The following is a 144,179-nucleotide window of genomic DNA, read 5'->3' as shown; positions in this document are numbered from 1 at the left end:
TTCGCACCACATGATTGCCAGGGCCAGTGCATGTGTGCATATGTGTGTCTATCACTCACTGGAGTGACAGGATCAATACATGTTTGCTGTAGTATGTCTGTTGGGGTGTACATGCCTGATGTGCTGCTCTGTCATATAAAATGTCACACACAATGATTTGTTGTTACAAGTTTTGTACAGTGAGCAGACATTGAGCACATTTCACCCTTCCATGTTTTACAGGTGGACCAGCCCCCTACACAATTGGAGAAGTGGCTCGATTTGGGGACCCAGACATATTCAGTAAGTGTTGATATGTTAGTTCTGTGTTGTGTTTGCTATAGGCATGGGCAGGTGAACAGGGTTATATTTGTTGCTACATTTATGCCAGTGATAAATTTGGAGGTGGCCATTTTCATGATTTAGTTAGCAAGTCATACCCTGATTCACACATACCAGATGCTGAAGTATTTCCCACAGACTTGAGCCTCCCTGTTAACTAATGAACATGTAGGACTGTATGTTTGACTTCCTAGCAGCATCTAGCTCCACATGTTGTGCTACGTTTATGTGGCACTTGAGTAGAATGTCATAGGTGTGCATGCATTTCAAGCTCAGATGGGTGCTTGCATCTATGTGCTTGTTTTTGAAAAGGTATTAGTGAGATCAAATGATGTTGACAATTAGCCGCAATTAGGAACATAAATGTGGCTGTGATTGTCCAATGTTTGGGTCAATCCTAGTTGGCAGCCCTCCTTACCTGTGGTGGACTGAATAAACACATGGACAGCTGTCCAAAGCTTCCTGGCTGTCCTTGATGTTTGAAAGTATGTGTTGCATGTCTATCACCCCCTGAGGCACAGGTTAAGGGTTATGAAATATGTGTACCTAGGTGTGAGGATCCCATTGTAGAAGGCAGACATGTAATTCCAACATTCATTTGTTCCAACCTAGGATACCCCCTCATGATTAGCAACTGCATACCGTCCAGGAAATTCCATTTACAAATCACAGGTCTTGTGGGCCTTGATTCCCATTCAGGAGATAGTCATTAATTGGCCTTTGACATGTGGAGCACTTGCAGCATTTGTAATGTGACTAATGGCAGTACAATGATGCACAGATCATTTAAGTAGGCACACACCGTTTTGAGCATTGCTGTGCTGTTAGATAGTGGGTGTGTAGGCTGTGTTGGCCTGTCATTCCTCAGGGACATTCTATAATCTGTACAGTGATTTGGACTGTTTCAGCTAATTTTGAGGAAGTGTTAGAATATCATCTGTAGATGTATAATACAATTATGTCACTAATGTTTGGCTTTCTCTATTTTTACAGCTGCCAACATGAATGCCCATGAGATCAGGAAATTCCAGGGGCGGGCGATGCGTTACCGCCACATACTAGATGTGGAGTCTTGGTTCCGCAATATGTCACAGCGTTATCGCCATGAGAGAACCATAAGGGTCTGGAGGGCATTTGCCCAAGGGGGTCCATCCTTGCCCACAACAGCCACCACCACCAGCACAACCACTTAGACCATAGTCGCCCAAGGGATGACAGCCACTGTTGCAGGTACGTCAACCTCATCAGCTCCAGCTCCTGCACCTCCCCCTCCAAGCACCGCACCAGCACCAATAGTGCCATCTACTAGTGGCAAACAGACCACCTCAGCTGCAGTGATAGACAATGCCGAATTTCATGTAAAAAAAAAAATGGGGATCAAGGTGAATTGAAACCGCACCTTCTTCCTTTATTATATATATGCAATTTATGACACTTTTCGGTGCACGGGTCGTGAGGGCCAACCCCCGAGACCTCAAATAGCCATGGGCTCATAACATTGAAAAGGAGACCCAGCACATCGAAGTGTCCATTGATATCCACAAAATTATCACATTTCTTCAAACATCACATAATTCAATAGAGTTCTTATGAAAACTTTTTGTTCTTTATTTATCCACAATGACATTATCTAATCCATCATATCCAGGGTCAATTTAACATTTAATCTATTTTTTGTTCAAGAATGTATGATATTCCTCAAGATCAGTAAAATTCCCATTCCATATAACTAGTATGTCATCTATATAGCGCCCATAGAAAATTATGTTATTAATCCATTGATGAACTTGACGGCCCCAGGCTATGCTCCACCTCAAACAAGCCCATGAATAGGTTTGCGTAAGATGGAGCAAATCTGGAGCCCATTGCTGTCCCCTGTTTCTGTAAGAACCAGGTTCCATTATAAAGAAATTTATTGTTGGTTAGGATTATCTTGCCCATGTCCAATAACATGAATGTGTGTTCTAGAAAACTAGCATTACGTTTAAAGAGAAAATGCTTTAATGCTTCCAAACCACAGTCAGTTTGTATACAAGTATATAGACTCTCTACATCCATAGTCACAAAAGTTAGATCTGTGTTATCCCAAATAAAATCTTCCAATTTATTCAGCAAGTTCTTACTGTCCGTTAGATAGGAGGGTAACTTTTTCACAAAAGGCTGTAAAAAACCATCTACATATTCTGACATATGTTCAGTAGGGGATCCTATGCTGGAACTAATAGGTCTTCCAGGTGGAAAATTACCTTGTTTATGGATTTTAGGTAAGATGTAAATGCATGGATATTTTGGATGATATACCTTTAAATATTTAAACTTGTCATCTGTAAGTAAACCGGATTCATGGCATTCCACAAGTTGAGCATTAATCTGATGCTGTATCCCGGCAGTTGGATTATTATCCAATTTTTCACAGCAATTTATTACAGATATTTGTCTCTCAATCTCTTTCAAATAATCCACCTTGTTCATTAGAACAATATTCCCACCTTTGTCTGCTTCACGTATGACCAGATCGTGGTCATTTTTTAAATTTGTCAAGATGCTCTATTCTTTGATGGTTAAATTGAACTTATGTGTACACATGCTATTCGTATGGTGTAGATCTTCCATTTTATACGGTTTTGTATGGTCCAGGACTGTGAGTCCATTAGTGTGATGCCTTCTATTGTGGTGCTACAAAAGTGCAATGGTACATGTCATTGGACATGCTGAGGTGAAGTGTCATACAGTGCAGAGGAACATGAGTTTCCAATAAGAAATTGAGAGACAATCACAGAGCATAGTGTCAAGGTAAACAGTGTGCTGGAGAACAGTGCATATGACCAACTGTTGCAAGACTGGCATGTTAACAAGCACAGGACCTAAGATATCAGTGCCCATGTGGCATGGACTTGTGCTACCGGGTACTCCTACGGGTGAAGGTGATCTGTTCCATGCCTTCATCTTCTGATGTGTGTGTCTTCTCCTCTGCCCTTGGTGGGGGTGGGTTTGAAGGGGCAACACACACTTCAGTGTTTGAAGACGTGGAGTCAGAAATCCCAGTAGCTGCCAACTGTGGGGCTATTAAGGGCATTACTGCAGCAAGGAGGAGCTGCTGGGTCTTAAGTATAGCAGCTACATCACTGTGGTAGGCGGCCAGATCGGCCCTGAGGGGCTTCATGATTGCATTTGTGCACGCAGTGAAAGGTTTGGGGTGCCAGGTGTTGTGCCAACTCCCTTACTGCAGTGGTGAATTCCCTTACACTTTGTGGTAGTCCTTGCAGGAAGGATGTTAGCGCTTGCATGGCTGCTGGCTGTTCCGCAGATGATATCATGCACAAACACATCCCCTCCAGGCTGGCTGCCATATTTTCTATCCCGACGCACTGTACTCCAACTACAGTCCTCTCAAAGGTGGTACCAGTGTCCTCAGAGTCCTCAGCTGGGTTGGAGCTAGCAGGTCGTACTATTGGGGTGGTGGGTGTTTCCTCTGTGATGGCTGCTACTTCTGTGCTCCTCCTTGCGACTGAAGGTGGGGTCTGGAGGGTTCCAATGACCTCTTGGAGGGTCTGCTGGCTAATGTTTATTAGCCCTGTCATCCACGTCATCAGGGAAGTCCAGGACAGGCAGATCCCCAGGAGAGCCTTCGTCCTCTGCAATGAGAAATTGTACAATTATTGTGTCTGTGTTGTGGCATTTGTAATGTGACATTCCTGACTTTATATTAGTTGAACATTGTGATCTTGGTTCCTGTTCATTGTTGCAGTCATTAAGATTAGCAGTCTCCGAGGCCTATGCCCCACCTGCATGTCAATGTAGTTTGGGGAGTTTGGAGAAATGATTGTGTCACATCCTCTAAATGTAGGTTCTGGCCTATTTGTATGTTGCCACCTTCTGGTACTACTCAACCCTCCGTCTACTTCCATTATCATGGTGTGGCCTTGCACTGGCTGTGGGTGTTCTGATGTCACTTCCACCACACTTAACAATCTGGAACTGACCCAGTCTCTGATATTTCACATCCACCTACATGTTGTTGAGACCTAGCATATACTGTGTATAGCATTGGCATGGCACGATGCAGGTGTCAGCATTGGTAGTGTGTACTGCTGATGTTAGGGAATGTGTGCTACATTGGATTGCACTGATGGTTCTAGCAGTGTTCCATTTCCTCTTATGACTGTGTGGGTGTGTTTAACTAGCTATACACATATGTCCTCCCCCTCAATGCTGTTGTCTTAGCACTATGACACTTGAGATGTTGCATGGTGGCATTGCAGCTATTGTAACAAAGGCACAGGATAGACCCTGAAATGTGCAGCTCGGGTATGAAATTACTGCTGTGTACCTCATAATGTTACTAACAATACATGATGTTTATAGCGCCTATAGACATGAGCATTTGACAGGATTTGCACTTTGTTAGTAATTACAGGGGATTGATAATGTCATCATCCTGAACCCTCTATTTTGGGTGTGTTTGATCCATGGGCACATAACTGCCATTGGCTACTTGACCTACACACACAGCACAGGTGGTAGTGGCAACTGTTGTCAATGGTAAATGCCACTTGCGGATATGGCCTGAGACTGTAAATTGAGCCCTAGCTCATGTAGCGACAATACCAGCTGTTGTGTGACAGCAGGCCAGTTTTACTTTGTACCCTACCCCCCTGGACTGGCTTTGCCTTTCCAACAGCCTTAGCATGGCAGAGTACCCCCGTGCAAAGGTTGTTGTTGTAGTGTTGTGCTGTGCCCCAGGTTTCCCCTGCACAGCTCATGCACCCGTGCCGTGCCGTGCTGCTTTGCCCTTTCCACTACCTGATTATCATGGCTGACATGCATTGTGTAGTAGGTATGTCCCCCCGCTTACAGTTAACATTTCGGCATTTTTGTCCCCCATGCAACTTACCCTGCATCTGTGTGATTTCCTGGTAGTCTGCGCTGTCTTATCCTTGAATCCTTGTGACGATCTCCTCAGGGATGACGGCTGCCACCATCTCCTCCATGTGGTCCAGGGCCTCCTGCGGTGCTGGACTCCCACCTCCAATCTGCAGTGCTGCTTTCCTGTAACTTTCCATCTTTTCCTTGGTCCTGCGCTTGCAGTCATGCCAGCGTTTCTTGTACTCTGTGACTGTTCTCCCTACTTTTGCCACACTGTTGATGTTTTTGACAATTTGTTGGCAAATTGCCTCTCTCCTCCCAATTGGCAATTTAGAGGTGAAAAAAAGTTGATGCTGGTGTTCCGTCACCTCTTTCACCAGTATTTCCTGCTTCTGTGCACTGAACCGGCACTTCATTTTTTTCTTCTCCCTCCCCTGGGTCATGTCTGGGTACTCCTGGCGGGTTCCTGGTCAGTTCTAGTCTTCCTGGGGTACCTCATGGCTTCTGGGATCCATTTTGGGGCTCCTTTGCACATTTAGATGTGTTTCTGCCACTTTTTGACGCTATTGCGGCAAAAAAAGGCGCGTATCCGGTTTGCGATGTCGTAAACCGGATTAAAGTAATTTTCACTGCGTTAACGTTGTTTTTCTTTATGATGTGGCGCAATTGTTTGAGTAAAAAAATGACTATAACCCGTGGTTTACGGCGCGTCAAAGTGTAAATTTGACGCCCGGGTGGCGCTAAGAAATGGCGTTAGCTGGCGTTAAACTTTTTGACACAAAACGTTGTTGGCGCAGTTTTGCATCAAAAAGTATAAATATGGCCCTTAATGCTTACTTTCTCTTGGCAGAAGCTTTGAAATTGTTCCTGTCAAACAATAGCAAACACAGATTTCCCTGCTTCTGCAAGTGCGGGCAGAGAAATCTCTGTGTCCTGTGTTTTGGCACCCTGGGACACCCTGGGGTATAGTAGGAGTCAGCCCCAGCATATTGGGTCTCTAAGGCCATTAATGACTCCACGAGGGGGGTCACATGCCCCTTTCACTGTTTATAGCACTGCTGGGCCCCAAAGAATGATGTCCCCAGGATCAAACATGGCCAAGGGGCCACAGGGCCTCTGAAGGGGGGCAGAAATTTTTGAAGCAGCCAGGCCTGAAGAGATTGGGTCCCAGGACTGAAAGTGGCCTAGGGTGGGGGTCATGTGAGTCCCCCCACACCATCACATGATAATTATTTTAGCCGAGACCTGTTCCACCCAGGAGGCTAGTAAAAACAAGTGACAGAAACCATGCTTTTTAAATAATAAATATTTTCCCACAGATCCAAGTATTGTTGACAGCTTCACAGGAAAGTCAAAAAAATGTTTTTTGCCCCCAGCAGATTCCATGTGGGACCCTAAGCCTACGGGGTCAGAGGATTCCTACTCTGCCCCCTTTTCTTTTCTTATATGTTTTTTTGGGGACTTGGCCGAGTCAAAGTTCCAGGATGGCTGCCATCACTTTCTGGTTTAAGTGGTTGCAGTCAATCAGATCTCTTTTTGAGATCTGTCAAATTTGTGGGCTCTCTGCGTCTCTAGATATACATTTTTTGTTTCTGCATATATATATTTATATATATATATATTCATCCAAAAGAAAAACGAAATTCAGAAGCCTTCCGATTCCAGTCTGGCCCGAGTTTATTTAATTATAAATTAGCAGCAAATTATTCTTTTCCTGACGCGTTTCGGCAAACAGCCTTGTTCACAGGAGAGCAGTTGCATACAATCACAGATGCTTCGAATTACATTTATACATGTCACGTGATTCAATGGCGGAATACTTCAACTCCCAAAATGCATCCTTCTTATCATCATGTATCACATTGTGGCATATTTTCATTGTTTTGATTAAATAGCGTTTAGTCACCACATTTCATCACATTGTGGCATATTTTGATTGTTTTGCTTAATTAGCGTTTCTTCACCACATTTCATATTGTACTTCGTATTTAACCCGGTGCAATTTAAAGTGATCACGTGCAATTTATTTCTAAAATAGAATGAGCTATCAAAGTCAAGCAACCCTCATTATCATAGATGCTGCCATAAACAGTACTTTAGTGTCTCTTACTCATGAAAGTTCGGAATGGTAAAGGAGGAAAAAATCCCTCTCTCTTCCCTTTCTCGTCTGTCTATTCATTAGTCACAGGTTAAATCCTTCGTTTGGCACACAGACAAGCAGGTCAAGCCCCCACAGGCTTCTGAATTACGTTTTTCTTTTGGATGAATATAACAGGATGCTCCATCCCTGTGATGAAGCCGCCCTGCAGGGTTGGGGGCCGTCGATGGAGCTTGTGTTGGAGTATTTATGACTGTGGGGGCATGACCTGCTTGTCTGTGTGCCAAACAAAGGATTTAACCTGTGACTAATGAACAGGTTAGTTTAACCCTATGCATGCAGGAACGTTATATGTGATATAATTAATGCCCTTCTTTGTCTTTCTTATGCATGATAAGTGCAACCACATTTCTAATTGTAGTGTGCAACAGTGAATCTCTGTGAAGCCAGCCCTAGTGTTGCAGTACTTATTGTTATGGTACTCAATTTGGGTTTTTGCTAATGCTGTGTTAGTAATTGTGCCAACAGTTATTATTATCCAAGAAAAGTGCTGGAGCATCCCGGTGTTCATCTATCGCTCCTGTGCCCATATCAGAAAGAGAGATTCAGTTTCAAGGAAGTCGAGTGCACTAACTCTACTATCACGCTGTCAACAACAACCTGTCCCCCCGGAGATACAGGGTGCCTGGCTGAACCGGCAAAATATGGCACTGTTTTGTCTTTTTCTCTTCCACTCCCCCTTTCCTTTTGGGACACCTGCTGGAGTTTCTTTGTCCACCAGGAAGTGCCAAGAGGTGTTCCAAGAGGCTGGGGGATATACCATCACCCCTGCAGACATCCTGCTTTTCAGGTGAGTGGCCCCGTCTTGACAGTGTTGGTGCTGCAAGTTGTGGGGGGAGGCTCCTGCCCATCCCCTGCAGCCTTGGACGGCTGCCCACCTGGGTTGCTGCTGCTGGCAGTGGTGCTGGTGTCGGTGCTGGCAGTGGTGGGGGGAAGCTCCAGCCCATCCCCTGCAGCCTCAGAAGGCTGCCCACTGGGGCTACTGCTGGCAGTAGTGCTGGTGTCGGTGCTGGCAGTGGGGGGGAGGCTCCAGCCCATCCCTTGCAGCCTCGGACGGCTGCCTACTGGTTCTGCTGCTGCTGGCAGTGGTGTTGGTGGTGGTGCTGGTGGCGGTGCTGGTGGCAGTGCTGGTGGCAATGATGGCATTGGTGGGGGGAGCCTCCAGCCCTTCTCCTCCAGCCTCGGATGGTTGAACCTCCTGTCCTTCCTGACTGCTGGTGCAGGCTGTTTGCCCTTCCTGGCAGCAGCCGGAAATTGCCCCTTGCCCTTCCCTCCTGCAGCTGGTGGTGCCTCCTTGCACTTCCCTCATGCAGCTGGTGGTGCCTCCTTGCCCTTCTCTCCTGCAGCTAGTGGTGCCTCCTTGCCATTCCTTGATGCACCTGGTGATCCTCTCAGTAGCTGTTGTCAGTACTGTGGCCATGTACTGGATGGCTGAGGTGCTTGCCTGGGTTTTGACCACTCTGGCCCGACAAGAAGGATGGAGGGGAGTGGTAGGGAAGAGGTCAAGGGTGGAGAGGAAAAGCTTCTTAGGGACATTGGGGCGAGAAGAGGGTGAAGGTTTGGGAGTGGAGGAAGAGAAAGTGGTTGTAAGAGGTGTCTGTCTGCTGTGTTTGGGTGCAGGTGCATGGGCTGGATGCTGTTGTGAGGTGGATGGGTGTTGGGTGTCTGAGTGCTTGCGTTTGTGTACTTTGGGAGGAGGGGACACAGACACAGTGGGAGAGGACACAGAGGACGTGTGCATGGATGAGGGGGTGGTTACTGCAAGTGAGGGGCGTGTAGTGATAAGCGTGATGGTGATGGTGGGAGTGGATGAGGATGTAGTGCATGCAGGTGTGATTGTATATACAACTGGGAGGGAGTTGGAGGACGAGGAGGAGGGGCCACAGTGGAGGCAGTGGATGTTGGTATGTGTGCATCTTGATGGTGTTTGTGTGAGTGCCTGTGGGATGATGTGTGGTGCTTGTGTTTGCCTGAACCACACCTGTGTGTTGTCCTGGGTGCATGCTGGTCTGCCTGTGTGCTGGGGATAGGTTATGGTTGAGGGGAATGGGATTGGGCAGAGGAAGTTGGAGGGGGGAGGCTAGAAACAGGGAAAATGGGTGCCAAGAGAGAAGAGGCCAGAGCTTGGATTGATCACTGTTGGGCTGCCATGACAGAGTGAATTCCCTCCAGGAATGCATTTGTTTGTTGCCACTGGGCTGCCAGCCCCTGGATGACATTCACAATGGTTGACTGCCCAACAGAGATGGATCGCAGGAGGTCAATAGCCTCCTCACTTAGGGCAGCAGGGCTAACTGGGGCAGGGCCTGAGGTGCCTGGCCAAAGGAGATGCCCATCCTCATGGGTGAGCGGGCATGGGAAATACGCTGATGGGCTGCTGGGAGGGCGTTGCTGGTATGGAGGTGGCGGCTGGACCTGTAGTTGGGGTGGGCACAGAGGTGTCCGCCACCAGCATTAGCTTCTATCGGAGGAGGTATCACTGTCAGAACTGTCCCCTTCTGTCTCCGCCCTGGTGCTCCCCTCGCCCTTTGTCCCACTGGTGCCCTCCCCCTCAGTGGATCCAGCCTCCTGGGCCCTGTGGGATGCAGCTTTCCCTGTCGCTGGTGCCTCTGCTACTCCGCCAGATGATGCTAATGCACATAAAGACAGGGTGACAAAACAAAAAGGGGGGGGAACAAAGGATACACTTGGTCAGTGGTGGCAAAAACACCACAGTTGGCGCACATGACAAACACACACTGGGAACAGCCCTACACACTAGGCAATGCACTAACAGTCACAATGCTAGTCACCAGCCCATGGGCAGGGATACCTAACGTCAATTTCAGCATACCTGAGACCCACAGACCCCTGCCCAGTAGTGGATGCCTAATAGCATGGTTGGAGGACTTTCACATCAGACCCTGCCCAACATGGGCCCTACCCTGCAATGTCTGGCCTAGCATAGGGGCAACCACTGGCCCACATCCTCCAACCAGATGCAACCCCACCAGGATCAAGTAGGATATTGGGACACTGTACTCACACCATTTGTGGCTGCTGTGATGCCCCCAAGCGCCCATCCAGCTCCGGATAGGCTACCGCCAGTATGCAGGCCATCAGGGGGGTCAGGGTTCGATGGGCACCCCTTCCTCATTGGGAGGCCATCCCCAGCTGGGCCTCCGCCATCTTCCATGCCCAGCGTCTCAGGTCCTGTCACTGTTTGCGACACTGGGTGCTCCGCCTGCCATAGATCCCCAGTGTCCACACATCCTTTTACAATGGCATGCCATAAATCCTTTTTTGATGGGCACTGACCTGCAGGGAAATATACATAGGAAAAGGTATTAGTCAGACGGTTCTGCCTGTTACACTCATGGCCCACCATAGCGCTCACATCCCCTCACACACAGATATTGCCTACCATACATGCAGCACGCAGCCCAGGGCCCTTCCACCAACCCCGCAACACAAGGCCCTCACACACAGCACTCCATGCATCCTGCTCACAGTGTACTCACCTGTTGGTCTGGAGGCCCATACAGAATTCGGTACTGTGGTAGGACGCCATCCACCAGTCTCTCAAACTCCGCTGCGGTGAAGGAAGGGGCCCTATCCCCAGTGACACGGGCCATAGTCGGTTCCAGTCACAGGTCACAGCAGCACTTGCAGTGTAGGTCCTCTCCTGTTGAAGGTCAGTTAGCAAGTGAGTGAACAGATGGAAAATGGCAGTCGCGTCTGCGGCAGTGCGTACCGTCACCGCTGCCGTACATCACCACTGGCCACTGTAACCCATAGAGCCCATTGGTATCCAATGAGGAGTTGCACAGCAGTTCTCGACCGCCTCCCACAACGGCGCACACCGTCAGCGGAATTACCTCATTTCCACATGTCACTCCATACAGGACAGGCGGTTGCCATTTAAGGAGGGGGGGCAGGCCATGGTACCTAACTGCGTCACAGTACACATAGACACCATTTGGACTTATACTGCAATATACTGTTACAGTCACAACATGCAGTGCAGTGTAGTATTTGGGAATATGGAATACTGACCAGCTGCTCACCGTTTGCCCCCTATATTGCAACAGCTGTGGATGCATAGGAGATGGAGACATCCCCCCGTGTACAGACCCCTGGTGGACTTGGCAACAATGGAGGACAGGCACAATATCCTGAGCGATAGACTGGACAGGGCCACAATAACAGAGCTGTGTGCTCAATTGGAAACTGACCTGATATCTGCTATCTGTCACCCCACCAGGATCCCCCCTCTTGTGCAAGTCCTATCTGTGCTTCATTTCCTGGAAATTGGCTCCTTCCAAGTGACAGTGGGCTTGGCATCAGGAATGTCACAGCCAATGTTCTCAGGTGGAGTATTTGGCCACAGTGAAAGCAGATTTCTATGCAATGGGACATATCCAAACATTATTGGGGCTATTGATGGTACATATATTGCTTTCCCCCAACCGTAGAAATGAACAGGTGTTCAGAAATCGAAAGAGCTTTCACTCAATAAATGTGCATATAATGTACCTGGCGGACCAGTACATCTCTCAGGTCAATGCAAAGTATCCTGGATCTGTGCATGATGCCTTTATCCTGAGGAACAGCAGCATCCCATATGTGATGGCTCAACTCAAGAGGCATCGGGTGTGGCTAAATGGTGAACCCAGGTTCCCATCCAGTAGGTGTTCGTGTATGGATATGGTGTGGGCCCCTAAGGGTTAGTGTGTGTCTAACAGTTGTCCCTCAAAATTTGCAGGTGACTCTGGTTACGCTAACCCCTCATAGTCACTGAGCCCTGTGAGCAATCCCAGGACAAGGGCAGAGGAACGTTACAATGAGACACATGGGCGAACAAGAAGAATCATAGAAAGGACATTCGGCCTCCATAAAGGCCAGGTTTTGTTACCTCCATCTAACAGGGGGATCCCTGTACTATTTATCCAAGAAGGTGTGCCAGATCATCGTGTCATGCTGTATGTTGCACATCCTTGCCTTACATCGCCAGGTGCCTTCTCTGCAGGATGATGAGGCTGGAGATAGCCATGTGGCAGAAGTGGAGCCTTTAGACAGTGAAGATGAGGAGGCAGAGGATGAGGACAAAAGGAGTGCAATAATCTGACAATACTTTCAATGACACACAGGTAAGACACTGTAAATTCACTTTACATTGACAGTATTGTGTTTGACATTGTCACTGGCAGGATGGTTTCGGACTTTTTGGGCCACTTACTGTACCCTTTGGCATCTCTATTTGCAGATGTTTGTTCCCCAATATCGCTCCTGGTATGTTGACTGCAGCCAACTACAGGTCATTCCAAAATAGACATTACTGTACAGTTGTATTAGAGTTTCAAGCTTGTTAAACTACTACATAGTTCACTCATTTGACAGACTCCATTATTGTATTTATTCAAATGGCGTTTATTTAAGTGCTAATAAGTAGAGGGGGATATGCAATGGGCTGGGGTGATGGTGGAAGAATGTCCAGGATAGAGTCCAGTCTAGTTCTATCACAGGTGCATTGTCCATGGGGCATAGGAAGGGGAGCAATGGCAGTTCAAGGTGGACATGGTGACAAAGTGGGATACAAGGATGACAATCAGGAGAGTCTTATTTCCTGGTGGGTGTCATGGCAATAGTCTTTGCCTTCTGCCTGGATCGCAGGGACTGTTTGCGGGGTGGTTCTCCTTATGCAGGGGGTGGGGTGCTGGTGGCCTGTTGGTCCTGTGGTGGGGCCTCCTGTCCACTACCGGCAGGAGAGATGGAGGGGTATTCCTCAGTTTGGCTAGTGGTAGGGGTTCGCTGGTATGCCACGGCCTCCCTCATGGTGTTGGCCATGTCTGCCAGCACCCCTGCAATGCTGACCAGGGTGGTGTTGATGTCCTTCAAGTCCTCCCTGATCCTGTCCCTCCTGCAGCCGCTGGGTATCCTGTAACTTGTCCATTATCTGGCCCATCATGTCTTGGGAATGGTGGTATGCTCCCAGGATGTTGGTGAGTGCCTCCTGGAGAGTCGGTTCCCTGGGCCTGTCCTCCCCCTGTCGCACAGCAGTCCTCCCAGCTTCCCTGTTGTCCTGTGCCTCTGTCCCCTGAACCGTGTGCTCACTGCCACTGATCCCAGGTCCCTGATCGTCCTGTGTTTGAGGGGTGGCCTGGGGTCCCTGTAGTGGTGGACACACTGCTGATTGACGTGTCTTGGGGACAGAGGTATGGGCCCGCTGGGTGGGTACTGTGGTGGTGCTTCCTGAGGGGGGAGGCTCTGTGGTGGTATGAGACTGTGCCTGGGTAACCGACTGTCCGGAGATCCCTGATGGGCCAGGTTGGTCATCCAGATCCAGAGCTCCTGTCATCACTGTGGGCCTCTTCTGGGAGGGGACTGGATGTTGCTGGCACCTCCTCTCCGGTGACGTTGGGTGGGGGACCTGTGGGGATGTAAATGCAGTGTTATTCTTTCTACGTGTGACATCTTGTGCATGGGTGTGTTGCCCTCTATGGTTGTTATTGCCCTGGCACCTTTGCCTTGTGTGAGTAGTTATTTTGTGGGCTTGGTGATTCTCTCTAGTGTGCATACTTTAGTGATTGGTGTCCATGCAGGTATGTGATGGGTGTCCATGCATTGGTGTTACATGCAGGGCTTGGTATTGGGAGGGTGGGTTGTGATGGTCGGGTGTGTGTGAGGTGGTGGAGTGATGGGAGTGAGGGTAAGGGTGAGGGTATATGATGGCATGTAGGTAGGGAGGGTGAAAGTAGTAAATAGTTGACTTACCAGAGTCCATTCCTCCTCCTACTCCTACCAGGCCCTCAGTATGCATCATTGCCAAGACTTGCTCCTCCCATGTTGTTAGTTGTGGGGAGGAGGTGGGGGTCCACCACCAGTCCACTGTACAGCTATTTGGTGTCTTGCTGCCACGGAACACACCTTCCCCCATAGGTCGTTCCCCCTCTTCCTGATGTCATCCCTTGTTCTGGGGTGCTGTCCCACGGCATTGACCCTGTCCATGATCCTCCGTCATAGCTCCATCTTCCTTACAATGGATGTCTGCTGCACCTGTGATCCGAATAGCTGTGGCTCTACCCGGATGGTTTCCTCCTCCATGACCCCTAGCACCTCCTCTGAGTACCTGGGGTGTTGTTGTGGTGCCATGGGTGTAGTGTGAGTGGTGTGGTGAGGGTGTGTGATGTAAGGTGCATGGATGGTGTATAGGTGATGGTAGTGTGTGGCTGTGGTCTTGTCTGTGGTCTTGCTTTCTCTCTTGTGGCAGTTGTTTGCATTGGCAAATTGTTGTGGGTAGTGTGAGTGTGTGTTTTATAGTGGTGTGGGTGTGGTGTGTGTATGGGTGTCAGGTGTGTGTCATTCAAATTATAGTGTTGTTTTGTTAGTGTGTGTGCATTTTGAGCACAGTGGTATGTACCGCCAATGGTTTAGGGCCATTGAATGTCCGCCGTGGCGATTCATGGGTCATAATGCTGTGGGCGTAGTTCTGTTGGCATAACGGTGTAGGTTTTGATACCGCCAGTTCATCACTGACCTTTGGGCTGGCAGACTTGTGTGTGTGGCTGTATAGTGACGGATTACTATGTGTGTGTCATAATATTGGTAGCAGTAATCCGCTGCGGCGGCGGTGGTATGTCACCATCAGTCAGAATGGCGGTAAGCGGGACTTACCGCCAATGTCATAATGAGGGCCTAAGTGATTTGCAGAGAATCACCAGAATCAAAGGATATCAAGCTGACGCCAAAACTCAAATCTGGTTCCCCAGCAGCAAGTCTGCAGCTCTGACCATAATGCCTCATCCTGTCCCCTAAGATATTCAAGTGATCAACTGGAGAGGAAAAAAAAACATAAACCTAGCACATAATTTAAAAGAGCTTTGTTGCTATTTGAGAACTCGGAAATATGTCCTCATTTTAGTTTTTGTAGAGCACTAACCATAAATTCTATTAGAATTCCCTCTCATTTTCATAATTTTTAAAGGAAATGCTTTAGGTATTACAGTTTTGATTACAGCAAAATTACGTCAGACATGCACCACTTAATAGAATGTTAGCAATCTAATTCTTTGTTAGAATACTGGGGGTATCAGAGGTCAGGGGCATGGACTCAGACAATTGAGGGCAGGGAGACGGATGCTGAGACAACAAGTTGACCACACTGGGCAGGTGGGAGTGGCAGAGGCAGCAAAACGGACCATGGAAGGCAGGGCAATGGAGGGCACGAGCAACAAACCAACCATACAGGGCGAGCAAGAGATGCTGTGGCAATATAAAAGACCATTGCGGGCAGAAGGAAAGGAAGAGGCAGTGGCAATCCAATTTTACATGTCAGGAGACCTAATTCAGGCAGGAGACGCCTGATGTTTTTAAGCTGAAAATGGCTTTAATTTATCTTCCTCCTGCCTAAAACCTCCTCTTTTTCATTGTAAATCCTTGGGGAAAATCAATTCCTCAGGTTTTCTTTTTCAAATCTCCCCCTTACCAAGTTCGAAATGTTTGCAAGTATGCTAAATTGGATCACTTACACAGGAGGAATGGGGCAGGGACATGAACTCATATAAGAGAGGACAGGAAGGAAATGGGAATGGGCACCAAACTGACATTATAGGGCAGGCATCAAGGGATGCAGCAGCACAATAAACCACATGGGGAAGTGGGGTGCAATGCAGAACAACAGACCATGGAAAGCAATAGGGAGGTTACAGGGCCATGTGCATGGAAAACAGAGCAGAGGGGAAAGAGGCAAGGGAAGCAAGCTGACCATACCAGAGAAGACAAATGGGACAGTTGCAGCATAACAGACCATGAAGGGCAGGAGATGGGACAGGGGTATGACAACGGACCAGATATGGCAGGAGATTGGGAGTAGTGGCTTGCAAATGGAAAGTGGAGGGCAAGAGGGCAGGGCAGAACCAACAAGCTGACAATGGAGGGCAGGCAGAATGGCACTAGAAAATGGAGGGAAAGTGGGAGGGCGTCAGAAGCAGCAATCTGACCACACAGGGGGAGTGGAATGGGCTGTGGCAGTACAGAAGACCATGCATGGTAAGCAGGAGAGTTAATGGCAGCACAACAGCCATGGTGGGCAAGAAAGAGGAGGCAGAGGCATGCACAAAGGACCATGGAGGGCAGAACGGAAGATAGGAGCGGGAAATAGATGAGAGGGCAGGGAAAGAGGCTTCACAATAGACCATACAGGGCAGGCAGGAGGAACAGTTACAACATAACAGAGCATGGAGAGCAGAAGGGAGTCTTAGCAAAATAGACCATGGGGGACAGGGGAGAGGGGATAAGAGCATGGAACTCAAACGCAGAGAGGCAGGGTGGATGAAGCAGATGTCAGCTATCTGACCATGCTAGGCAAGTGGAAGGGGCAGTGGCAGCTCAACAGAACACTCAGAATAGATAGGAGGGGCTGAGGCAGGTTGATGGAGCATTGTGGGCAAAAAGGAGGGAGCAAGGTTATGCACATGGGCATTAGACGGCAGAGAGAGGGGGGATAGAGGTAGAAAGTTAAACATAGAAGCCAAGTAGTAGGGCAATGATAGGGCATAGAATTGGGCAACCAGGGGCAGGAGGAGTAGGAAGGGACAGCAAGCTAAATGGAATGCAGTGGCAGTACATCAGACTTTACAGGGTATGAAGGAGGGGGCTGGAGAATAGATTCAGACAACAAATGGGGAGAGGAGGTGGATGGGACAACAAGCTAACTTTGCAGGGTAGGTAGGAAGGGCAATGGCCGCACAAAAACCACAAAGGGCTATAATGAGGGAGCAGGGGCAGGGACATAAACAATGGACATCAAGGAGGGGGAGCAGGAAGCTTGGTTGGGTACAGCAGAATGCCACCCTCCCCACTGTGCATGTGGTGGTAATTTTACTTAACTTAAAAAAAAAAAAGAAATTCACAGAAAAAAACAAAGGTTATAGGGACATTATTGTTACAAAATAGAATTTAAAAAAAATAGAAATTCACAAAAAAACAAAAGTCACAGGGACAATATAGTTAGGTTTGGATTTTAGATACACAAAATCAAAATAATGCTGTTAGAGTTATTTTAACTAACTATACTTGTGCCCTAAGGTAACTACACTGCTAATTGCCCCAGGAATTACATCACTAATTACATCTTCTATGACATCATTAATAATAACACTGTAACATCTGTAGTAAAATTATTGATGAAAAAAACTGTGCATGTCAAGGGCTATAGTTATAGAGGTTAAAGTTACCTTATGGTACGACTGTAATCATATATATATATATATATATATTTATTTTCTTTTTCAACTTTGCCCTGAAGACAGAGACGCACTCTTATTCAGGCACTTTTATTAATTTTAAATGAGAACAACTCCAATGCTTTCATGGCACTTCATTTACTCCTGCTACTTTCACCACCTCTTTGTTTACTTCCGCTGATTTCATCACCTAATGCGTTTCAGACTTCCAAAGTCCTTGTTCACAGGTGACTGGGGGGCAAACCAACTACACTAATGCACATTACTAATTGTACATACTCTGCTCTCTAGTAGGTTCCCAAGTGGGCTTCCAATTTTGATGCAGGAAGGATTTTGTAGTGCCTCTTGCAATTCTTACCCTTCATTGAGTTGATTTGCAGTACTGACGACTGGCATTGGGAGGCCCATTGGAGGGTTAAGAAAATGTACTATAAATGAAGTGTGAAAAGCACACACCCACTAAAGGGAGAGAATTTATGCCACTGAACCATAAACCCCAACATGCATTTGAATGACTCACTGGAGAGGCTCATCAGTGGGCAACAGCTTAAAATTGCATGTGATTTAAGGCTCAGTAAAAGTGTGTGGGTAAAATCAACACTTGCCTGTGACAAGTGAGAACAGTGACCCCTACTTAAGTATATAGGGTATCACCGTAAGGCGTTTTTTATTGTAAATTTGAGATGTGGTCTATTGTGGGTGTTTTGTGAAGCAATATTTTGTGAATATTTTGGTTATAGTTGTCATTGTTAAGCACATTTGTTTGATACCACCATAGATTCTTTTGGCTAGTTGAAAATACGTTTGAAATAAATTTGAGGAAGAAATAAACTCAGTAGCAACAGAATATAGGTCTGTTCCTTTAACTTAAGATTTAATTTATCTCTACCTGCCATCTTTTTCTTTATTGAGTTATATTTACCCTGGGCAGGGTGGAGTTATAGGGTTCCCCCTTGGTATGTACATATTAACAAAGTGGTGCATTGCTTGCATTGCGCCACTTTGTAAATCCTTGTACACAATTATGCCTGCACCAGGCATAATGGACACAAGGGAGGCATTCCCCCATTATGAGGCCTACAAAAATGGCCCAGTGGAATCTATGAGATTCCACTGCACCATTTGTGGAGGCATTTTTAACACCTGCACAGAGCAGGCATTAAAAGGAGGCACCCTATTACTTTTATTTATTTTTAATGGACCTCTATGTTAAATACGGTACACACATGGTGGTGTTACGAGAGCGAAATGGGGTGAAAAATAAAGTGGCAGTTCATGACATGAAGCACCACTTTTCTTAAATCTGGGCCTTGTTTTTTTCAGTGAATTTCTATGTTTTTTAAATTAAAGTAATTTTCATTACTCAATGTTAATCTAACCACCTATGAGCATGGCCTTTGGCTGAGCGTTGTAGCAGTGGGGTGCAGGGCCTTGCCTGAGGCCAGACCCTGCGGCCAGCCACTCAACCCCATGCTGTGCACAGCTCTTTGGTTGTGTGCGGCAGGAGTTGTCCTTTATTCTGTCTCCCTTGGTGTGAGAATAGGTATGAGAGGGTGTTTCTGAGGGTGAGAGTGGCTGTGAGAGTGTCTGTCCATGTGTGAGACTGGGTGCATCAATGTCTTGGTGGGTGTGTCAGTTTCTGTGTGGGTCTGTAAGTGTGTGTGTGAGAGTCTGAGTGGATCTGTGAGTGGGTGTGTAAGTGCTGAGATGATCTGTGAGTGGATGCATACAGGTCTGAGTGGGCTGTGAGTGGGTCCCCAAGGGTCTGAGTGGGTCTGTGAGTGGGTGCATACGTTTCTGAGAAGGTCTGTGAGTGGGTGCATGAGTGAGTGAGTGAAAGAGATTGAAAAAGAGAAATTGAGAGTGAGAGAGTGAGAGGGAGAGAGATAGACAATTTTTCAGTCTTTGGACAATAATGTACTTAAAATTAGATATTTCTTGACAAATTGAAAACAAAAATGTATTTGTTAATTAAAAAGAGTGAGATCACCTTTCATCATGAACCTTAAATGTTTCAAGATTGAAAACAAACTCAAGTAGGAATAAACAAACTGAAGTAGGAATATTACCACAGACACACCTGGACTAGAACCCTCAATCTTCAGAGTGAAGGACTTTGACCTTAACCATTATGGACCAGGTGAGTCTTAATTTTCTGACGTCAATGCTTGGAGAGACCATTGCAATTACTATTTCTCTGGGATGGAAGAGAGAGAGAGTGGCACCACTGGGGAGAAGCTTGAAAGCCCCTGCGGTCCTAGCTGGTTCCCTTCCTCTTGTGGGAGCCTGCATTGCGCCCCCAGACAGGGAGCTGCTTTTAATAGTAGCTTCCTGCTTGCAGGACCAATGTTTTTATCTGTCATCATCAGCTTCAAAGCTGCAGTCAAGCCATAACAAACAAGCTATGTCCTGCGGGTGGGCACCCCAGGACATAGCAGGAGTCACCAATGTGCACATAGCCATGGGGAGGTGGTGGTCCATTGGGCTAGAGGAGGTCTGAAACTGACCCCCTTTACATTATTTAGTATGTGTCCCGGGGAGGTTATGATCCCCGGGTCTGTGAAGGGGGGCATCGGACATTCCTGACATATTAAAAGCATTTTGACCTAGAGATGGTAGTAGGGTATAGGGATGCCACATGGACACAAGCTGATATTTCACTATAGCCCTGGGGAGGTGGTGGTGCCTGGGGCTGAGGGGGAGGACACTGGGCTTCCACCACTTAATAAAATCATTTTTACTTAGCGGGTGGTGGTCCCCGGGTACAAGGGGGGGTGCATGGCCCGCTCATATTTGATTATTCATCCCGGGAGGTGGTGATCCCATGGACTGATTGGGGCCATGAGCCCCCACTATTAAAAAGAACAGAGTGCCCCAGGGACCTAGCCCATCCGGGGGCATAGTTAACAAGCACAGGAGCCAACGCTTGTTTTTTTTTTTTTTTTTATGGCTGATTCACAGCGCCTTTTTAGCCCACGGGGGGCACCAGAGCTAAGGGGTCAGGGTTCTCATACCCATGCCTCTTGTGTTTTTTCATTCTTTTTTTTTGGGACAGCTTCCTTGTTGAAGAGTTGGTAGCCAATCAGATGTCAGCACGAGATTAGGAGGGGGCACAAATCCATTGCATGCCTACATATACTAATGTGGATTTTCTTTAATTTCTCTAAAACTACTGAACGAATTTGCACCAAAACCTACCTTTCTGCTAAATTTAGTGTAATTCCGTCCAGTTGTTGCAGCGCTATCACTTTAAAAATCTATATGGTAAAATGAATAGGGAAAGAGTGTTTTGGGAGCCCCTTTTTTCTTTCCCTCCCAGAAGGATCACCCAAACCTTTCCAGGCAGCAGCTCAAGTGAGTGATGTATTTTCTCTGAAAAGTTTGTGAAGATCCCTCAAGGGGCACCAACGTTATTAGCAAAACAAAAAACATTCTTTCTATAGAAATTTTGTCCTAACTATAACTACCTAGTAGCGACTGACACTAGATAATATATACATATATAATATATTTACCATTGAGCCAATCACAAAGTGCCTTCCCACCAATGCAACTGTGGCAGCTAAACCTCCACACCTGAATTGGAAGATTGGGAGAGATAAAAGGACAAAACTCACCTTTTTTGTTTTTTTCCCATTTTCTGCCACGATGAACCTGATTACACAAGTCCTGCTGTTGCTGCTGTTACTGGACCAAGACGAAAATCAACCTCATTATCACTGAAACAGAAAGTAAGTCATTGCTCCCCCTGTCATCCTAAAAATTGTCACTGTACGTTAGCACTGGACTTGAGCACGGGTAACAAATACTTGTTAACAATAGTACAACGATGTGCAATGCATATGTGTGTGTAATATCATAGTTAGAAAAATGTTTAAAAACAAACCTCGAGACATTAGTAACACCCACCAATCTGATACTAACTGCCTTTGTGGCAATGGGCATCTACACAAAAAGTCACAGCAATCCCAGATAGAAACGTGTCCACACAGGTGTGTGCAATAATTTTCTCTAAACTACCCTTTCATATACCTAAACAGTATACCCAATAGGACCTATTCAAATCCATGATGATGTAGCAATTGCACTACAACATGCTACTAGTGAGTGAACACAGAATGTATAACCAATCTTACATTTAAACTGCAAGCGTGTCTGAGATATATGAAGGTCACATTTCCCCTTGTTTTTGTGCAATTTATGACAAACATTAGATGACATTTAGCTAAAAAGTGGTATGTTCCCTGTGTAATATGTGTGTATTATTGAAACATCATTTTAAAATAAACACACAAGCATTCTCTAGTCACAATATCAAAAACATATAATTTTGGTGTAAGTGTCAGTAACATGAATGCCTGCACCAAAATTAACATGTCCATCAAAAATGTACAACACTAATGTATACATTAAAAAAATATACAACCTGTGCTTGTCACTGTCACAAATGAGCGTTAGTGCGTGGCATACACATTAGTAGAAATAACCTCATCCGCAAATAATTAGCAACAATCAACAAAATAAGACCAGGACAAAAGTATTCTCAAAATAAAAATATTTTGAATAAATAACATGACTCTCTCATAATGTTTTGTATATTTTTGTACAAACAAGGGTCTAGGCCATGAGTCACAATTATGGGTTACATTCCCATAACTTGCCTCCTATTTGCCTATTTTTTTTCCCTTGATTTGCATATTCTATGATCCTTGCACAATCCACTTCTATAAGTCTAAAGTTTACATGTGTTAGATTTGCTGCTATAATATATAACTGATAATCTTTGGGCCGTGAGTGGGATGATTTTTACACATGTGGTTGAGTCTAGAAATGAGGTAGGCCCAGTAATTACTTTTTTAAGTTTTAAGTATATTTACATATGAATGAATTTTATGCTTATTGTGTTATTGTGTCCACGTTTTTTTTTATATAATGTTATTCGCTTACTGCACAATAATTGTCAACTGTAGGCAGGAAGTATTGTACTATGTGGTCAACTTTTAAAATTAGGAAGGTGAATCTCCTAATTGACTTGCTCATTTTGTGCTTTTTCCATTATGTGTTATTTTAAGCCTGGTAATGTCATGGGTGACAGGCATAGAAGTTGTATATAATTAATTAAGTTTTATTGACATTCCAATGAATTTCAAGCTTACTGTTTTTTTAATGACAGTTTGAGTTGTGGGGCTTTTATGGCCTAATTGACTTGATATCAAACTAATACAAATACAACTTTTTTTGGCCTCCTATTTGCACTGTCAAAATAAACCTCCTCTGAAAGGGGTATCTTTGGGGCCGAGAGCAGGTACTTCAATGTTGTCAATTGGGAGGGGTCCTTGGGTTTGTGAGTGGCGGGTTTGGGTTTGTGAGGGCTGGGTTTGGATTTGTGAGAGGTGGGTTTTGATTTGAGAGTGGTTGGTTTGGATTCGGGGGTGGGTTTGGATTTGGGAGGACTGGGTTTGGTTTTGGAAGGGGTGGGTTGGGTTTTGGAAGGGGTGGCTGTGGGATGCGGAAAGGTTAGCTTGGGTAGTGGAAGGAGTGGTTTGGGGTGTGAAAGGGGTATGTAAGCATTTGGATTGGGTGGTCTTCTGTTCAGGAGGTGTTGCCTGGGATGAGAAAGGGGTCAGGACCAGGGAAAACAACAGGCTCTCCTTAGCAACTTAGGTATGTAGTTTGGTAGAGAGGTGGTGTTGGAGGTAAAGGGAGTGGCAGTGTCTTTTGTGCACGTTTCTGTTGATGGAGTGAGTGCCTCATGGTCTGGTGTGTGTGGTGTATGTTTTGGTTTGTGTTTTTTCCTGGCTGTCTGTTGTATGGGTTAGTGTAGGCGTCTGTGTATGGTATGTGTATGTATGTGGATATGTCTAGTGTAGAGGTACTGTGTGTGTGTGTTGGTGGGTGTGGTGGCTGTAGGTGTGGTAGTGGTGGGTGTGGGTGTTTGCATTGTGGTGGGTGTTGCGTCTGTGAATATGCTGGTGGTGATTGTCGATATCTGTGTTGTGGTGGGTGTGGTGTCTATGGGTGTGCTGGTGGTGGGCAAAACAGTTATTACCACATGGCAGTAACCACAGACAGCCTTAACCACACATGCATTACAGTGTATGGACCTTTAGCACGCATGACCTTAAACACACATTTTTTACAATGCATATGCCTTTACCATGCATGCCTTTACAATAAATTAAGTTTTAAAGGCATGCATGGTAAGGGCATATACGTGGTTGTGGTGGTTAGGGCATATGTAAGGAAAAAGTGTAGAAAAGGCTGTTAGGGGGTCATTACAACCCTGGCGGACGGTGTTAAAGGTGCGGTAATACCGCAAACAGGCCGGCGGCCAAAAAAAGGGAATCATGACCCTGGCGGAAACCGCCAACAAAGACAGACACTTTAACACACCGCCCGCCAGGGCGGTACAGACAAGCACTGCGACGGTTACCGCCAACAGACAGGTGGGAGACAATGCACCGCCCACACTATTACAACCCGCCAATCCGCCACCTTTTCCGGGGCGGATGCACCGCGGATAAAACACGCTAGAAACAGCTTTTGCAATGGGAAAACACTCACCTGAACACATCCCACGAGGAAGGAGGACACCATGGAGCCGGAATTACAAATCCTACCTGCCCTTGTTTTTCTGCTCCTTTACGACCAACAGCTACGTAGGCGCAGGAGATACCGGTGAGTACTGCACCTACGACACAGGGGTTGGGGAGGCAAAAGTAAGGGGGACACCCACCAAACACCCCCACCCCCACCCTCGCATATCACAACATACACACCAATGCAGTAACAAAAATCACAGTAACAACCCACAATCCCCCCGGAAGAATGCAAAGACAATGCGAAATTCGGGCAAACATTGTAATGTGCCAATATACATGTCATACAAAAATATACAGATATATATATCTCAAAATCACTCTTATTTACACATACAATCCGAGAAGTAGTGCAGATATGTACACAACAATGTCCGTGCACCAATAGTCCAAAAATGCATGGGCGAGGCCCACAATAGATACCTGACCAAAATCGGAGAGAACACTGCCGAGGCATCAGATAGAAACACTACAGGCACCTCAGGGGGAAGGGAAGGGGGGGCACCTCAGCCAGATGAATGCGAAGCCAGACCCACGACGGGGCTCCATGTCCATTGTTGCCCACTGTGCCATCCTGGGGAGTGCACAGTCTCACAAGTCTCTAAAGTGGGTGGGTTGCCCACTGTGCCATCCTGGGGAGTGCAAAGCCACAGTCTCTCAAGTGGATAACAGTCTCCACCTTCTGGAGGGGGACTGGTGCCCAGACTGGATGAGTCTCCACGTGAAAGTACCTGTCCTGTCACTGTCCCAGCTGCACATGGGATAAGGATGCCTGATGTGGCGGTCCATTCATTCCTACACGGTGCATGCCCTGGTCAGAGATGCTTTGCCATGGCGGTCTTTGCCCTGTTCAGCGGTGCTTTGCCATGGCAGTCTTTGCCCTGTTCAGCGGTGCTTTGCCATGGCAGTCTTTGCCCTGTTCAGTGGTGATTTGCCATGGCGGTTCTGGACTGTTTAGCGGTGCTTTGCCATGGCGGTCTTTGCCCTGTTCAGCGGTGCTTTGCCATGGCGGTCTTTGCCCTGTTCAGCGGTGCTTTGCCATGGCGGTTCTGGACTGTTTAGCGGTGCTTTGCCATGGCGGTCTTTGCCCTGTTCAGCGGTGCTTTGACATGGCGGTTTTTGCCCTGTTCAGCGGTGCTTTGACATGGCGGTTCTGATACGGAAATTGGTGTGTGGCATGACGATCTCTACACTGGGCATTGGTGTGTGGCATGACGATCTCTACACTGGGCATTGGTGTGTGGCATGACGATCTCTACACTGGGCATTGGTGTGTGGCATGAAGTTCCATCATTGCCCAGCGGGGCTGTGGCATCCTGGCCCCTCCTGGGCTGTGACTCCGGCGGTGGTCTCTGGACCAGTGACGATACTTGTGCCCTCCTGGGCTGTGACTCCGGTGGTGGTCTCTGGACCAGTGACGATACTTGGGCCCTCCTGGGCTGTGACTCCGGCGGTGGTCTCTGGACCAGTGACGATACTTGGGCCCTCCTGGGCTGTGCCTCCGGCGGTGGTCTCTGGACCAGTGAAGATACTTGGGCCCTCCTGGGCTGTGACTCCGGCGGTGGTCTCTGGACCAGTGACGATACTTGGGCCCTCCTGGGCTGTGACTCTGGCGGTGGTCTCTGGACCAGTGACAACGGTGCTGGTGGTTGTGTCTGGACCGCCGGAAATGATGGCGCACTTCTCCGCCGTGACACTCACAACAGGCTGGGCAGACTTCCTCTGGACCTTCCCCACCTTTGTTGGAGTTACAGCTAACTCACCAATCGCCTTCGATCCCATGTCACTTGTTGTCCCACCAGGGGTCTTAAGACGGTCCCGTCATCCACTCTCCATTTTCAGAGCCTTTACAGGGGATGGGCTGCCAGTGCCTTGGCTCCGGGTCCTACTGCCTGCCCTGGTGGCCGGTGCACTCCAAAAACCTGGAACACGCACCACTGGTACTGGAGGCTTTTTGGCTCAGGCGCTACGACAGGACTGATGAATTGGAGGAGGGGGTGGAGGCAAAAAGGTCAATTTGACAGAGGGACAGTTTCTGACGAACACTGGGATGGGTAGCTGGAGGGGGTCTGGGAGTGGAGGAAGAGGAGGTGGTTGTAGGAGGTGTCACTTTAGCTGTTTTGTGTGCAGGTGCAGGTACTGGAGGCTGTCGTGAGGTGGATGGATGTTGGGTGAGTGATTGCCGGCGTTTGTGTACTTTGGGAGGGGGCGTCACAGACACATTGGGAGAGGACACAGGGGACGTGTAAATGGCAGTGGAGGTGGTGAGTGCAGGTGAGCGGCTTGTGGTGCTGGGTGTCCTGGTGCAAGTCCTAGTGCCTGTAGATGTGGTGCATGCAGGTGTGTGTTTAGACGAGACTGGGAGGGAGAAGGGAGAAGAGGAGGAGGGGGACACAGTGGAGACAGTGGATGTTGCTGTGTCTGTATGTGGGTGAGGATTGCGTGAGTGCCTGTGGTGTGTATGGTGCCTATGTTTGCTTGAGCTACTTGTGTGTGTTGACTTGTGTGCATGCTGGTCTGTAGGTGTGCTTGGGATGGGCTGGGGTACAGGAGATTGGGTCTGGGTGGAGGAAGTTGGAGGGGGGAGGCTAGACACAGGGACAATGGCTGCCATCAGTGCTGAGGCCAGAGATTGCATGGTTTGCTGAGGACAGCCTGACCAGAATGAATGCCCTCCAGGAATGCATTACCGTGTTGCAACTCCCTTTCTACACCCTGGATGGCATTCACAATGGTAGACTGCCCAACAGTGAGTGACCTGAGGAGGTCATTGGCCTCCTCACTGAGGGCAGCAGGGGTGACTGGGGCAGGGCCTGATGTGCCTGGGGCGAAGGTGATGCCCACCCTCCTGGGTGAGCGGGCACGGGGCGAACGCTGAGGGGCTGCTGGGAGGGCGGTGCTGGTAGGGGGGGTGGCGGCTGTACCTGTAGAAGTGGGGCGCACAGGTGGTGCCTCCACCACAGGGGAGCTCCCATTGGCGGACGAGTCCGTGTCGCTGGTTGGTGATCCGGTGGCCGACGTGAAGCTCCCCTCGCCCTCCGTCCCACTGGTGCATTCAGAGTCTGTGGTGTGGCCCTCCATGGCCATGTAGGATGCAGCTCCCTCGTGCTGCAGTGCCACTGAACCTCCGCCTGATGATGCTGATGTACAAAAGGACAGGGAGAGCAGGAAAAGGGGGGAAGACAGAACAAAGCTGAGCCTCCGCCGTCTTCTTGCTGCAGCAGCGAATGTCCTCCCATCTCTTCCGGCAGTGGGTGCCCCGTCTCTGGTGGGCCCCCAGGGTCCGGACATCCTTGGCGATGGCACGCCAAATGTCCCTCTTCTGGACATGCACAAGGAAAGAGGAACAGTCATTACCAACTGCACCGTCAATGTGAGTGGCCCCCTCCCTACTCTGGCCATGTGGCCCATTCATTCCCATGCATAACTGTTCTATGTACTCTGCCCCCTTCCCTCTTCCACCCAGCCCTCTCCACCCAGGCCTAGCCCATACAACGTGCTCCCTGTGTACTAACCTGTTGGTCTGGAGGACCGTAGAGTAGCGTGTACTATGGGAGGACCCCATCCACAAGTTTCTCCAACTCCTGTGCAGGGAAGGCAGGGGCCCTTTCCCCAGACGCATCATCCATCATCGCTTCCATACCGAGGTCACAGCAGCACTAGCAGTGTAGGTTCTCTCCTGTCGAAGGTCAGGTATCTAGTGAGTGAACAGATAGAAAATGGCAGTGACGTCCGCGGCGGTGACGTCCGTGGCGGTGCGCATCATCACCGCCGGCGCACCTGTTCATTGGCTCCTGGGACCCATAGGGTCCAATGTTAACCAATGCAGCATTGCGCCGCGGTCTACGACCGCCTACCGCAACGGTGTGCAACACCAGCGCAGTTACCCCACAATCCCATTGTCCCAGTTTAGAGGTCAGGCAGCCGCCATTTCAGGGGCCCACATGGCTTCATTTACTACTGCTCATACTCAACACACATACAGGAAGGGTTTTCTGTCTGGTGTAGTCTTGTGTGTAACTGTGGGTACATACCTGGAGGAATAGTGACTGGTTCTTCGCTGTTGTCCTTCTTAGGCACCGTCAGCTGGGACATATGAGAAGATGGCGGAATCCTCCGGTGTACCGACCGCTGGTGGACCTGTTGACAATGGAAGAAAGACATATCATCGTCACCTACCGGTTTGACCGTGCCACAATCCAGGAACTATGTACCCAGTTGGCGCCAGACCTGATGTCACCAATCCGCCATCCGACTGGAATCCCCCCTGACGTGCAGGTGCTGTCAGTGCTCCATTTCCTTGCAAGTGGCTCTTTTCAGACAACAGTGGCCATGGCATCAGGGATGTCCCAGCCTATGTTTTCTAACGTGCTGTCCAGAGTGTTGTCTGCACTGCTGAAACACGTAAGGAGATACATAATTTTCCCTGAGGTGGAGGATTTGCCTACAGTGAAAGGTGACTTCTATGCCCTTGGACATATCCCGAACGTCATAGGTGCCATTGATGGGACCCATGTAGCTCTGGTCCCCCCCGCAGGAGTGAACAGGTGTAGAGGAACAGGAAGAATTATCATTCAATGAATGTCCAGATGGTCTGTTTGGCAGACCAGTACATCTCGCAGGTAAATGCAATGTTCCCTGGCTCTGTGCATGATGCCTACATCCTGTGGAATAGCAGCATCCCTGATATGATGGGTCAACTCCAGAGGCACCGTGTATGGCTATTGGGGGACTCTGGTTACCCCAACCTTTCCTGGCTATTGACCCCAGTGAGGAATCCCAGGACCAGAGCAGAGGAACGGTACAATGATGCCCATGGGCGGACTAGGAGGTGATCGAACGCACCTACGGCCTTCTTAAGGCCAGGTTCAGGTGCCTCCATATCACAGGTGGATCCCTATTCTACTCACCGAAGAAGGTGTGCAACATCATCATCGCCTGCTCCATGCTGCAGGGGATGAGGTGCTGGTGTGTTGGTCCTGTGGCGGGGCGTCCTGTCCACTAGTGCCGGCGGAGGTGGTGGGCAGTTCGTCGTCCTGGCTAGTGTCAGGGGCCCCTTGGAGTGCCACAGTGTCCCTCAAGGTCTTTTGAATGTCCGTCAGCACCCCTACGATGGTGCCGAGGGTGGAGCTGATGGTCCTGAGCTCCTCCCTGAACCCCAAATACAGTTCTTCCTGCAGACGCAGGGTCTCCTGCAACTTGTCCAGGACCGTTGCCATCGTCTCCTGGGAGTGGTGGTATGCTCCCATGATGGAGGATAGGCCCTCGTGGAGAGTTGGTTCCCTTCACCTGTCCTCCCTCTGTCGCACAGCAGCCCTCCCAGTTCCCCGGTGTCCATGTGCCTCCGTCCCCTGGACCGTGTGCCCACTACCACTGCCGCCAGGTCCCTGTTGTTGTTGGGGTGGTGGGTTAGCCTGGGTGCCCTGTAGTGGTGGAAAGTGGTGGACACACCGCTGATTGACCTGTCCTGGGTAGGGAGGTTTGGGCCCGCTGGGTGGGTGCTGTGCTGGTGTTACCAGAGGGTGGCAGCTCGGTGTTGGGCTGTGGCTGGGCAAGGAGAAACAACTGTCTTGAGGCCCATGATGGTCCAGGCTGGTCATCAGGATCCAGTGGGGCAGAGCTGCTGTCATCACTGTGGGACTCTTCTGGGGGTGGAGTTGTGTTGTCTGGACCCTCTGGTGTGGTGACATTCCTTTGGGTTCCTGCAGGGGTATAAGAACATGATTATTGCATGTGTGTGTGTAATGGTGTGCAATGGTTGGGTGTGCGTGATCCCCAGTGCAGGCACTCCTGTGTGGGGGCTTGTGTGGTGATGGTTGGGGGGGTGTTCTGGGTATGTGCAGTGGGCATGCTTTAGTGATGGGTGCCCATGCTTAGTTTTGTCATACACGGCTTGGTGTTGGGATGGGTGCTTGGTGTCATGGATAGATTAGTGAGTATTTGGGGTGATAGGGGAGGGTGTGAGGGTGGGGGTGTGTGATAGCATGCAGGTAGGGTGGGGGATGTGATAGTTAAGATTTGACTTACCAGTGTCCCATCCTCCACCGACTCCTCCGAGGCCCTCAGGATGCAAGATGGTCAGGACTTGCTCCTCCCATGTTGTTAGTTGTGGGGGAGGAGGTGGGGGTCCGCCGCCAGTCCGCTGCACTGCGATGTTGTGCCTGGAGACCGTTGAACGCACCTTCCCCCGTAGGTCGTTCCACCTCTTCCTGATGTCCTCCCTATTTCTTGGGTGCTGTCCCACAGCGTTGACCCTGTCCACTATTCTGCGCCATAGCTCCATCTTCCTGGCTATTGATGTGTGCTGTACCTGTGAGCCAAATAGCTGTGGCTCTACCCGTACGATTTCCTCCAACATGACCCTGAGCTCCTCCTCGGAGAAGCAGGGCTGTCTTTGGCGTGACATGGGGTGGTGTGTGTGATGTGTGGGGTGGTGTATGTGTTGATGAGTGTGGTGAGTGTAGTGGTATGTGGTGTTTTGTACGTGGATGTAGTGTGGGTGATGGTGTTGTGTGCCTCTGTGTGATGGGGTTGTCAATAGCTGTGCTGTCTCTCTGGCCTTCTCTCAGAAATTCTGGTTGTAGGGGTTTGTGTGTGATGTGGGTGTGTGTTTTATATTGTGTTGGGTGTGTGGGAGTGGTGTGTGTATGTGTATCAGATGTGTGTATTTGTAATTGTCCAATGTGGCGGTGTTTTGGAGATGTGTGTGTATTTTGAGCGCAGCGGTGTGTACCGCCAATGGAATACAGCGGTTGAAAGACCGCTGCGTGTATTCGTGGGTCGTAATAGCATGGGCGTGTTTCTGTTGGCGTGGAGGTGGAGGATGTGTTTCCGCCAGTTTATTGCTGACCTTTGGTGTGGCGGTGTTGTGTGGGTGTCTGAATTTCGGCGGATCCCGTGATGTGTGTCATAATAGCTGTGGCGGTCTACTGCAGCCGCGGCGGTGTATTGGCAGTCCTCTGCACGGCGGTAAGCGCCTTATACCACCAATGTTGTAATGACCCCCTTAGTGTTGTTAGAGGAAACAAAAAAATACCTTTACATTTCCTCTTTACAATCTGCCCTGAGAGCTGCCTTGTGGTGTGGAGAGTGAGGTAAAAAGAAGGGAAGGGTTGGGGGGTGGATTTAGGGCTTGGAGGGTAGGCTTTAGGGCTTGTGGTTGGGTGGTGGGTCGAGCTGTGGCAGGTTTTACAGCTTGGTGCTGGGGTAGTGGTTTACTGTTGGAGTGGAGAGGCGGTATTAGGGTTCGGGAAGGTATTTATTGTTAAAAAGGTTGGGGGTTAGGGGAGGGGGTTACGCTGAGGGACAGGTTTCAATGCTTGGAGTGGGGGGTATAGGTTTAGTGATGGGGTAGGGGGATGGTTTTAGGGCTCAGGGCAGGGTACATGGCTTTTTTAAAGAAAGGGTTTGGATCAGGGCGGTGGATGATGTTTTTAACATATGGAGTGGGGGCAATGTTAGGGCTCAGGGTTGGGGTGGGTATTTTTGTTTTAAAGGGTTAGGGTCGGGTTGACTGGGGTTCAGGTTTTAGGGCTTGGGGTGGGGGTGGGGGTGGGGTATAGGTTTAGTGTTGGGCGGGAGGGTGAATTTAGGGTGGGTACTTTTTTTTAAAGGGTTGCGTGTAAAGGTGTATGTGTTTTGGATAGGGCTCGGAAGAGGTATTTGGGAATGGGTGTGAGTTGGGGCACAGGGTTGGGTAGGTGAGAGGCTGCGGTCAATGAGGACGACAGATGATCACTGTAGGCCAGACATGGCACCATGAATGCCATCCAGATAAGCTAGCATCTGGGTCATGTGACCACTAAGTCCCTGAATGGCATTCAGTAGTATAGTCTGCTTACAACAATAGTCCACAATAGATAAATAGCCCCTCATTCAGTGCAGCCTGGGAGAAAGGGGCGAGAGGAGGTGACTGCAGCAAATGTGACAGCACCCCTTTTAGGGGAGTGGATAGGGCCAACTGGGTAGGAGCAAGAGAGAGAGTAGAGATGGAAGATGGAAACGTGGGTGGTGGACAATGATGCAGGTGAAATAGTCGCACTAGGGTCCACCACCTCTAGGGTCTGGTCATTCATGGAGGCCTCAAAAGATGATGTGGTCTCATTTGTGGCCTCTGCTCCAGTGCCCTCACCCTCTGTGCACTGGGTCCCTTGATGTCAGTAGTGTTTGCACCAGGACCACAGTGCCCAGCTTTTTTCCCACCAACATGGCCACTGTCACCTTCACCTTGCCCAGATGATGCTCTAAAACAGATACAACAGGTTGAGGGTATGTGGGTAAATAGATTTGAAAATGAACTTTGCCCACAAAACATTTTCCAGGTCTCTAAATTAAACTAGCTTCAAAGTGCTAAAGCCTGGCTTCTTAATCATCAGCATCTCATGCCTGAAGGGAAGAATTCCACAAACCATTTGCTCACAGTCTAGAAATTCCCCATACTAGATCTCATGGCATGTATGCCTTTTGTTTCTTATCCACTCTTATTTCTCTGCATGCAAAATGGCTTTGACAGCATTAGTAAATGCATAGACCTGGATACATTCTTAAACCACTTCAGTACAGAGCAAAAACATTTTCAAGTACCCAAATGAAACATGTTTTGGGCCTGAAATTGACTCATCAAGATGGGACACTCCAACATCTATGTAATGGAACCTTCCACCTGCCATTGTCCTTTTAAGTATCACTTTGCTCACCATCATTGCTTTTTCATCTGGACATAGCTAAGGGCACTTAAATGTAATTTGGGGTACGTGTAACTGTCACCATTGTGGACACATTCCTGCCTGTTTCAGTCAATAATTCTGGCATGGAAAATGTATGTTCGTTGACACTGGCTTACATGCACATTTGGGAAGGACTGAGGCTTCATGTCAATTGGCTGCTGTCTACATAAAATTAATTGAAGTTTACTATTGAAACATTTCTCTAACATATTTTGGATATGGAATGATGTCATTGTAGACATGTTTCCAGTCATTTTTGTGCAGATGCTCATGATTATATTTTCATTGTACCAACTTACCAATGCAAAGTCTGAAAACATGAACTATCTCTTAGTGCTTACTATGCCTGGTCAGCAGGAATAGTGTCTACATTACCTAATAACATTTGTGAAGGAGCATCACACCTGACCTCAAATGGGGCATGTGTGGTACAAATGCCCCTCATAACACAGAGAAAATACAGGTACCCCTTTTTGGCAGGCAACCATGTGTCTGCTCAAAACAGTACTTGGTTTGAGAGAAATCTAGTAAAACCCTTTAGCACAAAACAGTACATCAAACATAGCATCAGACACTGTCTGAAAAACGTGCACCTCCAGAAATCCTCATCTGCATTGGATGTGCATCAAGGGTCATGTTGATGACAAAAAAACATTGCTGTAAATAAAAAAGGTCTAACAACAAGATTATCTACATATAATACCTCACTCCCTTGACGCTGCTGTTAGGCCCTCAACTGCCCATCAAGCTCTGGGTACACCATTGCAAGGATTTGGGCTAGTAGGGGATCAGGATGCAGTGCACGTGCTTGCCTCCTTGGGAGGAGTGGCTGATCTGGACTTCTGCTCACTTACTGGTCCGGTGTCAGAGGTTCTCCCAACTCTTCCTGCAATGCAAGCTGCGCCACTGAAAGACTCCTCAGGGTCCACACTTCTTCGCGATGGCCTTCCACAATTCCCAGTTCTGATGGGAATTGACCTATGTGGATGAGAACAAAATACAACAAAAAATGCTTTAAGTGATTTTGTTTGCCTGTAGTGCAGAGACACAATGTTGTTGCATCTCTCACATGTATTGCCAGAACAATTTGATCACTTCAACCATTTCAAAGTTCCTAAGACCCACTAATTTGCAGTGATTTGTGGAGTAACTTTAGCACTTTCTTTCTCCTCATGTTACCAATCCAAGACACAAACACCATCTAAGTCAGCAATAGGAAACCTTTCATGCAGTGAGACACACTTCAGATTAGTCCAACTCATTGACTCATTAAAGGCTAATCAACCTGTATATTGTTTGCACATTACCACACACACAACTACATTTTCTTAATGCCTAACCTAATAGTCAGATACTATGGTTTGTAACACATACTGTGACTAAGCGCAGTATGGGAGGGCTGCCATGTGTCAGTGAGTGAAAGGGTTTGGGTCATGTATGAATAAGTGTGTATTGTAATGGGACATACTTGTATGATTGATTGAAAGCCTGGGTCATTTAGACTGGCAGCACAGGAAATACTTCTCCCCATAAGTGGCACCATGACATGTTGAAAGCATGAATTCCAAAATATGTTACTGTACATTCACTTGACAGTGCAGCATTAGGCAACTCCATAACTTTAGAGATTCTACTTGGACTTTACATTTTTCTCTATTCAACCTGGGTTGTACGTCATGGAGTGTTTGACCCACTTCTTAGTCAACTTCTGCCGACAGCTGTCAGATAGCCAAGGTGCTGATGGAAAGGTCACTCTGCCGACCATTTTAGGACATGTGTCTGTGTATTTTTAAATTGTTTGTGCATCACCAGCCCTCAAAATGGGGGCTACTTTGCAAATATCTCATATATATCAGACACAGTTTTTGGCAAGCTATGACACATAAAACAGTGAACTATCACTTTGTGCTGTGGTGTATGTAATACTACCCTCGATGGTAATTTGAAGAAAAAATTAAATAAAGAATGTGCAAATAATACATTTCAAATGCATTATTCACACATTATGTGTAAATAAATGCAAGATATATTAAAACATATCGATTTGCAGTAGCAAAGATGTTTAAAAATTATGGTAACATATATGACACAATAAGAACACTAACCTAAACTAACCTAGATCTGAGATGTGTGTTGATTGTGAAAGTTGTATTTATACATGTTTATGTATTTATTTGTTTTCCTTACATGTACACATATAAACCAAAGGATGGGTAGAAGAAGGCATCCTCAGGTCTTCAGACAATTTCCAGACCTCACCACCATGGAGAAAAGGGACATAATTAACATGTCTAGATTAAATAGGCAAACTATTCTGGATTTGTGTGAGCAGCTGGAGCCTGATCCCATGCCTCATAATAGGAACACAACAGCAATAACATCAACAGCAGTACTGCATTTTGTGGCCACTGGCTCTTTTCACTACACTGTGACAGTGTCTGGCTGCATGCCACAACCAACCTTCAGTTGTGTGCTACAAGAAGTCCATGCTTCAATGCAGCAGCATTTTTTTCTAAGGGGCGGGGGAGAATCACCCTCCCCCGCCTGCTGTGAGCCCCACTGGCAAAACAAAATGGCAATGAGAAGATTTTGTTGCCATTTTATTTTTATCTGTGCAATGCACACCAGCCCAAAGACATGCTGGGCCTGTCCTCTGCTGCTAGTAGCAGAGGGTTGGGGTCTGTTGCCAGCAGCAGAGGACTGGAGCATTACCATGACCGGATGCTCCAAAGTGCACATGTCACTTTGGCTGACTGCCTTGCGCCCGCCAAAGTGACATTCACAGTTTGAAGCTCTCCACTCAGCTGTCTTAAGACAGCTGGGTGGAGACTCAGCACAGGCCTCTAGGGCCTGAAGTAGCATTCAGCCAGGCTGCTCCATCCAAACTAGGTGCTGCTCTCATGCTGGTTAACAGCATGAGAGCAGCATCTGTATTGGCTAGGGAAGCCCTTCCTCTATCCAAGAGTAGAAGAACACGGAGGAGGAGGACCATCCTCTGGGTAAGTGTGTTTTTAAAAATTTTAAATGCGTAATGCATGTGTGTGTAATGCATGTGTGTGTGTAATACATGTAAGTGTGCAATGCATGTAAGTGTAGTGGCTGTGTTTATTTTACAGTTAGTGTTATGGTGTTATTTGGGCTTTTGGATGGAGGGGTGGTTTACTTTGGGGCTTTGGAGGGAGGGAGTGTTTTATTTAATTTATTTTTTTGCAAAGTGATGGGTACTTCACTCACCCACCACTTTCAAAGGGCACAAGCCGCCACTGCTTCAATGATTAGATACATCAACAGCTTCATCCAGGTTCCAAGAGCTCAGCATTGGGCCAATGTGAATGGAAAAATGTATGATTTACGTTGCCTACCACATATGGCAGAAGCAATTGACTTCACACCTTTTGCCATTGTGCTACCACACACCAGGGAACAGGTCCACTGCAATGAGAAGAACTTCCATTCCATCAACATACAGGCTCCCTGCTTACTGGATTTAGACAATTTAAGAATATGTTCCCACTTTCCTGGATTAACACATGATTCCTTTGTACTACAAAACAGCACCATACCCCTGAAAATGGCACAACTTGGACCTGAGAGGGCCTGGCTTGTTGGTAAGTACACTATGACTCGATTATCATTTTTTTTATCCTAGTTTAGGATTGTACAATGGCTTGATATAATTTTATTCTATCAATTTATTGCTTTGATGTAGGAGACCCAGCGTATCCTAACCAACTATAACCACTGAGGAATCCAACAACTCCAGGGGCAGTATGCCTCAATTATGTCCATGGAAGAACACAGAGACCAGTGTAGTTGGTTTTGGGGCTCTTTAAGGCCAGATTCAGGCATCTGGACAAGCCTTCCTTTCCTCACCCAATAAGGTGTGCCAAATCACACTTACCTGCTGCATTTTGCACAGCATTGCCCTGTGATGGAACATCCCAAGCATTGCAGAGGATGGAGACCATGAAGAGCCACCTGATGAGGATGTTGAAATGCCCACTGAAGATGACAATGATGAAGAGAAAGGCATTAATCTAAGTCAAGATGGCACTGACCAGTTCACCTGAGTATGTGTGTACCCTTATATATTGTGATATCCAACATCAGAAAATCTTGTGACATAGGGAACATATCAGTCTGCAAGGGTAATGGTCAGTTCAGGAAAGCCCAAGGAAAAGATGTTTGTGGATCAGAGTTTCCCTATATTGACTATTGAGTTAATTGACATGGATTAACTTTGCTTGTGCTAAGTATATGTATCCTCCCAACTTATTATTTGAGTCAAATTTGTATATGTGAATTATTAATTCACCTTGCTTGTTCTGTTTCAGTGTCCTTCACCATGTCATCTTCATTTGGACATTTCAAAATTGTGATGTTTCTAGTGATATGTTGCTGTTGGAAAGTGCAAAATGGATGATCCTGGGTCAGACACCCACTTAAGATGACCAAATCTTGTACAGAGACTATTTGCACTGTGATTGAATGGAAGTTCTTGAGATCATTTCAGACCTGTTTTCTGTGGGATGTTGCCACCAAGGCCAAAGTGCTGCTTAACTTGCTCTATCCACATGTGTATTTCAAGCCATAGGATACTGGTCTTTCTTCACATTGGCTAAATCTTCAATTTGTGTTCAGTGTACGAAGCTGTTGAGGTGTCTCCTCATAGTCGTTAGAACATTTTTTAGCACAATACTGAACAGTGGTTGTGCCCTTGCACCAGATACTGCCACAGTGTCCTGAAATGGTCATGTGGGCTCACATTTTGTTACTTCCATGATTTAGACTGTTGGTGTTAGAAATTTCATTCTGAGTGGCAATGAGTATTCACTCTAAGAGTTGATTTTGTGGTACAATTTATTTCTCTCTATAATTATTGCTATTGTGAGGGCAGGATGTCTGGCTCCATCTGAGGTCATGCTTCAATAATATTTTGCTTACTCAGGCCCATATTTATACTTTTTTTACACCGCATTTGCATAATTTTTTGATGCAAAAGTGGTGCAGACTTACAAAATATAATTGTATTTTGTAAGTTTACCCCACGTTTGCGTCAAAAAGTGACACAAATGCTGCTCAAAAAGAAAAAAGGTCTAAATATGGGCCTTAATTTCTTGTAATATCCTCTTTCTTCCATGGTGTCAAAGTTCTGGAATGTCAACCTTTAAATGGCACACACTGACTTCTGCACGGTTTGTGAATGCATATTTGAACGTGTCACAAACTTGTTACTAGAAATGTATGACACAATAACATTCAGATTTCATTTGTTTATTTTTCCATTTTTTTAACATGGGAAACACACTACCTAGTTGATTTTTCTAATTTGTTTTAGTATCATTGTTTGGCAGATTTGAAAAATGATGGTGGACAGAAGACATACCACAATAAAATACGACGCCAGCCTTTCACTTTGTTTTATGTTCATTTAGTTGTATCAGAAAGATGTGTGCAATATCTATAAAACCAGAATGAAAAAGAACAAAAAAGGTCCATCGTGGTAGATGAAACTATGGGGAAGATTTAGGAAAAGTGGTGCTTCACTAGTGCATTGCCATTTTCCTAGCACCTCTTAGCACCCCCCTACTGCCACCATGTGTGTGCCATATTTAAAGTACAGTGCACCATGACGCAGAGTAGGGGGCAATAGCGTTATTTATTTTTTACGCTATTGATGTACTCTGTAAGAGTAGGGCCACATTTTTGGCGCTACTGTTGCATAGTACATAGGAGACCAGCATAAATAGGGGAAGCCCCCTTTTAATGCTTGCTCTGATGTTAAAAGTATTTTTTAAAATAGCGTAAGGAAATCTTTTATATTTCCTTGCCCCATTTTTTCGTCCCGCCTAATGGGGGAACACCCTCCTTACATACATTATGCCTGCTGCAGGTCTAATGTGTCCTGATATAGATGGACCATAGAAAGAGATAGATGATACAGGAACAGCTCTGTGCATGTGAGGGTAAACGTCAAATATCAGTCCAGTGAGGAAGCACAAATTTGAGTTGTGATTCTGTAGCTCTTGAATGTGTTCCCTCTGCACCTGCTTAAGGTCCTGGATCTCTATTAGGACCTGGCCCATCACATCTTAGGACTGCTGTAGTGTTCCCAAGACTCTCTCAATGGTGGTATGGGTGACAATGCTGCCAGTGGCCTTACTTTCTTTGCTGGCCTCACTTTCTTTGCTGACTGATTCTCTCTCACGATGCCTTTCCTCTCTACCCTGTGCCCTTGAGGCAGTGTGGCCCATCTCACTGAGACCTGACACAAATGGAGATGGTGGTTGCTAAACTGTAGCCAAGACTGGGAAGCACAAGATGGGAGTGTAATTCTCTGGACACAGGGAGTCGAGGTTTCTATATGCGTAGTTGTTGTAGCAGCTGGGGTGGGAGGTGTATGTGTGGGCGAGTAACACTGTGGCTGTCTGCTCAGACAGACAAGATGGACCAGGCATCCCCTTATCATATGGACTTGCAGTAGTGGTGTCCTCACTGAAGGCTTGATTCCGGCCTGGAGTGGAGATGTCTTTATTTGCACATGGTGGTTGACTGGCCTTCGGTGTTGGTCCTAATACAAATTACAAAATACAAAAAACATTAAAGGTCTGTATTGTACCTCAAGTCTGTCTTCAGTCCCAGATGATACAACATAAAGAGAAGAAAAATAATTATTAATGGATGTTGACACTTTTGTGTGATTTTTTCACTTTTTACTCATGTAACTTAATGTACACAAAGGTGCATTTCAGTAACAATGATGAAGAGATGTCCTAAAATGTAAAATAGACAGTGTACTTTACATGTACTAGGCATGCAACTCGACACAATAAAGAGGAGATTTGAGAGCTGGACCATTTCAAGGCCTAGCAGCCTCAGAAACAAACACAGGTATTACTTATTGTATTTAATGGCATTTCTCATCATATGGTCACTGCAAAGTAATCTGTGCATCGTTACTAACCATAAACAGCATGCCACAGAGCATGATTGGAAACATTTGAGTCAACAAACTATGATTTATGCAACCAATTAGATCAATTCAATGTTATGATAAGACGGTGACAACATACTGGATCAAAACAACAGATGAAATTTCAATACATACCATGAAATGGTTAATGTCAATTACATAATGCATTTATTTTGGCCATATGTGGAGGGAAAAGGGAGATTGAGCTACATCACAATACTTTTTGGCTTGCAGAGACAAAAGCAGGGATTGATGGTATTTGTAGTCATTTGTAAACACTATTGCCAATACTTGGGGTGGGTGAAATACCAATACAAATTTACACAGTGAAAAATAAATGCACATTTGCAATTCGTCCACACATATTGTATAAAGTGAATCAATTAAGATTGCAACACGCAACACCCCCACCCACAACACCATACACACAAATAGATGCTGCAACATTACATATACACCCCCCCCCCACCCCCTGGAAGAACGCAAGGACAAAAGGAAATGATTTAAATTAATGTAATCATGTGAAATGTCATTATCAAAATTCAAAATCCAGTATATACAAATATTTACACCAACTACACAAGTCTGGATAGTGCAACAATCATTATCAGTGGACCACTGGGCCTAAAATGTATGGGCAAAGCCCACACATGATACCTGACTCCAAATGGAGAGAACACTGGAGGGGCATCAGATAGAAAATATACAGGCACCGCAGGCAGAGGGGGGGGCACCTCAGCCTGATGAACGCACAATGCCACTGCTCCACGAGGGGGCTCCATGCCCACAGTTTGGTCCTGGGGAGAGCAAAGCCACAGTCTCTCAAGTCTTTCCAGTAGGTGGTTTGCCCACTGCTTTATCCTGGGGAGTGCAAAGCCACAGTCTCTCAAGTCTTTCCAGTGGGTGGTTTGCCCACTGCTTTATCCTGGGGAGTGCAAAGCCACAGTCTCTCAAGTGGATAACAGTCTCCACTGGTTCTGGAGGGGGATTTGTGCCCAGAGTGCTTCATCCTGACAAGGACTGAGGTAGTGGATGTCATTCTCCACTGGTTCTGGAGGGGGATTGGTGCCCAGAGTGCTTCATCCTGCCACGGACTGAGGTAGTGGAGGTCCTTCTCCACTGGTTCTGGAGGGGGCTTTGTGCCCAGAGGGCTTCATCCTGCCCAGGACTGAGGTAGTGGATGTCATTCTCCACTTGTTCTGGAGGGGGCTTGGTGCCCAGAGTGCTTCATCCTGACAAGGACTGAGGTAGTGGATGTCATTCTCCACTGGTACTGGAGGGGGCTTGGTGCCCAGAGTGCTTCATCCTGCCAAGGACTGAGGTAGTGGATGTCATTCTCCTCTGGTTCTGGAGGGGGCATGGTGCCCAGACTGCTCCATGTGCAGTGTGGCCGGAACAATACACTCTCCTGGGTGTGTGTGCCACGAGATTGCCGAGGTACAGGTAGCATGATATGCCATGGAGGCAGAGACATACCCCACACTGCTGCGGCTTCGCATTCCATATGCATGTGACAACTGTGATGACAGTGATGCTTCATGGAAGCTGCCCAGGGTCCTTGAACTTACCACTAGCCTCGGACGACTGACCACTGGGGATGGTAGCCATGTCTGCGGTGGTGCCACTGTCTGAAGATGTCGCAGGGCCACTGGCGATGCTTGCGGCAGTGTCAGTCGTGGCGGTGCTTGCTGCGGGGTCTGTGGCGGCAGTGCTTGCGGCGGGATCTGTGGCGGCAGTGCTGGCTGCGGGGTCTGTGGCGGCGGTGCTGGCGGCGGGGTCTGTGGGGGCAGTGCTGGCGGCGGGGTCTGTGGCAGCGGTGCTGGCGGTGGGGTCTGTGGCAGCGGTGCTGGCGGCGGGGTCCATGGCGGCGGAGCATGTGTCAGCACCAGCTGAGTGAGAAAGCAGGATGTCTGCTGCAGCCTCGGAAGGCTGCCCACCGGGGAAGAGGCTGGGGACTGTCACAGCGGCTATAGATGAGCTGGAGGCGGTGCAGGTAGCGGTGCTGGTGGCTGTGCAGGTGGCGGTGTTCTCCGCCACACAGGTTGGCGTGGACGTGGACAGAAGGTGTGACACTGGTCCCTCAGTCGGTGCCACCATGCCCTCCCCTCACCTGCCCTTCAGTTTCTGGCCCTTCCCCACCTTTGATGGTGGCGCAGTTGTCTTACCACTATCCCCTTTCGTCTTCGCTGACCCCTTGGTGGCAGGTGTTTTCAGCTTATCCCTCCGGGATGTGGGCACCTTTTTAAACTTGGCAGGTGGCGGAATGTCCTTGCCCTCGCTCCTCGCAGCCCTAATGGTTGGCGCACTCCATGTCCCCGCAGTTGCTGGCACCACTGTGCCTGGGGATGTGATGGCTGAGGTGCTGGGCTGGGCGCCTGGAAAGCCTGGCCCTAAGGGAAGGACGGGGGAGAGGTGTAGGGAAGAGGTCAATGTTAGCCAGGAAAAGTTTTTTAGACACACTGGGATGGGTAGATAGAGGGGGTTTGGGAATGGAGGAAGAGGTAGTGGTTGTAGGAGGTGTACATCTGCTGAATTTGGGTGAAGGTGCATGGGCTGGAGGCTGTTGTGAGGTGGATGGCTGTTGGGTGGGTGTGTGCCTGCGTTTGTGTACTTTGGGAGAAGAACTCACTGACACACTGGAAGAGGACACGGGGATGTGTGAATGGTAGTGGGGGTGGTGAGTGCACGTGAGTAGTGTGTGGTGATGAGTGTGCTGCTGATGGAGCTAGTGGCTGAGGATGTAGTGCATGCAGGTGTGAGTGGAGACGAGACTGGGAGGGAGGAAGGAGACGTGGAGGAGGGGCAACAGTGGGGGAAGTGGATGTTGGTATGTGTGCATGGGTATGATGCTTGTGTGAGTGCATGTGGTGTGGTGCTTGTGTTTTCCTGAGCCACTCGTGTGTTGATGTGTGAGCATGCTGGTTTGATGGTGTGCTTGGGATAGGCTGAGGTACAGGGGATTGGGTCTGGGTGGAGGAGGTTAGAGGGGGAGGCTGGACTCAGGGACAATGGCTGTCATCAGTGCTGAGGCCAGAGCCTGAAATGCTCTCTGTTGGGCTGCCTGGCCAGAATGAATGCCCTCCGGGTATGCATTTGTTTGTTGCAAGTGCCTCTCAACACCCTAAATGGCATTCAGAATGGTAGACTGCCCAACAGTGAGGGATCTCAGGAGGTCAATAGCCTCCTCACTGAGGGCAGCAGGGCTGACTTGGGCAGGGCCTGAGGTGCCTGGGGTGAAGGAGATGCCCACCCTCCTGGGTGAGCAGGCACGGGACGGATGCTGAGGGGCTGCTGGGAGGGCGGTGCTGGTGGGGGGTGGTGGCTGTACCTGTTGATGCAGTGGGCACAGAGGGGCCCACCACCGCAAGGGAGCTCCCATCATAGGAGGAGTCGCTGTCGCTGGTCTCTGCTCCTGTCCCTGCCGTCTGGCTTCAGACTCCGTTGTTTCGCCCTCCAGGGCCAAGTGGGATGCAGCTCCCTCCTGCTCCGGTGCCTATGCTCCGCTGCCTGATGATGCGATTGCACACAAGAACAGGGAGTCCACAAAAAGGGGGAGGAAGACAGGAGAAAGACATGTTCAGTGCATGCAACACCACTACCATTGGCGGACACAACATACAAAGCAGCCCTCTGCACTACGCCATGTACTTATAGTTCCTAGATTAATCACATGTCCATGGGGTACAAGGCCTAAGTCCGATTGCTGCAAACCTGGAAGTCACAGGATCCTGACTAAGTGTAGATGGCATTAACCACATAGACTGCCTCACAAGGGACCTTGCCTACCAAGCTCGCCCTGGCCTAGGGGAATCCATTGCCCACCTCCACCACCCAGACACCTCGTAATGCGCGCAGAGTCTGCTGAATGAGAGTGTACTCACCCCCTTGTGGCTGCTGTGATGCCCTCAAGCACCCATCCAACTCCAGATACGCCACCGCCAGGATCCGGAAGATCGGGGGGTCATGGTGCGACGGGCACCCCTTCCACGTTGGGAAGCTATCCCCAGCTGGGCCTCCGCTGTCTTATTGCTCCAGCGGCACATGTCCTCCCATCTTTTACGGCTCTGTGGAGGACCCCCAGGGTCTGGACGTCCTTAGCAATGGCACGCCAAATAACCTTCTTCTTGTGGGCGCTGACCTAGAGGAATAGTACAGTGGGGAAAGGAAATTCTTTACCCGTCGGGACCATCATACTCATTGGCCCCCGTTTCCACCCTTGCCCTGACACACATACACTCACCGTCCGCACATGCAGGCCTCACTCCCCCCATTGATCTTCCATCCACACCACTCCAAACAGGCATTGCCCATGCAGCATGCTCACAGTGTACTCACCTGTTTGTCTGGAGGACTGTACAGTTTTGTGTACTGGGGGAGGACCCCATCCACTAGTTTCTCCAACTCCTTCGAAGTGTAGGCAGGGGCCCTTTCCCCAGACACATAAGCCATTGTCTCTTCTATACACAAGTCACAGGAGCACTTGCAATGTAGGTCCTCTCCTGTTGAAAATCAGGTATCAAGTGAGTGAACAGACAGAAAATGGCGTCATGTCCGCAGCAGTGCGTACCATCACAGCCGGTGTGCATCGTCATTGGCTCCTTGGACCCATAGGATCCAATGTTAACCAATGCAGAATTGTGCCGCGTTCTTCGACCGCTCACCGCAACGGTGTAGAACGCCAGCGCAGTTACCTCATATCCCCTTGTCCGACCTTACAGGTCAGGCTGCCGCCATTTCAGGGGGCCACATGGCATTAATAATAACTGCGGCACACCAATGTAGGCCTAGAATACACACAGTTACAGGCACATTGCGGATTAATAAATGTGTGCAACTTACATTTTGTGATACCTCAGTGTTGGCTGACTCTCTGCTCACTGTTCTCCTCCATAGGGCACGTCTGCTGGGGCAGGTGATAAGATGGCGGCATCCTCCGGTGTACAGACCGCTGGTGGACCTGTCGACAATGGAAGAGAGACACATCATAGTCACCTACAGACTTGATCGTGCAACAATCCAGGAACTGTGTGCCCAGTTGGAGCCAGACCTGATGTCAGCTATCCGCCATCCCACAGGGATACCCCCTCTAGTGCAGGTCCTGTCAGTACTCTATTTCCTGGCAAGTGGTTCCTTTCAAACAACAGTGGCATTTGCATCAGGGATGTCCCAGCCAATGTTCTCTAACGTGTTGTCCAGAATGTTGTCTGCCCTGCTGAAACACATGTGCAGCTACATCGTGTTCCCTCAGTGGAGGATTTGCCCACAGTGAAAGGTGACTTCTATGCCCTGGGACATATCCCCAACATCATTGGTGTCATTGATGGGACACATGTGGCATTGGTGCCCCCACGCAGGAGTGAACAGGTGTACAGAAACCGGAAGAGCTACCATTTTATGAATGTGCAGATGGTGTGTTTGGCAGACCAGTACATCTCCAATGTGAATGCCAAGTTTCCTGGCTCAGTGCATGATGCTTACATTTTGAGGAATAGCAGCATCCCGTATGTGATGGGGCAGCTCCAGAGGCACAGTGTGTGGCTTATAGGTGAGGAAAAGGACCCTATACAGTATGAATAGGTGTCTGGGTATGGGGTTGTCCCTAAGGGTTAGTGTGTGTCTAACAGTTGTCCCTCGATATTTGCAGGTGACTCTGGTTACCCTAACGTGTCATGGCTACTGACCCCAGTGAGGAATCCCAGGACAAGGGCAGATGAACGCTACAATGAGGCACATGGGCGAACTAGGAGGGTGATTGAATGAACATTCAGCCTCGTGAAGGCCAGATTCCGGTGCCTCCATATGACAGGTCGTTCTCTCTACTACTCACCAAAGAAGGTGTGTCATATCATCGTGGCCTGCTGTATGCTGCACAACCTGGTTTTGCGATGGAAGGTGCCTTTTCTGCAGGAGGATGGGCCAGATGGTGGTTTTGTGGCAGCTGTGGAGCCTGTGGACAGTGAAGAAGAGGAGGCAGAAGAAGAGGATATCGACAACAAAAACAACATAATCATGCAATACTTCCAGTGAGACACAGGTAAGAAGATGTCACTGCCTCCCATATCTCATACTATTATTGGAGCTAGCATAAGTCTGTCATTTTCACTCAGTCTATGGACCCTGACTTGTCACTTTGGCTTTCCATTTCACAGATGTGGGTCCCACTTTGTGCCGTCTGCTATATTTCCTCCAGGCCTACAGCTGTGTTACATCGGTATGTGCACAAGTAAATTGATATTGCTATATTCCATGGTTATTGCAATTACACGTTTGTGAAAGCACAGACTGACTCCAGATTGTTCTGTGATTGAAGTGTGTTTAGTTCTGTGCAAATAAGTGGAGCAGGTTGTAAAATGGTGTAGGAGGCTGGCTTGGCTTATAGTGGGTACCTTGTGATACTTACACCTTGTGCCAGGTCCAGCTATCCCTTATTAGTAGAATAGAGGTGTTCTAGCAGCTTAGGCTGATAGAGGTAGCTATAGCAGAGCAGCTTAGTCTGAACTAGTAGACATGCAAAGCTCCTACCATACCACTTATATCACATAGCACTATATCACAAGAAAACACAATACTCAAAGTTACTAAAAATGAAGGTACTTTATTTTAGTGACAATATGCCTAAAGTATCTCAGAGGATACACTCCCTTAGGAGGTAAGTAATATACACAAATTATATGCACAAAAAACAAAATCAGGTAAGTAACAATTAGACAAGTACTGCAAACAATGTAGAATCACAATAGAATGCAATAGGTAGAAATAGGCCTAGGGGCAACACAAACCATATACTCCAAAAGTGGAATGCGAACCACGATTGGACCCCAGGCCTAGTGTAGGGTGTAGAGGGTCACTGGGAGTGTCAGAAACCACTAAGGGTGTCCAAGATACCCCATCCCAAGACCCTGAAAAGTAGGAGTAAAGTTACCGACTACCCCAGAAAGACAGTAAAGTTGAGATAGGGGATTCTGCAAGGACAACAACTGCCAGCAAAGCACTGAAGATGGATTCCTGGACCCGAGTACCTGTAAAGGAAGGAGACCAAGTCCAAGAGACATGCAAGTGTCCAGAGGGGCAGGAGCCCACTAAACCCTTGATGAAGGTGCAAAATGGCTGCCTCCGGGTGGAAGAAGCCAAAGATTCTGCAACAACAGAAGGTGGCAGGAACTTTTCCTTTGGTCAGAAGATGTCCCACGGCGTGCTGGAGGATGCAGAGTTGTTTCCACGCAGAAAGACAGCAAATAAGCCCTGCTAGCTGCAAGAGTCGTGGATAAAGATAATGGGTGCTGCCTGGGCCCAGGATGGGCCAGGAGGTCGCCCCTTGGAGGAGGAGACAGAAGGGGCACTCTGCAACTCAGAGAGCCCCAGCAGAAGCAGGCAGCACCCGCAGAAGTACCTGAACAGGAACTTAGAAAATCTGAGGACAGCGGTCAACTCAGAGTCACAAAGGAGGGTCCCACGATGTCGGAGTCCAACTCAGTGACTTGGGCAATGAAGGACGGAGAGCTGGGGACCTGGGCTAGGCTGTGCACAAAGGAAGTCCTGCAAAAGTGCACAGAAGCCCGAACAGCTGCAGTTCACGCAGTACACAGGATTACTGTCTGGCGTGGGGAGACAAGGACTTACCTTTACCAAATTTGGACAGAAGGGCCACTGGTCTGCGGGAGACACTTGGACCCAGCTCCTATGTTCCAGGGACCATGCACGTCAGGATAAGAGGGGACCCAGAGGAACGGTGATGCAGAAGTTTGGTGCCTGCGTTGGCAGGGGGAAGATTCCGCCGACCCACAGGAGAGTTCTTCTTGGCTTCCTGTGCAGGGTGAAGGCAGACAGCCCTCAGAGCATTCACCCCCAGGAAACAGTCGAGAAAGCCTGCAGGATGAGGCGCTACAATGCAGAGGAACTCTGGTGAGCTCTTGCATTCATTATCTGAGGAATAGCCCACAGGAGAGACCCTAAACAGCCTACAGAGGAGGAATGGCTACTGAGAAAGGTAAGCACCTATCAGGAGTGGTCTCTGACGTCACCTGCTGGCACTGGACACTCAGAGCTGTCCATTGTGCCCTCACACCTCTGCATCCAAGATGGCAGAGGTCTGGGACACACTGGAGGAACTCTGGGCACCTTCCCTGGGAGGTGCTGGTCAGGGGAGTGGTCACTCCCCTTTCCTTTGTCCAGTTTTGTGCCAGAGCAGGGCTGGGGGATCCCTGAACCAGTGCAGACTGGCTTATGCAGAGAGGGCACCATCTGTGCCCATTAAAGCATTTCCAGAGGCTGGGGGAGGCTACTCCACCCTAGCCCTTCACACCTATTTCCAAAGGGAGAGGGTGTAACACCCTCTCTCAGAGGAAATTCTTTGTTCTGCCTTCCTGGGACCAGGCTGCCCAGGCCCCAGGGGGGCAGAAACCTGTCTGAGGGATTTGTAGCAGTAGTAGCTGCAGTGGAGACCCCGGAATGTTAGTTTGGCAGTACCCGGGTTCTATGCTGGAGACCTGAGGATGCATGGAATTGTCCCCCCAATACCAGAATGGTATTGGGGTGACAATTCCATGATCATAGACATGTTACATGGCCATGTTCGGAGTTACCATGATGACGCTACATATAGATATTGACCTATATGTAGTGTACACGTGTAATGGCGTCCCCGCACTCACAAGTCCGGGGAATTTGCCCTGAAGAATGTGGGGGCACCTTGCCTAGTGCCAGGATGGCCACACACTAAGTAACTTTGCAACTAACCTTCACCAAGTGAGTGTTAGACATATAGGTGACTTATAAGTTACATATGTGCAGTGAAAAATGGCTGTGAAATAACGTGGACATTATTTCACTCAGGCTGCAGTGGCAGTCCTGTGTAGGAATTGTCTGAGCTCCCTATGGGTGGCAAAAGAAATGCTGCAGCCCATAGGGATCTCTTGAAACCCCAATACCCTGGGTACTTAGGTACCATTTACGAGGGAATTATAAGGGTGTACCAGTGTGCCAATGATAATTGGTATAATTAGTCACTAGCCTGCAGTGACAATTTTAAAAGCAGAGAGAGCATAAACACTGAGGTTCTGGTTAGCAGAGCCTCAGTGATACAGTTAGGCATCACACAGGGAACACATACAGCTCATACTTTATGAGCACTGGGGTCCTGACTAGCAGGATCCCAGTGACACATAGGCAAAAACAAACATACATACAGTAAAATTGGGGGTAACATGCCAGGCAAGATGGTACTTTCCTACAAATGGGCAAGGGGGTTGGTGGAGGAATGTCCATGGCAGAGTCCAGTCTATTTGTTTCACAGGTGCATTGTCCAAAGCGGCATAGGAAGTGGAGCAATGGGAGTTGAAGGATGGACAGGGTGACAAAGTGGGACAGAAGGGTGACATTCAGGGGGGCCTTATTTCCTGGTGGGGGTCTTGGCAATGTTCTCTGTCTTGTTCCTGGATCTCAGGGACCATTTGGCGGGTGGTTCTCCATCTGCAGGGGGTGGGGTGCTGGTGTCGTGTTCCTGTGGAGGTGCCTCCTGTCCACTAGCACCAGCGGAGGTGGAGGGCTGTTCATCGTCCAGGCTAGTGTCAGGGGCCCCTTGTTGTGCCACAGTGTCCCTCCTGGTGTTGACAAGGTCTTGAAGCACACCTGCAATGGTGACCAGGGTGTTCTTAATGGACTTCATGTCCTCCCTGATCCCCAGATTGTATTCCTTCTACAGCCGCTGGGTCTCCTGAAACTTGGCCAGTACGGTTGCCATCGTCTCTTGGGAATGATGGTAAGCTCCAATGATGTTGGAAAGGGCTTCGTGGAGTGTTAGTCCCTGGGCCTGTCCTCCCCCTTTCGCACAGCAGCCCTTCCAGCTTCTCAGTTTTCCTCAGCCTCTGTCCCCTGAACCGTGTGCCCACTGCCACTGCCCCCAGGTCCCTGATTTTCTTGGGTTGGTGGGTTTGCCTGTGTTCCCTGTAGTGTTGGACACACTGCTGATTGACATGTCCTGGGGACAAAGGGATGGGCCCGCTGGGTGGGTGCTGTGGTGGTGTTTCCTGAGGGGGGAGGCTCTGTGGTGGCTTGTGCCAGTGTCAGGGGAACCAGCTGTCCCGAGGTCCCTGATGGGCCGGGCTGGTCATCTTGATCCAGTTGTGCAGAGCTGCTGTCATCACTGTGGATCTCTTCTGTGGGGGGACTGTATATGTCTATTACCTCCTGTCCAGTGACGTTGGGTAGGGATCCTGCACGGGTGTAAAGGCATGATTATTGCATCTGTGTGTGCCATTGTGTACAATGGGTGAGTGACCCTGTACTCCAGTGCTTGCATTCTTGGCTTGGTCGTTGTGTGATATTTGGTTTGGGGTCTGTGTGGGTATCTGTAGTGGACTTGCTTTGGTGATGGGTTTCCACGCTTTGGTGTTGCATGCAGGGCTTGGTATTGGGATGGGAGGGTTGTGATAGTGGGGCATATGTGAGGTGTTGGAGTGATGGGGGTGAGGTTGAGGGTGGGAGTATGTGATGGCATGCAGGTGCGGTGGGGGGGATAAGGTAGTAAAGACTTGACTTACCAGAGTCCAGTCCTCCTGCTACTCCTGCGTAGCCCTCAGGATGCAGTATTTCCAAGACCTGCTCCTCCCATGTTGTTAGTTGTGGGGGAGGAGGTGGGGGTCCACTGACAGTCCTCTGTACAGCAGTCTGGTGTCTTGAGACCACGGAACGCACCTTCCACCCGTAGGTCGTTCCACCTCTTCCTAATGTCATCCCGTGTTCTTGGATCCTGTCCCACTGCATTGACCATGTCCACAATTCTGCATCATAGCTCCATCTTCCATGCAATGGAGGCGTGCTGCACCTGTGATCCGAATAGCTGTGGCTCTACCCTGACGATTTCCTCCACCATAACCCTGAGCGCCTCCTCAGAGAACCTGGGGTGTCATTGAGGTGCTATGATGTGGTGTGGGTGATGTGTGAGGTGGTGTGTGTTGTGATGTGTGAGGGGATGTGTTGGTGTGTCTTGTTTGAGGTGCGTGGATGTTGTGTAAGTGATGGTGTTGTGTGTCTGTGGATGCTGGTGTTGTTTATGGTGGTGTCTCTCTCTGGCGTGGTTTCAGAATTCTGGTAGTAAGGGTTTGTGGGTGATGTGGGTGTGTTCTTTATATTGGATTGGGTGTGTGGGTGTGGTGTGTGTATGTGTGTCAGGTGTGTGTATTTTCATTTGTCCAATGTGGTTGTGTTTTGTAAATGTGTGTGTATTTTGAGCGCGGCGGTGTGTACCGCCAATGGATTGCCGCAGTTGAAAGACCGCCACGTTGATTCATGGGTCGTGATAGTGTGGGCGTATTCCTGTTGGCGTGACAGTGTCGGTTTTGTTATTACCAGTTTATCACTGACCTTTGGTGTGGCGGACTTGTGTGGGTGTCTGTATTATGGTGGATTCCGAGCTGTGGGTCGTAATAGCTGTAGCGGAATTCCATGGCCGCAGAGGTATGTTGGCAGTCTTCTGCACGGCAGTAAGTGGCTTTTACCACTAGGGTTGTAATGAGGGCCTACATCTTCATAGGCAGATGGATGAAGTTTGGAACCTGTTTTTTGAAGTAAAACAATGTAATTTGAGATACAGCAAAGGACAAGGCAAATGCATTGGGTAATCCATGGAAAACAACACACAGTCTGACAATACTTATTCATCATAGTTAAATAGTTTGTAACAACCATGATACTACTAATCTGGATAACACAAGATATTTTTTAGTTCCAATATACATGTTTTGATAAGTGTCTGGAAACATTCTGAACAGCTAAATTAAGGGCAAGGACTCCATTTGTGATTGGAGAGACATGCATCGGTGTAACATACCAGTCTCCACTCCACCAGGGATTCATGTCTAGCCTTCAGGATGTAGGATCCTCAAGACCTTCTGTCCAGGAAAAGTTTGTAATGGGGGCTGGGAGCACCAGTCTTCTGAGATTCCTATTGATAACTGGAGGCCACGGAATGGACTCTCCCCCGCAGGTTGTTTCACCTCTTTGTAATTTCATACTAAATGCACAGATTGTTAGCTATATAATTCAATTCAATTGTGTCTCTATTCTAATAATTTCATCCACGATGACTGTCAATTCTCCCTATGTGAAATGTGTATTTCTCCTCTCTGCCAAAATGAATAAGTGAAAAATAATCTATATCCTTTGAAGTTTAAGGAAAATCAAAAACGTATTAGTAACAAAAAGCACAGAGGGAGAAGAAAACCGAAACAAAATGGCACCCGTGTGGCAGTTTCTGCTGGTAAACGGTCTGTTGTAGTGGAATGGCAAAGGATCATGGTCTGAAATGGGGTGTGTTTTATAAAGTGTTTTGCAGGTGTTCACAATTGTCCAATATACATCAGGTGTGGGCTGCTAGCATCCAACCAATCGCCATGATACAATTTGAAACAGGTTCTGCAACATACTCTCTCTGTCATGGGCTTGCCGCTGATACAGCACCAGCACACTTGTGTTATCCAGATATAGTTGGTGGAATTGTGTAGTCATGATGGCGTCAGAGTGCTAATCGGCAGCATTGGAGTCAACCGCATCAGTTACAGGATACAGCTGGCGGCTACATAGATCTAAATACAGCGGGGGAATCAGCTCTAGCTGAAAGGAATAATTTGGACTGCTGCCACGGTGGATTGGAAGTTATGCTGTCAATATATAAATCAGACTCAAGGTTACATAAACATTTTGCAATTAACTAATTGGGGTCACTTAAAAGAAGAAGAATGTCAGCCTTCCCTAAAGCTTTCAAGTTTGTTCCACAGCTGAGCTCAAAACAGTCAAGTCCCCTTAAAAGGCATCCTCAGGGAGCACTGACCTCTGGGGGCATCTGGGGGTCTCTCCTTGAATGGCAAATTTTGATGGTCTTCCTCAGAACAACCTCAACCGAAATAGCAGTCTGTTCCAAATCATAAGACATTTTAACCTGATGTTCTATTGCCTCCACTTAGCGTCCTCTTTGGTACTAAGAAGCATAGACACTATAAATGTCTATAGATGGTGCCAATAGGAACCAGAGTAGACCTTCTTCTGTAGGATCCTGAAGAATGGCATCAATAGCCTTTGATGCAAGCCCTGCTAGGCTGGCCATGAAGAATTTGTCAAGCAGAGAATAAGGGAGAATCATCTCCATATCCTCAATGATGTACAATTGAGTTGTGCACCTAAGGAAGTTGATGTGGTCAGGATCCCTACAGTCACAAAAGATGGCTCAATGTTCTTGCTGAAACAAAGGCAAACCTAATTGAACAGAATGCTGGAAATGTCCCAGAGCAGAATCAGAGAATGAACCCTGCCTTCTGCAAAAAGAAGGCTCTATTTTCACGGATCCTGGCAAAATCCCCAGAAAGTTTCCTCTCAATGTACTTGCCCCCGGTCATAAAGGCCAATTTTTTCACAACGATCATTCAGGGCAGAGAATATAGTGGCTGAGCCATGCTCAGAAGAGTCAGTCATGTGAAGTATATCATATTGGGAAATTAGAGGGCTGTCAAAGCCTCAAGCACTATGTGGTAGAACAACTATTCTCAATTATCATCCTCTTGGCTTAAGAACTACCTTCCATACTGTGGGGAAGAGGGTCGAAATTAGCCAGAAGGGCAAAATGAGCAACATGCCACTGAAAATGTGTGTGCTTTAACAAGTTCTCATAGAACAACACTGCAGGTCCTCTAGGATAGTTTTTTCTCGCCTCTACTTTTTTCACATCCTGCTGGACATAAAAAACCACCAGGACATAATTTCCACCAGGACATAAAAAACCTTATTTGTGCAAAAAGGCCCTCCAACTGTCACAAAGAAGACCTGCTCTTGACATGTTGTGATGTCATTGAAATCAGAAGCTGGACCACATCAGGACATCCTAACAGCAGTCAATTGCAACTTTCCAAGTTAAAAGCTTAACCACCACAATCATGTCTTTACACTAATCTCTAGAGGTTTTGCAGCAAGGTTTCTTGAACCTTCATATAGCAGACCAGGATGAAATAAGATTCAACATAAATCCTTACAAATTAAAAGAGTATTGGACCCTTGCGTCATCCGCTTTATTTTTAATCCCACATTCCCACCAGTGATGGATCCATGGTGAGGTTCTAGTTATACAACAGAAAACACCTCATCATGAACTATGCCATTAGTTTCTGGGACAAGCCAGATTCTTGATAATTTCTGTGAATTCTACATGGCATTCTATAAGAAGTTCAATTGTTAGATCCATAAAGATTCAGCTTAGGAGCAGAGTTTGGAGATTAATCAAGGTTTATGAGATCATCATACCTATGTTTCTAAGTTTAAAGATTTTGGGCAGAGAAAATTACTGAAATTACTGTCCTGATCTAGTCCAATTCACTCTGTTTCATAAAGGGCAGAACGACCATTTAAGGAATAAACTCACTGCAGTTGCCAGATCATCATCCTTCCAAGAGCTCATTCAACTTACCATCCAAACTGACAGTGAATACAGAGAGGAGAACCAAATGACAGAAGCAGTTACAGGTAAGGCCATTAATAAACCTCTGTTTAAGACCATGCTTAGAACACCAAAGTCTAAGGAAGAACCACTGCAATTTGGCTTCAAGGGAAGGCCCTTGAAAGATGAAGAAAGATCAAGACAATTAAAGAAGGGTTTTTGCTCATGCTGTGGTAATAAGAGATGTCTTCTGCGGCCCCGTCCCACACGTTCAATTAATCAACTCAAGGACTCTGGAAACTAAAAACATTATGTGTAGAGAATTGAGAGGAGTTTGAATGAAAGACCTGCACCAGCCCTTAAACTCTTCTGGGTTTGTTCTGCTTCAAGGAGAAATTCATGTCCAGTCTTAGCACTATTTATTTACCAGTTCTTGGAGACTGCAGAGATTCAAATGTATATATGGATTTTCAATGGCAGTCCAACATCAGATTCCCTTTAAAAAGAACAAGACTCAGATATTAGATGCAGCTATTCTTGAAATTCTGGAAACTTACCAAGAGTGTCTTGACATTGTTTAAGAACACAACTCAAGAGTTGCTGCCCTACCAGCAATTTGTTAATGCTGCAAACGTCTCTCAGAGGCTGCAATTTCTTATGGATGAATATTTTCTTTATCCCCTTGAAGAAATGAACCCCTAGAGAGTGTCTAGATGCCAACTTAGAAAATGGCTGCTTGCTCTGTCTATATTTTCTGTATGGCCTGTATTATTCTTTTGTTTCTAGTAGGGGCACCTCTGAGCTCCAGTTCTGCATGAGGAATAAATCAAGTGAAAAATGTATACTCTTTACCTCTTATTTTCAACATACTAGAAGCCATTCAAGGAACAAAAATGTTAATTCATTGTACCGTAGAGGGATGTACAATATGATTTGGGTTAATACCAGTGACAAATGGAACACGGCATTCAGAACACCTTTTCTGCATTACAAATACAGTGTAATGTGACTTGGCCTGTGTATGCCCTAGCTGCCTTTGAGCAGTTCAGCAACACAGTCTCTTTTGACCTGACCATTCAAATTATTGTCATCCATCTTGACAGTCTTCTTGTTTTTCTAAGGATCTTGAACACTATCCATGATGTCCCAAAGAAGTCTTACAGTGACTAAGGGAGAACAAGTTGTTGGCTAGACCCTAAAAGTGCTAATATGAAAAGAACTCCATCAAAAATGTGGGCCATGCCCTTTCAACTGTAGGGATTGCTACGAACTCTTGAAAGATTAAGTCAATTTTGGAATAGGCAATATCTTCTTCAATAAAAGAGACACAGAGCTTTTTAGGCCTGGCAAATTACTGCTGGAAGTTTCTCTGTTTGTTTCTAAGACTGTTACTCCATTTACTAACCTCTTCAAGAAGAGTCATGTTTTTTTTTTATTGGAATGATCACACAAACTTAGCCTTTAAACTCGAGTATGAGATTGTAAAGGGTCCCATTCTTCAACAACCTGATGTCTCTTAGCCATTCTTCCTGGAACCTAGCTACTCAAACCAAGCTAGGGGTGCTGTTTTGAACCAGGTTTGTATGGGTACTTGGATCCAATAACATATTTCACTTGAAAGTTTAAATCAGCTGTACTTATCAACTCAGTTCTAAAAGAGGAACTCCTTCCAATCAAATCACTCTTTTTTCTTTTTTTCTTTTTTTCTTTTTTTAATGTAGACATTGTCTCCTATGTGCTCAGTTTCAGGTGGTGGTCAACACTGATCATCAAAACCTGCAAATTTTGCAATGGGCAGTGTGTCAGAATAGTTGTCAAGTCAGAGGGTCCCATTTTTTCCAGCAACTTGATCTCCTTTTACTGGGAGCTGAAATCATTTTTGTAGGGACATATTTAGGCAGTACCCTGAAGAGAAGAATTCCAACCTCATGTAGAAGATCATTCCACCTCAGACACTCATCTCCACCTCGATATCATATTTTTTGGAATGAGTCCATCAAAAAAATAAGAAGTTTCATCCTGTTTGCCTTAAAAAACGTATTCCTCAATTTTGATTACAATCTGTTTGCAGATTGTTCCTCTATTGCTGTAAGATATATAGGCCCATATGTACCAAAAGATTTTGCATTTCTTAATGGGTAGAATCACAGTTTCAACCCATTAGGAAATACAAAAGACCCTCTCCAAATGATCAAAAGGCCGCTGTGGCATAGCAAACTGTGACCTCTTCCCAGCAGAAATTGCATTTTGCGAGCACCAAAATAGGAAATCTCAAAAAGGGATTTCCTATTTGCGTTTTCCTAACAACATGTACATAGCAGTTCCTAACTGCGAAAGGGGCATTTATAAAATGCTATTTTCATTGAATCTAATCTGATGGCAGCAAGTTGCAATTTTAAAAAAATGCACCCAAAATGCAGTTATTATAGTGCCACGTAGAACACTCACTCGCCCTGAGGACATAGGAGTGCGTACATGAGCACCACTTTTAGGAATTGCAAAATTGAACTTTTTTACATATGGGCCTTACTCTTTCAAAGCTATTTCTGGCCACAAGGGGTGAAGGGTCTTAGAAGAATTGATTAGAAGAAGATTATGTTGGCCATCTGTTCATCAAGATTATACCAGATAATCAGATTATGTTAGTTCTTGTGAAATATACATACAGAACAACTATGAAAGTAAGCTCGGTGATAACACCAGAATACCTACTACAACTTGGGAAAATATTCACATTGACTACCTCCATCTAGACGTTGTATGGTGGTGATGGTCATTGTGCTGTGAATACTGTGACTAGACCAGTTTAGACCTCTTCTATTTTTAGCATGTGCTTGTTTGCAAATTCTTTTATCTCGTTGATGTTGAAAGTGTGAAGTTTTAGACATGTGCAAGTGTGTGAGTATCATGTATTTCTCCTATCTAACTGACATATTTGTGTATGTTTGTAATGGGAACTTTCATTACATCATGGAAGCATACCATAGAAACTGACACATTTTTTGTGTTTTACGTATAGGAGCTTACTGTAAGAAGTTGGTTTACTGGTTGGGGGGGGCAAACCCTAAATTAACCTGTGCTCAACCCTCAGCTAGTTTGGCACAGAGTAGTCAAACTGAACTCAGAGGCAATATGTGAATTATGTGTGCAACACTTCAAACAGTGATACAGTGAATACACACCACAAAAGGATCCCAGTATAGTTTTTTGGGAAAATAGAGTAATGTTTAATAAATAAAACAGGATCAAAATGACAAAAATCCAATCAGTAGTACTGGAGATATTTGAAGTCAAAGATGTAAGTAAAAACAACACCAAAAGTTGTAAAGCATCAACTGTGGATATCTGGTTGTGTCAGACCAGGACAAAGTTACAATTTACCCATAACCGTGATGGATTACTGGCTGACTACAGGGACCCAATTAGGCCCATTGAACAGAGTACCTTAAATTCTGGTTAGTGGTGTGTTACAAAGATCCACACTGAAGAGGTGTTCTGTAACCAAAGCAATGTGTCAGTTGTAAGGTGTGGCGAGATTGCAATGCAAAGGCCTGTTCCATCATTGAAGATCCCATTGAACAGGGTTTGTGATGTGAAGTCTAAAGTCGGTGATGCATTGCCCAATCGATGTGATGCTTCAGTTCTGACGTGCTGCAAGGCTGCAATGTGAAGTCCAGCTTCATCATCGAGGCTGCAGTTGATGAGGGATGCGAGGGCCTGCATCAAGGATGCATCACACAGTGTCAGTTCTGAAGAAGCTGCAGGGGGGATGTGGGTTTCTACGATGGTGCCAACTCACTCAGTAGCATTAATGCACCTGTTCTGACTGAGGGTGAACCGTGCAGTGGAGGAGATTGGTTGGTTCCAGTGGAGCCACAGTGGCTGACAGAGCACTTTAAGCCCACTTCCAGAGGTCGAGGACTGGGGCGGTACCACCTGACAGGATAGACTCATGAAAGTGCAGAGTCCAGGTGCAGGTACAAGGCTATTGGAAGCCTATTGTGTCCCTGAGGCTTTGGATGAGGAATTAGCCCTCAGAGGTTCTGGGTTTAAGAAATGCAGATCAGTCCTTCTTAACCAAGCAAAAGGACAGTAGCCAGTCAGTGAGCCTAGCAGGGCTACAGACCTTCAGAGCAGCCATCCAGCACAGTGGCAGTTTTTTCAGCAGTATGGTATCCAGTTGTTCCTTTGACGCTGAGGAGAAGCTTCTAGGGTTTTCCCTTTGAAATCCTGAAACATCCTCCCTTTCCTTCCCTGGCTCCAAACTCACTATACAGACCTTTGTCTGGAGACAAGACTCAGCATATTCAAGATAAGTAGGACTGTGCTGTGATGGCCCATCCAGGAAAACCTAAGTTCTATATTGTGGGTTGCTGTCTAGGTGGAATACACAAAGCCCACTGTCAGCTACACCTAGTCATGTGACTCAGAGACAGGTCAGAGACACTAACTGGCTAAAGCAGGAAAATGCTAACTTTCTAAAAGTAGCAGTTTCAAAATTGTAATTTAAAATAGACTCCACCATAAGTTAGGATTGTTCATCACAATTCCAAAGACACCAAACATGTGCTGATACCTTTTTCCATTGGGAAATTATACCTTATTAAATGTAATAAGGTGACTCCAATGTTATACTATGGGAGAGTTTGGCCTTGCAGCAACGAGAAACACATTTAAGAGTTTTTCACTACCATGGCATGTAAAACTTTAAAGTATATATCCAACATTTGAAATACACAGCACATTGCCCTTTGAGCTGTCCAGGGCCAAACCTCAGGATGACATATGTATTGAAAAGGAAGGTTTTGGCCTGGTAAAAAGTTTATTTTGAATGAATAATGGTCAAATGCACTTCATGTTTAAAAAAAAGAAAATGATGGGATGTTGAAAGGCAAACATTTAGTGTGCTGAGCTAGGCTTATGCTCTGCCCCACAGCACAGTTAATATTCAATAAAATAGCTGGCGTGCGGAGAGTGCACCAGTCCCAAGATGCACAGCCTGACAACACAGGTTGAGTTTGAACCCAGTAATCCAGAGTAAACAAAGTTTAATACATTTGTACCAATAGTTTCAGGGTTCATAAGAGGCAGTGTGACTCCAATCTTCAAATGAATGAGTTCTGCCCATTTAGGCTTTATTTCTCAGCATGTCAAAATTCATGTTTTATCCTGGGTATCCATAATGACATACACCCAAACAATTTCAGGTGACAAGCCTTTCGTCAGGGGTAAATAAAATATGAAAAAGCCCATCAGAAAACCTCAAGGATGTCATACATATAACCATGAATAAACTGTTTAATGTGTTGTGACATTCACTACATTCAAATTAATGTGAGCCACCCCCAAAACATGCTGTCAGTAATATAAACAGAAAATATGCACTCAAATTGAAACCAAAAAAAAAGAAAAAAGAAAATAACAAGAAGTGATCAGTGCTTCATACTGCCCCACGTGTGGTGAAATAGAAATATTTACCCCATACTGCATAGTATTGTGAATAAAAATAACCATGAAACCAAACTGGAAATAAACCAAAATTAACCATGCACTTATGATGTGCATGAACATAAGCTCTAAATCTGATAAAGAAACAAATGTGTTCATGCCAATGTGGGTGACCTCTCCCTGCGAATTGGTAGTCAGAAAGCTCTTTGTGGAACAACACAGGTGAAAACAATGCTTTTTAAGCATGACCTGGAGTGTCTGCACCTTGCCCCCAGCCCATGGTGTGGCCCCTAATTACCACAGAACATTGCTCTATCAGGCACTTACTGGCCTTCATTGTTAGGCTTGTCTGTTGCAGGGTCTAAAGCACCTCCTGGAGGTGGTACAGGTCTTCGTCCCAGCTGAAGTTATAGACAGCTATTTAGTCCAGGTAGTCAGCACAGAATGCCTCCTTCCCAGCTAGGACCCTGTTGACCAGCCTCTGAATGGTGGCAGAAAAATGTATCCTAAATTAGAAGTATCCCTGAGGGGTCAAGAACGCAGTCCTATTTTTTTGCCCCCTCGATTAGGACAATCTGCCAGTACAAGGGTACTCAGGACCTTGTCAAAACTCAGCCTGTTAATGAGCTCATCAGACTAGAAGATGGGGTGCGTGTCAGTCTTCATGATGGAATTGAGTTCCCTGTAGTCCACACAGAACCGAAGATCTGGACTTTTGTTGTTAGGGGCAGTCTTGGGTACCAGCACCACTGGGCTGGAATAGACACTGTTAGAGGGCTCAATCTCCTCTATCACCAGCATCTTGGTGACCTCCTCCTTGATTCTGGTCCTTACCTTAGCTTATCTTAACTCATCTGACAGCCTGTACATTTTATTTTTAGCAGGTGGACTTTCTCCAGTGTCAATGTCATGGATGCAGAGGTGTGTGAGTCCAGGTTTGAAGGAGAAAAGAGAGGAAAACTGTCCCAAAAACTGGCAACAGTCACCCTGCTGTTCTGGGATCAGAGTAGGTGAGAGGTTGACACCCTCTACTGACTCATTATGCTCTAGGGCAGACAGAAGGTATGGGAGAGGCATACTCTCCTCTTCCACCCCTTGATCTGCCACTAGAAGCATGTTACTTCAGACCTCACAATATGTGGTTTATGTCGGTTCATGTGGACCACCTGTTAGGCATTTCGAGAAGTGGACTTCTTCTTCTGCTTCTTCACCTCATAAGTAACTCTCTAGCAATTCTGGAGAGCTCTGGCCTCCACAGGTTCTATAGACCATACCTTTTGACCAGGCTGGAAACTTATCATAGTGGCCTTCTGTTTTATACCGGAGTTTTATCACTTCTAGGCAGGCCTCAAGATTGCTTTTTACCTTATTCCAGAAGCGATGCATCTGGCCACAGAGGGATACCATGTAGCTGACCATATCCTGAGGGGGTTTCTTAAGAGCTTTTTTCCACCTTCTCTTATAGGGCTGGGCGGTCCTCTAACAGGGCGGATATAGATGAGTTAAAGGGGCTACACCTACGCCCCTTCTGTGACACCTCCCTGTAGGCAAAGAGAAGGCATGACAGGAGGACATCCCACTTACACCTCATGGGCTCAGATAAGCCAATATCATGGTTTTGAGGGTCATGTTGAAGTCTTTTGGTTTTGGAATGATAGGGTGTACTCCACACTCAACCCACATGGGCTTCATGTACACTCACATTATCTCATTGAGGAACCTCTCATGGAAACACATCCCCATTAGGGCCCCGGTCACTGCAGGTGCAGTCAGTGGCTTCAGAGATCTGGCCTCTAGGTAGTGAGTGGTGTAGTCCACCAAGACCAGGATGAATTGGTTGTCTAAAACTGTCTTGGGGTACAAGGTCTGAAAATGCTGATGCTCAGCATCTCAAAGGGAGTGCCAATGATGGTTAATGGGGTCAGGGCAGCCTTGAGCTTTTTCTCTGACTTCCCACTGGCCTCACTGGTGGGACAGACCCTACAGAATGCATCTCAGACTTTCTTTATCCAGGGCCAATAGAGGTGGACTAAAAGACTCACAATGGTCCTGTCTTGCTCCAGGTTACTTGCCTGAGAAAACTCAATACCCAGACTGATTAGGAAAGTCCTGTAACACTGGCTGACCACCAGCATGTGGGCTGCCCCAAGTCCAGGAAATCTAGGCTCGCTATAAGGGAAGTCAATCTCCAAACAGATAAAGTGATCTCCATAGGTATCACCTGCTGCCTAGGCCTTAGCTTGCCACCTGAAACCCTCTGGATTAGGGTACTATTTCTGTGCTTTGCGGACTTTCTCCGTGGTGTGGTGGACCCACCCTCAACTTGCCAACTAGCTCAGGTAGGCCACCAATAGTGACAATGTTCTCCCTGGTTGGTTCATGGGCATCCTTCCCTGGTGTCCCATCAATCTGGACCATGGGAACTTCAGGGGCTGGTTTCTCACGCCCCTGCCCTTACTCACTTTGGCAGCTGCCTGGGTCATTGTTCCAGACTTCAGGCTCCTTTGACTCCCTCACTGAGCATCCATGGACCATGTGGTCATACAGACCCATTTAGGCAATCCCAAAATCTCAAAGTGTGACCTGAGCTCTGCCTATTTCCAGATAGTGTGCTCCTGTTCATTGCCTAACATACAATCTACAGGCATGGCAGGGTTCTCAGCTACTTTTAGGGAACATGAGACCCCCCTCCCACTCAAAGGGAACCAGAGCCACAGGTAGATGACTTTCACAGTTGTCTGAGACTATGACTTGGTAGAATGTGTTACGGAGGACCCCCTTTGAGGACTCCAGCTGACACCTTACAGTAGTCATGCTGACTCCTGTGCCTCGCAGAGCCTCCACCTATTGCTCATTGGTCGTGACCCACTACCTGTACTTAAACATATTGGGAGGCATATGGTCTTTTGACATCATCTCCTTATCCCCCAAGGACACAAGTATCACTTCTGCCTTAACTACAAAGCCAACTTGGAATACCTCATTCTCAAGCACTACACTTGTCAACCTAGGTGTCTGTCTATTGGTGGGGATTTTGCCCTCTAGAGAAATTTGGAGTTTCCCTTGGTGTGCCCATACTTGTAACACTCAGCACATTGGAGGAGAAAATTGCCTGTCTCTCTGTGTATCAAAGAATCCCTTTTTCAAGGGTTCAGACAGGGACTGGTACTGCTGTTCCCTTGGGAATTATTTTGGGGGCCTTTTGAGAACTACTTACTTCTAAATTATTCATCATCCTTCTTCTCTGGTGGGACCCCTGACCAGTTTTTGGGATAACCCTTCAGACGCCTTTTTGGACACTCTGGTGCAGATCCAGAGACTCGCCTCTTCAGCAAACTTCCCGGGTCATTCAGCTTGCTGTCCACTAGATGCTGGTACAGCTCTGTAGAGGAAATTATGATTTCATGTACTCCCTGAAAGTCAAGTAGTATAGCACATTCTAATCATAAACTTTGCTGACCCTCACCCAGCCATTCAGAGCCTTGATAGATTAATCCAAGAAAACCACCCAAGACTGGTTGAGGATTATGCAGCTGTCCCTGAATCTTTGGTGATACTTGTCAGTGGTCATTCCAATGGCTTTCATGGTAGCATACCTTGTTTTGTTTTGTTCTCGACTAGGTTCAGAAGAGTATCCCTTCCCACTGGAGGCATATGCTTCCAACCCACCACCCCCAGTGATCCTCTGGGATTGTGTATACTCTCAGGGTTACCTCTTAAACTACAAGCATGTATCAACCACATAACTGGGTGCCTGATCTTTGGGAACCCTGACCTTCTTGTCTCCTTCAGACAATGAGTTTATGCTGCCACCAATGTTGCTGGACTCTACTTGTCTAGCTTTAAGGTCCAACTGTCTGAAGTTCTTTTCATGAGCCAGTCTTTTTTCTATAAGACCAGTTTCTCCTCCATTCTAACTTTGTACATTTCTAGCCACAATTCCCTCTCTGCCTTCCAGTCTGCCAGCTCCTCTGGAAGAGACACTGATTTCTACTCTGGCAGGAGGTTCTAATTCAGGTGATGGATCCTCCCCTTCCAGTAAAGGCTGTATTTCACAGCTGATGTTCAGATCCTGATCTTGCTCATCAATCTCATCCTAATCATCCTGCTACATAGTGACTGTTGTCAACTGGTAGGCCACTGTCCAGGCATTCAGACCTATCTGCAGCTCTGTCTTTTTGCTGTCCTTCTTCATGTGTGGCCCCTTCTTGTTGCAGAACTGTTTAAGTTTAAGATTAGCCACAGTGTACCTTTCCAAGTGCAGCTGATGCGATGCCATGGATCCGAGGTGCAATGATTTGTCACAAAGCTGCGGAGGCGAAGCGGGTCTCGGTGAGGGTTTTGACTCATGCAGCAGCAGTGATGAGTTGATTCTGTTTGGGGTTATGCCATGCAGCAGAGGCAATGCCCCTGTTTTGGTGGATCCACTGAGGCTGACACCAACTTAAGCCCACTTCCAAGGGTCAAGTGTTTGGGTGGCACTAGTTGGCATGGTAGACTCATGTATAACATAGCCTAGGTGCAGGTGGAAGGTTGCTGAATGCCTGTTGTATATGTTTTCAAGTGGCCAGCCAATTAACCCCCAGAGTCACTGGCACTCTGGATTCAAGAGATGCAGGTTCAGTTCTTCTCACCCAGGTACAAGGGCAACAGTTCAGCACAGCAGGGCAGCAGTCCTTCAGCGAAGCAGCACAGCAGAGTACCAGTCCTTTAAGCAGCACAACAATCCTTCTTTCTGGCAGAGTATTCACAGGTCATGAGGTTTACTGAAGAGGTAGTATGTGAGATATCAGCTCTGCATTTGAAATAGGGGAGAAGCTTCTAAACATTCTCTTTTGACATCTCCAAGCATCCCTCCTTCCCTGTCTGGGTTCAAGACTGTCTACAGGGGGAATGAAGCCCGTTGTGTAGAGGCAGGACAGTCAATTCAAGTTGAAGTAGGGCTGTGCTCAGCTCTGCTCCCCCATCCTGCCATTGACGGCCAATCCAGGCACACCTAAGGTCTATATTATGTGTGGCTTTCTACAGGGAATACATAAAGCCCAACTGTCAGGTACACCCAGTCATGTGACACAGAAACAGGCTTCCAGCACTAAATGGCTAAGGCAGGAAAATGCCAACTCTCTAAAAGGGGCTTTTTCACAATTACAATTCCAAAGACACCAAACATTATGTGGACACCTGCTTTCATGAGGAAATTACAGTTTATTAAATGTAATAATGTATATCCAATGTTATCCTATGGGAGCAACAGGCCCTGCTGTAGTGAGAAATACATTTAAAAGTTTTCACTACCAGGGCTTGTAAAACTTAAAAGTACATGTTCACATTTTTAAATGCACTATACCCTGGCCTGCGGCCTAGCCTAAGGGTGACTTATATGCATTAACCTTTTTGATGCGGGCGTTGGCCACTGGCCGACGCCCACACACCCTCCCTGGTGCGGGTCACGACCAGTGGCCGACACCAGGAAGGGTATTAATAAATCCTCGGGTGCGTTGCACCCGAGGATTATTATTTTTTTTTTAACCTTCCCCCGGGAGACACGGAAGCTTCCGTGTCTCCCCCCCACCCCCCACCCGCCCCTTTGTGACGTTTCAAAGGTGTTTTCCCCAACAAAGCAGGAAGCAGCCTTGCGGCCGCTCCCTACTTTGATGGGGAAAATGGCCTTTCCCACGTTCGGGAAGGCCTCGTAAGAAAGGGGAGAGTCTCCCCTTTCTTACGAGGCCTTCCTGAAAGTGTTTCCTGGCCCCCGATCGCAGCACAGCCAGGAAACACTTTCAAGAAGGCCTCGTAAGAAAGGGGAGACTCTCCCCTTTCTTACGAGGCCTTCCTGAAAGTGTTTCCTGGCCCCTGGTCGCAGCTGTGCTGCGATCGGGGGCCAGGAAACACTTTCAGGTTTCCTGGCCCCCCGATCGCAGCACAGCTACAATCGGGGGGCCATGAAACACTTTCAAAAGGCCTCGTAAGAAAGGGGAGAGTCTCCCCTTTCCTACGAGGCCTTCTGAAAGTGTTTCCTGGCCCCCAATCGCAGCACAGCTGCGATTGGGGGCCAGGAAACACCACTAGACGCCAGGGATTTCACTTTGGGGGGGCGGCGCCCTCGGAAAACGGGCCGCCCCCCCGGGCATATTTTTTATTTAAAAAAAAGGTAGGTGCTGCCTGGGGGGGGGGGAGGGGGGAGCGATTTTCCAAAAATAAAAATTTAAAAATTTAAAAAATAAAATAAAATGACAGGGGGTCGCCCATGGGCAGGGTGACCCCCTGTGGGGCAATATTTTTTTTTTAGATGTTGTAGGGTTTCCCTGGGGGACATTTTGGCCCCCAAGGAAACCATACAACAACTAAAAAAAAAAGATGTATATATAGATCTATATATATATACCTATGTAGATAGATATATCTATGTACATTGATATATATCTATAGATATATCTATGTAGATATATATATATATATATATATATATATATATAGAGGTTGATCTATATATATCAATCAAAGATTTATAAAGCGCGCTACTCACCCGTAAGGGTCTCAAGGCACTGGAGGGGGGCACGCGGGGAGGTAAAGGGGCTGGGAGGTTCACTGTTCGAAAAGTCAGGTTTTGAGGCCCTTCCTGAAAAGAAGTAGGTTTTGGGTCTTGTGAAGGTGGGTTGTGAGGAGGTTCCAGGTTTTGGGTGCAAGGTAGGAGAAGGATCTGCCCCCGGTGGTGGTGTGTTTGATGCGGGGGACAGAGGCGAGAGAGAGGTCAGCTGAGCGGACGTTTCGTGTGTGCGTGTGGAAGGTGACTCTCGTTGAGGTAGGCAGGGCCTGTGTTGTGGAGTGATTTGTGTGCGAGGATGAGGATCTTGAAGGTGATCCTTTTGTCAGTGGGGAGCCAGTGGAGGGATTTGAGGTGTGGAGAGATGTGTTCGTGTCGGGGGAGGTCGAGGATGAGTCGTGCTGCTGAGTTCTGGATGCGCGTAGTTTGCGCTTGAGTTTTAGAGTGGTGCCGGCGTAGAGGGCATTTCCGTAATCAAGCCTGCTGCTGACAGTTTTTCTGGTCTCTGTGGGGATCCATTTGAATGTTTTTCAGTATGCGGAGTGTGTTGAAGCAGGAGGAGGTGAGAGCGTTGATTTGCTGGGTGATCGAGAGGGAGGAGTCTAGGATGATGCTGAGGTTGCGTGGGTGGTTGGCGGGGGTGGGTGCAGGGCCTAGAGTGGTGGGCCACCATGAGGGGTCCCAGGTGTTTTTGTGTGGGCCAAAGAGGATTATTTTGGTTTTGCTTGAGTTGAGTTTCAGGTGGATGGCTGTCATATATATATCACTTTTGTCAATATGTGTGTGGTTTCCCTGGGGGGAAAAGGGTCCGACTTGTCTAGTGGCAGTTTTAGTGCCATAAAGAAGCGCAGAAGGTTTATATGCCTACTGCAAAGAGCAAATCTGTATTTTATGGAAATAGCTAAGTACATTAGTAAAGTCAGCCATTACCTGCGCTATAATACCAATGAAATGTATGTGCGGGGTGGAGGGCGGCTATGGAGAGATGAAGGGCACTTTTGCTGGGTGGTAATGAGGGAATCCGAGGAGGAGGGAGTGGGAGCACCAATAATGATTGTTGGACTGGGCGCAGGAGGTGCTAAAGACTGTGAAATAAACTTAATTTTTCTTGCATTTCTGTCACACAAACTACAGGATTATGCTGGGATCCACAATATTCCTACCACCCAGTGACTTCTCACCTGTCCTGATAAAAACACTACCCCACTTGAGTGCCTACACCTAGTGCCTGTGTCAGGAATGGATCACGCCAGGGTCAACAGCTGCCTCACGTAAGGACCAACATTGACCGTTGTGTGATCTATTCCTGTCGCGGGCACCAGGCCTAACCACACAAGTGAGGTATCATATTTATCGGGAGACTTTGGGGAACGCTGGGTGGAAGGAAATTTGTGGCTCCTCTCAGATTCCAGAACTTTCTGTCACGAAATGTGAGGAAAACGTGTTATTTTAGCCACATTTTGAGGTTTGCAAAGGATTCTGGGTAACAGAACCTGGTCAGAGTCCCACAAGTCACCTCATCTTGGATTCCCCTGGGTTTCTAGTTTTCAAAAATGTGCTGGTTTGCTAGGTTTCCCCAGGTGCCGGCTGAGCTAGAGGCCAAAATCCACAGGTAGGCACTTTGCAAAAAACAGCTCTGTATTTTGTCAAAAAATGGGATGTGTCCACGTTGTGTTTTGGGGCATTTCCTGTTGCGGGCGCTAGGCCTACCCACACAAGTGAGGTATCATTTTTATCGGGAGACTTGGGGGAACATAGAATAGCAAAACAAGTGTTATTGCCCCTTATCTTTCTCTAAATTTTTTCCTTCCAAATATAAGAGAGTGTGTAAAAAAGACGTCTATTTGAGAAATGCCCTGCAATTCACATGCTAGTATGGGCACCTCGGAATTCAGAGATGTGCAAATAACCACTGCGCCTCAAAACCTTATCTTGGTCCCATTTTGGAAACGCAAAGGTTTTCTTGATACCTCTTTTTCACTCTTCATATTTCAGCAAATGAATTGCTGTATACCCAGTATAGAATGAAAACCAACTGCAGGGTGCAGCTCATTTATTGGATTTGGGTACCTAGGGTTCTTGATGAACCTACAAGCCCTTTATATCTCCGCAACCAGAAGAGTCCAGCAGACAAAACGTTATATTGCTTTCAGAAATCTGACATCGCAGGAAAAAGTTACAGAGTAAAACATAAAGAAAAATGGCTGTTGTTTTCAGCTCAATTTCAATATTATTTTATTTCAGCTGTTATTTTCTGTAGGAAAACCTTGTAGGATCTACACAAATGACCCCTTGCTGAATTCAGAATTTTGTCTAGTTTTCAGAAATGTTTAGCTTTCCGGGATCCAGCATTGGTTTCACACCCATTCCTGTCACTAACTGGAAGGAGGTTGAAAGCTCCAAAAATAGTAAAAATGGGGTATGTCCCAGTAAAAGGCCAAATTTGTGTTGGAAAATGTGGTTTTCTGATTCAAGTCTGCCCGTTCCTGAAAGGTGGGAAGATAGTGATTTCAGCACCAGAAACCCTTTGTTGATGGCATTTTCAGGGAAAAAACCACAAGCCTTCTTCTGCAGCCCTTTTTTCCCATTTTTTTGGAAAAAACGAAGGGCCGTATTTATACTCTGGTTGCGCCGAATTTGCGTCGTTTTTTTCGACGCAAATTCGACGCTAAACTAACGCCAACTAACGCCATATTTATACTATGGCGTTAGACGCTTCGGGCGCCAAAGTGCCCGGAGTGAGCGTCATTTTTTAGCGTGAACCCCTTCCTTGCGTTTATGATATGCAAGGGAGGCGTTCCCGTCTTAAAAAATGACTCCCAGGCCTTTACGTGGAATTTATACTCCCGGGCAAAAATGACGCCCGGGCCAAAAACGGCGCATTTGCGCCGCTTTTTAACGCCTGGGTCAGGGATGGCGTTAAGGGACAAGTGGGCTCAAAATGAGCCCAGAGTGCCCTCCCCTGCCCCCAGGGACCCCCCCTGCCACCCTTGCCCACCCCAGGAGGACACCCAAGGATGGAGGGACCCATCCCAGGGACATTCAGGTAAGTTCAGGTAAGTATTTTTTTTTGTATTTTTTGTGGCATAGGGGGGCATGATTTGTGCCCCCCTACATGCCACTATGCCCAATGACCATGCCCAGGGGACATAAGTCCCCTGGGCATGGCCATTGGGCAAGGGGGCATGACTCCTATCTTTACAATGATAGGAGTCATATTGATGGGGGATGGGCGTCGAAAAAAAATGGCGCAAGTCGGGTTACGACGATTTTTTCGACGTAACCTGACTTGCCCCATTTTAAGACGCTCATACGCCATTTTCCCCCTACGCCGGCGCTGTCTGGTGTACGTGTTTTTTTTCCACGCAAACCAGGCAGCGCCGGTCTGCTTGCGCCGGCTAACGCCATTCCATAAATACGGCGCCCGCATGGCGCTTCAGAATGGCGTTAGACGGCGCAAAATTTTTTGACGCTAAACTGCGTTAGCGCAGTTTAGCGTCAAAAAGTATAAATATGGGCCGAAATTTTCACTGTATTTTGCCTATTTTCTTGGTCTCCTCCAGGGGAAACCACAAACTCTGGGTACCATTAGAATCCCTAGGATGTTGGAAAAAAAGGACGCAAATTTGGCGTGGTTAGCTTATGTGGACGAAAAGTTATGAAGCCCTAAGCGCAAACTACCCCAAATAGTCAGAAAAGGGCTCAGCACTGGGGGGGAAAAGGCCCAGCAGCTAAGGGGTTAAGGTTGAAATGGCAATTCAAAAACTGCACACACAGGCTGCAGTAGCATGCCTTAAACATGTTTAAAGGGTTACTTAAGTGGGTGGTACAATAAGTGGTGCAGGCACAACTGTAGCATTTAATTTCTGGACCAGGGTACTTACAGTACCACTTTGCTGGGGACTTATTAGTATGTGAAATATGCAAATTAGGGATAAGCTGATGTTACCGTGTATTAATGAGTGAGCACATACACTTTAGCACTGATTAGCAGTGGTAAGGTGTTCAGAGTTCTAAGGGCAGCAGAAACAAGCTGCAAAAATGGAGGAGGAAGGAAACAATTTGGGGGAGATCAACCCAGTGCTGACAGGTATAACATATATTATCTACTTGTAGATGTATCTCCATATGTATTTAGTCTTGTTAATGCTTCAGTGTCTGCAAGTACTGTTTTATTTCATAAATATGTGATAAAATTAGTTATCAGATACAATAGAAACCCATCATCTGACCATTATGTAGCGAGGATTTGCGCTGAAACTCTCAAGTCAGAGGACATCTCAGTTTGCAACAAGCATGGTCAGTCTGCTGTTGCTCCAGGAGCGGTACAGAGAAGTGACATTCAATCTTCCACTGATTATCATTCCCAGGCAAGATATGTGTTAAATAATAGCTAAACAGCTATGTTTACTGATAGAAGGTATGCTGTGTGATCTATCATAAGAAACTCAATTTATAGACTTGCAGTATTCTGCCTCTGCTATAACTCAGCAGAGCACTTAGAAGTAGCCACTGGATGTTAGGGTGCTAAGAACTTGCTAACCATGTTCAGTATGATTGGTTTTAGAAAATACATATTTTAAAGTTTTACCCCATGTTTCTCAGTGCTACTTTGAGTGTGTTATTTCTCAATGACAGAGGGACTAGAATTCCAGTGGGTCCCTAAATCTATCTAGAGCATGTAATCATGACCAGAAAGCAGCACTTGCATAGTACTGCTTAGTGAGGTGTTTATTGGTTGTAACCCAACTGAAGTTTGGTCCTCCATATATGTCCCAATTTATTTGGATTCTTGAGTATGTTTTGATGACACACTCAAGAAACAATATTAAAAAATTCACAGAGAGATCAGTTATAATGTTAGGCCCCTCCTTCTGATTAAATCCTCTGCAGTTGATCCAAACTTGGATCTTCCATTGGTATTCCCATATGTGTGTGTTTGTTGCACTTGTTAAGCTCATGTTCTTTGAATCTGCTCATTAAACATGACACCTTCTTTTGTAATCTGAATATGTTATAGGAGAGCAAAGATAGAGGTGTCCCCAACGCGGGTGTTCAGTAAGTTTTATGGTTCATGCACATTTGCCTTTTAAATGTTTTACTCATGTGGAATTTGCTCCTGTAGATGTATGGACTGGTCATTTCAATACATGCAATGCTTCAGACTTTCCTGTACAATACCAAGTACATCTCCTTGAACTACCTTCAGGCTTTAGGCTCAGAGAAAGCCGTGTGCCTTCAATACGCCAACGACATCCTATTACTGAGTCATACTCCATGAGGCATGCAACAGAGTTTAACAGCGCTCAAATCTTTTATGGACCAGTAAGGCCTAGAATAAACCTGGTCAAAACAAAACCGATGCAGCTCCTCGGGGTGAATCAAAAATCTTTAAATTGTTTTCTGGGAGGAAAAAAGTGGAGGCGGTGCAGTCATATAAATATTTAGGAGTCCATCTTGAACCATGTTTGAGATGGAAGCGCCACCTGCTTTCGATCTACTCACTAATTTACAGTTTCAAGCTGCTTAAGAGGATGCTGGATTGTCCAAATTGGTCTCATCAACCTAAAAATCATGTCAGCCCGTTTGCTTCCAGCTAATTCATATCAGACCAACGTATTGCAGGGCCGGGAGATCCTTTCATTAAACACCAGCCAAATTGAAGTATGTAAGGCTGTTTTTAACATTCTGAAAACCACCCTTTCCAACCCAGGTCAGATTGGAGATGGGCCTAAAAAAACAGGTCTTTCAGCAAAAGGGTGCCTTTCTTAAAGCATCATGGAGTCTATGGTCTGTGGAGAACACCTCCATAATCCATTCCTGCAGGCAAGAAGTGCAGGTGCAACACATCAGCAAAAGAAAAAGTACTTGGGGAAGCTGTCTAAACCAAGTCATCCTAAGTGTGGGAATGGAAGAAGCATGGAAGTGTGGCATGGGTATGTCCACATTTAACAGATTAGTTAATATCTCTGTCCACTCCCTATCGCTCATCACAGCCAAGCCTCTTTTGCCAAAAGACGGCATGCTTGGGCAGGCTTGGGGTTTTATTTGACTCTGTCCCCACAAGGTTATTTAGCTGAAAACTTTTCCATTCAGGTAAAACATCAATTCTTGCTATATCAAATGAGATTCTTCAATACCAATGAGGCTTGTCCCGCCTGGAAAGATCAGTATTCTGACCAAAAATCTTGCTTATGTGGCCATAATCAGGAAACAATGTTGCACACCTTTTGCACCTGAGTGTCTCTAGGCCTGGAAAGAAGAAAGCTGCTGAAACAGGATTTTTTAACTCATAATGTCTGCTCCTAGAGACCGGTATTAATAACTTGGCTCAAGGGCAAGTCAATTCCATTCTGCTGCAGGGGGGTAAAATGTCTACAACTGTTCCACAAGAAACTGATCATGACTGTCTTGAGGAAATTCTTTGATATGCACAGTGCCCCGGATGACAACTCGTAAATGACAGTTTACATGTTTTACCATCTCCCTATGAATTCAGTTTCAAAACCCATTTATGATTTACGGATTCACTGCTTATGAATGTTTTCACTCTGGTTTAGAACAGGTAGCCTTATTAATGGCTGTAATGAGTTTGATCAGTAGAGTGCCTTGGTTGACAACTAGCAAATTATAGTTTATGTGTTTGCCATCTTCTCATGAAATCAGTTTTTGAAATCTGTCTATGATTGCAAAGGATTGCTTTTCTTCCGGGTCCAAACAGGGAGCTTTATTTATGACTGCAATGAGCCTGATAAGGTATGTTTTCCAATGACCTTAATTAGCCCCCTTCAAAATTCTTGTCCACATTGCTTTCAAGTATTTTAAAGATCCTAACCTATTGACTTTTGCAGCTGGTTATTTTAAAACTGGCATTTTTACCATGCTTTATAGTGCAATGTTTTTTTATTAATTGAGCAATAAAAAGGATCTATCTACCAAGAACACCACAACTGGTTTGGTGGACAATTACTGCACACATCTCAGAATGTCAAACTGCACCCCCCTTAGTACTGAAGGGGCCACCTGGCATGTAGTGGAGAGCTACACAACTTTTCCTAATCCATAGCCATTACAGCCTCAACAGGTAATGAGCTTCTGAAATCAAATCTCTCTATATAGGCAATTCAGATGGTATGTATTGCATAGTACTGCTGGCAGAGCGGTTCCAGAGGACCCACACCAGATGCATAGATTGACATACAGTCCACAGTCCATAAATGCTAATACAGGCAAAGTACTCATAAAACATGAAGAAATTTCCTTCTGGATTGATCGCAAGACAAACAAGTTGAACATCTCCCTATCCACACACAACACCCAAGACAAGTATAGAATCTGACTATGTGCCTTCCTCTTAGAATGGTGCCTCCAGTATAGAAAAGTAACTTTTGGGAAAGTAGATTTGAGTTTACCTACACTGCGATGCATTGGACTCTTGCATTGGCATTATTATTTGTTGTACTAAGATATGCACCAAATGATCAAAGAGATGCACAGGTTCTAGATTTAGGGATACAATTAATGGGAAATTTGAAACAGTTTCCTCCATCATTCTGAGCAACATTTGTGGAGAAGCAGCAGTTTTGGCCATAGTTCAAAGACTAGCTTTGGTTTCCATCCACGATTACCTAAAACAATTTCTGAAACATAAATATCTGTGGGCAGTGATACCATGATACCACAAGTTGTTAAACCACATCTAAAAACACACACAAATAGGCTGAGGGTACTAGTAAAGAAAGGTCAATGTCAGAATGCCAGAGACTAAAAATAAACAGAGTGCAAAAGAAAAGAAAAGAAAAGAAAAGAATTGAAAAGAAAAGAAGAGAAAAGGACTAGATCTCTGTCAACTGAAAAGACCACCTACAGGAGTTATAATATGAGGGAGCCATGACAAAATAAAAAAAAAGCAAGATTGACATCATTATTTTAACAGCTGTTCATCCTGTCTTTTTAAGGCCTCTGACAGTAAAAGGGGGGAGAGGTCTCAATGGAATGAATACCAGATAAAAGACAACTATACCAAATAGGAAGGATGTTACAATGAAGTTAGTGCAAAAAGAGAACAGAAATGTTTAGACTCCAAGACTCACCATAGATATAAGATATCCACGTGAGAAGGCTTTAAAACAAGCTACAATGTTATATGGAACCTTAGCAGGGCAGAAATGTTTAGACTCCAACACTCACTATAGATATAAGGTATCCACATGAGAGGGCTTTAAAACAAGCTACAATGTTATATGGAACCTCACAGGGCAGGCTAAATATTCTATTGTACATGTCATTCCTTTATGGAATGAGCCTCAATTTCAGGCTCAATCGCCTCTGAATCATATATCAAACAAAGTAAGGGGCCCCTGTTTAGCAGAGAGTAGGACAGAGGAGTACCAAGAAAACACAAAACACCACCCACTTCCCCTTTTATGCATAAGCACAAATAGTGAATCAGAAAGATCTATTTACATATAGATATTTTGTCATTTAGTATACAATAATATAGAATAACATTTATATTTATTTCATGTAATATTCATACCATCATAGACAGATTTACAACAAGGAAACATGCTATCAAGTGAAGAAGATATAAGAACCAGAGGCTAAAAAGGGTTATAAATAAAAAAGAACAGGACAATTAAAACTAGATTATAATTTTCAAGTGTTTCTTGGTTTGTTCTGGTTATTGAGTGAAGTATATGAAGTATGAGTGTATTTGATTTCATGAGAGTGATGGCAGGGTAATAGTAAATGAGACAACAAAAATAAGTATTTCTGTGTTGCCTATGATAGTATGAATATCACATAAATGTAACATCAGTGTTAGTCTATAGTTTTGCATAGTAACGTATTAAATAGCCATATGTAATGAGATCTTTGTGAATCATTCCTTGTGATTATGTATATAAGGGAAGGCGGGTATCGCTTTTTGTTGTCTCTATATTGTAGGAAAGTACCCTATTTCTTGGCATGGTTACCCCCTTTTTCTGCCTGATGTCAGTGTGCTTGACTATGTTCACTGGGATCCTGTTAACCAGAACCCAGTGATTATGCTCTCTCTCCAAAAACTCTGTATTTCACCCACAATTGGTATACTGGTGCCCCCTTATAAATCCATAGTATATGGTACATAGGTTCTCAGGACATTGAGGTTCCAGAGGATCCCTATGGGCTGCAACATATATTTTGCCACCCATAGGGAACCAATGCAAAGGCTTCTGCAGGACTGCCATTGCAGCCTGCATGAAAAGGTGCAAGCACCCTTTCACTGACATTTTCACTTCACCAGGTCACTTATAAGTCACCCCTATAGCAGGCCCTTCTGCCCTGAGGGCGGGGTGCAAAGTACCTGTGAGAGAGGGCAACCTCCACTAGCAGAGGTGCCCCCAGAAAACTCCAGGACCATTTTCTCAGACTTTGTGAGTGTGGAGACACCATTTTATGCATGTACTGGCCATATGTCACTATAGCATTTTGGTATCAAACATGTTGGAATCATACCCGAGGCTTTTGCAAGCATTGGTTGTATGATTCCATACACTCTTGGGGCTCCTTAGACGACCATCAGCATTGCCATTTCAGCCTTCTGAGGTTTTCCAGTGAGCCCCCAGCTGCTGCCACCTCACAGACAGGTTTCTGGCCACCTGTTGCTTGAAAAGCTCCAGCCCAGGAGGGCAAAACAAAGGAATTCCTTTGGGAGAGGGGTGTTATACCCTCTTCCTTTAGAAATAGGTGTTACAGGCTTCGGAGGGCAGCCTCCCCAAGCCACTGTAAATGCTTTGAAGGGCACATTTGGTGTCTTCCTTGCATACACCAGTCTACACCAGTTAGGGACCCCCAGTTCCTGCTCTGGTGTGAAACTGGACAAAGGAAAAGGGAGTGACCACTCCCCTGTGCATCACCACCCCAGGGCAGGGGTGGTGTTCAGAGCTCCTCCAGAGGGTCCCTGGGTTTTGCCATCTTGGGTTTAAGGATATCAGGGAACTCTGGTAGAATCTGAGTGGCCAGTGCCAGCAGGTGACATCACAGCCCTCCCCTGATAGATGCTTAGCTGGTTAGGTGACCAATCCCCCTTTCAGGGCTATTTAGGGTCTCTCCTTTGGGTGGTTCCTCAGATTCGGATTGCAAGACTCCAGCAGGACTCCTCTGCATCCTCCACTTCAACTTCTCACTTACGAAACTGTATTTGGACCCTCCAGGAACTCTACAAGCTGCAACAAAGAAGCAAGACACCTTCTGTAACATTGTATCTCCGGCTCATGCCGGCAACTGCAACAGTTTCCCAGTCGTGCATCCTCTGAGGACAGCTCATCTTCAGCCTGCATCAGAAGAGCAAAGGAATTTCCCTTGGGGTGAAGGTGTCACTCCCCTGCTTCTGCAGGCACCAAATGTGACAACGACCAGCTGTGTGGATCCCTCTCCTGCAGAGCTGCGTGGATCCTCCATCACCGGTGGTGGACTGAAGTGGTCCTGATGGTCCTCTCTTCCAGCTGTCCCACTTTGGTGGAGGTAAGACCTTGCCTCCCCATGCAAGACAGTACCCCAGTGCACCCTGTCTTTTGAATCTGCAAAGGCTTGTTAGCATCCTTCCTACAAGTCCTTTGAGTATCTTGTAACTCCAGTCCCCGCCACCCTATCCTGCAATGCGCATCTTCCTGAGTGGTTTTCCAGCGACATCGGAGCCTTTTTCGTAGTGCTGCATAGGCCTCTTTTGCAACTTTCTTGTCCCTGTGCTGTGGGACTTCTGTGTATGTTGCCTGGTCTTCTGTGAGTTGCTGAGGCCCCCCTCTGACTTCCCCTCCAGGATAGAGTCCACCTGGTCCTTCCTGTTCCTGGGCAGTGCCATTTTCCACTAACAGCGAGCTTTTTGTGTGCCAAGACTCGTTGCTGGACTCCGACGACGCAAACCCAACTGTAATCCTCAATCCGGCATGGGACTTCACTTGCACCCTCTAGGAACCCGACTTCATCTTCTTGGGTGCAGTGCTGACTTTTCTTCTTTACTGGTGTGCCATTTTAGCATAATTTTTTTTACACTAAAATGGTGCAAACTTAACTCCATATTTATATTTTGATGCTAGACCCGTCTGGCATCAAAATATATGAGTTAGCGCCATGTTGTGGATGCAGCAAACTACCTTGTGTTAATTAGATGCAAGGTCGGCGTTCCAGTCCGCAACATGACACTAACCCCCTACTGTCATATTTATACACCGTCGCAGAAACAACATGTAGGTGGACTCAAATAATGGTGCTTAGCACCATTATTTAATACCTGGGCCAGACCAGGCATTAAGGTACCTGTGGACCTATTTCCATGGCTAAACACCATGGAATGGGCCCACAGATGCCCACCCCAAGCACCTGTAGCACCCCCACCCACACCAGAGGGATGCCATAGGAAGAGGGACCCCATCCTGGGTAGGTAGAGGTAAGTATTTTTATGTTTTATTTTTTCAGTGCCATTGGGGGCCCCTTACATGGGGCCCCGTGCCTGGCACTGGGTATTATGGCCAGGCCCGAGGGACACTGGTCCCATGGGCTGGCCATTGGGGTGATGGGCATGACTCCTGTCTTTACTAAGACAAGAGTCATGTTTGGGTGATAGTGTACCAGAAAATGATTCTAGGCTGGTTAGCAGGATATTTATTGCTGCTAACCAGCCTACCGTCATTTCTGACCCACTAATGCCTTTTCCCTTTCCCATCCCCCTCCAGCTAGCTAGCCTCTTTTCTGTAGACGCTAGCCTGTCCTTTGCGTCAGCGTGGATCTTATTCCATAAATATGGTGCCCAGCTTGTGCTATGGAATGGCGCAAGCAGGCGCTATGGATTTTGGCGTAAAACTTCATTAGCACAGTTTTGTGGCAAAATCCATAAATACGCTCCTCATTCTCTTGTAGGAGCCGATGCACCAATGAGGGCATGTCAGCCATGCACAAATATTTGCAGCACTGCACTTAGGTTTGTCAAGACAACTGATAAAGCCTAGCTGGGCAAAATCTTCTAATTGTAGCTGCCATTGTAATATCAGAATGTCTCCAGTGTATAGGAGGAATATGAAGGGACTAGCTCACTGGTAACTGGGAGTGGAAAAAAACTGGGAATTCCACTCTGAGTCACTTCTGGTAAATATTTACTTCTGAGTCATTAACGGGATTTGCTATTTTCTTCAGGAGTCCTAAGAAGTTCTTACAACTCAGGAAGTAAAGTTGCTGGATAACCTCTTCCCAGAATCATTAAATGTTTCTAGTAAGTCTTTGAAGTTAAGATAGTCTTAGCAGATTAGTCTGAAAAGCCCATTTATAGAGAATGCCAAAAATGTTGACACCACTAGGAAACATAAGTTATACAGGAACTCAACACAAGCTCTCTGACTTTGGGAAGGGAATTCGGGGATGTGAAAGGAGTGCATTTCTGAACTCTGTGGCCATCATTATGAACTTGGCGCAATCACCACTGACTGCCGTGGTGATGGTAAACAGAAGACTGCCAATGGCGATAAACTAGACACCGCCGAAGTATGATGCCAAGAAGTCAAACCTCCAAAAATCCTGCAACCTCCAGCCACCTCCAGGGCCTAAAATGGCAGAAAGGCAGTACACCCCATCCCACCACTGACATGCAGACAAATCCTCCACCCACCAAATAATGAAGCACAAATCAGCGTGGCGGATAGTAGATGCTGAACGACCCTTGGCGGTATGGACCGCCACGGCCAGCAATGGGACCCATCAACATCAAATGCACACATTGGCAACGTTGAAACCCAAACACCTGACACACATCCACTATACTATAAAACACCCACACACATACCCCTCAATCCTTTGCATCACCAATAGCACAACTGAGATAGACAACACATCAAGCATACACTGAACAAATCATGACACAAGTCACAAGCAAAAATACACCATCAAAACACATACAAATCCCAAACACCTTTATAAGCCACACACAAAACCACACAACAGCACCCTCATCACTACATCCACAGCACACACCATGGCACCCCCCTAAACACCCCCGCTTCACAGATAGGGAGCTAAGGACCATAGTGAACAAAATACTCAGGGTTGAGCCACAACTATTTGGGGCACGGGTGCAGCAGACACCGTGGCCAGGAAGATGGAGCTATGGCAGACGATTGTCAACAAGGTCAATGCAGTGGGAAACCATCCAGGCACAAGGGATGACATCAGGAAGAGATGGAGCGACCTGCGTGGGAAGGTTCGGTCTATGGCATCCAGGCACAACATCTCCGTACAAAAGACTGGTGGTGGTCCCCCACCTACACCACACGAATACACCGTCTTGGAGGAGAATGTCCTGGATAACGAGCACCCGGAGGGCCTCACTGGACTCACTGGAGGACTGGACTCGGGTAAGTCAACCACTATACCAAAACATCCACCCCACCTAAAATGCATGTATCACCCCACCCCTCTCACTACCACCAGGACCCTATCCCCAGCCTGTGAACAACACCCACATCCAACTATCCTGCATGCTCACTATCCCACAAACAGACCTCTATCCTGCCCCCTGTGCACAGTCACCTACCCCTGCATGGATTCCCAGTGGAACTACAGCACCCACAATGCACCTACACCCCCTACATAAAATGCTAAGTAATGTACACGAAGGGACCTTGCATGCCATGACTGGGGAATATAAGCACAAAATATGGCAGAGCAGTGCATCAATTGCCCAAAAAGTACCTGAAACCCACATGTCCATTCCCCCCCACAGGCACCACCACCCATGCCATCCAGACGGAGACGCCAAGGGGTGCAAGCACCATACACGAAGACAGAGGCACCACTCAGGAGAGTGCAGAGGGATTTATGGAAATTGAGGAATACCCTGGCCAATCACACAGTCCTGGACTGTCACCCTCCAGCAGCCCCACCCAGAATACCACTGACAGCCCTACCAACCAGCCGCCATTATCAGCTCTGGCCAAACAACCCCACACCAGTGTCTCCTGGCCACAGACTGGTTGCCCACATGTACAGAGGCCGGAGTCTCCACCCACTAACAGGCTGGATGATGAAGGGCCCAGTGCAAGTGGGACTGCCAGACCTGTGCAGGAGACACAGGCACAGGGTGCTAGTGCCAGTGGGAGGACATCAGTGACCCAGGGGGTGGCGAAATGATGGATGCAGCAGCCCAGAAGGTGATATCTGAGGTCCTAGGAGCATATCACCATACCCAGGGCAGGATGGGCCATGTCCTGGCTACCTTGGAGCAGAATCTGAGGCTGCAGGTAGCACACCATCAGGAGGCCATGGAGCAATGGAAACAGCATAATGCCACCATGGCCTCCATTGCAGGGTGCTGCAGCACCAGTACCACCATCCACCTGCAAGCCAGGACACTGCCCTGCCCTCTTCATCTGCAGAAGCTACTGGACTGGTGGCACTGCCAGGGGACACACAGGAAACCAGCACCCCTACCCCTGCAGCCCAGCTCCAGACATGCAAATGTGCCCTCAGACCCAGACATGCCACAGAAACACCAGCCAAGACCAAGCCCACCGCTGGGAAGTGACTGTACCCTGAACTGTCTCCCTTGTGTGTCACTGTGCTCCCTTCTTGACTTGCCACTGCCATCACACCATCTACCAATGGCCACATGGAACAAAACCCTGTGCTACCGACAGCTAGGCACATGTACCTGAGCATGTTTTTGCACCATGTGCATACTCCCTTTCACTGTCCCAACACTTATATATAATTTCCCATACAATAAATACATCTATGCACTCAAATCGTATGTCCTTCGTCAATATGAGATATGAATTGTGCGTGTGTATGCATTAGCCAGTCAATTTCAGAATCATACCTTTATCGCAATGTAGTGTCTGAAGTATGTCACACTATACATATTATTGGGTTACCAGGCACATGCCACTTCAGTCATCAGTTAACAGTGTCACTGTCTATATCACATCACCAATCACATCACCAATTACATTAGTCAGACAGAAAAATGCAGGGAAGACATCAGCATCATTGATCAGTACCTTATATTCACTGGAAGTATAGGCAGATCATCTGGTTCCTGGAGTTTATATCTTCCCCCTCTTCTTCCTCACCATCACTCTCATTCCCTCTCTGAGGTTGCTGGACTGGTTGGACAGCACCCTCCTCTTCCAGAAGGGACATAGCTTTCCTGACAGCCAGGTTGTGCAGCATGCAGCAGGCCACCTCTATCTTACATACCTTGTCAGGTACATAGCACAGGCATCCCTCAGAGAGATGGAGGCAACAAAATCTAGCCTTCAGGAGACCTATAATGCGCTCATTCACCCTCCTAGTTCGTCCATGGGCCTCATTATAATTCCTCTTTGAATCTGTTTGGGGATTCCTCCCAGGTGTCAGGAGCCATTGCAAGTTGGGGTAGACAGAATCATCTGCAAAACTGTGGAAAACAGGAGCTTAACAAACTGACTTTACATGCTCATTGGGTGGCTATCAGCTATGTACAGATCCAGTGTCATACACACTCACCTATGAGCCAGCCTCTGTCCCCTTGTACTTGTTCCATCAAGTACGGTACATTTCTGTTTCTCAGGACATAGGAATCATGGACTGAGCCTGGGAACCTGGCATTGACATGTGATATGTACTGGTCAGCAGTACACACCAATTGTATATTCATGGAGTGCTAGTTATTCCGATTCCTGTACACCTGCTCATTCACTCTTCGGGGGATTAGAGCTATGTGGGTTCCAACAATGGCACCAATTACATCCAGAATTGATGGCAGGAAGTTCAGCCCTTTGGGGAAACTGGACATATGTTTGTAGGTGTTGGACAAATGCATCCTTGAATTTTGACAGGATGAGGTTGAACATTGGCTGTGAGACCCCTGCACCCATGTCCACCTTCACCTGAAATTAAATGAGCCTGTAGCCAAAAAATGGAGTACGGATTGCACGCTGATTCTGATTAGCCGGTTTCAGTACAGGATCCATTAATGCACAGAGGTCATGCACAGTAGCTCTAATGAGTCTGTAGGTGACAATGATGTGATGTTCCTCCATAGTTTCCAAATCAACCAGAGGTCTATAAACAGATGGGGCCCTCCCTCGCCACATGGGTTTGTATCTATGTGGGAGGAAAGAGCACATATTGATCATGAACATACACTTGCATCACATGATGTCACTGTATCTTTGTAAGTGCCACTCATAGGTAACTCACACAGACGCAAAGTATGAAGTACACCATCAGGCATATATGTGCTGAGTTAAGTCTCTCATAATGACATCCCAGTGTGGACACAATTCCAAAGATATGTGCATGTGAGGATCCTAGATTCATGTCAGCAAGCGACTAAGGTCGAAGATTTTGAGGCCCTGGATGAGGCTCTTTGCCAGGCTATGGTGACATGGTAGTAGCAAAATGGCAGTCTCCTGCTATCCAGGTATGATACAGTGGAAGTGACTTCATTCCGCTAGCATTAGTCATCATAGCGGAAGGCGGTGTTCACTGCTGTGCACCCGATCATTGGATTACATGGATGTCAATGGGGAACCTGGGCCAGTGACAGAGCACACTGCCATGGTACCAATGCCATTTCGTCAGATCCTTGACACTTGACTCCTGGTTCCCATGCAGGGTAGTACTCCACTGCGTGTGCTGCTGTGTCCTGACTCTGGTCCCTGAGATGGCACAGGTCACAGAAGAACGGGCCCCGGCCTTCACCATAGAGAAGCTGGAGAAGCTGGTTAAAGGGTTCCTACCGCTGTATGCCAAGCTGTATGAACGACCAGAGGAGTGAGTTGCTATATGTTCTCCTTAGATGTGTGTGAATGTGGCGGGTGAAGGAGGCTGGCCTGGCTTATAGTGGGTACCTTGTGGATCTTACACCTTGTGCCAGGTCCAGTTATTCCTTATTAGTAGGTTAGAGGTGTTCTAGCAGCTTAGGCTGATAGAGGTGGCTATAGCAGAGCAGCTTAGGCTGAACTAGGAGACATGCAAAGCTTCTACTATACCACTTATATCACTTAGCACTATATCATAAGAAGCACAATACTCAGAGTTACTAAAAATAAAGGTACTTTATTTTAATGACAATATGCCAAAAGTATCTCAGAGGATATACTCCCTTAGGAGGTAAGTAAAATATGCAAAATATACACACACAACCAAAATCAGGTAAGTAAACAGTTAGAAAAGTAGTGCAAACGGTGTAGAACACAATAGAATGCAATAGGAGACAATAGGCCTAGGGGCAACACAAATCATAACCTCCAAAAGTGGAATGTGAACCACAAATGGACCCCAGGCCTAGTGTAGTGTGTAGAGGGTCGCTGGCAGTGTAAGAATACACTAAGGGTGTCCAAGATACCCCACCCCAAGACCCTGAAAAGTAGGAGTAAAGTTACCCTACTACCCCAGAAAGACAGTAAAGTCGAGATAGGGGATTCTGCAAGGACAACTGACTGCAAAGCACTGAAAATGGATTCCTGGACCTGAGGACCTGCAAAGGAAGGGGGCCAAGTCCAAGAGTCACGCAAGTGTCCGGGGTGGCTGGAGCCCACTAAACCCCGGATGAACGTGCAAAAGGGCTGCCTCCGGGTGGAAGAAGCCAAAGATTCTGCAACAACAGAAGGGGCCAGGAACTTCTCCTTTGGTCAAAAAATGTCCCACGGCGTGCTGGATGATGCAGAGTTGTTTCCACACAGAAATACCACAAAAAAGCCTTGCTAGCTGCAAGAGTCGAGGTTGAAGGTTTTGGGTGCTGCCAGGGCCCAGGAAGGACCAGGAGGTTGCCTCTTGAAGGAGGAGACAGAAAGGGCACTCAGCAACACAGAGAGCCCACGCAGAAGCAGGCAGCACTTGCAGAAGCACCTGAACAGACATTCAGAAGATCTGAGCATGACGGTCAACTCAGCACAACAAAAGGGAGTCCCACGAAGTTGGAGTCCAACTCAGTGAGTTGGGCAATGCAGGACAGAGTGCTGGGGACCCAGGCTAGGCTGTGAATGAAGGAAGTCTTGCAAAAGTGCACAGAAGCCCTAGCAGATGCAGTTCACTCCGTACATAGGATTATTGTCTGGTGTGGGGAGGCAAGGACTTACCTCCAACAAATTTGGACAGAAGGGCCACTGGACTGTTGGGGACACTTGGACCTAGTTCCTGTGTTCCAGGGGATGAGAGGGGACCCAGAGACCGGTGATGCAGAAGTTTGGTGCCTGCGTTGGCAGGGGGAAGATTCCATCGACCCATGGGAGATTTCTTCTTGGCTTCCAGTGCAGGGTGAAGGCAGACAGCCCTTAGAGCATGCACCACCAGGAAACAGTCGAGAAAGCCGGCAGGATGAGGCGCTATAATGTTGCTGGTAGTCTTTTTGCTACTTTGTTGCGGTTTTGCAGTCAGCGATCGATCCTTGGCAGAAGTTGAAGAGGGAAGTGCAGAGGAACTCTGGTGAGCTCTTGCATTCGTTATCTGGTGAGATACCAACAGGAGAGACCCTAAATAGCCCTCAGAGGAGGATTGGCTACAGAGAAAGCTAGGCACCTATCAGGAGGGGTCCCTGACGTCACCTGCTGGCACTGGCCACTCAGATGTGTCCATTGTGCCCTCACACCTCCGAATCCAAGATGGCAGAGGTCTGGGACACACTGGAGGAGCTCTGGGCACCTCCCCTGAGAGGTGCTGGTCAGGGGAGGGGTCACTCCCCTTTCCTTTGTCCAGTTTCATGCCAGAGCAAGGCGTGGGGGATCCCTGAACCGGTGTAGACTGGCTTATGCAAGGAGGGCACCATCTGTGCCCTTCAAAGCATTTCCAGGGGCCAGGAGAGGCTACTCCTTCCAGGCCCTTCACACCTATTTCCAAAGGGAGAGGGTGTAACACCCTCTCTCAGAGGAAATCCTTTGTTCTGCCTTCCTGGGACTGGGCTGCCCAGGCCCCAGGGGGGCAGAAACCTGTCTGAGGGTTGGCAGCAGCGGTAGCTGCAGAGAAAACCCCGGAAAGTTAGTTTAGCAGTACCCGGGCTCTATGCTGGACACCTGGGGATGCAAGGAATTGTCCCCAATACCAGAATGGTATTGGGGGTGACAATTCCATGATCCTAGACATGTTACATGGCCATGTTCGGAGTTACCATGGTGAAGCTACATATAGGTTTTGACCTATATGTAGTGCACGCATGTAATGGTGTCCCCGCACTCACAAAGTCCGGGGAAATTGACCTGAACAATATGTGGGCACCTTGGCTAGTGCCAGGGTGCCCTCACACTAAGTAACTTTGCACCTAACCTTCACTAAGTGAGGGTTAGACATATAGGTGACTTATAAGTTACTTAAGTGCAGTGTAAAATGGCTGTGAAATAACGTGGACGTTATTTCACTCAGGCTGCAGTGGCAGTCCTGTGTAAGAATTGTCTGAGCTCCCTATGGCACAACACAGGGAACACATACAGGGCACACTTTATGAGCACTGGGGTCCTGGCTAGTAGGGTCCCAGTGACACAGGCAAGAACAAACATACATACAGTAAAAATGGGGGTAACATGCCAGGCAAGATGGTACTTTCCTACAGCGGGTGTCTGTATGTGTTTTTGTGCACTGCGTGAATGCTCACCTGTAGAGTGTCTGGCAGCTTTTGGCTTGGAAATTGTCTATATGTCTGTCTCTATGGGCCATGTCAGGTTGAACGGGCATGGCATTTGTGTATGGGACACCCACACTGACTTCTGTTTCTTTACTCAGTGTGTCCCATGTAGGTCAGCGCCCATCAGAAGAGGGGAGTGTGGCAAGCCATCACCAAGGAAGTGCGGACCCTGGGGGTCTTCAACTGGCAGAGCACCCACTGCAGGAAGCGTTGGGAGGACATGAGGTGCTGGGTTAGGAAGACTGAAGAGGCCCAGCTGGGGAAGGCCTCCCAATGAGGAAGGGGTGCCTGTCGGACCCTGACCCCCTAATGGCCCACATTCTGGCAGTGGCCTATTTGGATTTGGATGAGCGCTTGAAGGCAGCACAGCAGCCACAAGGGGGTGAGTACCAACACTGTTGTGATACTGCTTTGATGGATGGATGTTGGTGCTGTGGTATGTACGCCTTCTAGTGCCAGGCACTTGGACAGGTGTGTTCCTGCCGTCCTGCCCCCTTAAAGTCCCTGGAATGGTGTGAGGACTAGTTTTGGCAGTCTCCATAGGCACATGGGGGGTCCCCTTTTTGTCACCTGGTATGCTTTCTGGCCTCATGGACTTGTAAGTGTATTGGCTGGGCATGGACTCTCAATGGTGTACTTCACACAGTGTATCAGGTCTGTGTTTTCTGTGGTTAATGTGGTCTATTCTGGTGTAATGGCCACTAGTCAGGGGCACAGTCATGACCTATGTTGCAGTTGCTGCATGTAGGTCTGTGACCTGGATGGGAGTGTGTGTGGGCCTTAGATGTACATAGATTCAGTTTTTGACAAAGTTCTCTCTTGTTTTGTCTCTCCACCCCTGTGCTCGTGTGTCCTTTGTGTGTATCAGCATCATCTGGCAAAGGGAGCAGTGGCACCGGCGAGTGGGGATGCAGCAGCCCACAGTTCCAAGGAGGTAAAGTCGAGCAACGCCAAGGGGACCAGTGGGTTGGAGGGCGAGGGGAGTACCATGGGGGAGGCAACTACCACTGGCGGTAGTGACTCTCATACCTCCCCCAATGGGAGCTCCCTGGTGGTGGCAGACCCTACTCAATTCTATGCCATTTTCCTCCACCCCCCATGCCATCACCGCCCTCCCAGTTGCTCCCCACCCAGTTGCCCGTGCCTGTTCAACCAGGAGGGTGGGTGTCTCCTTCTCCCCAGGCACCTCATCCCCTGCCCCAGTCAGCCCTGATGCCCTCACGGAGGAGGCTTTTGACCTCCTGAGAACCATCTCTGTAGGGCAGACAACCACTGTGAATGCTATCTAGGGGCTAGCATCCCAGATGCATCAATGCAATGCATTCCTGGAGGGCATTGACGGTGCCATGTCTGGCCTACAGAGATCTTTTCAGGCTCTGGCCTCCTCTTTGATGTCCCTGGCCTTTCTGTCCCCCTCCCACCACCTCTACCTCTTCCAGCACCCCACTCCCTTCGCCCATCCCAAGCACACGTACAGACAGCCATGCACACAGATCAACACACAAGAAGCACACAGAGAAACACAAGCACCACACTTCCCACCACAGGTAGGCAACCACCCAACATAACAAAGCACACACAACAACATCCACTTCCCCCAGTGTGTCGACCTCCCTCGCAACCCTGTCTGTCGCCTCACCATGCACATCCACATGCACCCTCAGTCACTGCTGTTGCCCCCATTCATGCAGTCACAACATCTGACATCCAGACATGCACCCCAGACACCACACCTGCACTCACCACAACTACATTGACAGACGCTTGTAGCACAATCACCAGACCTGCAGACACCCAGACAACATCTATGTACACTGGCAGCCTGTCTTCTCCCACTATGTCTACCCCCTCTCAAAAAACTCAAACATTCGCAGACATCCACACCACACACATTCACCACACATTAGCATACTTTACAGGGACCTACATCTATGTCCTGCACATCTACACGTGATACAAGCACCCCCTCAACCACCACTCCCAGACCTACCTCCAAATCCCCTCCAAATGCCTCTATGAAGCTTTTCCTCTCCTGTATTGACCTGTTTGAACCCACTGGCTCATAATATCTCATCCCTAAATGTGCCCATTTCCTTGCCCAGTACACTCCTTCCACATCCAAGTCCGCCCTTCCCATTCATGGGCCCCTTCCCCAGAGAGGAAGAAGACCGTGTTGCCCTAGGTCCCTCTGCCACCACCTTGTCGAAGCCCCCTCCCCCCTCCTTCCAAGGGCAAGCCCAAACCCCCTCCAACTCCCAAACCAAAGCCCAAGCCCCTCCCCTTCCAGACATAAGTCCCTACCCCTGCCATCCCATGCCCTGTTCCCTGAAGTGCCTGGCTGCCCCATTGATGCCCCTTTCAAGTGGAGTACCCTTTGCACATATGGGAGTAAAGTTCGGCCTATTTTGGCCCATCGGGGTATTTACAATGGACTGGCCAATGACCTTATTTGGACATTAAGGTGGTCATTATGAACACGGCGGTAACAACTGCTGTGTTTATGCTGGCGGCCAAAACACTGACTGCCAGCGACCCCGGGACCCTACATTGTTTCCGCCCGTTGGCTCACAGAAAGGCCTGGCCGGGACATTGACCACAGGGCAGTGATCTGCACAATGGGGCTCTGCACCGGGGCCCCTGCACTACCCATGCAAAATGCATGGGCAGTGCAGGGGCACCCCCTCTGCCAGCCTTTCCCTGGTGGGATAACCCACCATGAAAAGGCTGGTGGAAATGGGAACATTATCCGCAGGGTAGCGCAGATACCCTGGCGGATAGTGTTTCCACTCACTGCCAGGATGCCTGACGGCAGATCAAATCCGCCACACCAGCGCTTCTGGATAATGAGTTGCATTCTGCCAGCCTTTCCCATACGGTTTACACTGCCAGGGGAAGACTGGTGGAATGAGTAAATTGGGCCCCCCTGGGGGCCCCTGCACTGCTCATGCACAGCCCCGATGTGCATTTCACTGCCCATACTATGGGCAGTGAAATGTGCAATGGGTGCTGATGTACCTGCCGCATTGCCACATCGGCGCCGGCTCCATTTGGAGCCGGCGTCAATGTTCAGGCCCAGCGGGAAGATCATTATTTGGCTGGCAGGGGGTTCTTCGCCCTGGCGGTCTTCTGTTGACCGTCAGCACAGATCTCGGTGTCTTAGAGATCATAATGAGGGTCTTAGTCCTTTGAATGGAATTTGAGCGTATGCCTGAACTTGTGTAGTAACGGGTCTGATTTGCTTGATAGTAGGATTGAATTATGTAGACATGTGTGAGCTTCTAATGCCTTCTCACCAAGCTTTGCTTTCTTCATGCTCATCTTTCCTTACTTGTTTCCACATACTGCATCTACACCTTCATTTCAAGAAAACATACCCATATTGCATGGGGAGGACCAATAAAATCGAGAACAAGAGTGGCATAATATATATAGGATGCTGCAATCCATGTATAAAAAAGAGTCTAACATTTCTTTATAATAAATGGGATTTTGCAATCTGTGTATAAAAACATGCTTCTAGATTTTTATAATAGGCAGATTGTGAAACATTCAGTCACCAATTCTAACAAAAATACTTTAAAGATGTCAGAACCTATTAAGTTGAGTTCTGACCTACCTCGCAATATCTACTGCCAGTCCCAGCAGCCAAGGAAAACATAGGTCATGACATGGAGCTTAATTAAAGTAGCTGTTTAAGGAACAAAACAAAACATTGCATCCACTCACTAGACCTCCTAATCCATAAAAATGACCTCAAAATTCACCAGCTTGAACCCAATCAAACTTCAGAAGCAATGAGGCAAAACCTGAGAGATGCAAGTAAGTCTTCATTTCAGAAGGACCTCTGCTCCTAGCAACAGGATCTCCACTTTCACCACTTGGATCAACGCTCCCACCAGATTAATATCCTACCAGCCAGATCTTGTGGCTCGCCAGCTTCAACTTGTGACTTGGCCAGCTAGACTTGTAGCCTGCAGCAACATATTTCAATTACCAAGCCAGACCACATCACCCACCAGCTTTTGCTAATCAACCGTTGGCTAGCATTTATTACATTCCAGCAAGAAGGCCGGATTAATAAGCATAACTTCAGAACACATTGACAAGAACTTAGAACTTGTTATCCAGACCTCAGCAACTGACCAGACAACACAAGACACACATTCTGATTCACTAACTAGGCATCGTCACCAATTACATAGACTTCACCACTCAGCAGCCAGACAGCAGGGCACCAAATACTAAGGTGCCAGGCCTCAGGATGCATGAGCCAGATTTTCAGACTGACCAGCTGGAACTTGAGACCCACTATGCACTCCTCAAGATCCACTGCCAGACCTTGCGACATACCAGTTAAATATCAGAACTCACCAGCCTGATGATAGACCTTCCCCCATGATATCAAAACCCCTCAAACCAGCTGGTCCTTGCAACCCACTTAAAGCTCACCACCCAGCTTTTGAAACCTTCAGGTAGAACTCTGCTCCTAATAGCAGAATTTCTGATCTCACCTGCCAGACTCACACCCTGCACCAATCTGCCAGGCCTAAAGACCCACCAATATGTTTTATTCATCAGCACCCTCATGCCGTACGTGTGGACCCACTAACAAGATATACAACCCCACTGGCCAGCCATATGATCTTTCAGTCAGATGAAAGTTCCAACAGACAGATCACAGGATCCACTAGTCAAATATCAAGACCCAGCAACCAGGCTGACCTGCAGAAACTTGGGACAATTGGCAAGGACTAGTGAATGTTGTGTGATGGCAGATCATGCACAGTGGCACAGTCACTGCTGCTAAATGCTGCTCCATCATCATAGTCCAGAGGACTTCGATAATAATAACTCTGGCTTTTGTTACCATTCACTGTTATATCAGTGCTGGTCTTCTCCTTGTTCTCATCTTGGTGGTCCTCCTTTTTATTTTATTACTCCTCCTGCTTGTCCTTATATTTCTATTGACCTACTGCCATCTTAGTAATATGGCGGTCGCCGCCCGCCATGCGGTTACCGCCGAATGACCGCACCGCGGTCAAAAGACCACGGCGCCCATTCTGGCATTCCCGCTGGGCCGGCGGGCGACCGCCAAAAGGCCGCCCGCCGGCCCAGCAACGATGAAGCCGGCTCCGAATGGCAGTGGCACCCGTCACGATTTTCAGTGTATGCTTTGCAGACACTGAAAATCATTATGGGGCCCTGTGATGGGGCCCACGACACCCGTTCCCGCCATCCTGTTCCTGGCGGTATTTACCGCCAGGACCAGGATGGCGGGAAGGGGGTCGGAATCCCCATGGCGGTGCTGCAAGCAGCGCCACCATGGCGGATTCCTTGGGCCAGGGGTAAACCGGTGGGAAACCGCTGGTTGCCCTTTTCTGACCGCGGCTTTACCGCCACGGTCAGAATGGCCCAGGAAGCACCGCCAGCCTGTTGGTGGTGCTTCCGCGGTCCCCGGCCCTGGCGGTCCATGACCGCCAGGGTCGGAATGACCCCCTATGTGTTCTATTTCCAACTCATTATGCAAATTCTTGTACTTGTGCTAGCCTTCCTGATCCATGTACTTCCCCTTCCTAGTCCTCCACCTTGTCCTGATGTTCTTCTTCTTCCTGGTACCGTTCCAGGTCCTCCTTATGATTGTCCACTGCCAGGTACCAGTCTCCTACGGGCTGGGATCCTCCTCCACCTCCCGATTGTATATCTGGAACAGGTTGTACTGCCCTGGACCTTACCATAAACCCTCTCACCCTTTGCCTTCTCTTAGTTCTGATGGTACCCTTGTCCTCCATCACTGTATATACCCCTGTATCCCACAAGGAGGTCAGCCACTCACTACCTCTAAGGCAGTCATACAATTCTTTCCTTAGGGAGCTTGAGTCAAGGACAGGTAATGAATGCCTAGTAGAAACCAGTTTTTACACTGGCCCTTTGGTTTCACTGGTCTTATATCCCTCACACTCAATGAACTGGGCCCACATTCCTGGTTTCCGTACCCCTGTGTTATGAGACCTGAGCAAGCCCCTTTCTTGACTTCATCAGCGCCTTCCTCTGTGGGTGCTGGAAATGTGGTTGTTGGTAGAGGGGGATGTGAGTCCTTTTCAAGCAACAACCACACTCCATATCAGCGTGAACCTGTGCTCAACCCTCTGGTAGATTGGCACAAAAGCAGTCAGGCATATCTTAGAGGCAAGGTGTAGAGTACTTATGCAACAGTGAAACAGTAATAAAGTGAAAACACAACACAAGAAATCCCAGAGCAGTTTTGAAAAATAAAGTAAAATATATTAAATAATTGACACAAAAATGACAAAAATCCAATCTAGTCAGTAGAACGGGAGACATACAATCTTAAAAGATTAAACTGAGTATGGCACCTACACACATATAGAGCCACTTGCAGATATCTTTTAACCCCTTTGCTGCCAGGCCTTCTTTTGGCTATTTGGGGCAGAGTGCGCCTAGGCCCTTATAACTTTTTGTCCACATAAGCTACCCACGCCAAATTTGCGTCCTTTTTTCCCAACATCCTAGGGATTCTAGAGGTATCCAGACTTTGTGGGTTCACCAGAAGGAGATGAAAAGATTTGCCAAAATACAGTGAAAATTTAATTTAAAAAAAATGGGAAAGAAGGGCTGCAGAAGAAGGCTTGTGTATTTTTTTCCTGAAAATGGCATCAACAAAGGGTTTGCGGTGCAAAAATCACCAGCATCCCAGCTTTCAGGAACAGGCAGATTTGAATCAGAAAACCTAATTTTTCAACACAATTTTGGCATTTGACTGGGACATACCCCATTTTTATGCACAGCGAGCTGATAAGGACATATTCTTCTTTTATACATCTTTAGGCTGACTCTGCTTTGGGGACCCACACAAGTGAGGTGTCATTTTACTTCGGAGACTGAGGGGAATGCTGTGGAGTATGAATTTTGTGCTGGAGTGGTGATCCTACTAAGAAAATTCAGGAAAATATGCTTTTTCTAAGCAAATTTTGAGGTTTGCAGAGGAGTCTGGGTAAGAAAATGTTGGGGGATCCACACAAACCACACCTCCCTTGACTCCTTCGGGTGTCTAGTTTTGAAAAATGTCTGGGTTTGGTAGGTTTGCCTAGATGAAGGCCGCACCCACGACCAAAAAACATAGATGCCCCATTCCCCCCAAACTCAGGTAGTTTTGCAATATATCATTTTGATGTGTCCACGTACGTCCGTGATGTGCCAAACACTAAAAACGTGAAAAGAAACGCACTTAGGTTATGAGAAAAAGACCCCTCACCCACCAACCAAGTTGGTGGCATGCTTCATCATCGGGGTCCCACCTGAGGCACCTAGCGTGTCACAAGTGTGCTGCGACGCCTGATTATAGCGGAGCAGGTTTTGTCATTTGTACCACACATACTGGTTGGATTTGGCACAAGGGTGAGTGATGGTTCAGTAGATCAAATTTTATCAACAAGAGATTTCACTAAAGTAAAATGCACTGTTAATAACTGAAAGGTCATAAAACTGAACCAATGACTCACAGCTCGTGAGCTATAAAGCCGCGGCAAGGCACCAACCGTTTTACAGTCCATTCACACACCTTTCATACATGACATACACAAGACCATTCATGCTGCCAGCCACGGGCCCAGCACATTACAACACTTGCATCGACAGACAGCGCCACTCAAGGGCCCATCACTTACATGCGCCCACATGCCTGTGTGGACTGACTTTGGCTGGCACTGCCAGCCAAGCGCCACCCCACGCACACCACCAGCCAAGCGCCATCCCACGCACACTGCCAGCCAAGCACTACCCCACGCACACCACCAGCCAAGCGCCATCCCATGCACACCACCATCCAAGCACCAGCCCAAGCACACCGCCAGCCAAGTGCCACCCCTCGCACACCAGCAGCCAAGCGCCACCCCAATCACACCGCTAGCCAAGCGCCACCCCACGCACACCACCATCACTTTCTTTTTGTCTATAAACAACAAAGAAACCACTAACTAATTATAAAATAAGTACAAAACTACAAACACAAAAGCTCTAACTAAATACATGACAATAATGTCAACCGTGAAACTGAACATATGAAAATGTAAAATAGGCGGTTTACGCTCATGGTATTTCCTCAAAAATGTTCTTTGTGTGGTAATTTCTGAAACAGCCGGGCACACACAGCCCAGGCTTTGAAGGGCAATCGGGGCAGTACATTCGGCTCCCCCTTTGGATACCTTGTCGGGCACATATTCTACATTTCTTAGTGGGTATGTCTTTTTTGGGAGAGAGAGGAATGTGATCTGGAAAGTGGAAATCTTTCAATCTAGCCACATCCTCCACCACTGCTGCTCTAGGAACTCTTGCCTGTTCCACCACAATAAGGCTCTAGATCACCAGCTCCTGAAATTTAGCAAATGTCATCCTTGACTCAGGTGAACAATCCTTGAACACAATAAAGGCATTAAAAGTTGCCAAATGAAATAAATGTAGGGTCAACTTTTTATACCACACGTAAGACTTACGGAGAGCAGTGTAAGGTTCCAACCTCTGATCTACTCTGTCAACACCACCCATGTGCCTATTGTAGTCCGAAATGCACGCAGGTTTGCGCACTTCGGCAACCTGACCCCAAACAGTCACAGGGGAAGTACTCTCATCAGGGATGGTAAATAGCATTTACACATTCCTCCTGTGTGAAAATTTCAGAGCTAGCAGCTCAATATTCCGCAAGGCACTGCACTGTCCCCTCTCACATTTTTTACATACAAGCCACCTTGGATAGCCTTTCCGGTTAGAACGGATTTTGCCACCAGCAATAGGGTCCACACTAAACAACTCCTTGAACAACTGCACTCCAGTGTAGAAATTATCTACGTACAAATGGTGACCTTTGTTAAACAGTCATCTACCAAGTTCCCACACAATTTTTTTCGCTAACTCCAAACGTGGCCGGACAACAAGGAGGGTCAATACTGGAATCCCTACCAGTGTAGACCCGGAAATTATACACGCATCCTGTTCTGCTTTCTGACAGCATATACAATTTAATCCCATACTGTGCCCTCTTGCTAGGAATGTACTGCTTAAAAACTAAACGCCCCTTAAAAAGGACCAAAGACTTGTCCACACTTATCTCTTTGCCTGGAACATAGACCTCTGAAAAACGATCTTCAAAATGATCAAGGACAGGCCTAATATTGAAAAGACGGTCACAATCAGGGTGATCTTGTGGCAAGACTAGAGCATTGTCTACAAAATGCAGCATACGAAGAAGAAGCAATTAGCGATTACGAGTCATAGTTGCTGGAAATATAGCCATTGCCATCAAGGGACAAGTAGACCAATAAGAAGCCAGTATCGGCTTCCTTATCAACCCCATCAAAGAAGTCAAACCTAAAAACTTTTTAATCTCTTCCAGATATGTGGGAACCCACTGAGTAGCTCTAGACTGAGGTCTAAGTCTGGCAGCAATGTCCCTCAAATATTGCTCCGCATACACATTAGTTTGCTCCACAATCTATTCCAAAAATACATCGTCCATAAAGAAGTGAAAGAAATTGACAGGCAAAAAGTTTTCCGTATTGACTCTACGCTCTGGGAGACCAGTGAATGCAGGTAACTGTGGCTGCTCCATGATTGGGGCAATCCAGCTGTCAGGTCTTATAATGGGAAACCATTCAGCCCCAGGCTGCTGCACTCTCAGTACATCAATGTCCTACTCTAAAACAGGCCCTTCATCTGCACTGAGAGTGGCTTCCTCATCAGAAGAATCCTCTCTGACAAAAAACTCATTGCCAGAATCTCTCACTTCCTCCTCTGCCTCAGATGCAGAGTCCGTCTCATAATCATGGTCTGAAGACGACTCAAAAAGCATGCCAAAAACCTGCTGAGCGTTCACTCTGCGGCTAGCCATGATCCTCACTAACAACAAATGGATTGCCAACAACAACCAGCACTCAAATAAGTAATATACAAAGTGTAGCTTTATCACAAAGAATTATGTACTAAAAAACTATACCACTCACTTGCCTGAAAAAGCTACTCACCAGCAACTACTCTGCTAAGACACAGCAATCACCAATGATATCCCACTGAAAAAGAAAAAAAGGAAAAAAGCTAATTAGACATATGACAACAGAAATATCATTGTGCTAAAATCTAAGGACAATTTCACACACAATAGTACACCACCTACAAACACAAACATGTCATTCATGCATGTCAACAATACTCCTTTGAAGTAAATTGCTTTCACTTACCTAAAACATGCAACTATGCAAACCGCAGGACAATTACTGCCAAAACCACAAGGATCCATAGCAAAGGAAGCAAAAGAACATCAAAAAAATCCCTGCTGTATTGGTGGTTTCTGCCCTCCTTGAGGGCAGATGGGCCTAAAAAATGTAAAACTTAAAATGACATGTCCAACTTTTTAAATGCAATGTATCCTGTTCTGTGGACTGTTTTTGGACCTCCTCTAAGTGTGACCTATATGTTTCACAAAGGAAGGTTTGGCCCTGGCAAATGTTTTTTGTCAGTATGAAATGGTAATTTAAAACTGCATACACAGGCTGCAATGGCATGCCTGAGACATGTCTTTAAAGGGCTACTTGAGTGGGTGGCAGAATATGTGCTGCAGGCCCAAGAGTTGTATTTAATTTATAGACCCTGGATACATCTACTTTACTAAGTACTTACAAGTAAATATGCAAATTAAGTGGATTTTCTTTTACTGTGTTTACAGGAGAGAGCACAATCACTTTAGTACTGGTGAGCAGTAAAAGCCAACACAGATGGGTTTGTAAAGCACAAAGGGTGAAGGCAAAATGTTTGGGGGTGACTCTGCGGAGGGGGCCAGGGCCAGGTGAAAGAATTGGAGATGAAGAAGGGAGGAAAAGATAAGGGAGAAATGGAAAACAGAGGAGTGGGAGGTACACATGATAGTGTAAAAGGTACTAGGGAGAGTAAAAAGTAAGAGAATAGGGAAAGACATAGAGGCCAGACGGACAAAGGAGAGAGGAACAAGCAAAAGAGGAAAGGGATAAGAAAACGTGTGGACAGTAGTAAGTGTGGTAAAGCGAACTGGAGGAACATGAGCAAGGGAGTGAGCGATAGTTGAAGAAAACATATGGATGTGAAATAAAGTGATGGTTGGGATGATGGGGTCTAATAGGTAATAGGGAGAAGTAGGGTAAAACACAGAAGAGGGAGAGGGAGATAATGAGGAGGAGTGGGTGAAGATATAGGAAAGGAAATACTAAAAGGTAAAGGACAACAAAAAGAGGTGAAGAAATGGTGAGAACAGGAGAAAGGGCTTAGGGCCTAATCTAGAACTCGTGGACAACTTACTCCATGACAACGGTGATGGATATCCCGTCCAGTGAAATCTAAATCCCATTGATTATAAGAGGATTTAGATTACGGCAGACAGGATATCCCTCGCAGAGTTACCCATCTACTGACTTCTAAATCAGACACTAGGAGACAAGTGAGAAAAGTGGGTGTACAGATAAACAGGACCTGATTGCAAACAATGCAGATTTTTGTGTGGCTGGAAATAGCGTTTGTAGGTTACAGACCCACTTAGGAAAACAGTGATTATGAGTTCATCCTCACAGAATGGTGAATAACCATGGGGCCCAGTTTTAAAATTTCAACTTAAAAAAAAAGAATTCCCCAATTAGTATCTTCCCTGAACAAGTCATAAATGGGAGTTGGTGGCCCAGTGTGGAGTGGGGATAGGACACAGGGGCTTGAGAAGCTGGAAGAGGGAAGGTGATCCTCTTGAATGGAGAGGCTGTTCCGTGCTCCCAATGTACCATGGGAAGAGCAGGCAGAGGCCGGTGCCTGGCCCTGTCTGCTTCTGGATGTTAAAATTGGACCCAGATTTTTTGCACTTGAAATTTCTGATGTAGTTAAACTGGGGAAGGTATAAGCAGGTGGAGTATTATCTCACCTGTGGATCTGTTCGGCCCTACTTATAATGAAGGTGTGTGAGGAAGGGGATACAGAAAATTGAGGCAAGAGACTCAAAGGTTACAAGGTGATGAGAGGAGAAAGGGGTGAATATGGGGAGGAGCGAGGAAAGACAAGTAGAATGAGGAACTCAGAGGGCTGTAAGTAGTGGTGCTATTACATTAGTTCAGTAGTTGTACGACACTCGTGCAGTGTCAATGGCAGCCCTCTGAACACTAGCTGTGGGCGTCTTTTAATACCAACTGGAAAGGTGAGGGAGCCTGTTCTTCTTGCTTGCATTAGGCCCCCTGAAATGCACACTATGCCACTGCTGCCCAAGGGGCTCCTGATGCTTGTGTTCAGAGGTAAGTGACTGCATACTCCACCTCTACTAGCAGTGACACTACATACTTCTCAGAGATTCATTTTGCACCATTTAAAAAGTCAGTTTCTCACTTCTCTAACTTCTGACTGATGACTCAATACCCATGTAGAGAAACCTACAGCCTTGTGCATCACTGTCCTCTGGAAGGGCTAAGAAGCACCTGCCCATACTGCTTCCTGTCTGCAGGGGACACAAGGAAAGTAAAAACCCTACCTGACTCCAATACATTTTGCAAAAGAAATTACCATAGCATCAGGACTGCAACCATCAACAGTGTAGCAAGTGCAGTGACACTGAAGCCAGAATAGCTATAGGCTCACTTCACCCTAGTTAGTGGCTATTTTATTCTGTCAAACCAGGGGATAGAGGTGTGGTTGCTTTGCTTGCAAGGGTCCAGGTCCCTTTACTATGCCACTGCTTATCACCAATTTCTTCTGCTTCCCTTACCTCCCTACAATATGGCTTCTCAGCACCATTTTACCTATCACACATTTCTCATTGCAACCACCCTTGCTTCCCTGAGAACTTCTTTTGTGGACTCTTAGCAACTCTCTCAGGTTTCTCCATACCAATCATCTTACCTTCCTTGGACCCAATTTCACAATCCAGACAAATGCCTGCCATGGGTTTCAATAGGACCTCTCACATAAAAAAGTGTTTCATCCTTAAAAAATAATAATAATAATCTCAATTATTTACAATGTGCTCACCCTTCACAAGCACCCAGTTTTGCCCTCTCTCCCCTATAATATCTCCCTTATCCCTTTTTCCTCATGCTCCCCTCATGGGTGCCTTTAGCAGCTAAGTTTATCAGAGGCCCTAAGTGTTTATCCATTTCTTCCTTCACAACCCCTACCTCCTTTTTGTGATATTCCCTTCTTCTCTCACAATTCCTACCGTCTTTTCATATCTGTTCACCTTTTTCCATAAGCAATCACTGAGCACTCTGTACATGGTCCCTGGAAGCACTTTTAAAAAAATGATTAAAGTGTCAGAGCCATCAACCTGTTTTGTGTCCCCAAGATGCCAATTCAAGCTGACAGAAGTAAAACCAAGAGGAATCTGCCTCCCAGGTTCCTATATCAGAACAGATCAGGAGTTCTTTAAATTAGTGTCAACATAATTTTACCAAGTGTTTTCCATTTCACATAACAGCAACATGCATGGTGACCACTATGGCAGCAAGCTGGGGTGGTGGGCCACACTGGATTCTTGGTCAATTCAGGGCAAGTGGGATCAGTTTCAAGCCTTTTGTTCTTCCAACTTCGGAAAGCTGAAGGTTGTTCTTCTAGCCCTACAGGGGCTTGTTCGTCACCTTCGAGGCCACTATGTACAAGTGTCAACAGACAACAATGTTATGATAGGATACCTGAACTATCAGAGAGGTTACAGGATCGAGTCACAGTGGTTTTTGACACAGGAAATTTGCAGTTGGGCAGAACCTAATCTGAATTCCGTGAAGAGGGTATATCTTCTGAGAAGGGGGTACAGATCCCTAGATTATTGAAGAGTTTTTTTTTTTTTTTTTTTAAAGACCGAGAGTATTAAATCCTTCTTGTCCTTGGGATAGTCTGTAGCATTGAGAGCTCTGCAGCTCCAGCCTTTTGAGCCACTGGATGAAGTGGATATAACATTTCTAACTCTCACTGGCAATTTCTTCAGCCAAGCTGATTGGAAAGCTGTGAATGTCTTTTAAATCTGGGCCTTTTCTAAAGGTGTTTCCAGATAAGTCTATTTTGAGGTTTAATCTGACATTTTTACCATTTTTGTTTCCAGATCCACAGTCAGATGAGGAGCAGGTTTACATCCTTTGGGTGTGAGGAGAGCTCTGTTGCTCTATTTGGAGGGACTCAGAGCCTTGAAACCTTAACGGGTATGTAGTGCGCTCTACAAATGCTGTGATTGATTGATTGATTGATGACCTGTTGGTAAATTTGGGTCGATTAGGAAATTGCTAAAAGGCTTCTATCTACTTCTATCTTTAGTAGATGGCTTAAACAAGCTATCGTCTTAGCCTGTGAAGTTCAGAGTTCAAACTTAAATGGCTAGTTCCAAGCTGGAACTCCAAGACACATATGGTATCTTTTAAAGGGATGTCAATAGAAGATAATTGGAGTGTGACTACGTGGTCATCGCCCCACACATTCATGGTTCACTAAAGACTGATGTTAGGAGGTACCACATCAGCAATGGCTGTTTCATCTGTTTTTATAATGAAGTACTACCTGGTAATAGTTGAATTATAAGATAAGGTGTGTTGATTTTTAATGCACACATATAGAATTAAAGGTTTCATTTTGTCGTGCCATATTGACCTTGCAAGTGCACTATTGTCGGCATAGATTACATGAAGACGATTCTGGCTTTGGAATCAGTACATTGGTAATTACAGTGATGAGGAAGACTGGAGAGGAGGTAATACCCCGGTTACTTACCTGTAATCTTCATTACTCTGAATCGTAGTCTTCCTTGCCACAGTTAGGATTCCCATCCTTCCCTTCCCTTTGGTGTTCTACTTCATGAGTGTTTGAGGTGTGGAAGAAGACAGGATGACTAAGTGGTGGGACTTCCTTTTGAATGTGTATGAGGGGAAGAGGAAAATGACCATCTTAGGGGAGGGTTTGGAAACTCTGGAACAAACATTTACATTTTGCTTGTAAGGTTCTAAATACTGAGCTATTGGTAACTGGTAACTATTGGGGCAAGGAGGAGTTTGTCTCAGATTAATGAAATCAACTGGTAAGTTGAGAGGCATTCCTCTCAACAGACCTGAGCAATGATCCATCTCATCTTACTCGTTGACTATATGCTTGTACTTGACATTGTACAGCACTCCACTACCTTGTGACAAGGTTCCCACTATACGAATACGGTATGCATATATACATAAATACATTGTAACGACAAGTGGGATCCTATAGACACACGTAGTCAAAGTCAATTTGTGGTATATATTATTGAATGGGAATGTGGCTTGAGATATGTTGGGAGCACAATATGTCCATTAAAGAAAAGGATTTTAGAACATACTACAGCTATAACAAAGCAAGATTTGAGTAATACAGTGGCAAAACATTTTTTTAAAAACATACAAAGGATTGGAGAGGATTAAGGTTTGTGGGAATAGCACAAATCATTAAGAGTGAGAGAGGAGGTGATAGAATCCAAAAGCTCTGACAATTGGATAGCATATATATTATCCAGCTCCGTACCAAAATACCATATGGATTGAATATAGATGAAGAATTGCATTTTCATTTATGATTTAGAATGATTAAAAAGGCGGTAAGGTATATTTCAATGAAAGAAGAGGATATAATGAATGGGCATATATTATGGACGTATAACCAATACTTATTTTGGTAGTATTGAGGTTCAATGGTGGCAGTGACTAATTAATTTGGAAGAAAGGTTCATTAATACTTCTGTTGGGTTTGAAAATATGCAATATAATTGTCGAGAAAAAGATTTAAGAATTAAGGAATATATTATAAGAAAAATATCTGACTGACAATAAATGATTCAAGTCCAAACATGGCTGTATAATAATTAAAAAAGCCTGTGATTTTTGAGCAAGTGGTTAGAAAGTTATGCCATTGTCCTAGAAGTAGAACAATTTAATTATTATAAATAACAATGAGAAATAGTGTACAAAATGATGAATGTAAACAGCCAAAAAGAATGGAAGGATTAATGTAAAACAAAAGAGATTGTGTTTTTGCACTGTTTTATAATGGAAATGAGATTGTTTTGAAGTTGTGGAAACTACAATATCCAGAATGCATTGTGAATGTGGAGAGGATATTGAGTATTAAAAGGGAAAGTAATAAGGGACTCATTTACCGTGATCAAGACTCCTTGGAGAAACAAAACGCGTAGGTGGTTATTGACTTCAATAAAGTACACATTTATTTATACCTCGTGGAATGCAGTGACATTTTTCGTTATAATGTATATATATATATATATATATATTTGCCACCGTTTTTCTTGTGGTTGCAGCTACAAAAGGGTCAGACTTTTGTCTAATGGCAGTTTTGATGCCATAAAGTAGCGCAGAAGGTTTATATGCAAAGATCAAATCTGTATTTTATGTAAATTGCTGAGTACAATAGTAAAGTCAGCCATTACCTGCGCTATAATGCAAATGAAATGTGTGTGTTGGGAGGTGGCTATAGAGAGATGAAGGGCACTTTTGCTGGGTGGTTGTGAGGGAATACGAGGAGGAGGATATGGGAGTGGGAATACCAATAATGATTGTTGGACTGGGTGCTAGAGGTGCTAAAGACTGTGACGATCAGTATGTGACAAGGTTTTTTTTTAGTGTCTTGAAAGAACATGCTGATTGAGGGAAAAAACAAAGGCAAGGTGACTTCTACTGTTGCATGTATGTGTGACTGTCTACGTAGGCTGGTGTTTTAGAGCAACAGTTAAGCCAGTAGCAGAGATGGCATGTCGTTGGATGACTGCTGCTCAATTCCTAAATCGGGTTATAGAGGACAGCTCTAACATAGGATCAGAGACTGAGACTGAGACAGCAGATATTGAGACAACATCTGAGGGATGGGGCAATGGCACAGACTCTGGGAGTGATTTTTAAGTCGAGGAGTCCCATTTGATAACTCCTCTTCCAGTAATTATGAGGGAGGTGATGAGGACAGTCCTGCTGTTCCTTCGCAAGCACAGTCTGTGCAACAGGACAATTTCGGGCTAGCCCAACCCAGAGAGCAGGTGCGTGAGGCGGCAAGCACAGAGAGAGAGTGCTCTCTTGGGAGCTCCCCAATTTAGTTCAGCCCCAAATTCCACCGCCCAAATCATATTGTGGAGACATCAAAATTATTTATCACAAAACAAACTGGTTTTGTAAGGCAGGCACCTGTGTTTTTGGTCCTGGGGTCAACGGACATATAGGGAAACATACTGAATCCAGACATTTCTGGAATCTAGACATCTGGGGAAGTCCACAGAGGTGTGACTTGTGTGGATTCCCCAAAGTTTTCTTAACCCAGAAAACTCTGCAAAGCTGAAATGTTGAATAAAAACTCTATTTTTTCTTGTATTCTTCTCACACAAACTACAGGAATATGCTGGAATCCATGAAATTTCTACCAACCAGTGTTTACCCACCTCTCCTGATAAAAACACTACCCCACTTGAGTGCCTGTACCTAGTGCCTGCGTCAGGAATGGATCACCCCAGGGTCAACAGTTGCCCTCATGTAAGGACCAACATTGACCGTTGCGTGATCTATTCCTGTTGCGGGAACTTGGCCTACCCACACAAGTGAGGTACCATTTTTTATCAGGAGACTTGGGGCAATGCTGGGTGGAAGGAAATTTGTGGCTCCTCTCAGATTCCAGAACTTTCTATCACCAAAATGTGAGGAAAATGTGTTTATTTGCCAAATATTGAGGTGTGCAAAGTATTCTGAGTAACAGAACCTGGTGAGAGCTGCACAATCCACCCCATCATGGATTCCCCTAGGGGTCTAGTTTTAAAAAATGTGCAGGTTTGGTAGGTTTCCCTAGGTGCCGGCTGAGCTAGAAGCCAAAATCTACAGTTAGGCACTTCGCAAAAAAATAGTCAGATTTCAATGTAAAAATGTGTTGTGTCTATGTTGCGTTTCCTGTCACGAACATTAGGCCTACCTACACAAGTGAGGTACCATTTTCATGGGGAGATGAGGGGAAACACAAAATGGCAAAACAATTGTTATTGCCCCTTGTCTTTCTCTACATTGTTTCCTTCCAAATGTAAGACAGTGTGTAAAAACAGACATCTGTTTGAAAAATGGCCTGTAATTCACATGCTAGTATGATCACTCTGGAATTCAGATATGTGCAAATAACCACTGCTTCTTAACACCTTATCTTATGTCCATTTTGGAAATGCAAAGGTTTTCTTGATACCTATTTTTAACTCTTTATATTTCAGCAAATGAAGTGCTGTATGCCCAATATAGAATGAAAACCCATTGCAAGGCGCAGCTCATTTATTGGCAATGGGTACCTAGGGATCTTGATGAACCTACAAGCCCTATATATCCCCGCAACCAGAAGCGTCAAGAAGACATAACGCCATATTGCTTTAAAAAATCTGACATCGCAGGAAAAAGTTACAGAGTAAAACGTAGAGAAACATGGCTGTTTTTTCAGCTCAATTTTAATTTGTTTTTTATTTCAGCTGTTATTTTCTGTAGGAAAACCTTGTGGGATCTACACAAATGACCCCTTGCGGAATTCAGAATTCTGTCTATTTTTTCGAAATGTTTAGCTTTCCGGGATCCAGCAGTGGTTTCACACCCATTACTGTCACTAACTGGAAGGAGGCTGAAAGCACAAAAAATATAAAAAATGGGGTAGGTCCCAGTAAAATGCCAAAATTGTGTTGAAAAATATGGTTTTCTGATTCAAGTCTGCCTGTTCCTGAAAGCTGGGAAGATGGTTATTTCAGCGCCGTAAACCCTTTGTTGATGCCATTTTCAGGGGAAAAAACAAAAGCCTTCTTCGGCAGCCCTTTTTTCCCATTTCTTTTTTTTTTTAAACAAATTTTTCACTGCATTTTGGCTAATTTCTTGGTCTCCTCCAGGAGAACCCACAAACTCTGGGTACTTTTAGAATCCCTAGGATGTTGGAAAAAAGAGGACGCAAATTTGGCGTGGATAGCTTATGTGAACAAAAACGTATGAAGGCTGAAGCACAAACTACCCCAAATAGCAAAACAAGCATTTGCAATGCAATGGGTCTCACATCTGAGTTAGAGATATTAGCGTGGCGAATTCCTAACATGACTTTTCTTGCCACACAAATTGAAATGAAAAGTAAAACAGCTGACATAAGCAGGCCAATTCAAAGCTCCATGAGCGCAAAGGAGAGACACAAAAGGAAAAAGAAGTTTGCTCACAGTCAAACGTATCAGCAACTGTGCAATTATCCATGTAACAAGGAAGTCTTCAAGGCAGTAACAAAACCGCCCCAAGGGGGGACAAACATAAAGCATTTACCAATGATACTAAGGGATTTCTGAAAGGCAAGCCTATGAACTAGTGAAAGTGATGGGGGTGCAGTGGGTGTGGTTAAAAGCCCAAAATACTTACAACACATCAAAGCGTTTGCTCGCTCAACCTAAAAACTAACTACCTGAAATGCGAGTAAGTATAAGTCGGTAGAGGAAATGGACCACTCTGTAGGGTTTGGGAACTGGTAAGGGAATGCGGCAAGAATATGCACAAAGCACCGATAAATTCGGGCCCACCGGGAAGTACCAGAATAAACTAATAGCCAGTCGGTCCACTGCGCCTGCATACATCTGCAACACGCAAAACTCATTGTGCAAGGCATAACTTGCATTGGCTTTTCTGCAGTACAATACGTTGTACATGTAAATTTCAATAACCGAATATTTAACTAAGCATCACTTATTGACCTCACCACTTTACAATACCATTTGAACTTACGATGGATTTTGCTCGTGCAATAGTTTTGTCAAAGATGTGATGATTTACCTTCGACCTTCAGAACTCGTTTAAAGAGTACATATTTCCAGTACTGAGGGTTAGACAACAAATAAACATGTGCTGCTGAAATACCCTGAACCAAGGAATTAACTTTTAAGTAATGGATCTGACAATGCTGTATGTCATTGAGTAGCCATCTTCAATTCCCAAGACTTCCAACATGATGTTATCCTAGATCTGATAAAGTTTGTGACTGTGTATATGAGCGGCCATCGTTAAACCAAGGCAGTTTCTACATTCACATCTGACAGGTTACTATCCTTGTATGAGAGCAGTCATCTTTAAACCCGTGGCCCTTCTGTCTGACCCTGTAGCCGACCTGACAAATGTGAATAATCCTGCATGGGTAGGGACATTTTTATACAGCACTACTTCCTGTATGATGATGTTAGAAAGCTGACAAAGGTGCGTATCCTTAAGTAACAGCCTCTGCTTAAAACGGAGGGACTTTTTCCGTAGGGGTCCAACAGATCTGACAATGGCCTGTGTCCTTGTGTGAGAGCCAGGCTGCCATCTCTATAGTCCTGAAATTCCTGCTTTGGTTTTGGTGTTTGTGGGAGTACAACCGTCTTAAAACCTGTTGTCTACTTCTTTGATGCTATAATGTATTTCACAACGGGCTGTGTTCTTGCACGAGAGCTGCCCTTTCTGACCGTAAAAGACTTCCGTCAGAGTGCTGAAACTGTCATGATAGACATTGGTGTCTCTTTACAGGTACACAATGCTTAAAATCTTGGATTTCTTACGTGCTAAAATGTGTCTCGAATTTGTGTGGCTCTGTCTGGGGAAAACATCCCCCTTGCATCCACAAAGCCTTCCACAACAAGGGACCCGAATACCTCAACCGTCGCCTCAGTTTCTACAAGCCCACCCGTCAACTTTGCTCCGCCAACCTCGTACTCGCCGCCGTCCCTCGCATCCGCCGCACCACAGCAGGTGGGAAATCCTTCTCCTACCTGGCGGCCAAGACATGGAATTCCCTCCCCACCAACCTCAGGACCACCCAGGACCACCTTGCTTTCTGGAGGCAACTCAAGACCTGGCTCTTCGAGCAGCAGTAACCCCCTCCCCCTAGCGCCTTGAGACCCTCACGGGTGAGTAACATGCTTTATAAATGTTTTTGATTTGATTTGATATAACTTGAGGATGGGTTTCAAACTTCCCATGGAGTCATTTAGGTCACTCCAACGGACCACAGATGGTGACACAGACACAAAATCAGTTTTCTAAAGGTGCTTTCACAATTTTCATGGAAAACCCTTGAAAGAAAATATTACGAGGTAGGCTGGGGAAGCGCTGCCTGGTTTTTAGTCCATTGCCTGTAGTTCAGCCTTAAAATCACAATTGTGGGGAGCGCCATGTACACGGAGTAGCCAGAAAATTACAATACCCTCCACTTTGTACTAAACTTTTGATTGCAACAAGTAAGCAAAGTAAGTGACCCTCACCCCTCCCTAAAAGAGCTTGCTTGTCTTTTCTATCCAAGCATCTATCCATTCATCCTTTCACCCTTCCATTCACCTGCCGATACCCACTATTCCACCTTTACATTCTGTCATCCATTCATTATTTGCTCCGTCGTTCAAGCTTTCCCTCCTCCATCAATCCCATCTGAAATCCATTGATGCATCCATCCACTCCACCATCCATCTATTTATCCACCATGCCAATCATCCATCCATTCTGCCACTCAATCACTCACTCGTCCATCCTCCCCTGTACTCTACCATCCTTTCACCTGTCTGTCCAGCTATCCATTCACCCTGCCATCCATCCCTTTAATCCACCATCTTTCCCTGTCTGTCCCCAAATCCATTTAATCATTGTTTAACACACTCATCCATGTACTCACTCTATCAGCTACTGATTCATTCATTCATCCATACTTTCACTCTTCCTTCAAATCAATATTCCTTTCAAGGTACCCTTTCCTATTTATTCATCTTCTATTCTTCCTTCCGCCTGCTTGCTCTTCTGTTAACACTGAATTCCTTTATTTATTACGTTAATTATGAGCTGTGGTCTGCCGAGTCACAGGCAGAACCCGGGAGCTACTGCTGCTTTTGTTACTGGGGCCCTAGCTCGCTGCACTGCTGTAAAAACGGCCCGAGTTAACAAATACGGCCCCCGCCGCTTTAAAACAGCCCCCTCCCTTCCAGCCTCCCAGGGAAACTTCCAATGCCCGCTACGGCCAGTCCGGCCCTGGAGACATATGCAGTCACGTTCCCTGGGTGTCTGACCATTTTGGATAACATTCCTCAGAGCAATTAGACTCCCAAAGAATCTAGAATTATGCGGTTAGGCTTCCCTGCAACCTTGACATCTGCAATCACATTGCAAGCATATCCGGATAAATACAGCTACTCACTACAGGTACATTCGGACATCTACATTTCCTGGCTTTGGAGATTACATCAACTAGTTATTCCACTGCCAGGGAATGTGCACATCTGTGGTTACATTCAACAGACATTTGGAGTGGTATTTTCTGAGCCTCCAGGCGTCTACATGGACAATGCTTTGGAAGGCAGACATCTAGGGTTACATTCCTTTTGTAGGCAAGCGCTATAGTTGCATTCCCTTTTAGTAATGTCCCCTTTGAGGACCGACATATAAGGTTACATTCCCATGGTAAGGATACATCTCCGGTTACATTCCCTGGGTATCCTCTGTTGCCCTCCAGGAGTATTTCGGTACCCACAGTTACACTGCGTACCCTAAAACATTGACGAGATCCCGAGCGCTTTATTTGCATAAGAAAGTGGGGGTATGAAGTGGGCTACACCAGGTCACCTTATACAGGGGGCAAGGTGTTGGCCACTGTCTACATTTTTGTGACTGCACATAGCGCCTCTGGTACTATTTGGGGGGGCGGGTGACCACTTGGTAAATACTTGGAACATAGGAGCGTGGTGGGGGTGGGGTGGGAGTAATCCCTTGTGGCACAAAAGGAAGTGGGCGTGACAGGGTCACTGGCGAGAGGCGCCACTGCAGGGTACAAGGAGAGTCAGAGGGGACACAAATTAGTCGGTACATGTGAAAGCAAAGGCGTAAATTGGGACCAGTGGACTTTGTAACAATGAGAATTTCATAATGGGAGGGGTGAACTCCAGGGTGGTTGGCAACATAAGTAAAGACGAAGGAAGGGGGTCATTCAAGAGAGGCTGTTCTAAGCTACTTTATCGAGAAGGCGGGAGAGCGAACAGTGAAGACACGTTATACAGCGCTCCCTACAGTCCTGCAGAATGGAAGAGGCGCAGCGCCTAGAAGCGACGTCGTAGACCGTGGGAAATAAACACACCTGTGCTCCCCGAGAGCAATAAACTGCAGTTTCACTAAAACTGTTTGACTAGCCCAAATCCCCTCTTGGGAGAAAAGAGTTAGCAAAGGGGAAAATCATCACCCCGGGCGAATCAAGTCAGAGAGCGCCAGGATTGTCCAAACACCCCGGGTGCGATGTCTGGAAAGTGGCAACACACCGGCCCTTCCCCGCAGCCTGCCCAGCGAACACAGCATGTACCCCAACATTCACATGTGTTTACTAACGGGGCTTGTGGGATGGTGGTTACCCACTTACCCCTCACGTTAGCTGCAGTCTCTCCTTCATCTTACATGTGGGTGGGCGGGAGCGCCGGCTCGGCAGAAGTGGGGACTCCCAAACATCCCTAAAATCCCTTCTCAAGAGGGCTCGACAAACTCCAAAGGGGTCAGGAAGAGGCTCCCTTCTCCGGGCTGCAGCGTTGTCTGTGACAAGAAGGGTGAAACAAGTATTTGGAATGCAATAGTCTCCTGTTTGCTGAGTTAGAGCTCAGAGCGTCAGAGCGTCAGCGTTACTGACTGGACTTTTATTGCCAGACAGACTGAAAACAACAAAAGGAAGAGAGCGAGAGAAGCTGGCCCTGGAAAAAACCCCTCTGCTGTGGTTTTTGTTTACAGAGGGAGCTGGTGGGAGGAGGGACTGAACTAGCACCCACACTCTTTAGGTGAAACAGGCAAATGCCAAAAAAAAGTCCCTTACAGAAGAGATAAACAGGACATAGCGTAATTACTCAGTACTTTGTGCTGCTCCCAAAGTGAAAAAAGGCAGGACAAAGTGGCAAACTGTCCACTAGTAAGCAATGATTTTTGAAGGACACTGCAACTGAATAATCAGAACGCTGGAACTCACTCTATTGTATACTTTAGTATACAGCAGGCCGAATGCTAATGCTCGACCTAAAAAGGGCTCAGCACTCGGGGAGGAGGGGGGAGGATAGGGGAAGGCCCAGCAGCTAAGAGGTTAAGATGTCTAAGAGGCACAGTATTTTATAACTGTTGTGTTTATTATTCTTTTTCAATGACACCCGCATTACAAGCCAAGTGTGCTGGGTCTTAATTTGAAAGTAACGTCATTGCTTCAGAAGCCCAATAAATAAAATTGCTCACTCTGTAACTAGGTAAACAGCAGTGGCCTTGCCTTTGTCCTTTATCTCGCTAGCCCCAGTCGCTGCTCTTACCTGGGATCAGCTTCAGTTTTCATACATTTTTTAAACTTAGATTAATCGTTATCTCTTCGCATTAAGAAGGATATGTAACGATCCTGAACAAAATCTTAGGAGAAAACAACTTTTTTTGTCTAAAATAAAATGTCCGGTAGGTAGAAAAGTGAATATATAAAAGGCTCCATTAATAATCGAATACGTCTCTCTTGTTCTGAATATGATACAATGAACCTGCCAATTTTATGACAAACATTTCTAGGTCAGAACCGTTCTTGTATTAATCAAGCATTAATTTAGGCTAATTGGAATATAAAAAAACACTGCCCTTAATCTACGGTGCTCCTATGCACAGCATTAACTTCCAATGGTTGAACTGAGAAAACCTTTGTGAAAGGTGGGAGAACTGTTTACTGGAAAACAGAGATGTGTTAAAACTAAATATTTCACTTTGTTCCAGTCCTTAATATTGAGGCAAACTTTTATTTCTACTATAGTAAACATTTATGCTAATGTCTGGAAATGCTGACTCTCCCAACTCAGTATTAGTCCTATAAATAGTGGTGCCATTTCTAGAATCTCCACGCACCAAATTTGGCACTCGCTTGGCATATTCAACTATTCTAGCATGACAAACTGAATACATTTCCATGCCGGGGATAATGTTGAATCAATAAAGTCACGTTTTCCTATTTTAGCACCTATAGGACAGCTACAGCGAAAATTGCTAAACCGACTTTCACCAAAGCTGGCATAAAAGTAGATCTTTTTCAGAGTTTTTAAGATATGTGTTTAAATAAGGTGACAGGTGGGGTTGAAAGGGTAACCACTTTTGTATATCTGTGCTTTTTTAGTCCAAGGGCGTTGAAAGACTTGGTCGGCGCCTGTTCGTCGACTAACATTGAAAAACTAAAGTCATCTGGTTGGTTGAGTGGAGTTTTTGGGTCTTGTCAACCATTGCTCGTCCGTGGCACACAGAACCTATGCCACAGACACTGATAATACGGATTAGCGGGCCGCAGGGCTAAAATTACTCCAGCAGCTGTCTTGTCATAACACGGGGATAGGTTCCCACTTTTTATTGAAACGTAACCTGACCTTCCGGCAAGACACAATGGGCCTCATAAGAGACATTAAAAAAATGCGTACTGAAGTCCAATATTCTTCTTGGCCACAGCCTAGTATACCTACAATGGCACCCATAGTGCATGTTCTAGTTTTCATGGCTATGAACCATGGGCATCATCTTGAGTGCATTGTGTCCAAAGCCTAGTTTTTAGCTCATGGAGTGGCCTCACAATTTGAGTTTGTAGATGACGTGATGCCCAGAAATATAAGCGTTCCTCAAACACGTTGTAAAAAAGAACTACATTTTTTTAAATAAAAAAAACTGTGCCCATTCCCTCCTTGGTGTGCCCCAGGTCATTAAAAAAGGGAGGGTGCAGCAAAGTGAACACATTCTCTTTTTGTGTTCCCCCACAATAACAACACTGTTGTGAGTGCGAGGACTAGTATCAAGAAAAGAACATCCTGTAGTGATCACGGGCATCCAACAGTTATTTTACACTTGAAAGAGCATTTGGAGGTACTGGTTGGCTCCTACAGAACTAATTCTCCTTGAGAAAAAAGTGCCATTAGCTTGGCAACAGCATGAAAAGGCTCAATTTTATTAGAGACAGATGAATGGGTGTTACTGGACCTCACAGCAGCAAAGGCTGGACAATATGGGCTAGGCAGGTGCAACCAATAACCCAAAAACAACAAGGGCAGCAGCACCGGGGGAAGAGGGGCAAGTACAATGCCTTTGGAAACAGAAAAAAGACAGTACCGCATTTAAATTACATTAATTTATTTATTCTTTATATACCGACCAAACTTAAATTACACAAAATCTTACATTTCTAAAGTTATACCTTTAATATATAGTGTACTCAACACCTTCAAATTATATCTCATGCACTGCATATTTAACTCAGTAGCCTGACTACATTAATAATAACTCATGAATCTACCATGCACTATGTTTTCACAAATTATTTGATTTGCAATGTCATAAGTATTGTTGTAAATGCTATGGTTTTAGGCAGCATATGTGATACAAAATGGTATAAGCAGTGAGTGGAAAAGGTGTGAGTTATAGTTAATGGAATGTGGATACAGAATTCAATATACTGTGTAGGTGCATGAGTTATAATAATTTGAAGGTGTTTGCATAAATTATAAATTAGAGGCATAGCTGTAAATTTAGAATTTTCCATTTTTGTGTAGTGTCTACAAAACTACATTTTGTTTTATTCTATTCTTATCCACTCGACTGTACGCCACTTCAGTTTGCACCGTTGCACTGCATGCTTTTCCACTGTATGCCACTCCACTCTACATCACTTAACTGTATGCCACTCCACTTCTATGCCATTCCACTCTATGTCACTATACTGCACACCAGTAAATTAAGGCCCTCATTATGACACTGGCGGTAAATCCCATTTACCGCCACACTGACGGATATTCGTTCACCATAGTATGACACACACACACACCAATCTGGCAGAATTCAGCCACATACACAAATCCGCCTGACCAAAGGTCAGTGGTAAACTGGTGGTCCCAAAACCTACACCGCTACGCCAACAGAACAACGCCCATCATATTATGACCCATGAATCACCACGGCAGACATTCAATGGAAGTAAACAATACAGTACATACTGCTGCGCTCACAATGGACACCCACAGACAAAACAACACCTCATTGGCCAATTCAAACAACACACACCTGTCACCCATACACACACCACACCCACACACCCACACCACTATAAAACACACACCCACAGTACCCAAAACCCTTCAGAATACAAATCATTGGAATGAGACTGACACCAAGACCACTGCGACAACTAGACACACACCCCACTCACACCCATACACACCTTCAGCACTTCACATCACATACCCCAACACATTACCCAACACATCCTCACCAACAAATATCAAATAACACACATGGCACCACAAAGGTGCCCCCGTTTCACTGAGGAGGAGTTAAGGGTGATGGTATAGGAAATTGTCAGGGTAGAGCCACAGCTATTTGGAGCACAGGTGCAGCAAATATCAATAACAAGGAAGCTGGAGAGATGGTGGAGAATCGTGGACAGGGTGAATGCCAGGGGACAGCACTCCAGAACAAGGGACAACATCAGGAAGAGGTGGAACGACCTACAGGGGAAGGTACGTCCATAGCAACAAGACACCAGCTCGCTATACTTAGGACTGGCGGTGGACCCCTACCTCCTCCCCCACAACTCACAGCATGAGAGCAGCAGGTACTGGCAATACTGCATACTTTCAACAATTATCACCCCCAATACCTGCATGCCATCACACAACCTCATCCTAACTCCCATCACTCCACTCCATCCAACACACTCCACCATCACATCACACTAATCCCAATGCCAAGCCGTGCATGCTGTACCAATGCATGGACACCCCTCACAGCCCTGCATAGACCCTCATCACTAAAGCATGCACAGCATAGGGGAAACTAACAATCCCACCATACACCAACATACACAAGTAAAAGCTGGCAGGGCAACACCAACCACAGAAGGGAAGCCAGGGATGTACAATATGTCATACACATGAAGCATAATACATCATTTACATCCCCACAGGTACCCCAGCCAATGTCACTGGAGGTGCCATCACTATCCAGTCCCCCAAGAGAAGAGGCCCACAGTGATGACAGTAACTCTGGTCTTCAGGATCTGGACGATCTGCCTGGCCCATCAGGGACCACTGGACAGCCGGTCACCCAAGCCCAGTCACAGACCACCACAGAGCCTTACCCATCAGGCACCTACCCAGGATCCCCAAACCTCTGTCCCCAGGACACGTCAATCAGCAGTGTGCCCACCTTTACAGGGACCACAGGCCACACCTCACACCCAAGACAATCAGGCACTTGGGGTCAGTGGCAGTGGGCACATGGTTCAGGGGACAGAGGCACAGGCCAACAGGGACACTTGGAGGGCTGCTGTGCTTCAGGGGGACGACATGACCAGGGAACCGACTCTCCAGGAAGCACTCTCCAAGATCCAGGGAGCCTATCAACATTCCCAGGACACGATGGGCCAGATCCTGGACAACGTGCAGGAGAACAGGTGGCTGCAGGAGGGACAGTATCAGGGGATGAGAGAGGACTTGCAGGCCACCAACAACATCCTGATCTTCATAGCAGGGGTGCTGGTGGACACGGCCAACATTATGAGGAAGGCAGAGTCACACCAGCGGGCCCCTACCACTAGCCAGTCATCTGAAAAGCCATCCCCTTCCACTGCCGCTAGTGGCCAGGAGGCCCCACTACAGGACCAACAGGCCACCAGTACCCCTCCCCCTGCAGAAGGTGAACCACCCCGCAAACATTCCCTGCAAACAGAAGCCAGAGACACTTGCCAAGACCACCGCCAGGAAATGAGACTCTCCTGATTGTCCCCTTGTGTCCCACTGAGTCATCTTGTCCACCTTGAACTGCCATTACTCTCCTTCCTATGTCCCCATAGACAATGCTCCTGTGCTACGAACAGACTGGAACAATACCCTGGACTTTCCTCCATCATCACCCCATCCCATTGCACTTTTCCCTCTATATATTAGCACTAAAATAAACACCCTTGGATAAAATTCTACTTCGAGTATGTCATGTATTTCAAATACGTATTGACTGAAACAGCTACAACCATTGCAAATGAACTGTACATAGAATGAGCATAGAATTAATGACCTGCATCTAGCTGTTGTGATCACACAAGGGGTATTTGTCAAATCACCAACATCTGCAAAATGAATATACAGAGGTAACAGTAAGTGGGCAAAGAAGTGGGAAATACCAGCATGCCAATGCCACACAGAATACAACAAAAGTCATAGAAATATAAAGTTGCTCTGCCTCACCTCTGTGTCATTGGAAGTACTGACGGATCACAGATGTTCTGTTGTCCACATCCTCATTCTCTGCCTCCTCATCCTCATGTCCACAGAGTTCACTGCTGCCACAGGGGCATTTACAGTCTCCTCCTTCTGCAGAAAAGGTACATGTCATCTGAGGGCCAGGTTGTGTAACATGCAGCATGCCACTAATATCTGGCAGACCTTCTTGGGTGAACAGCACAGGGATCCACCTGTCAGATGGAGGCCCTGGAACCTGGCCTTCAGGAGGCCAACAGCCCTTTCATTGATCCTTCTGGTTCGCCCATGTGCCTAATTATAATGTACTTCTGCCCTTGTCCTGGCATTCCTCACAGTCGGTCAGCAGCCATGATAGGTTTGGGTAACCAGAGTCACCTGCAAATATTGAGGGACAACATTTAGCCACACACTATCCTATGTGGCCAACACCATAGGCATACACCAACATATACTGGGTGGGAACGAGGGCTCACCTATTAGCCTCACTCTGTGCCTCTGTAGTTGGGACATCACATTTGGGATGCTGCTATTCCTCAGGACAAAGACATCATGCACCAACCCAGGATACTTAGCACTGACCTGGGAGATATTCTGGTCTGCCAAGCATGTGATCTAAACATTCATGCAGTGGAAACTCTAAGGATTCCTGAACACCTGTTTATTCTGGCGGGGGGGATAAATGCAATATGTGTTCAGTCAATCGCACCAATTATATGGGGGATATGTCCCATTGCATAGAATCCAGCCCTTACAGTGGCCAGATACTCAACCTGGGGGAATGCAATGTAGCTACACATGTGTTTTATCAGGGCAGACAACACTCTTGTCAGCACATTTGAGAACATTGGCTGTGACATTCCTGCTGCCAAGCCCACTGTCACTTGGAAAGAACCAGTTGCCAGGAAATGTAAAAATTATAGCACTTGCACAAGAGGGGGGATCCCAGTGGGGTGATGGAGAGCAGATGTCAGGTCAGCCTCCAATTGGGCACAGAGCTCTGTGATTGTGTCCTGTCCAGTCTATAGGTGAGTATAATGAGCCTGTCCTCCAGTGTAGCCAAGCCCACCAGGGGTCCGTACACAGGGGTATGTCTCTATCTCCTATTCATCCTCAGTGGTAGGTATCTAAGGGACAAAAGAGTGAGGAGGCTGTCACAAACTGAACAATGGAGCCACAACAGCAGTCTGCAATCTGCATACATGTTATGGGACAGTGTAATTTGTGAAGTATGTGCCTATTTATTCTTTGACGCAGCATTAATCCATAGACCTGTCCCCCCCCCTGAAATGGCGTCCACCTGTCCTGTGTGGAGGGACAGGTGGAAGAGAGGTAATGCAGCTGACATTGTGTGCTGTGGTGGTAGGCGAACGTGAACCGCAATGCAATTCCTCATTGGTTATAATTGGTCCCTATGGGGTACAGTGGCCAATGGTGGTCTACGCCGGCGGTGATGGTATGCAACGCCACAGACATGACCGCCATTTTCTATCATATTCCTCACTTGTTTCCTGACCTTCCACAGGAGAGGACCTACACTGCATGTGCTGTTGTGACCTGTGTCTGGAACCTACCATGACCCGTGTGACCGGGCAAAAAGCCCCAGCCTTCACTTCTACAGTACACAAACGCAAGCACTTAGACACCCAGGAGACATCCACCTCACAATAGCATACAGCCCATGCACCTGCACCCACATCCAGCAAACAAACACCTCCAACAACCACTCCTTGATCCTTCACTCCCATTGATCCTCCCTCTTCCCGCCCCAATGTCCCTAAAAAGCTTTTCCTTTCCCAGACTGACCTCTTCCCAAACCCTCCCCCCGTTCTGCACGTATGGGCAGGGTAGCAAGGACCCAGCCAAGCACCTCAGCCAAACAGTTCATGAGCCCAGTGGTAGCAGCACCTACTCGTGGTGGAAAGGATTCCAGGCCAACAATACTAAAGGGGAAGGAGCCTGCACCAGCCACAAAGAAGGGGAAGGAGTCTTCACCTGCCACAAAGAACAGGAAGTAACCTGCACCAGCCACAAAAAAGGGGAAGGAGCCTTCACCAGCCACAATAAGGGGAAGGAACATGCACCAGCTGCAGAGAAGGGGAAGGAACATGCACCAGCTGCAGAGAAGGGGAAGGAGTCTGCAACAGCAGCTGTCACAAAGCCCGCACTGCCAGCTGTGGTTGTGCAGCCATCAGAGGGTGCAGGGGCTGAGCATGAGCCTCCCACAACAGCCACCCCAGTGCAGCCATCGGAGGGTGCAGGGGCTGAGCAGGAGCCTCCCACAACCACCACCACAGTGCAGCCGTCACCGCCGGTGGATACCATATAGTCCAGCCTCCAAGGGCTGCTGTGCGGCCTGCCCCCTCCAGAACCAGTGGGGTATTCACCCACTCGAGAGACTGTGGCCTTGAACTCCCCAGGACCAAGCACAGGGCATGTTGCCCCCTCCAGAACCAGTGGGCAAGTCACCCACTCGAGAGACTGTGGCCTTGCACTACCCAGGACCAAGTACAGGGCATGTTGCCCCCTCCAGAACCAGTGGGCAAGTCACCCACTTGAGAGACTGTGGCCTTGCACTCCCCAGGACCAAGCACAGGGCATGTTGCCCCCTCCAGAACCAGTGGGCAAGTCATCTACTTGAGAGACTGTGGCCTTGCACTCCCCAGGACGAAGCACAGGGCATGTTGCCCCCTCCAGAACCATTGGGCTTGTTTCTGCATGTGGCTGAGGTACCCCCTCTCCCCCTGAGGTGCCTGCCTATATGCCAACTGATGCCTCTGCATGGCTCTCTCTGTATTGGGTCAGGATTCTAGTGGGGCCTTGGATTTTACTTTGTGGCCATGTGGGCCCTGTGAACTATGGACTGGGCAGTGTCCCTTTTTTATGCAAGTGTACAGATCTGTTTAATGTGTAAACTGAATTGGTGAATTTATTGTTGGACTGATTACAATCATTTTCATAATTTCCTGTTGCCTTGGCATTATTCTTCAGATTTTCATGGTCAAATTGTTTTTGTTATGCATATGGTTGTGTGTATGGTGTGTGTGTGTCGGGTGTGTTTTGTGTATGTGTGTGTCACTCTCATTTTCCTCCCCCGGTCCCTTGTATGCTAGGCTGCTGTACTCACCGTCGTTGTCTTTGCCGGTGTTGGTGTTCCAGGTGGAGCATAACGTAGAAGATCATCAGAAAAACTTGCAGTTAGGTTTCATGACAGCGTGGTTCTTCCCTGTGTCTCAAATGGTGAGGCCTTTGACTTTTGTGCTCTATTTCCGCCAGGCTTTTGATGGTGTTGGTACTGCTCTGGAAAAGGTGGCAGATTGCAGGGTCAAAATATGGTGGGCGGTACTTTGTCTTCCACCTAGCTGCAGGCGCCTACCGCCGTGGTGCCTGTTGTTTCTGCCCTGGCAGTCTGTGTGGTACATTGCCTGTCTATCGGAGATATCACCGCCATGGACATAATTTGGCGGTAGTTACCACCAGCCTGTTGGTGGTATTACCGCAGCTTTATCACTGACCGCCAGGGTAGTAATGAGGGCCTAAATGTTATTCCACCATACACTTCTCCACTGTATGCTACTCCACTGTATGCCACTCCACTGTATATCACTATGCTCCATACAACTCGTTTCTGCTTCTCTACACTCTACTCTACTACACTCAACTCTATTCCATTGTATGCCCCTCCAATCTACACCAATCCTCTCTTCCTCTACACCACTACCCTCTACACTATTCAACTGTATGCCACTCCACTCTACACCATTCTACTCTGCTCTTGCACACCATTACAGTCTATTCTACAACACTCCACTGTATGCTACTCTGCTGTATGGCACTCCAGTATATGTATTTCACTGTACGCCACTACACTGCACCTCAGTCTACTTTGTGACACTTCAGTCTGTGCTACTCCAGTGTACACCACTCCACTTAATGCAACTCCACTCTACGTCACTCCACTCAATGTCACTCCACTCAAGGTATTCTGCTGTAAGCGACTCTATGTCTCTGCACTCTATACTATTTGATTGCATGCCAATATTTTATACCTCACTCCACTCTAAACCATCCACTACACATCACTACACTCTACCCCACTCCACTCTATGCCACTCCCTCTATGCCACTGCAATGTACACAACTCCAATGTATGCTATTCCACTGTATGCCGCTCCACTGCACGGCACTCCAGGATATGCCACTACACTGTACCCAAATCCAGTCTACACTATTCCACTGTTTGCAACTTCACTGTACGACACTCCCCTTTATATTGTCCCAGTCCGTGACACTCCACTCTATGCCACTCCATTGTACACCACTCTACATTAGCCTATTTCTTTGTGTACCACAATACTCTATGCCATTTTACTCTACCCAACTTCACTCTACACCACTCCACTCTATGCTACTTCACTCTACAGTACTCCACTCTCTGCTATTCCACTGAGCACAACTCAACTCTCTCTTGTCATTTCACTCTATGCTATCCCACTGTATGCCTCTCCACTCTACGACACTCCGCTGAAGCCACTCACTATATGCTATTTCAATCTACATGTCTACTCAAGTCCACTCTACTATATGCTATTCTACTCCACAACACTCCACAGTATGCCACTCCATGCTATTCAACTCAATATCACTCCATGCTACAATACTCCCCTTTACGCTATTCTACTGTATGCCAATATGATGTTCCACACTCCGCTGTACACCACTCCACTCTAAGCCACTCTACTGTATGCTGTTCCACTTTATGACACTATACAAATGTTAGCCTGCTGTATACCACTCCACTGTACACTATTACACTCTACCCCACCTGACTGTATGCTAATCTTTTCAGTGACACTCTACTATATGAAGCTTCACTCTACAGTACTGTAGTCTACACCACTGCAATATGCGGCACGGCACTGTATTCCACTTCACTGTGTGCTGTTCCATTGGGTGCCACTCATCTATAGGACACTGAACTCTACATTGTTCCACTGTATGTCATTCCACTGTAAACTGCTCCGCTCAGTGACACTCCATGCCCGTAGACTCAGAAACAGTAGATGCCCCTCTATTGTAGCACACTGTACCACATCTAGTCTAATCTACCTCACTCTACTGTACAACACTGTACTCTAATCTATGCCACTGCACTGTACTCCACTCTACAATGGTTTCACACACTCTACAACATGGGCATACCACTCCACTGCACAACAGGTCATTCCACTCTATAACACAATCCCAATGAAGGTTAAACCACTATAGTGTATTGCACTCAACAGTACTGTACTATACAAGATGCCACAACACTATATGACACTTTAATGTCCACACTACGCTATGTCACACCACTCTACTACACTGTACACCAGTTTAGGCCACTCTATGACACGCCAATGTATGCTGCTCTACTCTACAACACTCTACTATACTCCAAAGAAATGCACTGTGCAGCACTCTGCTACACTCTATGCCACTATACACTATACAACACTGTACTACACAGTTCACTCCTACACTGCACTCTCTACTCAACTATATGCCATTCTACAACACTCAACTCTTCACCACTTGACAACACTGAACTCCACAAAACTCAAAGCCACAACACAACTGTTGAAGATACTCTAATGTGCAACACTCAATTGTACTGTATGACTGACCACTCCACTGTACAACATACCACTGCACTCTGCAACACTCCACTTCACTATGTGATGCAGCACGCTACTCCACTATATAACACTTCACTCCAATATACACAACACCAATCCACCAACCCACTGTATTCCACCCCATAATACTAGACTCTATCACTCTACACTGTGTCACACTGTACTCTGCTATACACTGTGTAACAACAAATTAAATGACAGCACTATGAAACACATTTTTATTAAACAGAAAAAAAAGAAAAACCAAAGGTTAAAGCTAAGTTAAAGTTAACAAAACTTGACTTAAAACCCAACTTAAACTACACAAATTGGAGAAATTATGAACTTATAATTATAGCTTAAATTTCTAACTTATACATTATAATTTACTCACTGCCTTCAATTTACTATACTTTGTGCACCACCATACACATTTTTCTTGCATCAACAGCCATACTACATTAACTATAACTCGGTACTTTACCATAGAACTGTGTTCAGAAAATGATTTCCTTTCAGATGTTGCAAGTCCTATTGTAACTGCTATTATTTCACATTGTATAAGTTAAATATTAAGCAAAGGTATAACGAGTGCATGGAGAAAGGGCAAATTAATGTATTGTAGAGTTTTGAGGTATCCCATCCCGAAAACATCTATGAAAAGTGTGCAGATTTTTATGTTTTAACCCCCCCCTTCTCAGCCTCTGCTTGACGAATGACTGCAAAACTTTCCAGGAAGGAGTTGAACAAAAAGGCACATTTCGGGAAAATTTGGGAAGAATTAGTCAAACAGTACCAAATGTACTTACATACCAAAAAAAGGCATTTCCTATGAAAACAATGTTGGACTTGGCAGTCTCTGCAGGGTCATACTGTTGCTTTTTGTCTCAATCCCTCATATTTTTTGCTAAACTCATTTTTCTTTAGCCTTGGGCCTCTGTGCACTTCATTACTGCTAACCAATGCCAAAAGGATTGTGCTTACTCCTCAAAACATGTTAAAATGGGCTTACACCTGATTGGTATATTTTTTTAACTTATAAGTCCCTAGGAATGTGGTATACTATATACCCAGGACCTGTAAATTAAATGCTACTAATGAGCCTACAGCACTTATTGTGCCACCCACGTACGTACCTCTTTAAAACATGTCCCAGAATTCCTAAAAAAAAACAAAGGTAGGCCCTAGGTAGCTCATAAGTTGGTCATGTACTTTTAGATTTCAGTTGGACATGTACTTTTAGGTTTCAGCTGTCCTCGTAAGGACAAATGCACAGATTCATTTTCTATTACTGTGAGGCCAGCCTACCTGATAGTATAACATTTGGTTGCCTTATCACATTGAATAGGTGCTAACATTTGACTGGGAGCAGGATTTTGTAATTTAAATGGGAATTTAACCAGTTTAACATCCATGCATGGCCTTTGTCATGAGGATGAGCCTCAATATCACATATTTCTGGTGAATGCACCCCATGTAACTTTCTTCCATGCTGATGCATACCTGCAATGGCACGCAAGGCAAGCAGGTATGTCCTGCTGGTGATAATGAAACAGGTAGTCAATAAATGTGCCTCAATAATCTGAAATTATATAGTTATTCATCTAGGGACATGTGTAATTATTACTAGTACAGATATCCAACGCACTCATTAGTGCACAGTATGATTCAAGAGCAAGATTGGAGCCATCTAGTGTTCATTCACCAGCATTCATTGTCCAAGTATGGGACAGATGGTAGTGGTCACTGCATGTGCTCACAAGACTGCAAGCCAATCCCAAAACAAGTATGCACAGGGATCTTTTGGGGGTTGCTCTGCCTGAGGTCAGCGTCAGAAAGTACCTCATCATTACCATGTTAACGGCACTTGCTTTTTGACGGAAGACTCTATAAATTATGGCACTGGACATGATAGAATGCAGCAGGTCCGTGAGGTAAGAATGTTATTCAGGACTCTGTGTGGCTGCAATAAGTGCCTTGACTCCTGGGCACTATGCCCTGCTGGGCACTCAATCAACTGTGCAGCATGAACCACAGCCAGTTGATAAAGTTACAGCTACCCATACCTACGACTGGGAAGTCTGGAGCATGGAGTATGGCTGAGAAACCGTCACATAGGTACATAATTGCTCTCCTTTTACTTGTTTATGGAAAAGCCTGAGGATTTCTCCTCAGTTCTCCTTGAGCAACGGTATTGCATGGGGTCTGGTGTGTATGGGTCACTCAGCTTGACTCGCCACTCCACAGCAAGTGCTTATTGTTCTATTTGTGGATGCTACTGATCGTTTAAATCAATGGCCTATGCTCGTTACAGGTGATCAGCAAAGATGACCTTTCAATGCACAGCAGCATGAAAGATGCTGGCTTATTCTCTGCATGCAGGGAGTGTACTATAGTCTCTCCGCTCACTAGATGTGTCACATAGAACAGCCACAGGCTGTGGCTGTGGATAGGCTATTTTGTCTCTCGTCTCTCTGTGCCTGCCACTCTCTGTGAACTTCTTTTCCGAGCAGCAGAAGAAAATATAAACCTGCACAAAATGCCAAAGGCCGAGCCAAAATGAAAAGATCTCTTCAAGAGAGCAACAGATGAAGAGGTCTGATCCAACCACATCTCTGGCTGAAAGGGAGGGGGCAGGGGGCAACCTAAAGCAAACTGTCAGTATATCTTGTGTGTGTGCTGAAGATGTGAACTTATAAGGATAGCTAACACTCTCTGTAATCAGGTGCAAGAAAACCTGTAAATCGTTATATGTTGTTAATGAACTTCTGGATATAAATTAACGTGGATGCATTTACATTCTTCTTGTAGATGCAATGCACATAGCAACATTATCAAGAGTAGAAGAGAAAGAATCCATTCTATTGCCAGACAATCTACATTTTAAGTTTATATTGAATAGGCTTGTTCGAAACCTTTCTAAACTGAGGTATTCCATATTTATCGACAATGTCGCCAGCAGAAAAGTGACTGAATAATAACCAGTCATCGTGAATAATAACCGAACATTGTTTATCTCCAAAATGAACTGGTTTCAAATGGAGAAAATATATTTTTACATATTTGGGTTGACCACGTGTTTTAACTTTCTTAAAAAGAAAAGAAAATGGAATTAAGTCATGATTTGCGCGTTTTACTGCTGCTGGGCAGAAAAACAGAGCATAAAGTAGTTTTTAAAAAAAACATTTACGTACCTAAATGTTAGATGTAAGCACATAACGTCCGCACAAATATTAGGAGTCATGATATCATCTGCTGTAATATCATCAAGTATGTGTTAAGGTAACTATTGTTCAGAGCTTAAAGTAAGGGTTAAGTCTGGTTGGTGGCGTGTTTTTTTCGAATCAGTATTATGTTCAGGGACAGACGTCTTGACATTAGGCACAACCAAATTGTGCCCTCACTTCTGGGAGATTGGATGTCATGCAGACACCAGTCCCGATCGCATATCATTTCTTCTATTACTCTGTGGAGCACTACCTTCCTTGGTCAGGAAGAACATGGAAAGTTAACAAAGTGGGAGTGTTTGGAAAATCACCATTATGCTCAGATGGGAGATGTTGATCAACTGATTTTAAGTGGTTCCCTTTCGAATTTAATTTTCTGGTTGTATTATAAATGCAATATTTGTTGAAGGTGATGGCTTCTCAGCAATTAGAAATTATGCTGGCTGTAAACAGGAATATTTTATCAGATTAATTTGTTTATAGCACGCCTTTAAAGCAAGAATACTGCAAACACTCCCCACCTTGGATACTGGTGTAAGGCTTTGACGAGGAAGAATGGAGCTCACTGTAAAAGATTATCATTAATTAATTTGGATGCTATCACCTCACCACTCCTCTCCATTCCAGTGCTAAGAAAGAGACGGTTGTATTCAGAGAGAGGGGCAGTATATACTTTAAAAAATGGATTGTTAGTTGAGAGAGTTGTCAGAGTGACCCACAAAAGTCACTAAATAACATGTACTTAACCCGCTGGCAGTTTGGCACAAAAGGAGTCAGTCTTACCTAAGCGGCAATGTGTAAAGTAATAATGTATCTCTCAAACAGTAATAAAATGAAAACACAATACAACACAACACAAATCCCATCAGTAAAACCAGAGTTATGTATTTGTTGAAGTTGCAGGTAAAAATAGCAAGAAAAAGCACAACGTGCCACTTAGGGTTATGAAGTCATGCTGAACTGGGGCAAAAACATGGGCTCAGGCTGCCTTTGATGGAGCTTGGGTCAGATACTGGACTGATGCCCATCCTGTTAAAGAGTTTACCTTCCCAATTCCAAGAGAGGAGGTGGAGTTTTGTGCTAGCAGGGCCCGTAAAGTGGTCATTCCCCCAGCGCAACTTCCTGGCATCTGTCAGGTAGCGATGATCACACGGCCACCCATTCTCAACATGTTGGGGAGGTAGTGGCAGAATAACCAAATGAACCCCCCCAATTCATTTGGACTCATGAGCTGGGTCCTTCCCAGACATCTTGTTGTCTCCCTCCACAGCAACCAATGACCCAAAAAATATAAAATAGGCCCACCTAATACCAAATACCCCAACAAACTATACTACCCCAAGACGAACACCTGATATGAGTCAGATTTTTTTACGCATGACGGCCAATGCGTGTTTTTTTTCCGTGAAGGCTGACACAGCCTTTTGACTTGCAATTGACATGCAGAGGCCAGGTGTTATTTTTGGAGTTTGAAATTTGCAATGTTTGTAGGACAACGATATGTACTGGGCATGGGTAGATTTTTGAGGGAAGACTGAAACAGGAAGACAGTTCCGATGCGCATGGTGTCAGATTCATTTTGGCTATTTGCTCTGTATAGAGATGTACCACATGCATCAACATTTTTGACGCATAATGTCCATGCTTGGATTTAGGTAGAAAGCTGACAGTGCACCCACATTCCTTGTTACAGGGGCAATATCTCTATGTAGTTTGTATGGTGCGTCTACATGTGTGTGCATGAGAATTTTATTGTGTACCGGTAACATCGGAATGTGTTTACTGTATCTATGTATGTGTGTGTGATGCATGTGAGGACTGATACAGTTTGCAAATGTGCCTGTGAATGAAGACTCTTAGCCACATACATGCTTATACATGTGTACTGAGTGTACAGATGGGGTGATACTCACGCTGTGGATCTACTACATTGCCATGTTAGAATTCCGACAGTACGTTACTATACACAACATAAGATGGCAAGGCTCATTTGCAATAAATGGTCTGGCATAACATACGCTTAACAAATCTTTAACAAAGGATGCTGTTAACTAAGGCAGGAATAAAATCCTGTCCGCCATTCAAATGTGAGTGCAGGTATGTTCACACTCTGGTGGCTTGTAAGGAGCAGAGTTAATGATGCAGAGCAACACATGTAACTTATGGTTCCCCATACATGCAAAATGTTGGAGATGGAGTGCCGACATGTGTAATTCTAGGTATATATGTGACATGAATTTTGTGTGATAATATATGTATCATGTCTGATAAGTGCTGCATGATACAGTGATGTGTTTAGGGATTGGACACATACAATATCTTAAAAATAGAGATCTAATATGTAGGTCATTGTTCCATAGCTCTGTACTCATATCTTTGTAACACATGTTTCACAATGGGGGGACAATAGTACTGTTCTTGATCAGTTTTAAGTAATCATGTGACACATACCCATTTTATAATGTTAATTGTACTCATTTGACCATCTGCAAATTGACAACAACAAACCTGGTCCACCTAGCTGGGACATGTCTGGATACATTTAGTTATGTTGTGTTATCAGCCTACATTTTCTAAGTTCAATTACTCAAACATATATGTTATTGGCAGATTGATGAAACTGAATACAATCTTTACAGTAGGATCGCTCTCATGCAGTTATGGCACCATAGTAATTAATTTGCAATTTGAATGGCCATACATGTATGAACACCATTTGAAGGTGCTCACCTCAGCTATGTCCACTGTGTTCAATCAGCAGGCCCCTGACTGTGTCATGGATCATGTAGCCTACTCAGGAGTTTGAGGGAGCTTTGGCTGGGGATCTCACATCCTCATGATGAATCATTTGCACTGACATGCACAGTCCCCTGCAGACATACATCTGCACATTTGTGATCCCATGCCTAAGTATGTGTAATTGCCTTTGAGGGAATTGATGTCAGGCTTGCCATATCATAAACGGGGGCAATAGCAGCTTGTTTGTGTAGGACATGTCTCATCACTTACCATTGTTTAACATGATTGGCCTAGAATCCGTGTGGTTATTCCTTGGATGCTTGATTAGGTCACTGATATTTTTTTGAACTATGTCTTGTCTCTAGACCCAGGGTACCGATACTGTCCTCCCTGGGGTTCCCTTCTTTGTGGATGACAACTATGGAAGCCTGGCGCTGGTCTAACAGGAGAACTCACCACTCCTGGCTCCTCTCATATACCTGTTTCAGATGTGAGGCAAGCTCAGGGGAATCTGGTTTGATGTACTGGGGCACTGATCCCTTTTTGAATTTGTCAGGTAGGCCATTGACATTCCAGGATACTATCCTTAGGGTTGACATACTAACTATGGACATCCCACTGTATGGTTAGAGGACCATACATGGGGGGGGGGCGTAAGCTGTTTGGGATTCAGACTGTGAGTGTGAATATCCTGTGTGCCTCAGCTATGTTGACTGGCCGTATGTATCTTGCTTGAACACTAACTACAACAATTATCCCATGAACCCTCTGCAATCATCACTCCCCTCTCCCTGCTACACTGCACAGCAGATTCCAAACTGCCCACCTCCCCAACTGCACGTAGCTCTTCTTGCCCAACCAAACATACTGCTAACTAGTATGCATCACTACCGCATTCAGGCCCCCCAGCCCTTTACTGGAATAGCTTTATCAAGTTGCTGTCTCATATCCTCTTTCATAATCTTGCTCCCAATTACCGATTTAGGACCATCCAAGCCTGCTCCCACCCGAACCACAAAATGCTTTGGGTGCATATCCAGTGCCACATTTACAATCTCACGAGACCCTCTCATCTTCCCATGGGTCCCAATATCTGTTTAGGTGATCTGGACGATGCCCCAGGCTAGGTGTTATATGTTTTAATCCGCACCTCCACTTCAAGTGTTTCACTATAATCTTTTGTCATGCCACCACCCCAGCACCTTTTAGGGTGGTTGCAGTGTCTTGACCCTCCTGTCACCTGATATTTAATCCAGCCAATCACGATCAGCTTCCATGCTAAAAAGTGAGTTTTGCATCCTATGACTAATGAAAGCTGTGCCAGAAAAGTAATTGTATACTTGTGATCCCATTCCCTCAGAGCCTTCTTCACCTAGAGGACACTGCGACACAGCCTCTGGGCCCAAAGATAGAAATTTTGTACGAAGGTAACCCAAACTTTCCCGGTATTGGACGTTTATAAGTCTTGCTATGATGGGCCAAGGTTGTGCTCCAAGCTTTCATGGTGCACCTGGGATGTGGTGGGCTCCCTCCACCTAAAAGATTTTTGCAAGTCCACATGTTTGCAGCTGTTTTAGGATTAGATTGTCCACAAACCGGTCCATGGCTGGAACATTGGTATTTTGAGGTACAACTAGTATCCATAGATCATTTCGGCAGGACCAGCCCTCCAAGTCTTCAAACTTCTTTCACAACTGTTTTACTGTGGCTTCACATTATTTTTCATACATGGCCACATGCTCACACTTGCTTTCCACAACCTATGTAACATTGCCAATGAGTGTATTTTGGTACTGTGATTACTCACCTCAGCTATGAGTAGAAGGAATTACACAATCAAGTTTTCTATGTCATTCTTCACACATATAAATTGACAAGGGTCTGTGGCTTGTTAGTACATTGCTCGACTAAAATGCACATTCTGACTTGATTAGGTGCAATACAACTAGACATTTGTGTGTTTTGTTCCCTGTATGTTATGCTCTTGCTAATACATGTGAGTGGCAGTGAGAAGTTTGTTGTCAGATCTCACGCGTGATGTTGTCATTGAGACTTAGCTAGGTTACCTACCAGACTCAAACCAGCCATTGTAGATACTTGCTAGCCTTTTCCTACCTAGTCCATAAATCTGTACAGCAGTCTTCATATATATTTCCTGGATTGCTACAGGGAATGTATCAAGCCAACACACTTGTGTGATATGCGTGTGACAATTTGAATTGTATTAGCTAGAGACAATGCCTACATTCCACTAACACATTAATGTGGTAGTGAATTATTTAGGAGATGATTATTGTTCCTGACTATGGGGTAGATTAAAGTAAAGTGGTGCAGAAGACAGTGCAGGGCCAATTTTCTTTCCACTCTTAGCATTCCCCTACCACAACCATGTGTGTGCCGTATTTTACAGACTCCCTACCATGGGACAGGGTATGGGGTAATAGCATATGAGGTATTGGACACAATTGATGTATTAGTCAGGCTCCGAGCTAAGATTTAGGCCCTTACCATAAACAGTACTCAGGGTCCTATTTTTACCAATGGTGTGCCCCCCTTAAAAGTACTGCTCTGAGCAAGTGTCAAAAGTAGCAGCAATACAAGGCACAGATGTTTTTGTTAAATGCTACTGCACCATTTTGGCTTCCCCCCCACCAGCTGTTCAGACCCCTTGTATACTTAATGCCTGTCACAGGCATTTTGTGGCACAGGGTGTTACAAAGTGTCACAATGCCTGACTTGCACCACTATGAGTTTCTGCTGCTTAGATATTTTCATTTTTGGGCCACATTAGCGTAAGGTGTTTGACATCAATGTTACACAAGGATGCACTAGGCCCTCTTAAATCAGGGCCTATGTCCCAAAGTTGTTTATGATTGTTGTGGTGTAGTCATGCTCCCTGAGATATGTGCAAGTTACAATTGGTATGTGATGGTGTAAAAGAGTATGCCATGTACATTCTGAATTTACATGATTTTATTTGATTATTTACATGGTGATTCTTGGAGTACAGTTATATATGAAAAGGTTTTTCACTATTTGCTCTCTTCTGTCTACTACAGCAGCAGTATTTTGTTTCCCCCCGCTCCAGTTGTACACCATTGTTGTCATCCTCCTCATGAGGGGCACCTACTTGGTCACCCCAGGGGATATGTGTGTGTAGACAAATGTTGTGCAAAATGGCACGCACATGGATGATTTTGCAGACTAGCGGTGGTGCACATAACTGTCCTCCTCCTGTAAGCTGTAGGCACCGGAACCTTGATTGGAGGACGCCAAATGTCTGCTCCATGACATTTCTGGTCCTTATGTTGGCTTCATTGTAGGCCCACTGTGCATCTGTTTTGGGATTTGAAAAAGGTGTCATGACCCATGGGTGGATGCTGTAACCTTGATCAGCTGCAAATTAATTTGAGAACATGTATCAATCATGTGTATTGGTCAATTGCTAGGTGCCATGGCCCAAATTTGTTTTTGAGTGGAGTGGTATATCAAACTAACATCTGATTTTGTGTTTGTTCCTGTTTGGATGTATGGTTGCATTGGTCTGTGGTGGTGCTCTTTCCAGTCATGGGTTGTGGCTTAGGTACATGGTGATTTTAATTGGAATTTTTGTGTGACAGTTCACCCATGCCAAATGTGTGCAGTGTTCTTTATAGTTGAGCCAGGACACCAAAGTTACAAGGCCCTTGTTGGAAAATGGGTTATTGGTAAGGGCAGGTAAGTACCTACACTTAGCAATAGGCCACTAACCTCCACTTAGGTCCAGTTAGGTCTCAGTAAATTAAACCTAACTCAACCCTGGGTAGCTTGGCAACGAGCGACAAGGCTTAACTTAGGAGACAAAGCGTAAAGCATCTAAATATTACCAAACAGTAATTCAATAAAACACAGGAAACAGTTTAAAAATCCAAAATCAATTTATAAAAAAATTGAAAATATTTTTTGCTTTAAAAAGATACCAAAACAAATAAAATTGGATAAGGGAAACCAGAGATATGATTTTTTAAAGAATTAATGTTCCCTAGTGCATAGAAACAAAAAGCGCCAATCTGGTCATTTGGTCGCACCTCCACCGGGGCAAAGTCAAAGTTTAAGGCTGACCGCGATGGAGCCCGGCTCGGCTACAGCCGGCGGGAGGCCTCGTCAAAAGTTTACCTGAGGACTTAGTCGTTTTTCTGGAGATTTTCTTCAGTGGGACAAACCTGCCAGTCCAATCCGACCTCCTGGAACTCTTCCTCGGATACACATCGTGGGAGCCCTCAGTGGAGAGTTTTACCTTCGGACTTAGTAATTTTTTCGAGGTGAAAATCCTTCTACCGGGGCAAACCTGAATCTTGCAGCAGTTGTCTAGAATGAACCTGATGCCAGCAAGTAGAGGACAGCCAGGAGTTTGGTCATGGGTGGAATTGATGTCTGACTCTGCATTGTTGCTGTGATGTCTGGCGCTATGCGATGGAGCAGGCACACAATGGACCCACACCTCGGATGGTAGAGTCTGATCACCTATTTTTCCTTGAGGGTCAGAATGCTTGCATGCTGGTGAAAGATCCTCTCCTGTCTTATACGCTGCATTTGGGGCTGCTGTGGTGGTGTTTGTGCTTGCTGCAGTGGTGCTGGTAGCACTTGGTGTTGTCACTGTCATCTCCTAGGGGTGCCAAGCTGTAGAATAAACACTTCCATGGCGTCCTGTTGCTTTCCAATGCTCCTTCTGTGTGTTTTCTTTATGTAGTAGTGTGTGGGTCTCATTTTAACACCTGGTTTAACCAGGTGTTAAAATGTAGATGCTAATCGGTCTTACTCTCATTTTTTGAGTCAGTCCTTTGCACACATCATTTTTCCCTTGGGTTGTAAATTTGGCTTTAGCAGCCTAGCATCATTTTTTAGGAGGGAAGGCCTACCTTACATATCATTTGCGTTAAATGGTCGGAGGTGAGGTGGCGTGGCAAAAAAATTACGCTGTCAAAAATGTTGACACTAAACTGCTCTAGAGTCAAAATCTAACTATGCTGTTAAGATCGCACCACTTTTGAGTAAAAAAATTGAGCATTGCAGCACTTACTTTTCTTGAATACGGGCCTAAGAGTACCCAGGGTCTTTATGTTAAATGCCACAAGTTGGCAGCAGCACTCATTGTGTCATCCACTAAGATAGCCATCTCAGGCCTGCCACTGTAGCCTGTAGTGCAGTTTTAAACTGCCATGTCGACTTGCCAAATAAACCTTTTAGCAGGCCTAAAACCTTCCTTTTCAATATTTATTAGTCACCCTTATGGTAGGTCCTAACAGCTGATAGAGCAGATTGCATGGTATTAAAAATGAAAGACATCTTTAAGTTTTCAAAGTCTTAGTTGTGAAAAAGCTCTTAAAATTGTTTTTCATTACTCAAAGGCCTATCTCTGCCATTGGCTAATAATGGGTTACTTATAATATTTAAAGTGCTAATTTTGAATTGGGAGCTGATAGATATATGCTGTTTAGATTCTAACTGAATAGTAATTAAAACATTCTCTTTAATGGTAAAGTTGGCTTTTAAGTCACAATTTTCAAAATACACTTTTAGAAATTTGTAATTTTCCTGCCATAGCCCCAGTATCATGGGTTGCATGACTGTAAATGGCTCTGCTGTGGGGTTTGTGTATTCCTACCAAATAGTGAAGCAAAAGGGGCTGGGTGCAGGCAGGGTGGGCCATCCTGCCAGATGCTTCCAACAAACACAAAGGAACCTGCTGACACACTTGCAGAGATCTTCTTCCCACCTCAGATTCAGGAACCGCAAGTGTGCTGGTGAAACATTTTCACTATTCCTACCACTGGAGTTCAACTAGATCTTTGAACTTGGCAAAGAGTGTAGTAGTCAGATTCATTCAATCACAAATCAATGACATAAGTCCATAAACAATTCCAGACAACATGAAGAATTTAAACACTAATTAATCTCCAAATCAAATAAAGTTTCAAAGCTTTATTTCAATCTCAAAATCAAGGTCACATATATGGTGCACAAAACTAAGTTATAAACATACGTGAAAACCATTGGCTGACCAAAATGTTTAAAGAAATTCAGCCTACTAAACATAAGTAATGTTAAACTCTCAAAAGAATGACATAGATCAGCAAAACCACAATATGCACATTATTATCAGATTTCAAAGCAGATGATGATGACATCAGTAAATCATCAAAATACCATTTTTAACAACCAATTGCAGAGCTGAGCCATCCTTATCTCTAACACGAAGTGGGACTTGCATGTGTGGGAAGATGCTAACACATGCGGGCAAAAGAAAGACAGAAAACATTTGAAAAAAAGTCATCTAACTAGGACAACTCACCATAAAAATATGCTAGTGTAAGTATCTAGGCTGAAAAGGAAACAAGAAATCAACATTTGTTTATACCTCTCCTCGTGGAACAGCAGACAGGATAGTTAATCAGATGAGCATTCACCTTCTTCCGACATCAGTAGTCAGCAGCATTAGGACAATGCAGAACACGGGCTGCACATAGGATAGATCAACAGTTCAGAATTAGTTGGGCATAATAGTACTGAATCCCATTAACAAATGAGGCATGTAAGTCTAAGAGGATACTCACCAGGAGACTTGGAGAAAACAGGAGGTGGCAGCAGCAGACTTTAGGCAGGAGTAGATAGACTACCTCGACAAAGTAAAACTAACTCAAAGTTTCAAAGTCTCTCACTAATTATAAATATCCATGGTCCACTTGATTGGTCCTCCAGGTGGACAAGGTTCTTTGTCCAAAGATTGTCGATGGCACCATCAAATTTACAATTATTCTGGATTTTCTCAGCAAAAGTAGATTGTCATTTCAATGATTTGATCCAGTTCCGACATATATTACATTTTCTAATTGTTTGTGACTTCCGAATTTTGTCTTACGACACATAAATTAAGCTAAGCATTTCTCCCATGGGCATTAGAGTTTCCTGTCTTGTTCAACTAGTAGAACAAACATTGTTACATAGTTAGCACTGAAACACGTTCTTCTCCTTCAATATAATATGACATCAGCAACCTAGGGAAAGAATTCAGGTCAGAGGGAACATAATAAGCAAATAATTTCCTCTACTGCTGCAAGATGAATCTCCCAGGGCTATTCAAGCTAATAAAGCATACATACACATCAATACAATGAATACACTTACAAAACCTATTGGACACATTACAATTGTTTCACATTTGTAAAGCAAATTATGCTATTGCTAACATTATTTACAACATATTAAAACACAATTTAAACATGCGTTTATTTTTCTGCACACATGTAACTCAGGTTAATAAATTCACTTGAGTCAATATAATTAATTCATATTCATTTAATATTCATAATATATTTCATTTCTACTCTTCTTGAAAGTTAATACTTTGAACATTAATTAAAATTAGTAATTCACTCAAATATTAATGCACAATATCTTGATGTAAAATTTGATGTCAAAATAGGAATGGCAGCCACATTGTCTGCGATAATTTATACATGCAAATTTTACATTTCCACATTAATTTCTCTGTTAGACTTTTAAAAAGAAGTCTGTAAGTCACTATATGCTAACTTCTATGCCGCTAATGTATTAGTAAAAATGTATCTCTATCAAATTCAACATTAGTATTTTGTGATTCCAGACTTTTTGGAGCCTTTGCAGGGAAAGCGTAAAACATTCTAGAGTCAGATGTAGGGGTAGTGGAGGAACTCTCCTCACTTAAATGGCTGGCACCAAGCATTGGACATCCTAAGCCACCCTTCTGGTTACCAACCTGGACATGTGTACACTACAGAAGAAGGACTGTCATATTCCTCAGAGGATTGCCCTGCTGCTTGAGGTTTGTCTTGCTCCCCAGAGGAGTGCTCTGTTGCTATGAGAGGACTGCCCTGCTGCATGAGGCCTGCCTTGTTCCTCAAAGGACTGCCCTGCTGCTTGAGTCCTGCCCTGCTCTCTAAGAAGGATACTGCCCTCCTGTTATAAGAGGACTGCCCTGCTGCTTAAGGCCTGCCTTGTTACCCAGAGGGCTGCCCTGCTGCTTGAGGCCTGCCTTGCTCTCTGAGAAGGACAACTGGACCTGCTTCCTTCACCCCAGGCTAACCTGAATGACTCCAAGGGTTCGGAGTAAGTTGATCATTGTACTCACCAATATATTAGAGCAGACTCCAACATTACATTAGAGCAGAATCCCATAAGTGTTTTCGCTTATGTCTCCATGTAGGAGAATCCCTCACAAGATCTCATTCCCAGAAACACAACAATTTTGTTTTTTAGCTTTTTGACCAGGAAAATGTTGGTTATACTATGTTTTGTATTTTCCCAGTATCTTTTTGCTTTTTTTCTAAGTAAACTATTACTTGTACAGACTACCTAATGTATAAGATTTTATTGAATCAATTAATTCGATGCGGGTCATGCAACATTTGGAGATAATATAAATGTGACATAACATATGTTACTTTGTTATGTTCAAAATAAAAATTGATTTAAAAGAATGACTGAGCAATAGTGGTACAAACCTCCTTTATTTACAACGTTTGCATTCTCAGGAAACTAGACAAAAGGACTTAAATCCTCTACCACGCAGATCGAAGAAAGTTGTTGAACATTGGCACTTTCATAGGCTTTAAAATCATGCCAACTGAAGCAAAATCTTAAGGTTTATCAAGTGTGTGTCACATTTGAAGAAAGGCATGAAGTTAACCCATACAGTAAATGGCACAGATTAATGATTTACCTATTTTCCAGGAATTTTCAATTAGCAGCAAAACGGTCGGTAGACATACATTATTCAGAGAAGCTCCATCTCCCCTTTCAAAGCAAATTAATAACGGGCTGCTGTTGACTTTCAGTTCTTTTGTTTAACATTAACAAGATATGTAGGCACTAAAATAATCTATAGGAGTTTGAATAGTTTTAAAATGATTCCTACCTAATTTTCCGATTGCTGCAAATGGATATGAAAAATAATAATGCGCATAAAAGATTTATCATTTGCCATATTCTATTTATAGATGTGTCTATATTGTTCACAGAGTCTATATGTGCCAAAGAGCTAAAAACCTACTTGCTAAAATGAAGCATATTTTGATGGGGTTGCTCTGATCTGATTTAAGAGTCCAGTATTAGAGGAATCATTTTTTCTGTGCCAGTTTGACAGTATAGAATTGGAGATCTGCAACTAGAAAACAAAGGATTTTTTTCACCTAAGCATGTGTGACATAACAGGGGCAGTGCAAAAGAAGCTAAAGTTATCTGTGATGTCGCTTAGATTCCAAGGGGTAGAAAATATCTCTTAGTTACACATTTCAAACTGTATGATATGTATCCCCTCCAAATTCACATAAGCCACTTAGATCATCAATGTTGAGTTAGAAGACTCAATGGTAGTGGCATATTGCAATATTCTGGCCACTCATGCGGAATGTGACGCCCCTGGCTTTGGGCATAAAGGAAGCCCCCTGAAGGTTTAGAGGGGCACTCAAGTGTTGGGGCTAGGAAGAGGGGAATGCGATGCTTGCACCACAGGGGCTTCTAGGGCCTGAGTTCTAGATATGAGAAGCTGTTCATAACATGTCATGACCTCCATCACCCCCAAGTCTGGCAATAAAAGCAGGGAAGCAAGTGCTTATCTCGTTGAAGACAAGCAAGTTCAAAACAACTTTTTTCTTTGCTAAGTCACTGAGAACAGTCTTATCCTGCGTATATGTTTTTACTGTATTGGGGTTCAGATGATCAATCTCAATATTGCCTTAAAGTCCACAGTTGCTGGCTATACCTGCCATTAAGGGTCCGTTCCATCGTAAAAGGCCTGATCCGAAGGCCGGGGACTTTACCAGGGGAGCAGGCATTTAATGTCCAGTATAGCTCAGGTATAAAATGCTAAAAGGCTATTAGAACATTCCGCCACTAGAGGACAGAATGTTCTAATAAATAAAACAAAAGCTTCACAAGCCCAAGGGGACTGAAATCCCCTCGGGCTCCTGAGGCCTTCGTTCGCAGCTGTTGCTGTGTGAAAAACATTGCAATGTTGGAGCTCCAGGCTTCTACCGGTCATTAAAAGGCCAGGATACTCCACTGTCTTCAATGAAGCTCCCAACATTCCAATGTTTTAATAATAATTAATTTAAAATTGAGAAGAAATACTGTTTATTAACAGTACGCCTTTGTCATCATAATTTGAATGAGAGCTTAAATCTATTACAAAGGAAAAGATCAGGAATAACAGCCAGCCATGTGTAATGCAGTAAAGGGGAGCTAAAAGTGACATTTTGGAAAAAAACATCTGATTTAAAAGTGTCTTAATATCTCTTGTAGTGAAATGGTGAGTATTGGCGATTAACCTTTGAAGATGTGATTGTGAGAATTTTAAAGAGTGGTTGTAAATATCACCTGAGTATTTTTTAAATTAATTTTAAAATGATAACTTACCTACTGAACAGGGTTCCCTGACTATATAGCCAGTTGCATTTCCACCTTTGGAAAAACAGTTATTTGTATCTCTCTAAATGAGACCAGGATGCAAGAGGAAGATGACTTAGATTAACTTTTGTCGGATATTTGTTGCCACACACCTACTAATCTGGCTTTCAGTGGTTTTCAGGTTCCACTGATCGCACAGATTAGTGCAACTGGTGGAAGGAATGTTTCTAAATTCATATTTAAAAACTGTCACTTTTAACAAATACATCTCAAATAACCTGAAGCACCAAGGTGAAACGCTTCTGTGCAATAAAGAAATACAGGTTCTCGAATTCTGAAGGCACCTTTTCATGCTCTAATATAATATTTGTTTTATGATTTTCAAGGCTAGGTTTGCACATGTGCTCTTAGAGCCAGAGCGGACTCTTGGCTTGGATATGCCTGTAAATTTGTTGGCTTGCCACCTCTAGAAACCATAGATAGACAGAGTGTGATGTTGCTGACCTGATGGGTGCTGCCTGTTGATAAACTGTGTTCCAGATTGGTCGCAGGCAGATGAAACTGGTCACCGAGACTCCAGATGCATTAGTGAGTGCCAACCTATATTGTTGCCCACAGTTGCTTTCGTCTTTTTCTTAGTGATGTGCTTCAAAAACAAAAGAAGAGGTTCCCACTGATGCGGCGAGCCCGGTTTCAGACTTAGCTAATAGCATTTTTAAAGTAACACTAAATCACATGCAGTAGTAAACACATACTAGGTCTGTAAATTACTGAATCGGAAACAAGGAAAGGATAGTCAAGTGCACCCCTCCTAGAGACAACCACCTTTACTGATGAACAAGAAATTGTTGCCACCTATTTCTTCATTGCCCACATCAGCCTGCTACGTTCCCAGTGACTGAAGCTAATGAAGTTCTGGAAACTCCTCCTAGGACCATGGTATAAGCACCCCAAAAACAACTGTATCAATGGCATTTAAATTCAGCACACCCACTAGTATGATGTCACTTCTGTAGCTGGCACATGCAAAGCAGGAAACCTGTAAATTGCATCCTAGATCCCCCAACAAAAATAATAATAATACAGCTTTGGCATGCTTCATCGAAGAATAGCAAGTAATTGTTCCTTTCCAGCAGCTACTTGTTTTTCACACCCATTAACAAAAGTTGCCCCTGCATTGAATACCATATTTAATTGGATCATGTACTTCTTTTAAGCAGCAGATCAGAATTTTTTTTAGTTTTAGTCCCTTAGTTTTTGATTTGCTGACTGAAAGGTAGACACATAGGGGGTCATTAGGCGATAATGTGGCGGTAGTACTGCCAAGAGGCTGGCAGTACTTACCGCCACATTATTACCATGGCAGAAGTGTGACGGTAATTCCACCGATACCGCCAGGCTGCCGCCAGCCTGCAGCCTGGTGGTCCCGGCAGTTGTAATCCGCCAGGGCGCTGGGGATTATGAGTCCACATCTGCCAGCCTTTCCATGGCAGTAAACACCGCCATGGAAAGGCTGGCAGAGATTGGCATGGGCACTGCAGGGGCCCCCATGCACAACCCCATTGCGCATTCCACTGCCCGAATTACAGGCAGTGGAATGCGTGAAGGGTGCTGCTGCAGCCGATGCACCTCAACATTGCCACCGGCTCCATTACGAGCCGGCTTCAATGTTGTGGAGACATTTCCACTGGTCCAGCTGGTGAAAACACAGTTTCCGTCCACTGGCCCAGCAGAAATGTCATAATGTGGTGCCAAACCTACCACCAGCACTGGCGGTATGTTGACACCCGTGGCATCGGCAGTCTTGGAAAAAGACAGCCGATGTCATAATGAGGGCCATAATGTGGCAAAGTAATGTTACTTTCTTTGAGCTAATTTGTCCAAGTTACTTTATAGAATGAAAATAGCTAATCTACCTAACTGCATATTGAGTTGCGTGACTAGCCCAATGTGATTACTCGGAGACAACAACTAAGCTGCATTCTACAATGATTTTCCTTTGTTTGACAAGTATAGACCAATTCATATGATGAAGTATGGAGTGTAAGGGCCAATACTAGTATTTGATTTAAATGGTATTTTTCAAAATATCTTTTTCTTACACACTGACTTACAATAAAATGGTACATTTGCAGTGAAAACAAATAGTAAGAACTAAAATTCTACTATTCTTCGGTCCCACATATCTTCCAATACAAATGGTACCTTACTTGTGTGGGCAGGCCCAGTGCCGTGACAGGAAATAGCCCAAACCACAACATGCACACCGCACATTCCACTGAAAACTGATCCTTTTTCCCCAGTGTGTGTAGCTGTGGGTTTTGAAACATAGTTTACCAGGCACCTAGGGAACCCTATTAAACCTGAACATTTTTTAAAACTCAAGGGGAATATATATGGAGGCTTGCACTGCTGTTGTGTTACTTTTAGTCATGCAATGGCGGTGCAAACCTTTCCACCATATCTTTGAGGCCACGCAAAGCCACTTTGTGTGGTTTTGTATGGCCTCTTAGGGAGTATGACAGGGCAGTTCAAAATGCTGCATTGCTTCACTCTGTGTTAGGGAGGCATTCCATGGACATTGCAGTAGGTGTTCCTATGCAGCACCCATAGATTGTGGGGCGTCCCCAGATCCAAAAGCTCATGTAATCCTGGGGATGAGTCAAAAACGTTTGCGTCTCAGGGGAGGAGCAAGGAGGAGAAACATCTCTATTTCTCCTCATTTTTCTCCTTTCTATGTGTGCTGTATTCCACCCCTCACATAGAAAGAGGAAAAAGCCTCTTAGGATAGTTTTTATGCAGGAAGGCGCCCCTTCCTGCACAAAAACAATCCTGCATGCAACACAGACACGCTTGCACCACGAAAGTGTTCCGCCATTGTCGCTAGGCAACCAAAATGGTGCTAGTACAGTGGGAAATGATAGGAATGCACCATATTGCGTAGATACGGTGCATTACTGCCCTTTTCCTTTTACGCAGGGCAGCAGAGCAAAGTAACTTGATGCGCTGCCATACATCAAAAGTCCATAAATCTAGTCCTAAATACCTGAGGGAGTCCAGGGAGAGGTGGCTTGTATGGTTCTCATCAGACTTTACCCAGAATCTGTTGCAAACCTCAAACATTGACTAAAAAACAAAAAAACTAAACAAAAAGAAATTCCACCTATTTGTGTGATGGAAAGTTCTGGAAGCGGAGAACCACACACTTCCTTCCACTCAGCACTCCACAAGTCTCCAGATAAAAATGGTACCTCACTTGTGTGGACTGGCCTAGTGCTTGCAACATGAAAGGGCCCAAAACCCAACATGGATAAATCACATTTTTCCAATCAAAACTGACCTTTCTTTTAAAACTTGGATAGCTGTGGGTTTTGAGTCATAGTTCAGCCAACACTTTGGGAAACATAGCAAACTTGCACATTTATGAAAACTAGAGACCTGGTGGAATCCATGGTGGGGTGACTTGCATGGCCCTCACCAGGCATTTGTTACCAAGAACCCCTTGCAAATCTCAAATTTTGACTAGAAATACGTTTCCCCCATTTTTGCAATGGAAAGTTCGGAAATTTGCAGGGAACCACAAACTTCTTTCTACCTAGTATCCCCCTAAGTCTCCGATAAAAATGGTATCTCACTTGTGTGGGTAGGTCTAGTGCCCCCATCAGGAAATGGCCAAAACCCAACATGGATACATCACCTTTTTCTACTAAAAAATAACCTGTTTTTTTGCAAAGTGAGTAGATGTGGATTTTGGACCACACCTCAGCTGGCACCTAGGGAAACCTAGCAAACTTGAACATTTTTAAAACTAGACAACTAGTGGAATCCAGGAAGGGGTGACTTGCGGGCCTCTCGCCACTTTTTTTAACCAAAAATAGCTTGCAAACCTCAAACCTTTACTAAAAATATATTTTTCCATACTTTTGTGATGGAAAGGTCTGGAATCTTTAGAGATGCACAAACTTCCTCTCACTAAGCATTCTCCTGAGTCTCCTGATAAAAACGGTGCCTCACTTCTTTGGGTAAGCCTAGTACTCAAGGAAGGAAATTACCCAAAAGTCAATATGGATTTATAACATTTTTCCACTCAAGCCTGACTCTTACTTTGGCCATTCTACCCTATTGGGGCAAACCTCCTATCTACCTCCACAGGGGCACAACAACATTATTGCCCCTTCTGAGGTGGGGTATACTGCAATGACAGGGTAGACCATACTCTTCTTGTTTTTGTTTTGGCACTATTTTGAATTCTCTGCTATGTAGTGGGTTTTCTGTCCCTCACATGGGCAAATTGAAGGCAACCCCTCTGTCTGGTCCTGGCAGGGGTGGGGCAACAGAGAACCATGCATTGGCTGAACCTCACCCCAACTGGGGACAAACCAGTTTTTTGCCCCCAACAAGGCCAGACAGGGGTTTTGCTTTCAATTCACCCCTGGAGGTTGCAGAAGACCCACTACTTACCCAAGAATTAGAAATGGCATCAAAACAAAAAACATGAGGGTGTGCATACCCTGGCATCAAGCCACACTCTGCAAAAGAAGGGGCAGCTGTGTCTTCTCCCACTCTGAAGGCAGTTAGGAGATTTCTTCCAGTTGGGGAGGTTACCCTAAACTGACCACAAGGGGACAGAAAGTCCACCTGACATCAAGGATTTCACCATAGAGTAAAAGACAGTGGGTAAATATTGCACTCTGACACTGGCCACATAGCAACCACAAATAGGACTAACCAGAGTGCAACCTCTGCATTACTTTCTGCTGGCCCAAATGCAAACTTCTTGGTGTCAGATGGACTTTCTTTCCTACCCGGCACATAATTGGATGGAACCTACCCAAATGCCACACAACTTGTACCTGCCCCCTGTAGGAAAGTACCATCTTGCATGGCATGTTACCCCCATATTTTACTTGTATGTATGTTTGTTTTTGCCTGTGTCACTGGGGTCCTGCTAGCCAGGACCCCAGTGCTCATAAAGTGTGCCCTGTTTGTGTTCCCTGTGTGGTGCCTAATTGTATCACTGAGGCTCTGCTAACCAGAACCTCAGTGTTTATGCTCTCACTGCTTTTAAAATTGTCACGGAAGGTTAGTGACTATTTTCACCAATTCTGATTGGTACACTGGAACACCCTTATAATTCCCTAGTATATGGTACCTAGGTACCCAGGGTATTGGGGTTCCAGGAGATCCCAATAGGTTGCAGCATTTCTTTTGCTACCCATAGGGAGCTCAGACAATTCATACACAGGCCTGCCAGTGCAGCCTGAGTGAAATAACGTCCACGTTATTTCACAGCCATTTTTCACTGCACTTACGTAACTTATAAGTCACCTATTTGTCTAACTCTCACATGGTGAAGGTTAGGTGCAAAGTTACTAAGTGCGAGGGCACCCTGGCACTAGCCAAGGTGCTCCCACATTGTTCAGGGCACTTTCCCCGGACTTTGAGAGTGCGGGACACCATTACATGTGTGAACTACATATAGGTCAATACCTATGTGTAGCTTCACAATGGTAACTCCGGATATGGCAATGTAACATGTATAAGATCCTGGAATTGTCCCCCAATACCAATCTGGTATTGGGGTGCCAATCCCATGCATCCCCAGGGCTCCAGCATGGATCCCGGGTACTGCCAAACTAGCTCTCTGGGGTTTTCTCTGCAACTACCGCTGCTGCCAACCCTCAGACAGGTTTCTGCCCCTCTGGGGCCTGGGCAGCCCAGTCCCAGGATGGCAGAACAAAGGATTTCCTCTGAGAGAGAGTGTTACACCCTCTCCCTTTGGAAATAGGTGTTAAGGGCCTGAGAGGAGTATCCTCTCCTGGCCTCTGGAAAGGCTTTGAAGGGCACAGATGGTGTCCTCCTTGCATAAGGTAGTGTTCAGGGAGCCCCCAGCCCCTGCTCTGGCACGAAACTGGACAAAGGAAAGGGGAGTGACCACTCCCCTGTCCATCACCACCCCAGGGGTGGTGCCCAGAGCTCCTCCAGTGTGTCCCAGACCTCTGCCATCTTGAATGCAGAGGTGTGAGGGCACAAAGGAGACCTCTGAGTGGCCAGTGCCTGCAGGTGATGTCAGAGGCCCCTCCTGATAGGATCTTACCTGGTTAGGTAGCCAATCCTCCTTTGCGGGCTCTTTAGGGTCTCTCCTGTGGTTCCTCTTCAGATAACGAATGCAAGTGCTCACCAGAGTTCCTCTGCACTTTTCTCTTCAACTTCTGCTAAGGATCGACCACTGACCGCTGCAGGACGCCTGCAAAACTGCAACAAAGTAGCAAGACGACTACCAGCAACATTGTAGGGCCTAATCCTGCCGGCTTTCTTGACTGTTTCCTGGTGGTGCATGCTCTGAGGGCTGTCTGTCTTCACCCTGCACTGGAAGCCAGGAAGAAATCTCCCTTGGGTCAATAAGATCTTCCCCTTGCCAACGCAGGCACCAAACCTCTGCATCATCAGTCCTCTGGGTCCCCTGTCATCTTGACGAGTGTGGGCCCTGGATCCCAACAGTTTAGTGGTCCTTCTGTCCAAATTTGGTGGAGGTAAGTCCTTGCCTCCGCACACCAGACAGTATTACTGTGTACTGCGTGATCTGCAGCTGCTAGGGCTTCTGTGCACTTTTGCAAGACTTCCTTTGTGCACAGCACAGCCCAGGTCACCAGCAATCCGTCCTGCATTACCCGACTTGCTGAGTTGACCTCCGACTTCTTGGGACGCTCTTTTGTTATGCTAAGATGACTGCCGTGCTCAGATATCCTGAACGCCTGTTAAGGTGCTTCTGGGGTGCTGCCTGCTACTGTGTGGGCTCTCTCTATTGCTGAGTGCCCCCTCTGTCTCCTGCTCCAAGGGGCGACCTCCTGGTCCTTCCTGGGCCCTGGCAGCACCCACAATCTTCAACCGTGACTCTTGCAGCTAGCAAGGCTTGTTTGCAGTCTTTCTGCGTGGA

General features: G+C 45.9%; 1 long non-coding RNA gene across 1 annotated transcript; it reads right to left on the bottom strand.

Annotated features, from left to right (window-relative positions):
- Positions 1-38,213: 38,213 nt before the first annotated feature.
- LOC138283435 (uncharacterized) lies at positions 38,214-109,541 on the bottom strand. Its single transcript, XR_011201257.1, has 3 exons — positions 109,329-109,541; positions 95,942-95,986; positions 38,214-39,464 (listed from the first exon to the last, which is right to left on the bottom strand). It is a non-coding gene; the product is annotated as an uncharacterized lncRNA (long non-coding RNA).
- Positions 109,542-144,179: the final 34,638 nt, after the last annotated feature.

This window comes from Pleurodeles waltl, chromosome 3_1 (assembly GCF_031143425.1).
Source record: "Pleurodeles waltl isolate 20211129_DDA chromosome 3_1, aPleWal1.hap1.20221129, whole genome shotgun sequence".
NCBI lineage: Eukaryota > Metazoa > Chordata > Amphibia > Caudata > Salamandridae > Pleurodeles > Pleurodeles waltl.
Note: the sequence above shows the minus strand (reverse complement) of the source record. Positions and strands in the feature narration are given on the sequence as shown.